General features: G+C 48.4%; 1 pseudogene; it reads left to right on the top strand.

The window, feature by feature from the left end:
* Positions 1 to 10,452: 10,452 nt before the first annotated feature.
* LOC144163803 (uncharacterized) lies at positions 10,453 to 14,212 on the top strand (annotated as a pseudogene).
* The last annotated feature ends 129,967 nt before the right edge of the window (positions 14,213 to 144,179 follow it).

Here is a 144,179-nt window from a genome sequence, read left to right as displayed (position 1 = left end):
TTTATACCCCAAAGTTTTTGACAAGACCGATCACACCCTGTGAAAAAAACTAATGCATTTCCCCATAGCCGGGTTAGTCGACCGAAAAGATATTACAAGATATCATGCGTCACTGCCCGAGCGCGAAACCGCGCTTTCATTGTGTCAGTACGGTATCTGCATTGTCCAATTTCTGAACGCACATTTCATTATGACTCATTACTGTCCAACACCGGTATCGGTCATCTGGTCGTTATCATCCTTTCCTTTTGCATAGTTTCTAAGCGAAAGTTGTTGACAAGACCGATGGCGCCCTGTGATAAAAACTAATGCATTTGCCATAGCCGGTTTAGTCGACCGAAAATCTCTGATAGGATATCAGGCCTCACTGCCCGAGCGTGAAACCGCGCTTCCTTAGTGTCTGCATCTGCATTACACAAATTCTGAACGCACATTTCATTACGACTCATTAGTCTCCAACACCGGTATCGGTCATCTGGTCGTTCTCACCCTTTCCTTTTGCGTAGTTTATCCGCGAAAGTTTTGGACAAGACTGATGGCACCCTGTGAAAAACCTTATGCATTTCCCTTTAGACGGGTTCGTCGACCCGAAAGCTCTGACGAGATATCTGGCCTCATTGCCCGAGTGCGAAGCTCCGTTACATTCTGTCAATACGGTATCTGGATTGTCCAATTTCTGAACGAACATTTCATTAAGACTCATTAGTGTCCAATACCTATATTGGTCCTCTAGTCGTTATCTTCCTTTCCTGTTGCATAGTTTATAAGCTAAAGTTTTGTGACAAGATTGATGGCGCCCTGTGAAGACAAATAATGCATTTCCCATAGCCGGGTTAGTCGACCGAAAAGCTCTGACAAGATATCTGGCCTTGGAGCGCGAAGCCGGGCTTTCATTGTGTCAACATGGTATCAGCATTGTCGTATTTTTGAATGCACATTTCAGTACGACTCATTAGTGTCCAATACCCGTACCAGTCCTGTGGTCGTTACCGTCGCTTCTTTTTGCGTAGTTTTTAAGCGAAAGTTGTTTACAACACCGATGGCGCTCTGTGAAAAAATTTATTGCATTTCCCCATAGACGGGTTTGTCGTACCGAAAGGCTCTGACAAGATATCTGGCCTCACCACCTGAGCACGAAACCGTGCTTCCATTGTGTCAATACGGTATCTGCATTGTCGAATTTCTGAAAGCAGATTTCATTACGACTCATTAGAGTCCGATTCCCGTGTCGGTCCTCTGGTCATAATCATCCTTTCCTTTTCCCTATTTTATAAGCGAAAGTTGTTCGCAAGACCAATGGCGCCGTGTGGAAAAACTAATGCATTTCCCCTAAGACGGGTTAGTCGACCGAAAAACTCTGACAAAATATCTGGCCTCACGGCCCGAACGTGAAAACGGGCTTCCGTTGTGTCAATACGGTATCTCCATTGTCCAATTTCTGAACGCACATTTCATTACGACTCATTGGTGTCGAATACCCGTATCAGTCCTCTGCTCGTTATCATCCTTTCCTTTTGAAGTCGAGGGTTTTACGGAAACCCGTCTGTCCGGAAATATGTTGGAGTTGAAGCGGAGACACCGACGAAAAGCAACTTAAAAACTTTAAAACAACAACAAGACGTTTCGGCTTCTTTACTGAAGCCTTGTTCATAATGAGGCGAATAAAAGTTCATGCAGGCTTATTTTCGTGAGCACGTGACGTAGGCAGCGTCTGTACGACGGGGGAGAGATCCTTCATTTCGATTAAGTGTATGACGTGTCGTCTGTATTTCTAGAGACTCGAGATAGAGCCGCGATCCGAAGTTCCTTTCTTGGCCGATGATTGTCGAATGATCCCAATCAATCCCATGGCCCGTTGCACCCACATGCTCGGCAAGAGCATTCGACGCCACACGCTTGTTTTTTACATCGTTCTGGTGCTGCCGTAATCTCTGTTTGAAGTCACCCGATTCACCTATGTAAGCGAAATCGCAATCTGCGCAGGAAATCTTTTGGACTACGCCAGAAAAGGATTCTCTTGGAAGCCTGTCCTTACCGCCCACTTGCGCGTTCCCCCCGCACGGGGCACATTGAGCAATCTTGGTGACGGTACTGGCGATACCGCGGACCCCGAGCCACCAAACATAAGCTGGATCCAACCGTGGCGATGTGTTTATATGTGGAGGGTTAGAAACCACTAACGGTGGCCGTCGGAGCCCAGGTCAAGCTCCGGCGGATGGGCTCCCTGTCTGTTCAACAGGCAGGGAGCTCCGGGACCTCTTTGGCTACCAGGGTAATATCAAAGAAGAAAGTACCCCCGTCTCCCTGCTTTTATACTATGCTTTATGGTATTGTCTAAAACCCCCCGCAACCGTGATCGGTCCCTGAAAAGGGGCCGCACCGAAGTATCCTTTCCTCCGTTGCCGTCGTTAACCTATCCTGAACCGGACCATTTTTCTCGATTTTTTGTGATGGAATCCCTCAATCCAACCCACCCTCTTGCATCTCAGTCAGTCTTCTTGATCGCCAAGTATCTTGAAGCCATAGTAGGAAAATCGTATAAATGCAAAAAACAAAGGTCTGGTGAACTCTTAATTGAAATAAATGACAAGCAGCAGTCTGCAAAGCTTCTAGCTCAGACTAGACTGGCTGATCTTGACATCCGGGTCACACCCCATCGGAGCCTCAACAGCTCGCAGGGTGTGATATCCGAGACAGACCTCCTGAACGAAACCGATGCGGATCTCCTTGCCGGCTTGAAGGATCAGGGCGTCACTGCCGTGAGACGCATCACTATCCGTAGAGACGACAAGGAGATTCCCACCAAGCACATCATCTTGACCTTTGACCGCGCAGTTCTCCCACAACATATATATGCAGTTTTTATCCGGTGCTCAATACGTCCGTACATCCCGAACCAGCGGCGCTGTTTTAAGTGCCAGCGGTTCGGGCGCGGTACGAACTCTTGCCGTGGCCGAACGACGTGTGCGAAATGCGCGGCGCACGATCATCCTAGTGACCACTGCCAATCCGATACCCTCACTTGTGTAAACTGCGGGGGACCGCATGCAGCGTACTCCCGCAAGTGCGAAAAGTTCCAACTCGAGAAAAAGATAATCAACATCAAGGTCACCGAGAACATCACCTTCCCGGAGGCGAGAGAGAGGTTCGCCTCTTTCCCTCTGGGGAGGTACGCTCACGTGGCTCGCCGGGGGGCGGAGCGGCGTCTGGTGTCCACAGGGACCCAGTTCAGCGAGTCTGACCTGGTCCCGCACCCTCCCCCCGCTGGGTTGCCTCACGCAGCCCAACCCGGCACCACGCCGCTTGCTGAGGCAGCAGCGGTTGTGGTGCAAACCACTCCTGTCGGGACCGGTGCTGCTCCCACCTCTGTCTCCCCGTCCTCCAGTCCCTTGGAGGGTACCGAGGTGATGGACACCACGGGCCCCGCACCGGCTCCCACCGTCACCGCACCGCCCGTGCCACCTCTGGTGCCCCGGACGCCATCGGCGGTGGCGGCTCAAACGAAGGGCTCCCGAGGGGGGGGGGCCAAGTCCGGGGGGCCCGGTCCTGTCGGGCACCCCTCGGACATCCGACGACGAGATGGATGTCGGGCCGTTCCTGCCTGCAACGCAGCGCAAGGAGCGGCCACCGACTTCCAAGCCTACAGACAGGCCTAAAAAGCCTAATCCCAGAGTAACAGCCCCGAAAGACGACACATGAACATATACACACACTCCATTCATTCTTAAACGTAAATAATGGCAACAGAAAACATTATTCAATGCAACTGCAGAGGCCTCCTCAAAAATCTTGATGATGTGTATGATATCCTGCATGCCAATCAGCCAAGTCTCATGTGTCTCCAAGAGACTCACCTCAATTCCAAACAGACAAATTTCTTAAATAGGTACATGGTATTCAGAAAGGACAGGGTTTGCTGCACACACTCTTCAGGAGGTGTGGCAATTGTCGCCCGGAAATCCTTAGCCAGCCACCCTGTCACGCTGAACACTGTCCTCGAGGCTGTAGCAATCCGTACGATAATATTTAATAGGTTGGTAACGGTATGCTCCATCTACATTCCTCCTGATCATGCACTTTCGAGCTCTAATTTCGAGGCGCTGGTCGACCAGCTGCCCGAACCATACATACTAACAGGCGACCTTAATGCGCACAACTCTCTTTGGGGCTCCTCCAGAACGGATGCCCGAGGTCGCCTGATAGAGAAGTTTCTTACATCCTCTGGAGCATGCCTCTTCAACAAAAAACAGCCTACATATTATAACTTAGGACACAATACATACTCTCATCTTGACTTGGCGATTGGTTCCGCAGTTCTCTTTCCTTGTCTTGAGTGGGGTGTGGGCACAGACCCATATGGTAGTGACCATTTCCCCACTTCATTAACGTATATAGGTATAGGCCCGAGCAGTCCATCTTCCCATAAAAGGTTTAATGAATCACAAGCAAACTGGAGCACATTCACTCAAACATCTCAACTACACCACACATCCATAAAACACCTACACGTGGAGGAAGCCGCCCAACTCGTCACGGCGCACATCCCCGACGCCGCCGAAAAGTCTATTCCCCAGGCCTCCAGCGGGTCCCGCAGCCCAAGGAGGCCCTGGTGGAACGAGGACTGCAGGCGGGCGCGAGAGGCCCAGAACAAGGCATGGGGTGTCCTTCGCCGGTACCCCACGTCAGATAACCTCATTTCTTTTAAACGGGCTAAGGCTTTTGGGAGGCGAGTGCGCCGTGAGGCGAAAAGGGAGAGTTGGCGCACCTTCCTCACTTCCATCAATTCGTACACAGACACACACAAAGTCTGGACACGTATACGAAAACTAAAAGGACAACAGACACACAGCCTGCCCCTGGTTAGTACAACAGGGGACACACTGGAAGACCAGGCTAACACACTCGCACAACACTTCCAACACGTGTCCAGCTCAGCACACTACACTAATACTTTCATGCAACACAAAACATCTTCAGAAAAGAAGCCCTTACGAGACAAGAACAAGTCGAATTCTGGTTACAACTCTGAATTCACACTTCATGAGCTGAAGGTTGCTCTTGCCACTTGTAAGCCTTCAGCTCCAGGGGCAGACAGCATTACATACACCATGATACAACACCTACACCCCGACACTCTTGAGACACTCCTACACCTCTACAACAGAATATGGCTTTCGGGGCAGCTTCCAAGATCTTGGAAGGAGGCCATAGTTGTGGGCTTTCTGAAGGAGGGGAAGGACCCTTCCTCTCCCGCAAGTTATCGTCCCATCGCCCTGACAAGCTGCCTGTGTAAGCTCCTCGAGAAGATGATAAACCGTAGGCTCGTGTACTTTCTGGAGTACAACGGTCTTCTCGAGGACTGCCAGGCAGGCTTCAGGGTGGGGCGATGTACCAATGATCAACTTGTTGCACTGGAATCCTACATAAAAGATGCATTTGTCCATAACCAGTTCTGCCTTACAGTATTTTTCGATATTGAAAAAGCTTATGATACAGCCTGGCGCTGTGGCATCCTCAGGGACCTTAAGTCATTTGGTGTCTCCGGCAACATGTTGAACACTCTTTGTAGTTATTTGGCTGAACGAACCTTTCGAGTGAGTGTTGGCAGTGCACTTTCCAATGTATATTTGCAGGAAAATGGTGTGCCGCAAGGTGGAGTTCTAAGCTGCACGTTGTTTATAGTTAAGATGAACTCCCTCCGAAAGGCATTGCCGCCGACCATTTCCTGTTCTATCTATGTGGACGATGTGCAAATATCTTTTAAATCCTGTAACCTGTCAATATGCGAACGTCAAGTACAGCTCGGTGTTAAGAAACTTGCTGGCTGGGCGGACCTTAACGGGTTTAAACGAAACCCGGCCAAAAGTACTTGTGTTGTGTTTTCCCGCAAGCGCGGTATTAACGCGGACCCTGAGATTACACTTAACCGTGCACCTATTTCTGTTAAAAGGGAGCACAAGTTTTTAGGTGTCATATTTGATAACAAGCTCACGTTCATACCTCATGTCAAAGCACTTAAACATAAATGCCTCAAAACACTAAACATTCTCAAGGTCCTCTCCCACCAATCTTATGGGGCAGACAAAGAACTACTTCTCCGGGTCTTTACCGCCTTAGTCGGGTCTCGATTAGACTACGGCAGTGTCGTGTATGGGTCGGCATCGAAAACAACCCTAAAAAGTCTTGATCCAGTACTCCATTTGGGTCTGCGCCTTGCGTCGGGTGCCTTCCACACTAGCCCGACCCAGAGTCTATATGTTGAATGTAATAAGTGGTGCCTTGAGTACCAACGAACGTATGTTGACTTTCTCTACGCTTTTAAAATTTCATCTTTGAATAACCATTCTTTTAAACCTGTTTTTAATGATACATCCACATCGCCACTGTTTGTAAATCGCCCGTCTGTTCCTTTGCCGTTCTCACTTAGAGTGAGACAGGAAGCTCCAAATTTCGACGTCTCCTTTTTAGACATTCACACATCTTCTTTTACTGACGTGTTACCACCCTGGCAGCTTCAACCTGTGTGTTGTGACTTGTCCTTCGTGAAAATTGATAAAAGCAGGGTACCACAAACTGCTATTTTGCAGCACTTCTTGTCCGTGCAGTCTAAGTATGAATGTGCAGAGTTTTACAGTGACGCATCAAAAACTGCCCTTACTGTGTCGTGTGCGGCGCACGGACCCGATTTTAGAGTCTCTAAGACCCTGAACGCGAAGACCAGCATTTTTACGGCGGAAGCCCATGGAGTTTTGCTTGTTTTAAATCACATAGTGCAACATGAAATACCCAAGTCTATCATTTTCACAGATTCACTGAGTGTTGTACATGCATTGTCATCCAACAAGTCTTCTAAAAACAATGTTCTTAATGTAGTGTATAAAACCATTATGTCAGCATATGCATTAAATCTCGACATGATCATGTGTTGGGTTCCAGGCCACTCTGGGATTGCGGGAAATGAGACCGCTGATCAGATGGCCGCTGCTGCTGCACATACAAATACACCGGACATAGCAGCAGTACCCCACACTGACCTCAAGCCACACATCAGACAACACCTTCGCGAAACATGGCAAGCACTCTGGAATCAACAGACAGACAACAAACTACACATAATAAAGCCACTCTTGGGACCATACACGACTGACGCACACAACAGACACACTGAAGTTGCCCTTGCTAGGTTACGGATAGGCCACACTCATACAACACACTCCCACCTGCTCACAGGATCTCCAAGATCTCTGTGCAGCAGGTGTGGAGAGGCCCTAACCATGATCCACATCCTTATACAATGTAAGGCACTCGACATTACACGACGCAAACACTTCCACAACTACACACGCGACATATTCCACCACACCCGTCATACTTCTTAGGAGATGAAGCCATGTTTTCAATCAAACGCGTTTTCGGGTTTCTTACCGACGTAAAATTTTTACATCTCATTTCTTATCATGCATGTTGACAACCTGGCCCTTTACACCAGTCATCTTCATTACGTTGTGTTTTACTTTGTTTATTTTTACTGAATTGTTCTACTTTTACTTCCATGCCACTTTCATGTAATCACTATTGTTTGGCGCTCTTTGCCCTTAGTCGGCCTTGCGCCATTAAACTCCAAACATCATCATCATCACTTGCGCGTTCCGCCGCTTACACGCAGGCACGTGTGCCACCTCAACGTCATAACTACGCAGCACGTCATCAACCTTCGCCCGGCGAATAGCCAACCTGTTATCACCGAAATTCGCCGTTATGTTTCCCTCACAACCCGCGTTGCCGCATTTCATGAACATCTGGACTTCAACCTAACCTGCCAAGCTCGGGGACTCATTCCGCGTTTTTTGCACCTAAACAGGCCTGTACCTTCCAAGTTTGGTTAGAGCGTCATCGCAAAGGCAGAGAGAATGTTGCTACAGGCCAGATAAATGGACTGCCGTGACGCCATTAGAAAGCTAGAAAACGAAGCGTTTTTTGTACGACGCCGCCTGGAGAACCACTGTCCGGACCATTTTGCAAGCATCCAGCTACACGCCAACATTCAAGCCAATGTACACGCTCGCCGGTCACAGTCCGTGCATAGTGTCAAGCTTTGCAGACTTTAAAAAAAGCCAGGCCGTACCGTCAGCCAAACAAGACAACGGTGTACAACCTTGCCACGCTCAAAGTCGACTCTGCCGAGGCCTCCGTCCTGGAACTTGGGCGGAACTTCAATGTCGCTCCTGACCCTGACGTAAGAAAGGTTGTGTGTGCGGTTAACCAAGTTGATCCGTCCCGCCGTGACGAGGCGCGCTCCCGCGCTATTGGCGTACTTTCTGGGCTGCACCGCGGAAGTTCGTCGCGCCCCTTTCTGCGGATGAACGGAAGGCTGTGAAGCGACTCCAGGCGAACACCGAAATCGTGATTCGTCCGGCTGACAAGGGGAATTTGATGGTAATAATTGACACGTCTGTCTACAAAAGCAAGGTACTGGCTCTGCTGGATGACCAGGACACGTACGTCCGACTCACTCGGGACCCGACCTTGAAAGTACAGATGGACTTACAGACACTCCTGGCGGATGTGTTTCGCTTCGTTCCTCCCGAGCGCAAGCCTCTATAATATTCGCTTCTAAGCCATAATGGCGCCGCACCTGCACTGTACAGCCTACCGAAGGTTCACAAGCCTAATGTCCCCCTGCGTCCAATCGTAGACTACACCCGGTCCCCTCTCTACAATTTGTCCTGATACCTGCACAAAATTCTGTCTTCACTCGTCGGGAAGGGCTCCACGCATGTAAGCAACTGCTGCAATTTCATTGAAAAAGTTTGTGACGTGGCAATAGACGACGACGAAGTGATGGTCTCTTTCGATGTGGTGTCGCTATTCACCTCGATTCCGAGTGATATGGCTGTGGAAGCATGCACTACTGTGCTAGAATCCGACCGGACTTTGCCAAACAGGTCGCCGATTGATTTCCTGACCTCAAGAGGCTCCTCTGCTTTTGCCTTGCGAACACATACTTCTGCTTCGATAAGGTCTTCTACAGGCAAGTCCACGGTACCGCAATGGGTGCCTCCGTCTCTGTTACTGCTGCCACTCTTACGATGGAATGGCTGGAAATTCGCTCACTCGCTTCCTTCAGTCCACACCCATCAATTTTTCTGCGCTATGTGGACGAGTGTTTCTGTGTGGTTCGACGCAGCGCCTTGGCTTCGTTCACTGTGCATCTGAACAGTCAAGAAAAGGCCATCTAATTCACAGTAGAGACTGAGGTCGACCAAAGACTCCCATTTTTGGACGTGCTTGTCAGCCGATGCGATGGAACAGTCTCTTTTAATGTGCACAGAAAGGATACGCACACTGGCCGATACCTAAAGTTTCGTTCCGTTCACCCTGACGCTCACAAAAGGTCTGTTGCTGCCTCGCTCTTCGGCCGTGCGAACCACTTTTGTACGAAAGCACAAGACCGTTTCACCGACCTCGACAGGGTACGAAACGATCTCGGCAAGCGGCTATCCCCGGGCGTTCTTGAATGGGGTCCAATCCTGCCGGACCGGCTGCTCCCCGACGAAGAAAGCGTGCTGCCATTCCCTACGTCCCTGGTGTAAGCGAAGCCTTGTCCCGCGTGCTGCGTAGTTATGACGTTGAGGTGGCACACGTGCCTGCGTGTAAGCTGCGGAACGCACTCGTGGGCGGTAAGGGCAGGCTTCCAAGTGAATCGTTTCCTGGCGTAGCCTACAAGATTTCCTGCGCAGATTGCAATTTTGCTTACACAGGTGAATCGGGTAACTTCAAACAGAGATTACGGCAGCACCAGAACGATGCAAAAAATAAGCGTGTGGCGTCGAATGCTCTTGCCGAGCATGTGGGTGCAACTGGCCATGGGATTGATTTGGATAATTCAACAATCATCGGCCAAGAAAGAAACTTCGGATCGCAGTTCTATCTCTAGTCTCTAGAAATACAGACGACACGTCATACACTTAAACGAAATGAAGGATTCCTCCCCCCGTCGTACACACGCTGCCTACGTCACGTGCTCAAGAAAAATAAGCGTGCATGAACTTTCATTCGCCTCATTCTGAACAAGGCTTCAGTAACGAAGCCGAAACGTCTTCTTGTTGTTTTAAAGTTTTTAAGTTTCTTTTGATCGGTGTCTCCGCTTCTACTATATCCTTTCCTTTTGCGTAGTTTATAAACGAAAGTTGTTCACAAGATCGATGGCGCGCTGTGATGAAAACTAATGCATTTCCCCTAAGACGGGTTAGTCGACCGAAAAGCTCTGAAAAATATCTGGCCTGATGGCCCGAGCGTGAAACCAGGCTTCCGTTGTTTCAATACGGTATCTGTATGGTACAATGTCTGAACGCACATTTCATTACGACTCATTAGTTTCAAATGTGGGCTCGGTTCCGAGGTGGGCTCGGAGCCTGTGCCACGACACGGTCTAACCCACTTCTGTTCGTCATGCAGGATTTCGTTTGCGCTATCTTCTGCGTGCTGGTCCCCGTTCTTCTGGGCCCAGTATCAGCCATCCACGTGAACAACCCTTTCCCGGCAAGCCTTGTCACCGTGGACGACCAGCGCCTCCTCCCAGCGTTGGCCACCACAGTTTGTACGGCGCTGGAACCTGCAAACTGGGCGCTCGAAAGGGCAATCAAAGCCACACCGTCATCGACTTCATCAGGCGCACCGTGTATAAATCGTCCCCGCCTGCCCGGCGCGCTCTGTGGGCTCGGTGGCTGTGCCACGACACCGTCTAACCCACTTCTGTTCGTCATGCAGGATTTCGTTTGCGCTATCTCCTACGTGCTGGTCCCCGTTCTTCTGGGCCCAGTTTCAGCCATCCACGTGAACAACCCTTTCCCAGCAAGCCTTGTCACCGTGGGCGACCAGCGGATCTTCCCAGCGTTGGCCACCACAGTTTGTACGGCGCTGGAACCTGCAAACTGGGAGCCCGAAAGGGCAATGAATGCCACACCGTCATCGACTTCATCAGGCGCACTGTGTATAAGTCGTCCCCGCCTGCCCGACGCGCTCTGTGGGCTCGGTGTCTGTGCCACGACACGGTCTAACCCACTTTTGTTCGTCATGGAGGTCAGTAACCAGTATTGCCTTTTCGCTAAAAAATCAAGCAATCGATGCCTTATTCAGCTACCGAGCCCCCAGTGCTGTGTTTGTATCGTGTCTGATTGTATGGCCACTGTTTTAAAGCAAAGCTTTTTACCTCTACCCCCCAAGGGTTCTTTCGCGACCGTTGGTGTCACCAGAAAACTCCAGCCACCAAAAAAAAGAATTTACTGGCACCGCCGGGAATCGAACCTGGAACTAATACACTAACAAAGCGATAGCCCGTTGTCTTACCGACTTAGCAACGAGCACACGCGAAGACGGGAAGACAGGTGGTGTACTCACCAAGCACATCTACGGGTTTACCCCCTGCGTTCACGCTAAATGCCACGTGGAAGCGTCACGTGACCACTCGCGTACGTCTAGCGGCCCTGTGCGCACCTTGCTCATGTGCTAAGAGTTACAAAAATTAAAAGAAGCTCACACGAATGCTTGAAATCTCAATTCTAGTACGCCATTGTGCTAAAGCCTGTGACCTCCAGTGTTCACGTAAAAAATTACAGCTCCTTGTCGTCCCCCCTCACGCCAAATCAAGGAATACATTCAAATACTCCTTGATCGCCAGGCCATCACTCCAAGCCCCAGCATCAAGATCCTGGGCCTACATCTCGAGGCTAACACCAAGAGTGACGTCTTCTTGCAGCGCCTCAAAAACAGCATTAATCAAATCATACACATAATCAGGCGAGTTGCCGCCAAGAAGCGAGGCCTAAAGGAATCTGGTACCTTTCGATTAATCGGAGCTTCTGTCCTCTCGAGAGTTACTTACGTCAACCCCCTGTCTTCTTCTCGACAAGGAAGACATAGAGATGCTTTATATAATGATTAGAAAGGCGGTCCAGCAGGCAATTGGCCTTGCCATGAGTGCGTCCACACAGAGGCTGCTTAGCACGCGGGCTCCTCAACACGGTGGAAGAGTTGATAGAAGGCCATATTTCTAACCAGAAGGTCCGACTCAGAACTGCGGTGGGTGACCGCATGCTTCCCCAGATTGGCTGGGAGCCCGGAATGTCACTCCGCTTGACGTACTCCCAGACTCTTGGCGACTAAAACTAAAGATGCTCTCTTTGCTTGGAAATATGAACCCTCACATGACGAGGGTCACCGAAAAGCACCGACTCAAGCGCTAAACACCACCATCGGTGGGGAGCATGCAGTTATCTACCCAGACGCCTCCAAATATCGAGGGCAGCAATTCACCATCATCGTAGCTACCTCCAGAACCAACCTCCTTTTGTGTACCTCGCTTAGGAACCAAGAAATGGCGGCAGCAGAAGAGGCAGCCATCACCTCGGCTCTCACTCAACCAGGGGTTCGGAGGGTAGTCACCGATTGCCAGCAAGCCTACTGGAATTACCAGTCGGGTTGGGTGTCCTGACCTGCACGGCGCGTGCTGAAAAACCACTCCCCAAACGGTTCCATTCAGCTTATCTGGACACCCCATCACGGTTCAATGGAGGGCAACAAATACGCCCACCCAACAAGCCTGCGCTTTTACCTCCCGTGCTATGGAGCTGCACGAGGACAGTCACCCGCTTGTCACGTTCAGGGAGATAACCCAGCATTATCACCTTCTGAGACAGACCATACCTTCGCCTTACCCTGACCTTTCCAGATAACAACCAAATTCCCTACGGCTCATACAATGCGGGCTCCTTCCCACAGCCTACGTGTCTTCACTTAATGCATCCGAATCGCTACGACACTGAATGTAAATTTTGCACAGAAGTAGGAACACCCTGCCGCGTAATCAGGGTGTCCGACTTTAGCCCTGAGCACCCTCCTCTCTTTCCGTCAACTACCCAACTACAGAATGGGAGATGATGCTGTCCAGGCCCTTTCTACCTACCCAGATTCAGCGGGTGGACAGAACACAGGCCGCGCGGACTGCATATGGGCCCCACAAAAGAAGGAATCACTCCCCAGGGCTGCACTCTGAGGCGTTCAGAAATCTAAACAGGAGTATTTCTTCTTCCTCCTCTTCCTTCTTCTCTCCGCAAATCTCGTCGCCTCCGTCTGCGGCGCAGAGACGGAGAAGTCAGTTCGTCTAGCACCGGGTCGGAGCTTACTTAAATTTTCTAAAGAAAGTTTCCATTCTTGTGCTACACCAATACAACTCAACCAAACACCGTTCATGCATCATGCATTGATTTAACCTTACCAGAATATCTCCTTGAAGTAATGAATGGTGTGGTTAGGTGCATTTGGCTTCTATCTGGTTTAACTATTTGTAGAGCGATGTGAGTGAATATGAGTTACGTCGTATGGGTAATCGTTATGGCTGCCGTTTACAGCTTCGGTTTCGGACCTCATTCACGGGGTGGATTGGCGCGATTTTTTTCTCTGCTGCTGATGTTATCTGGTGACATCGAAACTAACCCTGGACCCCCCACCCTAGAAGATATTCTAAGTGAACTTAAAAGCTTGTCTTCTGGTCAATTCCAGCCTATTGGTGACATGCAGAGCCTAAAATGCCAGCTCTCTAATACAGATAAAGCAATCTCCGTGCTAGGCAAAAGAATCGACCACTTAGAATCGCACTACCATCAGGTTCAAACACTACAAACGTAATTAGACACCATTACCACGATCACCTCCCAGACTGCTAGCCAGGTCTCGGTCTTGGAGGCTCGACTGGACGACGCTGAGAACCGTTCCCGACGGAACAACTTGCTGTTTTACGGGATTGCGGACGACACGCCATCCGAGACCTACGTACAGTCTGAGCAGCTAATTACTGTGTTCTGCAGGGACCACTACAAAATATCTATTGAATCAAAGGAAATTGAGCGTGCCCACTGTCTTGGTCGCCACTCTCCAGACCGATGTCGGCCCATAATAGTGAAATTCACCTCTTTCAAAACCAAGGAAACTGTCCTTGGTAATGGTCCTCAACTTAAAGATACGAATTTTAGTATTGGGGAAGATTTCTCGCCGCAAGTCCGGAACGCACGGAAGCACCTTCTTGCCTTTGTAAAGAAAATCGCGTCCTTTCCTTCTACGGTACAAAACATTGTTTATGGGCTCTAAACGCTAAGTTTTCGACGATACAACCGGAACTGTCGAAGAAAAAAAATCCCGCCAATCCACCCCGTGAATGTGGTTAGAAAGCAAAGCTATAAACGGCACCCATAACGATTACCCATTCGACGTAACTCATATTCACTCACATCGCTCTACAAATAGTAAAACCTGAGAGAAGCCAAATGCACATAACCACACCTTTCATTACTTCAAGGAGATATTCTTGGTAAGGTTAAATCAATGCATGATGCATGAACGGTGTTTGGTTGAGTTGTGTTGGTGTAGCACAATAGTGGAAACTTTTTTTAGAAAATTTAAGTAAGCTCCGACCCTGTGCTAGACGATCTGACTTCTCCGTCTCTGCGCCGCAGACGGAGGCGACGAGATTTGCGGAGAGAAGAAGGAAGAGGAGTAAGAAGAAATACTCCTGTTTAGATTTCTGAACGCCTCAGAGTGCAGCCCTGGGGAGTGATTCCTTCTTTTGTGGGGCTCATATGCAGTCCGCGCGGCCTGTGTTCTGTCCACCAGCTGAATCTGGGTAGGTAGATAGGGCCTGGAAAGCATCATCTCCCATTGGGTAGTTGGGTAGTTGACGGAAAGAGAGGGGGGTGCTCAGGGCTAAAGTCGCACACCCCGATTACGGGGCAGAGTGTTCCTACTTCTGAGTAAAATTCACATTCAGTGTCGTAGCGATTTGGATGCATTAAGTGAAGCCACGTAGGCTGTGGGAAGGAGACCGAATTGTATGAGCCGTAGGGAAGTTTGTTGTTCTCTGGAAAGGTCAGGGTAAGGCGAAGGTACGGTCTGTCGCAGAAGGCGATAATGCTGGGTAATCTCTCTGAACGTGACAAGCGGGTGACTGTCCTCGTGCAGCTCCATAGCACTGGAGGTAAAAGCGCAGGCTAGTTGGGAGGGCGTATTTGTTGCCCTCCATTGAACCGTGAGGGGGTGTCCAGATGAGCTGAATGGAACCGTTTGGGGACTGGTTTTTTAGCACGCGCAGTGCAGGTCAGGACACCCAACCCGACTGGTAATTCCAGTAGGCTTGCTGACAATCAGTGACTACCCTCCGAACCCCTGGTTGAGTGAGAGCCAAGGTGATGGCTGCCTCTTTTGCGGCCGTCATTTGTTGGGTCCTAAGCGAGGTACCCGCAAGGAGGTTGGTTCTGGAGGTAGCCACGATGATGGTGTATTGCTGCACTCGATATTTGGAGGCGTCTGGATAGATAACTGCATGATCCCACCCGAGGGTGGTGTTTAGCGCTTGGGCCTGTGCTTTTCGGTGACCCTCGTCATGTGAGGGTTCATATTTTCAAGCAAAGACAGCATCTTTAATTTTAGTCGCCAAGAGTCTGGTAAAGCATGCGGTCAGCCACCGCAGTTCTGAGTCGGACCTTCTGGTTAGAAAGATGGCCTTCTATCAACTTTTCCACCGTGTTGAGGAGCTCGCGTGCTAAGCAGCCTCTGTGTGGATGCACTCATGGGAAGGCCAATTGCCTGCTGGACCGCCTTTCTAATCATTATATAAAGCATCTCTATGTCTTCTTTGTCGAGTAACTTTCGAGAGGACAGAAGCTCCAATTAATCGAAAGGTACCAGATTCCTTGAGGCCTCGCTTCTTGGCGGCAGCGCACCTGATTATGTGTATGATTTGATTAATGCTGTTTTTGAGGCGCTGCAAGAAGACGTCACTCTTGGTGTTAGCCTCGAGATGTAGGCCCAGGGTCTAGATGCTGGGGCTTGGAGTGATGGCCTGGCGATCAAGGAGTATTTGAATGTATTCCTTGATTTGGCGTGAGGGCGGACGACAAGGAGCTGTGATTTTTTACGTGTACACTGGAGGTCACAGGCTTTAGCACATTGGCGTACTAGAAGTGAGATTTCATGCATTGGTGTGAGCTTTTTTTAATTTTGTAACTCTTAGCACATGAGCAAGGTGCGCACAGGGCCGCTAGACTGGCGTGAGTGGTCACGTGACGCTTCCACGTGGCATTCAGCGTGAACGCAGAGGGTAAACCCGTAGATGTGCTCGGTGAGTACACCACCTGTCTTCCCGTCTTCGTGTGTGCTCGTACCTAAATCGGTAAGACCACGGGCTCTCGCTTTGTTAGTCTATTAGTTCCAGGTTCGATTCCCGGCGGTGCCAGTAAATTCTTTTATTTTTTCGCTGGAGGTTTCTGGTGACACCAACGGTCGCGAAAGAACCCTTTGGGGGTAGAGGTAAAAAGCTTTGCTTTAAAATCGCAGCAACCCCCTTCCCACCCCAGGTCGTTAAATGGTTCTCTTCTTGGTCACAAAGCTAATCTCTGCTTTTCGGTTATATTCACTAACATTCGCAGTTTTCTTTCTAAACGCGACCACGTGTCGAACCTTGTATCTTCATCCAGTAGCAGTTTACTTATACTAACCGAAACGTGGTTGACTGCGGACGTCACCGACGGCGAAGTTTTGGCAGACTTGCCCAACTTTAATCTCTTTAGAAAGGATCATTCCGGCACACGTGGCGGGGGCGTTCTCATTGCTGTAAACAAACAAATCTCATGCTCGGCCATCAAAATAGCCTCTGACCTCGAAATCCTATGGTTGCTTTGTCGTTCCGCACCACAGTGGGTGCTTTTAGGTGTTTGTTACAGGCCCCATAAAAGTAGTCCAGATTTCTCTCGCGAACTTAGCAGTATTTTAACCAAACTTTCGAACAAATACCGAAATGCTCGCGTCTTTCTCTTTGGGGACTTTAACTTCCCGAACGTCGATTGGACATACCTAACTTCGTCAGCACCCAACGCAAAAGAAGCTAACGAATTTCTTGACGTCTGCCTAAACTTTAATCTTACTCAGCTGGTATCCCAACCTACACGAGTCACTTCCGATACCGCCAATATTCTTGACTTAACCTTAACAACGGATCCTGGCAGCCTGTCTTCTATAACATATCTAAATGAAACAAATGATCACAAAGTCATTCACGCTAATTTTAACTTTGTTTCTGAAATACGTCAAGCTTGCAGGAAAGCAATTCGACTATATGATAAGGGGAACTATGAGGCCATCATTCGTGAACTTGATGCCTTCCTTCCGTCGTTCCAGGACTGTTTTTGGGATCGATCTATTAACGAAAACTGGTTACTCTTCAAAAACAAACTGTACCGGTGAGCTGATGAATTCATCCTAAAGGTGACTTTCCGTCCCACCCGCAAAAAACCTGGTGTACGAAGTCATTAAAAACACTTGAAAACAAGAAGAAACGCCTTTTTTGTGCCGCGAAGACTAGAAACAGTGTTTGCGCATGAGAAAAGTACAACATTGCAGAAAAAGCATATTTAAGAGAAGTGCGCAACGCCAAGCACTCATTCTTTCACACAGAACTAAGTAAAATCCTCGCGGATTCACCCAAACGTTTTTGGCAAGTTCTAAACCCACCTGACACCCCCCTGTTATTCTTACTATTCAGTATGGTCAAGAAGCAAGTAGTTTTGAAAGTGCCAATATCTTTAATGTAGCCTTTCATTCGGTCTTTACGAACGAACCTGACCATACTGATGCGGCATTGTTCTCTGTTATTCTGCCTGAAATGCCGCCGATAAGCATAAACTTGTCTGGTATCCTTTCTTTAATAGAAAAAATGAAGTTGTCATCTTCTACTGGTACGGACGAAATAAATACCAAGCTCTTAAAAAACACAAAGCACATATCTGCCGAATTTTTTCTGTAGCTGTTTTCGCAATCCCTGTCCACAGGAAGTCTGCCTTACGACTGGAAGTGTGGGAAGGTAATTCCAGTTCACAAATCAGGTAACAGAGACTGTCCGCTAAATTACCGCCCCATATAACCAACCAGTGTGCTGTGCAAACACATGGAACATATCATATACTCTCAAATAATGCAGTTCCTTGATTCCAACTGCTTTTTTAATCGCTCACAACATGGATTTCGAAAAGGCCTTTCATGCGAAACAAAACTAGCCGTTTTTCTTCATGACCTGCATACTAACCTCGATACTAACGTACAAACAGATGCTATATTTCTTGACTTCACCAAGGCGTTTGATAAAGTACCCCACAAGCGCCTACTAATGGAGCTTTCTCAACTGAATCCGCCACCCGATGTTCTAAACTGGATTGCCCAATTTCTGTCTAACCGCTCCCAATTTGTTTCCCCTAACAATGTTCAGTCTAGCTCGCTTCCTGTAACGTCCGGTGTACCGCAGGGGTCGGTCGTCGGCCCGCTTTTATTCCTAATATTTATCAACGACTTGCCTAACAATTTACCATGCAACATTCGCATGTTCTCTGACGACTGTGTTATCTACCGCAAAATAACTGACACTTCTGACCAAATAGCCCTACAGAATGACCTTAATCAAGTGTTAAACTGGTGTAACCACTGGCTAATGACCCTTAATCCTAAAAAAATGTAAGTTAGTTTCCTTTTACCGCCGCAAAAATCCGCTCCTATTTTCCTATGAAATCGCTAACATACCTGTCGAAACAAGTGACTCTTATAAATACCTTGGTGTAACACTAACCCCCGATCTTTCCTGGCGCACGCATATTACTAATATCATTTCATCGGCTAACCGGTCATTAGGATTTCCAAAACGCCATCTGCGTCACTCGCCCTATCACGTAAAACGTGTGGCTTACCAATCGCTAATACGACCCAAACTTGAGTACGCATCACCCATATGGAGTCCTCACCAAGTTTACTTGATAAACGCCATCGAAGCAGTGCAAAATCGTGCCGCTCGTTTCATTCATTCTTCCTATTCAAATGATATCAGCGTTTCATCCCTTAAAAATGAATCTGGTCTGTCCACTCTTTTGTCTCGCCGCAGAATCGCTACACTGTCACTTTACCACGAGCTTTATCACAGTTCTTTCAGCCAACCACCTTACATCGCTCCCGCCGCGCGCATTTCCTCCCGTACGGGCCATCCACTACAAGTCTGCCGACCCCGTTCTGGCACCACAACCTTTTCTCCTTTTTTCTGCCGCGCAGCTTCAGAATGGAATGGCCTTCCCCGCAACATCGTTTCTATCATCTGTTCATCACATTTTGTTCAAAGTGTATCCGTGTACCTGTCTTGTTAAAAATTGTGGCATTTGTTACATCTCTGTAAAACCCAACCTTTATGTAACACCCCCTTTTGTGGTCTTTAAGGTAATAAAGTGAAGTGAAGTGAATACCCCAATCGGTCCTCTGGTGGTTTCATACTTTCCTTGTGCGTAGTTTATAAGCGAAAGTTGTTCACAAGACCGATGGCGCCCTGTAAAAAAAACTAGCATTTCCCCATAGCCGGGTTGGTCGACCGAAAAGCTCTGACAAGATATCTGGCCTCACTATCCGAGCGCGAAACCGGGCTTCTGTTCTGTCCATGCGGTATCTGCATTGTTCACTTTCTGAACGCACATTTCATTACGACTCATTAGTGTCCAATACTCATATCGGTCCTATAGTCGTTATCTGCCTTACCTGTTGCGTAGTTTATAAGCAAATGTTTTGTGACAATACCGATGGCGCCCTGTGAAGAAAACTAATGCATTTCCCATAGCCGTGTTAGTCGACCGAAACGCTCTGACAAGATATCTGGCCACACTTCCCGAGCGCGAAACTGGGCTTCCATTGTGTCAATATGGTATATACATTGTCCAATTTCTGAAGGCACCTGCCATTACAACTCATTAGCGTCCAATAGCCGTATCGGTCCTCTATTTTTATCATCTGTTCCTTTTGCTGCATTTGATTAGCCAAAGTTCTTGAGAAGACCGATGGCGCCCTTTGAAAAAACCTATACATTTCCTCATAGACCGGTTGGTCGACGGAAAAGCTCTGACAAAATATCTGGATACACTACCCAAGCGCGCAACTGGCCTTCCAGTGTATAAATAGGGTATATGCATTGTTACATTTCTGAACGCACCTTTCATTACGACTCATAAGTGTCCAATACCCGTATCGGTCCTCCTGTTGTTATCATCCGTTCCTTTTGCGTAGTTTATACGCGAAAGTTTTTGACAATACCGATAGCGCCCTGTTAAAAAAACAAATGAATTTTCAATAGACTGGTTCGTCGACGGAAAAGCTCTGACATGATATCTTGCCACAGTGACCGAGTGCAAAACCGGGCTTCCTTTGTGACAATATTGTTACACAAAAATCGTGAAAACAAGGAACTCTTCTAGGTAAGATAACACATGAATCGATCAATAAGGAGGAGTAGAGTAGAATACCTTTATCTTATGAAGGTTTGCGTACGCATCTTTCGTCGATGCATTCACGTAGTGCGCGAAAAATCGTCGCATGGGTCCGTTCTTCGATCGCAATTTTTGTCTTGGAAGGATCGGTGATCGACTCGATGCAGTGGCAGCGAAGTCTGGACGTACTTTTTGCAAAGATTTTCGTCCACTTGTGACGCACTTTGGAAGTCCAAAAGCTCTCCCCCTTCTCTCAACTTTCTGTAGTATTGATGGTGAAGATGTTTCTTTTTTGCAAGGTATGACTCGCACTTAACCTCGTTCACACTGCCGAGAAAAGGGATAATTTTCCGGTAACCTACTTCGCTTCACGCCTAATTGCTGTAATCGACGTGCTGAGCTTGCTAATAAATTCTACAATACGAGTCTCTAAAGATCGCACCACCTGGATAGTTTTGTGCTAGCGAAGCCCCTCCGTAAACGCCAAAGCTGCGCTGAACCACCGCGAAACCACCCGTAGAATGCGTGGGCCGTGGCGCGGCGGAAACGTGTCGATGGCTTCGGCAGCAAGTGGTGGGGCAGCTCGAGCCAACGCTTGTAACCCCTCTTCAAAATGCCGCTCAAGGCACACACACGAAGTGGCTTGCGCGGTAAAGGAGCTGATAATGTGTGCGGAAACGGTACTATAAAACCTTCCGTACAGATAGGGAAAGCTCTCATAAAAAATATCTGCTGTGGTGGTGAGCATAAACATCTCTGGGGGTACCAGCTGGCTGTCTTGAGCGCTTCGAAATGGCCGCCATGAAGCGCGCCTCCCTATTGGCGCAATCGAAAAGGACGTACGCGCTGCGCATCCTTTCGACCGCGGCACAACTAACACGTGCGTGAAATCGCCGACGCCAGCATGAAAAAATGCGCGCAACGCAGACGCACACGAATCACGAGCAAAATGCGCCATGCGGTTATGTGTAGGCACTGAAGCACTCACTACGTCCATGTTTTGTCAGCTTCCTCCAGCGAGCTGTGGTTGCCTTGCGTTCCGGCGACAATGGTTTCCATTCCCACCGAGGCCGCAATCTCAACTCCATTGCTGTTTTAACAGAGGCTACGCCAAAATTGGTTTTGCCAACCTCAGCTTTTTAGTCTCTGAGGCGTCAGCGACTTGTGGGCTGTCCATCGGCCATTTCGGGGGCCATTCGGAAGTCAGTTGTGTGAGGTCTCGCTGCCATGATGATAGCCGATTATCAACTCGCTGGGTTAACTGATGCTTTTGTTTAAAATCACCTATTTAAAATCACCTATTAAGCCCAAGTACGTGGGTTCGATTCCTGGCAGCAGCGGCGGCGAAAAGCAAAACCACCAGTGTGCTCGAGGTTTTGGCGCACGCTAAGATACCCAGCTGGTCAACTTTAAGCCAGAATCCCCCATTACGGCGCGACTTATCGCCTGCATATCATCGGCGCGTTGAACCTTATAAATAATCAATCACTCAATCAATCAACAATCAATCAATCAATCCATCAATCAATCAATTGATCAATCAATCAATCAGATACACCTCCCGTTTCTGCTTTTTGTAGCTTTCTTTTAAAGTGACTGACGAATGCGTTCGTCGCTGGAACTGAAGGAAAGCCCGCTAATAGGCACTACATCGCTGTAATGTCGTAATTAGAGGATTACAAGAACGCCTAAAGTGGGACAGAGAAATATTTTCTGAGCAAATATTAAGTGCAGAGCACTTTAGGTGCTCGCCTTGTTGTCCTAGCCCCCTCGCCCGACACAAGTATATAGAGCACCAAGGCGGCGTCCCGGGGTAACGCTGTTGTTCGCGGCGCACCTCAAAGGCTTCGAAATTCAAGATGTTTATATAGTCATAAGCGTTCTAAACTCACGAAATGCTGGCGCTTGTCATACATCTTCCCGTTGTTTAGCGCAAGAAAAACTATAGGTACATTTGAAAAAAAAATGTACGTAATTAACTGGCAGCGCCCGCGTTCCTTTAGTTAAGAACGCAAGATGGGTTGGTATTTACAATCGTAAACGCAAAATGTGGCAGTACAACGCCGGCACGTGCGGGGAGAAAAGTACAATGAGAACAGAACTTCCGCTGGTGCAGTTTCAGGAAGGGGTGTGCGCGCACTGCGGCGGGGGAAATTTAACGGCGGTAACGGCGGTACAGCCCATTATGGCGAATCTCTGCTCTTCACTTCATTTCATTTCATTTGTTTCCACCTTAACGGCCCTGAGGGCATTACATAAGGGGGGGGAAATGCGGGCATGCAGAAACGTGTGACACAGCGCTATGAAAAAAATATTAGAAGGCAACAAAAAATAAAAAATAAAACCAGTGGCGAAGGTACAGCAATAATAGCCGCAAATACAAAATTGCAGTACAAGACATACAGTTCAAAAGTGCAAAACATACAGTATTAAAAAGAAGGTTATGTCTCATGCCACGCGCGTGGAACGAGACGCGCCCCCCTGGCGGTGGCTGCTGCCACGCAGAAGTGACGTCAAGATAAAGTAATCACGTGACTTCCTGTGACGTCACAAAATAAACGTCATATTTGTGTCATTTGATCATGACGCTTTTCTTGTGCTAACGACGGAGGCAGCACGGTGTCCACGTCTTGTGTCCCGGTGTTCCCCGCTATTGTTTCGAATGGCAGGCCTGACGCATCGTTACGTCCGTATCTCCCTGTACAGCGGCTGCCTCACGGCGCTTTTTTCTTGTTGGGAGGTATGCTTGTAATTATTTAGATTGTGTGTTTTTCGTGAACTTTCTGTTGCACGCATTGGTTAGCCTAACGCATCCTTTTCTGCAGGCTGCTTCGCCCCGCTTTTTGCATGCTCCTAGAACTGTCGTGTTGTCGTTTATTATTTTGTAAGCTTCACGTTGTCTTGCAGATCGCGTGCCATCGGCATTAAGCACCTGAATTTGTTGTCTACTTGTGCCTCACTACTTCTATGCCAATTGCCTTGCGTTCTGATTCTGATGTGGTGGCTCAATGATGAAACTTGGGGTTCAGTATTTTCCATCGCGTCGCGCCGTGGCTGACGAGGTTGATGACATGACAATGCGAGCGACGCAGTGTCAGAGTATGCACGAATCGCGTGCCGTCAGGTAGCGCAAGGCATCATCGAACGCAATTCGACCTCGCATGTAGCTTTTGCAATTTTTCCCGCGGGGCAGAACTACTATCGCCGAGATGTGTATCCTGACTACTTTGCAGATTGGGATTGGATTGGAAAAAACTTTTATTGGATCGGCGGTGCTTGTAGACTCGGGTACCCAGATGGCCGCCTTGTATGCCTTTCGTATGGTCGCTTCCAACTTATTCTTCTCGCCATTCTTCCACCTGTGGAAGGCGGCCACGTGCGTGATGTGGCTCATCACGAAGGAGTGCACAAGTCTTGCGAGGTTCTTCTCCCGTAGCCCCCTCTTTTTTTTTGTTTGACACTCTCTTGATTAGTCTGATGGCATTGGCTGCCTTGCCGATGACCCGTGCTACCGTACTTACGCTGTTTCCGCGTTCATTGAGGAGCATGCCAAGGACCGGGATGTCTGATACCCTGGGGATCACTGAGCCGTCTTTGGTGCAGACCGCGATTTCTTCTCGTTCCCTTATCTCGGCGCGCGAGCCTTCCTTGGGTCTGTACAACAACAGCTCGGACTTGGTCGGTGAGCATTTCAGGCCTGTGCCGTCCAGGCGGACCTCGACCACTCTCACCGCTTGCTGCAGGGCCTTTTCTACTCGGGCATCTCTGCCGCCCTCGACCCACAGCGTGATATCGTCAGCATATATAGTGTGACCAACGTTCTCCACCTCTACGAGTCTGTTGGCGACTTCGATCATAACTAGGTTGAATAGGAGCGGCGAGATCCCCGACCCGTGCGGGGTGCCTCGGCTCCCGACCTCTTTGATTTTCGTTGCAATGTCACTCGCGCTGATCTCCGCCGTCCGACCAGTCAGGAAGCTTCTGATGTACGCATGGGTTCTGTCTCGCTTGTTCAGCTTCGATAGTTGACTTAGAATCGCCGAGTGGTTGACGTTGTCGAATGCTCCCTGGAGATCAAGACCAATGATGGCCCTCGAGTCCCGGGAGTCTCTGTCAACTTCAGCTGGAGTTTAACATTCAGTACCTTCAGCTGGAGTATGATCCAGATGAAGGTACTTCAGCTGGATCATACCATCCTGCGTGCACAGGTGTCTTCGGAAACCAATCGTGGTCTCGGGATAGAGGTCGTTTTTCCAGGTAGTCCTGCCATCGCGCCATCATTACATGCTCCAATGCTTTGCCCACCCACGACGTGAGCGAAATGTGCTGGAGGTTGTCTGTGCTTGGCGGATTGCCTGGCTTTGGGATCAGGATCATCTTTGAGCGCTTCCACTTCTTCGGCACGACTCCCGTTATCTAGCACTTGTTGAAGAATTTAGTCTGTGCATCGATAGATGCGTAGTCAAGGTTCTTGAGCGCCCTTTTCGGTATGCCGTCCGGGCCCGGCACCGACCTGCTGTTGAGTTCTTGCAGGGCAGTGCGCACTTCTTCTACGTTAATGTCTCTATCTAGCTTCTTGTTTGGTATTCAGAGATATACTCCGTGCAAGACCTTCTGCGTGGTGGGGATGTACTTCTCCAGAAGCTGCTTTTCCACCGCCACCTGCCCTTCTCCTTGCATTCCGCGTGTATGATCTTCGCCAGCCTGTCCCTCTGGTGAGACTTGGTCTTGGTCACGTCCAGAAGATGCCAGAACAGATTCCAGGTCTTGCCATTGTGCAGTTGTCCGTCTGCCGGGCTGCATATGTCGTCCCATTTTTGCCTGCCGAGCGTGCGTCAGGGCTCCATATCTTGCAGTTAAGTTCAGTGACCTTCTTTCTCAGCCTCCTATTTACTTTTTTTGCGATAGTATGCCCTTTGGCATAAAGTCTTAGAGGTACAAGTTGGCACCCGTTTCCCGGAGGAAATCTAGAAGACCGCGGTGGTGGGGCCCCCACAGCCATCGTTGGAGATCAGGGGGTCTCCGAGGATGCAGGCCTGTGCCGCTGAGGTGTCTGGATCTCGTTGCACTCAGGAAACGGCACGTCCATAGCAGGTGGTTGGTGTCGGCGTCTTCGGCAGGAACCATACAAAAAGGGCAGGTGTTGGTAAACGGGGCATGGTATCGTGGTGGCCACGCCCGGGTTACCGCAGGAGATAGGGCCACCCCAACGGGAAGTCTACGCAGCAGGACCTCCTCCCAGCGAGCGAGCCCACTGGGAAGGTCTGTTCCACATGGTGGGATGAGAGCGCGTGTGGCGCCACGCATATCTTCCTTTAGTTGGACAAATTGTTCATGTGGGTCCGTTGTCAGCTAGGGCAGCGGTCGTGAAACTGAGGAGAGGTGACAGGAACTACCCGCCGCAATATGCGCGGTGATGGTATTACGCCTGATCCACGACAGTCAGAGAGGGCAGGGCTACGTGTCCAGCAGTTTATGAATCTATCTTTAAACGGACGAGTTGGAGGCTACACGGCGCCAATCCGGCATTGGCGCCGTTGAGTCCGTGTACATCTGAACATTAAAACGTCCAGGGGCTTAGAGTGCTGGTAGTAGCGCTTGCAGTCCGTCCCGGATGGCTGTAAGCTCCACCAGCATAGAAGGCCAGGTGCGAAGTGATTCGAAGGCGCAGTTTTGGTTCGCTTCTGAATGAGAGGGACATTGGATCGCCGTAGTAAACGCCGTCTTGGGCCCCAGCGTCCACAAATGCCTCTACAACCTGGGGCCGGTTCACAGCCGCTCGTAATGGTGCGCCCGCGGTCTGCGCGTCTGCGCTCCCGGTCGACCGACTGTGGAGTCTAGTTAGCGGCCTGTTGTCGGTCACTTGATGGTATAGCCAGGGCGGCCTAGTTACAGGGTGGGCTGGAAAGGCGGGTAGAGGGCGGCCCATGTAGATCGCCAACGCTGCTGCCTCCGCAACAAAATTGTTTGCACTGGCGGGCGGAGCGGCGCTGATGTGCAAGCTCATCCAGGGTGTTCAGTTGATCTCCTGCCTGAAGAGATGGTATGGCGTTGTTTGAGGGAGGCAGGCGATTGTCCGCAATGCGGCTGTATTAGTTGATTCAAGTCGGGCGCACTCCGCTTGGGTCATATGCTGGAATTGAGCCTGGTTGATAAGTCGAGGCTGAAGTATTTACCGCAACAAGAGTCGGGCTATTTTGAAGCAGGAGCCCCCAGGCTTTTGTGACATGCGTCGGATAAGGTGTAGCATTTGACCTGCTTGTTGGCGGGCAGATCGAAGCCACAAGGCAGCTGACCCTGACGACGAAATTTCCAATCCCAGCACGCGAAGAGAGGTAGCAGTGCGCACAGGCTGGCCGAATAGTTGTAGCGCGATCGGGGATATCTCCAATCTACGACGGCCCCAAGCATTGGCCATGGACAGAAGGGCTGTGTACTCGACTGGAAGCGAGAGACCAGCGTATTCACACTACTTCTGCGTGTCGGTTAAAGCTTGTTGCAGGTTCGCCGAGACAGGTCTGGGTGGACAGTGGATACTGTTTTTCGTCCGCGTACACCAAAAGGTGTATGTCTGGCATGGAGCCAAGATGCCAGGCAAGCGGTAGCATAACTATGTTAAATAGGAAAGGTGAAATCACCGATCCCTGAAGCACTCCACGGACGTGCATAAAATGGCCATAACTAGCTTCACCAATCCGTACTGAAAATGACCTTTTAGTCAAGTAGGTCCGGATAAAAGATCGGACCTTTTGCGGCACAAGTAAGTTGAAGTTTTCTAGAACTTCCAGGATAGCACTGTGGCTGACGTTGTCATATGCCTTGTGAATGTCCATGGCAAGCAACGTCCGCACTTTGCGAGATCGGCCGCCCTGTAGCACCATTGATGATAAATGCTCAAGTCCATCCTCTGTTCCCAGACGAGGTCTGAACCCAATCTGTGCCGGGTGGTACCACCGGTAAGTGTCCATCTACCACTGAAGTCGCCTACCCAGCATTCGCTCCAACAGTTTCCACAAGGTGCACATTAATGCTATTGGGCGCAAATTGGGGAGATGCTCGGGTGGTATGCCTGACTTCGGTATAGCCACGATATCTGTCCGGAGCCATGACTCTAGTATTTAGCCCGAGAGCCACACCTCATTGATGGAATCGAGGAGCCGGCTCAGGGACGGATCGTGGAGGTTCTTATAAACCTCGTACATAACGCCGTCTGGGCCGGGAGATGACCGAATTTTCGCCTGGTCTATCGCAGCCAGGAACTCTGCCATGGTGAAATCCGATTGCATCCCACGGACCGCGGCATCAGAAGGAGAGGCTCCGACGTGGCGCGGTAGAGGAAACGGGCACGGGTTGCTATCCGGGAGGATGTCAAATGCATGGTAGAAGGCGCGAAGCACATCGAAGGCAAACTGGTCCGGGCTCTTGTCTGATGACAGACATGCACTGGCTGCTGCATCCGGAGTGCGGCGGCCTCATTCCATTCCCCGAAAAGTACGCCAAATAGACGATGTGGTGGACGAAGGGCCGAGCGGGCTAAGCCATCGTTGCCTCGAAAGGCGTTTCTCGTGTCGTTTGGCCGCAGCGGTGAACCATTGCAAACGCATTCGAGCCGGCGCACATGAGGGATCCTGCGAGGCAGCCACTTCAGCCTGTTTGCGCGGGGCCCTCAGCTGTAAAAGTCGGAGGTCAGGCTTTGGCCGGGACTCCTCTACCCACGTCCTTCGACTGGCACGGCTCAGAGCCTCTTTAATCACAGTGGTAGGGTCGGTGCTGGGGGCCGTCATGGTTGCATTGAGGTTGCACCGGAACTCATCCCAGTTCACTATAGTGTAGCTCCGCCGAAGCCGACGCGTCGACTTCGGGGCAATGCCAAGCCTGATAGGGTGATGATCACTGCCCCAGCAGTCGGCCTCTCGCTGCCAAGATACCACTGCACTACCAAGACACCAGGTTAAGTCGGGTGAGTAGGGCGGCATCCGGGGATGAGTGCATCGACGCGTAGGACATGATATATCATTTAGAAGTGCGAAGTGGGCATCGTTGAAGTGTTCAAGTAACGTACATCCGCGTTCACTTGAGGTAGCGTATCCCCAATTGCAATGGGGTGCATTGAAATCACCCGTTACGAGTATGGGACAGCCAGCTTTCGAACGGCGCAGAGATGTTAGCCAGCCCAATCGCAGCCGGGGTGCACGCCCGCTGTGTGGCCGCACATAACACGATACAAGAATTATTGCACACCTGGGCAGTTGCACCTTTACCGCAACCACTTCCTGCCAAGGCGTACACCACGCTTCTAATGAAATTGGAGTTTGTACATACGCCATATGCACATAAATTGCGGCTTTGCCTGGTGGAGATGTGGTGGCGCCACAGCGCCCATCAGGTATGGAAGGCGTAGCATAGGCTCTAAAATTGGGGAGGCGAGGTAACCAGTCTCTTGGAGCAGGAACGCCCAAGCTCGAAGTTTGCCTGGGTGGAGGCGTTCACGAAGCTCACCCATCTTCGTTGTGAGCCCCCGGCAGTTTCACTGTACTACATATTGTGGGTCAGGCATAGTAATGAGAGGTCTAGCGAAGTTGGGCTGCTAACACAAACACCGAATTCTGTAGCTGCTGCACCACAAACTTAAGGAGCTCTTGCTGGGTGGGGATGGAAGGGACCGGCTTTTGCTGGTGCAGGCTCAGTTGTGAGAGACCGGGCTGACTCGAATGGCTTGGTTGTTCTGGCGGCTGACGCTGCGACCGACGAATTAGCCGAGCACGGCGCTGGCTGAGCTTGGTGACCTGAGCTTGCAGCACAGCCAACTGTTGATCCACGTCTACTAGCTCGTCTGTAACCGGGAATGCCTTTCCAGTGAACTTGTGCTTATGCTGTCGGCGTGACGAGCGACGGAGCACATCGCGGTACGAGGGCTGCGTGTACTCTGCCAGCTCTGCAGCGACTTCCTCAATAGCGTCTTCGTTACCCTCCGCCAAGGACTCGAAGCGATTGGACGTATGAATTGCCTTGGGCTCAGACCGGCGTCGCCACGGTCGTCGTTTAGCAAGTGCCACTTTGCATTTCGTAGGACATTTCTTGTCCGTAATGTCATGGTCACCGCTATGACACAGACAGCATCGAAACGTGACCTGTGGCGGCGTGGCCGACGGGTTAGCTGGCGGTTCCGATTCAGAAGTAGCGAGTGGTTCTGGGGCAGAGGATGGGCACGAAGTGCTCATTTGCCCCTTATGAAAGCATCGGTAACAGTGCACCACTCCGGCCTTGAACAGGCGGGGCCGAAGTACGCAGCCATTGTACAAACGTCGTTCTGGTGGCTCTAGCGGACCACGCAGAGTAACCAGGCACGTGCGGCCAGAGCCCATGTAGCGGGCAAGAAGCACCTGGTGAGTGGCACACCGGAGGCTGGAACGATGGACTTCGGGATCCTCGCCGGGATCTACCCCAGAAACGACATATCGCCGGATGTCACTTCCCTACAGCAGGTACACTTGTACAGTAAGCTCTGGTTTTCAGCCGCGATTGGAATACGGTGTATGGAGCATAGCCGCTGGACAGCCTCTAGAGATGGCACCCACACCGATATAGTGTTGGTGCGACTATGGTAGGCGTAGCCAGTAAATTCAGAGGTTTCCAGGCAGCTGTCGAGAGTCTGTTGAAGTAACTTCGCTGGAAGAGACAGGGTGTTGAAGCGCTCTCGAGGTTTGATGGCGACTTTGTACGTGTAGGAGCTGGCCGTCGCTGTAAAGCCCTGCGGGGCAGCGGTCACTGCACGGGGTGGAGCGGCTGCCGGTGGTGAACTGCGCTCATCCGACCGCTGAAGTGGCTTCTTTGTGTGCGAGGAACACGCCCGCTTGGCCGCAGGTGACGTTGAGTCTTCAGTACTGACTTGGGGTGCCCCCTGGTCAGACGGACGCTTAGATAAACTGGAAGGCTCAGCCGGAGGTAGCGGGAACGGTGGCGTTACCTCCATCGGTGGAAAATCCTCTAGCGTCGGGTGCGTTGTCGCTTCTGCAGTAGCAAGGGTCACCGCCAGTTGCGCTGATATGTGGGATATAGCTGAGCGGTGCCATGCCCGCCAATTGGACTGCGATTGAGGTGCTAGGCCTAGCGGCCGGTGTGCGGGATCCGAAGCAGAGGACGTCCCCGAGGGGTCATCCTCTTGCTTGCCGACTGTCCGTGGAGGGGCCAGAGACGTTGCAGCGTGGATCAAAAGGCACAAGAGGGGATAAACCAGCTGATAATTCCGATTTCAGGCGAAACCCTATTTACCCTTTGCTTCGTCCACCTCTCCTCAATGGACTTCTTAGCTTCGATAAGATGGGCCAGTCTGCTGCCCATGCCGCCTACCTGGTCGTCCGTTTCGGTCTCTCTCGTGGCTGACTTGATGTACCCGGTGATTCTTTCCATCCAGGCCCCGATGTCTTCTATCTGTTGACCTCCCTCCGCACTTCCATTTCTCTGCTTCCTGAACGCTTCACAATCGATTCACGTGTGCTTTCGCGTCTGCGCCGCTTGGACCCCCTTCATTTGAATCCTAGTTTCCACGATCATGTGGTCACTGCCCAAGTCCGTCCCCGTCCGTCCCACACGATGTCTTCCGCTGCAACGTTCTTGACGAAAGTGAGGTCGGGAGTACTATCCCTGGATACCGAGTTTCCCGTTCTCGTCGAGTTGGCCGAGTCCGTGGCGAGGACGTATCCACTGTCGATCGCGTCTCGCGCCAGGTTCCTGCCCTTGGCGTTGCTCTTGGCGTACCCCAGGACTGGTCAGCGGCGTTGAAGTCGCCACAAACCAGTAGCTTGGAGCCGTTTGCGTGTGAGCTCGCCCGGTGCAGGAGTGCCCTGAAGCGTTCATTGCGCTTGCTCGGGTTGCTGTACACGTTGAGGACGTAGACGCACTCCTTCCTTTTCTTACCACCTCGGCAAGTACGTGGTCGACTGCGACATTTTTAGTTGAATTTCCAGCATAGTGTGCTCCTTTTTGGTCATGATGCACAGTCCCCAGCTGTCTTCCTCGTCGGACCAAATCGCTCTGTAGCCGTGGAGTGGCCGATGCGTCGACAGTGTTTCCTGCAGTAATATCACGTCCTGTTTCTTCTTGCTGTTCTCGACGTGCTGCAGCAGTACCGCCCACTTCCTTTCCATGCCGCGTCAGTTCCACTGCCAGATGATCACTGTTGGTTCTGGGTCCATGCTTGTTCCGTTCTAGCGATGCCTTCGTGCGGTGCGGTGCGCGGGTCCTGATACTGAATAACTGCTTGCATGGGGCTCTGTAGCTGTTGGACGGCCCCCTATATTTTTACGAACCACTCGTGGTCCAGCCTGCTCTTCTCTGCGATGGCCGCCTTTATGGTCTCGACATCCCCTCCATTTCGGCTTCCAGCTTGTTTAATCTGGCGTCCATGTGCGCCTCGATGCCACTCAGTCTTTCTTTTATGCCGGCGTCGATGCTACTAATCTCCTGGGTGGCGCGCTTTTTCATCGTTCTCTTCTTTATGGCCAGCTCTGTGGGTTCCGGGACGTCACTCGTTATTACAATCGGCAGCGCTTTCAGCGGGGGTTCCGCCGTTGCCGTGACCGGGGGGCTAGGGGTTAGCAGCCAGGTTCTTGGTTTCCGTCATGCTCTGTATGGTGTTTTTAATCTCTTCCAGCATTCTACGCAGTTCCCTGTTCTCTTCTCGAAAGGTCTCCATGGCTTCGTTCTCTTTGCTCTGCTTTTGCTGCTGCTTCTTGGGCTCTTTTTCGCCGGTCCTCCTTGTACCCTTGGCCTTGTCCGCCCAGCTCACGCGCTCCCTCGACAAAGACCTTCCCTTTCGCGTGACGCTTGGACTCCGACTCTGCCTCCGTAGAATGCCCCCGCGGGAGGGCGATCTGCCTCTCCATTCCGAGGGCCCCCTGGATGGGGACCTCACCTTTCATGCGGGGTTCATTTCCGGGAAATGTAGCTCCAGCGGTAGCCGGTCCTCTTCTGCGGACGCGAGGCGCCGCTCCCATTGTCTTTTCCTGACCACGTAGGGCGTTTTGAAGCGTGCCTTGGAGGCCCTGTCGCCCGTCACGTGTTCCCCGCCGCATAGCTTGCATTTCGGCTTGCACGGGTGTTCTTCCCACGGGGCAAGCTTGCCGCAGCCCGGACACCGTTTTTCGCTCGGGTTTGGGCACACGTCTTTTCGGTGGCCTACTCGACCACATTGGTAGCACACGTCACCTTCTTGCAGTACAAAGAGCATCGCAGCAGCGCCGATCCGTACCTCACGTAGTTTGGCACCTTCGTTCCCTTGAAGACGACGATGACCGTCGTCGTCTCTCCTATTCTCTTGGTTCCTAGCGCCAGCGGGTTGCGTCGGTTGACCACCTTTTCATCGATGTCCTCGGGAGTTTCGGTTGTCGGGATTCCTCTGATGATTTCCTTGGCCGGGTAGTGTGGAGCTGTTCTGTAGGCCCACGCCTCGTACTTCTTCCCTCTCACTGCGATCTCTCTGACTTGGCTGTAGCGGCTGGCTCTTTCTTCTCGGGCCGTGCAGATCACGATGATGTTCTGCAGCGCGTTTACGCACAGGGTGTCTTCGTATTCCGCTTCCTTGGCGGTTCCCACCGCCGCGTGAACGGCTGCGGTCACTTCGAACGGGCCTAACTTGGCCACGTCGATTCCGCCTCTGGGCCTCATGACAATTTTGATATTTTCCCTGGGTGACGCTGGCATTCTCGCCGCTCTTATTGATGATAACCTTGTTCTTCTTGCAATATTTGCCGCTTTTCTAGCTGCGGTAACGTTCTCGTCTGTTATCGAAGCGGTCTCTCGTGGCTTGCTACGGGCGTGTCGGTCACCGGCCACTTTCCATCCTGCCTCGTTCATTGTCTCCGGCGAAATGTCTTTGTCCTCCACTTGCACGCTCATCTTCCCGAAATTGCTAGTAGACGGAATGGGCGGCTCTATTTCTGCATCTAAACTTGTCATCTTCGAAGGTTGAGCCAACTCCGACCGGCGCGGCGCAGGGCCTAACCTCGGCGACCACGCCTAGGCCTAGCACCCTTCGATGGCTTCAAAGTTCCACAAATCGACGAAAAAGAAATTGCCTTAGTCGATATTGATGTCAGTCGATGCCTTGCGTCATCCCGAACACGCTGGAAATAACAGATTAGCTTTTCACACGAATTGGAACTGTTAATTTGCCACTAACGGCGGAGCCGATGTTGAGCAAGTCAGCTCACAAGCAGCCTCACGTGCCCTCCTACTCCACGGAAACGATCTGTGCATGCGGCGCTGCGGAATCTGTGCAGGGAGCGCAGCTTCACATCCGTGGGTGAAGCCCATCTGCCCGTCCAAGGTCATCTACTGAAGATACCGCTGAAACTATTCGCTGACTGGCTGCCTGCTTGTGCAAGGAGGCTCAAGCTCCAACTGTGCAGGCATGAGAGGAGTGCAGCCGATAAGATTGCCGTGTGGGCCATGTTTGGCACTTCTGCTAAATAGTACTTTAAAGTCTGGTGTGCATAAGGGTAACAAGTGAGAGTAAAGTTATTGTTCATCTATGTTGAAACTTGTTGCTTCGAGTACCATGGTGCTTTCAACTTAGAAAGTCTTAATGAAATGATAGGCAAGACTTAAAATGAGCTGCGAAGTTTAAGCACCCTGTAAGCAGCCATTATTGAAAGCACACGAAACAGATTTGTAACGTTTTGTCTACCTTGAAATTATCCACAGAGGGTACGTGGAACTTCCAGCTAGCAAGTTTGATGAAAAGTTCTTATCAGCTCAAATGGAGGTAAAGAAGTGGCAAACGATGGATAGGATAGCCCTTAACCCTCGCCAGTTGATTCTCTGCTAGCACCACATGCTTTTGTTCACAATTACTGCTTGGCTTGTATTTTCCTTTCCTTTGCTCCAGTGCTTTTTGCCTCCTCTTACCTGGTTAGGCAACAAAACTTCCTCCTGCATCTGCTTTGAGTATGTATTTTGATAGGCTCGTTCCTTCTTTACTCTTGTGTTTGGCTTGGTTGTAATTGAACATAACCAGCGACAATACTTTTATTAATTCTCAGCAGGATGGGTAATGATGATGAGAGCTTATTCAGAGCCTTGCAGTCTAACCACAAAGTCCAAGTGGCAGCGATATCTATATGCCTATCCCAAGCAATCTGCGAAATTCAACTTGACACTAATGCTTGTATTCGCAACTGGAAAAGCGTGCTTAAGCGTCTACTGCCCAAGCTTTGGGGTAGTGAAGAGGAAGAATTTTCAATTGTGAGGGATGTTTCACATTCTATTGCTTTTTAACTCCACACTGTGCAAACTGGTTTGGAAAATTGCTTAAGAGAATTTACCTAGTCGTAAGGGGCATAACAAAATGTCTCACATTTCGTTCACAATGTGCAAGTCTCGTCAGAATACAGCTGCAAGAAAACAGATTCACGGGTTGTGGGTTGTGTGCCCATTAGCGGTCTTTTTTCTTCCACAAAACGGGAATTTAAACAGGCTTAAAAATAGTTTACCAAGTACAACTACAAGGAAATGGTTAGTGTCAAGTTTGACATTGCCCGCTCTTAGTACTTCTTATTACCTTGTGCAAGAACTGGAGATAAGGCCACGTGCATGGATCGGATTGTCTGTCGGTGTTGGTTAAAGTTGCAGTACATCTGGAAGGTATATGGATCATGGGTGGCTTTAACAATAAATTGAATGCTGAACGTAATTTTGCTCTGGTATCAATGAGCAGCACGTGAGCATTGATAAGTGCTTCACTGTTGACATTTTTGTTTCACAAAAACAGGCCATGTTAAGGCACCCTGGCATATATTCATGAAAACCACTGGACAAAAAAGCTGCCAAAACACGGAAACCATGTTAATGACGGCACCTTTTCTAGTACTTCATCACCGTTTATCAGCGCTGTGTTTCCCCCACAACTAGTAAACTATCCCAGCGTTGCACCTTAAGCCGGAAATCAAACACTTGCTTGTCAATGACAAGTTATTTGACAAACTTCCGTGGCTATACAAAAAGTGATTAGCGCTATTTTCTGTGCACTGTCTGCGGTGTGAAGCTCCAGTTCGAAACCAATTGCCAGGGTTTTTCCCGAAGACGCACACCATTAAAATAACAACAAAAAAGGAATACGCAAGGGATACTTTCTTGCACTGAACTAGAGTCCTGTGAGAAAGCCAAACAAACAAGTGACCTTTTTTCTTGACTACAAAGCGCTGCAGAGGAGGCAAGAAAAAGATTCTTTTTTGCTGACACCAAAGCTACGTTGGAAAGCCAAAACGTGTGGTGGCTGTCACTGCAGATTTGCTGCAAGACGGGCATGCGAATGTATTGCCATAAGGCATTTATGTTCAGGCCAAGATATATAAACCGGTCTGGCAGGGTAACAAAATCATTGAGTGAGGTTACAAAAAAATGTATTATGAAAAATATTAGAATACTGTTTGCTACAAAAAGCAAAAAAAGGTATGAAATGGTTTTGACTCTAGTAACTGGTCTGTTGGAAATCATTGGCAAAAACTAAAGATCAACATTTCAGACTGCTGCAAGTTTGAAATAGCAAAGATTGGTTGGGGCCCCAATTCAGCAGGCATGCTCCAGCTGGGGATGTAGAATTTCAGAGCAAAATAATAATAAAAGCCTAGGAAAAAGGTGAGCTTAGTGAGCTTAGTTATCATTCCTCTTACCAAGGTATTTGGTAGAGGGAATAGTTACAAAAATAAAGAAGCAATATGGGAAGCTTTATTTTCCCCGAGCCCTCAGCTTGATGTGCCGGGTGTCCCATTGAAGAATGTTACACCTGCATGCACTCGGCACATCAGATTTTACGGTATAACACAGTTTACTTCAAACATAGGCAAATAGGAGAATATTGCATAAGCAGTTCATTTATACGTGAAATAGAAAATGCAGGGTTTTTAAAACGAAGCTCGTAAGCGTGCTAAATGAGAGGGACGAATGATGAGTTTATATTGTTACTAATAACAAATTTCAACCACCTTGTCCGAAACAAACCCCTTCCATGGAGGGACTGTGTGTAATAAGATTTTTTGGATCATCATCATCAACGCCAGCCTATCTACGTCCACTGCAAGGCAAAGGCCTCTCCCATTTATCTCCAATTACCCCGGTCCTGTGCCAACTGTGACCAATTTGTCCTCGCAAACTTCTTGATCACATCCGCCCATTTAACTTTCTGCCGCCCCCTGCTACGCTTGCCTTCTCTAGGGATCCACTCTGTTACCCTTAATGACCAGCGGTTATCTTGCCTTCCCATTACATGCCCTGCCCACGCCCATTTCTTCTTCTTAATTTCCACCAGTATGTCCTTAACACGCGCTTGTTCCCTGACCCACCCCGCTCTCTTCCTGTCACTTAATGTTACACCAATCATATTTCGCTCCATTTCCGTCTGAGTCGTTCTCAATTTAAGTTGAACCCTCTTAGTTAGCCTCCATGTTTCTGCCCCGTAGGTGAGTACCGGTAAGACGCAGCTGTTATACACTTTCTTCTTCAGGGACAATGGTAGGCTGCTATTCATTATTTCATTATCTGAGAATGTCTGCCGTATTCACTCCACCCTATTCTAATCCTACTAATTATCTCTGCCTCATGGTTGGGATCCGGGGTCACTACTTGGGCTAAGTAGATACATTCTTTTACCACTTCTACTACCTTGCCCCCTATCCCAAACTGTTGGGCTGTCCAGAAGTTATTGATCATTATTTTTCTGCATAATAATTTTCTGGCCCATGGTTCTACTCCGTTCGTCTAGCGCTGAGAGCATGCTTTGCAATTCGTCCCCCGAGTTACTTAGCAAGGCAACGTCATCGGCAAATGTCAGGTTACTGAGATATTCTCCATTAACCCTTACTCCCACCTGTGTCCAATCCAACCTTCTGAATAGTTCATGTAAACATGCTGTGAACAACTTTGGCGAGATTGTGTCTCCTTGTCTGACGCCCATCCTTATAGGTATTTTACTGCTCTCCTTATGGAGGATGATGGTAGCTGTGAACCCATTGTAGATATCCTCTAGTATTCTTACATAATGTTCATCTACCCCCTGGTTCCGTAATTGCTTAATGACTGCTAGGGTTTCTACCGAGTCAAATGCTTTCTCATAAACTATGAAGGCTATCTATAGGGGTTCACAATACTCAGCACACTTCTGTATCACATGATTGATCGTGTGAATATGGTCTATTGTTGAATAACCTTTACAGAACCCGGCTTGTTCTTTAGGTTGACTGAAATCTAAGGTGGCAGAAATTCTGCTAGCGATTACTTTGGTAAGTACCTTGTAGAGGAATGACAGTAAGCTGATCGGCCTGTAATTTTTTAGGTCCTGCATGTCCCCTTTCTTATGGATTAGGATGATGTTCGCGTCCTTCCAAGATTCCGGTACGCTTGCGGTAATTAGGCATTGCGTGTGCAGGTTTGCCAGTATTCCAAGTACAATTTATCCTCCATCCTTCAAGAGGTCTGCTGTTATCTGATCCTCCCCAGGTGCTTTGCCTCCTCTCATTTCTTTCAAAGCCTTCCTTACTTCTTCGGTCGTTACTGGTGGGATGCCTATCTCCTCTGAACTACTTTCTCGTTCGGCATTATCCAGGATGTCCTGGTTATAGAACTCCTCGGCCACTGTGACAATGTTATTCCTATTTGTGATGACATTGCCTTGCTTCTTCTTAAGTGCATACATCTGATTTTTCCCCACGCCAAGACGCCTCTTTACTGCTTTCAGGCTACCTCTGTTCTTTACAGCGTATTCGATCCTCTCCATATTATACGTCCGTATGTCAGCTGTCTTACAGTTATTCATTAACTTAGAAAGCTCCGTTAGTTCTATTCTGTCAGCTGGGGTGGAGACTGTCATGGTTTGCCGTTTCCTAATTAGATCTTTCGTCTCCTGGGAAAGTTTACCAGTATCCTGTCTAGCCATCGTGCCCCCGACCTCTACTGCAGACTCCGTGATAATGCTTGGAAGGTTGTCGCTGGCTTCCTGTGTCGTAAGCTCGGCTTCCTCGGCAAGCGCTGAGTATCGGTTCTGCAGCGCGATCCTTAATTCTCCTACTTTATGCCTTACTGTTAGCACAATAATCAGCTTCTTTCGTACTAGCTTGTTACGGTCCCTCCTCAAATCTAGCTTAATTCGAGATCTTACCATACGATGGTCACTACACCTTACCCTTCCGACCACTTCCACATTTTTCACAACGCCAGGGTTATCGCATAATATGAAGTCTATTTCATTTTATGGTCCCCATTCGGGCTCCTCCACGTCCACTTCCAGCTCTCCCGTTCACAGAAGGAGGTATTCACTATGCGTAGGTTATTCCGTTCTGCAAACTGAACTAGTAGGTCCCCCCTGCTACTTCTACATCCCAGACCATAGTTCCCAACTGCCTTGTCTCCAGCCTGATGCTTGACTACTTTAGAATTGAAATCTCCCATAACTGCGTTTTACTGTGTTTTTACTTTTGCAAATTGCCGATTCCACATCTTCATAGATGCGTTCCACTACCTGGTCGTCATGGCTGGATGTGGGTGCAAAGCCCTGCACTACCTTGGGCTTGTGCCTCCTATTGAGCCTAATTACAAGACCTGCTGCCCTTTCGTTAATGCTATAGTATTCTTCTATGTTGCCAGCTAAGCTTTTATTGACTATAAATCCTACGGCCAGTTCTCTTCTTTCCTCTAGACCGCGGTAACACAGAACGTGTCCATTTTGCAGCACAGTAACGGCTTCACCTGTTCTCCTAACCTCACTAAGCCCTATGACATCCCGTTTGACGCCCTTTAATTCCTCGGACGACACCTCTAGACTCGCTCCACTATAATAATGTTCTCGTGTTAGACGTTGCCAGGTTAAGATTCCGGTGGCGGCCTGTCCGGGTTCAGGGATTCTTAGCACCCCCTGTGGTGTCACAGGGCTGACCGCTGCCGTGGTCAGTTGCTTCGCAGCCACTGGAGACGGAGGGCTGTGGGTTAATTGGCGTATTCATGGGAGGTTTTGGCCGTTACTACACCAGGGTGGCCCATCCTTCTCTGGTGAGGGAGTGTGTTACCGGCAATGGTCGCAAGGGTCAGGCCGGACCCCAAGCCCCAACTGCAATTCCAGAATTGCAAAGGTTTTTTTTTTTCGGGGGGGGGGGGGATTTTCCTGCACCGCGATTCGAACCATGGTCTTTCTACACGAGAGGCGGAAAATCAAAACTTGCCCGGGGGACATGTAACAAAACACGCAGCTTATTTTCTTCCCCTGTCGGAGGCTAAGCTGGGTCCCGGGGGTCTGTGTGAACGCGAATGCGGCCGGGGGCACATACCTTAACCTTGTTCTCTGAACACGCAGAGTATTACCTGCATGTGGCGGAGATTGCATGAGCTGGGTCCTGCTCCCTCTGTGCGAACGCGAATCCGAGGGACATACCACAGCGTTGATCTCTGCACGCGTATTTCTTCTCCGCGACGGAGACCATGATGGGCCCATGAAAGCATGAGAACGCGAATGGTTATTTCTGCTTTCTGAATTGGCTTTTAACTGCTCGTCGGGGGATTACCGCGTGTCTGGATACTTCCAAGTTGGAATTTCTAAGCGGCGGGGTCAGTTCCCTAGCGAGGAAAAGGAAAAAAGTGGCCCCGTATCTGCTCCTTTTGTTGCAAATGCCGTCAAAAGACGATATTCTTTATCGGCTTTTGCGAAGTAGATGCCTCCCTTCGCTTTCCCGCTCACCTGTCATGTTGCTCCTCTTGCGTCGCGCTCTTCCCAAGGTAAAGACGCCAAAGGTTTGCTTAAATCATTTTAAATTTCCCGCGTTCCACTGCTCCAAACCGGCTCTCTTGATGCGAACGCTGCCGTACGGCGAAGATGCGCGTTAATCGAGGCGCCCTACTTCAATGTTTATAGAACCGCGTTTCCCTACTCCACGTGTGTTGCAAGCAGAATGTGGAACCTATCTATTGGAACCTTACGTAACTGTTGCCGGTTGATTTCTTAAAATGGGGCCAGAAGCTATAGTCACGGGGGCGACAGCAGGCGACGGCGGAGTGAATTCTTTTTCTGCAGTTGATGAAGTACTTCATTTTGCAAAATCCAAGCATGTTTGATTTTTTTATAAAGGAACACTGCAAATATTACTTCTGTATTGATTTGTTCTCTCATATTTGCGTAATGTCTTGTTCTTCTTCAACAATGTTGACAAGTATGAACATTACACCGGACATAGACGGGTAGATATAGCTGTGAATATATAAGACTATTGCGCAGGCATTGTTTTGCCTTGGCCGGGTGACTGAATTGAGTCACAGACAGACAGACGGACAGACAGACAGACAGACATACAGACGGACCAAAATTTCTGGGTTTAAGTAGCCCAAGAAAGACTATCGTCTTTAAAAAATAAAACGTTGCCCGAGGCACACACCACACCTTTGATCTCCGCACGCGCAGCGTATTTCTTCCCCACGACGGGGACAAAGATGGGCCCATCAAGGCATGAGAACGCGAATGGTTAGTTCTGCTTTCTGAAATGGCTTTTAACTGCTCGGCGGGGAATTAGCGCGTGTCTGGATGCTTCGAAGTTGCCATTTCAAAGCGGTGGGGCCAGTTCCCTTGCGGAGAAAAGGAAAAAAATAAAAATATGCCAGACGCACATACCAAATCTTCGGTCTCTGCACGCGCAGCGTATTTCTTCCCCGCGACGGAGACGAAGATGGGTCCATGAAGGCATGACAACGCGAATGGTTAGTTCTGCTTTCTGAATTGGCTTTTAACTGCTCGGCGGGGGATTACAATATATCTAATGGCATGCACGACTGCATCGAGTGTTCATTTGAAATGCATAGATTAGGTCTGACTGAGAAGAACATCTACACCAAGTGCTGAGAAAAGTTCTAATGCCCTTGGTAAATTTGACAACTAAAGATTTTGAGATGTCAGACTTCAGGATATGTTGGGCACGACCTTTGCCGGACCTCAATAGGATTAAAATGAGCAGCTCAAATCTCCCTGACTGTGTACGACACTGCCTAGCAAGCCATGCTTTTTTCACACCTGTAGCAACAGGAAGCTAGACACTCATATTGCATACCGGAATCACCGGGGCACATGGTGCAAATTGTACTATATGCATTTGTCACCTATGCATGGCAAATCGTGGTCACATCATGCAAGTTTTTGACAAACAAACCTAGCATTCATCAAATGCAAAACAATACAAAACCCTCAGATTATCAAACTGCACCCATGACAGCAAAATGAAATTAACCCATGACTCCACGAGATCAACCGAGCCAAACATCATTGAAATTCACAGCTATGAGTGGAACTGTCAACTTTAAGCTGAAACCTTAGGCACTAAACTTTGCCCTAAGCAACTTTCTTGCTGTTTTTCCTTTAATTAAACCTTAATTTAGCTGTTCACAAACTCAACTTTCACACAAACCCAACTGAGGTGCCGGCTACGTCACCAGAACATGCAGATTGTAACCATAAAACAGCGAAAGCAAAATATTCAGTTGAGGGAACAACCATACAAGCATACAGCGTGAGCATTTCTGTATACCATATTTACACGATTGTAGGTCGACCCCTTTTCTCAAGTTTGAGAATCCAACTTGGAATCGAACTTGGACAAATCAACTCTGAATTGAAATCGAACTTTGTGTCGCTTGTAACGGCAACATCAATGAGAAATCAGTGGTGCCACAAGCTGGCGAAAGTGTAACACCCTCGTTTCTATGGTTACAATCGAAGCGTAGCGTTTGCCATTCCATACATTCTCGCGTCAATAAAGCTGATGCCGACTTTGAAGGTTGGCGTATCCGATCTGTGCGCTTTGTCCAGCGTACCTAGAGCGGCTAACCTTCCACCAGTGCGTTTAGATGAACATATGATTGTACCTACAGCGCCGTGCATTGATTCAAGTTATTCGGTAATACTCATTTTGTTTATTACAGACGAACAAAGCACTTCTTGAATGTGAGCAACCTACTCACGAATCAAAAGAAATCGCGAGCGGTGCTAGTGTCAGCCACCGTGCTGTTTGTTTTGATATCGCTGCAGTGCAACTGCCGGTAGCTTCGATGGGTGCCATCTCGCAGCGAATGTGTTCTTATGATTGGGAATAAAGTTCACCGCTCACCCCACAGCACGTGGTTATTCCACGTGCTTATACCAAAGCTGTTCTTTTTTACAAAAGCTGCTCTTTTTTAACATCTACTGCGCGCACCACAAGCGTACAGCTCTTGATGGAGCATCGATCGTTGATGGAAGAGCCGCCGTATGGGGGGTATTGGTAGTTGACGGAAGAGCTTCTCCTTGTGATATGACTTTCTAGGCGGCGGCGTTGTCGCGTGTTCTTGTGTCACTTCTGTGTTGTGCTGAATCCTCCCGTCTGTCATTCAATCAATCAATCAACCTTTTATTTAGCCATCTTTTTATAAAAGAGTGCTGGGACAAGAACAAAAAGCCGCAGTACAGCAGCTTGACGAGGTCCTTGCCCCGTTGTCTTGGCAACGGGTACAGCGTATGGATTCGTCATAGATACAAAAAATACCGTAAAACTACAATAAACGTGTACAGGTACAGTGTATGGACTCTCCTTCATAGATACAAGAAATACAGTAAAACTACAACAAACGTGTGACAGATACTACAGATACAGACACGTCATCGATGCTGGGCTTTGCACACTAAGGGCAGAATTGAAAAGCACATACATTATATATAATGCACAGCAACACTTCACGAAATATCAACCAGAGAAAATTGGGTGTTTGAAATTATACAAAGATACATAGGCCGCAGCCCGAGTCACAGGTATATAGGCTTGAAACGCCGAAATACAAGCCAATGACAAACACACAAAAGATTTTAGGCAAGGCCTACATTTTTAACCATATGCGATTTCAATCGTTTCCTCGAAATACTACTTAAATCTACGCCAATTCTGTGTAATTTGTTTAATAAACACGGTACACGATACTGCAATCTTGAAAATCCGTAGTTCGTACGCGAGAAAGGTTGTGACCACACGTTTCTTTCCCTAAAGCTATACGGTACTAGAGTTGGCTTATTTAGGTTACACAGGTCTATAAAGGCCTTGTTGTTATATTGGAAAAATTGTTTGCATTTGAGCATGAGGTTAGTTTCATATAAATGCTGAATCGGTACTACATTATGGCTGCAAAAAATTTCGTAGGTATGCGCATCATATGGTACGCTTGCTATATTTCGGATTGCTCTTTTCTGCAGTACACCTAGCTTGTGTATGTTGGTTCGTGATGTTGTTCCCCATACAAGAGAACAATAACTTAAGTGAGAGGAAAATAATGCATGATAAAAATAAAAGCTTAATCTTTGACGGTAACACCTGTCGTAATTTGCCCAATACACCACACGTCCTGGCCAGAAATCTAGCGGTGCGCTCAATATGGTCATCCCAAGTTAAATGGTTATTAAAAATTACCCCCAAAGTTTTAACTTCTGTCGACAACTGTATGTTCTCCGATCCAAGATAAATTGCAATATCTTGGTTAATACCTTTTTGTGGTGGCGTAAATAGAAGAGCTTTTGTTTTTACTGCATTTATTTCCAGGGAATTGATTTTACTCCATTTTAATAATTTACTCAAGGCATCATTTGCTAGATTTTCAAGATATTTAATATCGCTAGACTGTAGAAACATACTTGTATCATCTGCATAAACTATGAAATGAGCATGCTCAGTAATATTGACAATATCATTTATGTAAATATTAAACAAAATTGGACCAAGAATGCTTCCCTGCGGAACACCTTGCGTTATTCTTTGCATGGTCGATTATTCAGTTTTAATTGAAATGCATTGCTTTCTATGCATTAGATACGAACGTAAAAGGTCGAGTGAAACGCCACGAAATCCGTAGTGTTGCAGTTTAGCAAATAGAGTTAAATGGTTGATCCGGTCAAATGCTTTTGAGAAATTCACAAAGATACCTAATGTTATTGTTGGTACAAAACCTACACTCGCCAAAGTGCTAAAAACAATAGGTAAAACAAATGACGTACGGCCGCACCCAGCTAAACGCCTGGGCAGAACACCAAAACGTAACCGACCATGTCATCGCTTGGGATTCGGCCAGCATCATTGCCACCGAGAAAATACTATCAACCCGCCTACTCCGAGAATCATTCCACATCCAATCAACCCCGCACGCTCTTAATCGGACACGTGGGCCTATGCCTACAACATACGCATGCGCTTTGCACCGTTCTAAGCATGTATAATTACGGCCGAGCCATTTTTCGCTTCATATGTGATCAAGGGACCCGTACGGGCTCCGAAACGTCATTTGTTTTACCTATTGTTTTTAGCACTTTGGCGAGTGTAGGTTTTGTACCAACAATGTTATTTCCTCGCCAGACGAGTTTTCGTCGAACCTTGGACTACGTTTTATTCCGCGATAAGTACGGCCCGGCCAACGTAACAAAGATACGACAGTTCGTCACGCTTAAAGCCAGACTGGCTTCCTTCCAGTGCCATCTTCAATTTAACCTCCGTTGTAAGGCCCATAGCCTCATACCGAAGTCCCTAAGGCTTCCACTTCTGGTACGGACTCCTTTCGGCAGGCAAGTGGTCTCGCAAGCTGAGAAGCGCCTCCTGCAAGCTCGCATACTGGATACAAAGGCCACGGTCAAGCGTCTGGAAAACGACGTATTCTTCGCCCAACGCAACCTCGAGCATCTCGTCCGTCTCGACTTCTCCGACGTGCTTCTGCACGCGAACAGCGTGGCGTATGCGGCGCGGGAGAAGCGGCAAGAAAGTCAGTGCGCCAAGTTCTCATTGCTACTCCAGAGGAATGGCCATCCCCCGCGGTCTAATGGTGTGTTCAACCTCTCGTCACGCCAGCTGAACCCAGGTGAGCTGAGCGTTCTGAACCGCGGCTTGAACTTTAACACGGGACAGCCACCAAAGACTGACACAATGGCCTGCGCAGTGGAACAAGCTGTACGAAAAGTGGAACCTTCCCTGCAAAGTGAAGCACGCACACGTGCCATCGGAGCCTTGTCGAAACTCCCAAAAGCAAGAAAATCTGTCCTGCCACAGGCGGAAAGGGAAGCCATCAAGAGCCTCAAAAAAGGCTGAGGATATCGTAATCTTGCCGGCTGATAAAGGTAACGCCACCGTAGTACTGGACCGCAAAGACTACCTGGCAAAAATGGCCGAACTACTGCAAGACAGGTCTACGTATGAAAAAGTAAAACGTGACCCAACAAGGAAAATCGAGAGCGAACTGAAAGATCTTTTGACGGATGTCTTCAAATATGTTCCGCCTCAGAGCAAGGGTCTGTACTACAGGCTCTTATGTCACAACGGCTCAGCTCCAGCCATCTACGGTGTTCCCAAGATTCATAAGCCAAATGTTCCTTTACGGCCGATTGTCGACTTCACCCGTTCCCCTCTGTATAACCTGTCCAAGTATCTGCACAGCATCCTGCGGCCTCTCGTTGGGACGACAGAGACTTATGTGAAGGATTCTGGCCATTTCGTAACGATGCTACGCGACGTCAACATCCAGGACGACGACGTAATGGTGTCCTTTGACGTTAAATCTATGTTTACTTGTGTACCTGTGGACTTCGCGGTCCAGTGCTGTACGAAGGTGCTCGAGAACGACGAGACGCTCGCCAGCCGCACTCCGATTGAAGATGCCGACCTCTGCCGCCTCTTGGGCTTCTGCTTGCGGAGCACGTATTTTGTTTTCAAGGAGGAGTTTTACAAGCAGGTGTTTGGTACTGCGATGGGCGCTTTAATTTCTGTGACTTGTGCGAACCTCGCTTTGGAAGCCGTCGAGAAGACCGCACTAAGCCTCTTAAGTCGTCGTCCAAAAATATTCGTACGCTACGTGGATGACTGTTTCTGTGTGTTAAAGCGGGAAGACGCGCCAGTACTTTTGGAACACCTGAACTCCATCCAGCCAACAATCCAGTTCACGATGGAAGAGGAGGCTGCCGGTCGTATCGCTTTTCTGGATGTGGAAGTGCAGCGCAAGAATACCGGCTTTGTGACTACGGTCTACCGGAAGCCCACGCATACCGGCCAGTACCTGGACTTCGCTTCTGCGCACCCGGTCGGACACAAGCGCTCTGTGGCCTCGGCACTCTTCACACGCGCGCAACGCCTGTGCTCTTCTACCATGGCGCGGAGGGCGTAAGAAAAGAAGATAAGAGAGGACCTCGCTAGCAACGGATACCCCAGCCATATACTAAACGCTCAGCAACGCAGATCGGCAAACCCACCCACATCACCGAGGAAGGAGCGAAAGCGCGCCGCCATTCCTTACGCTGTTGGTGTAAGCGAAATGCTTTCACGAATATTCGATAACTACGGCGTCCAGGTTTGCCACGTGCCCACAAGTAAGCTCCGACAGCAACTCGTAAATGCCAAAGATGCGCTAGAACGCGAAAGGTACCCCGGGGTGATCTATAAGATTCCTTGCCAGACTTGCGACGCAGCCTACATTGGTGAAACTGGGAATTTCAAGAGGCGACTAAAGGAACACAAAAACGACGTTGCTAACGGCCGCACCCAGCTAAACGCCTTGGCAGAACACCAAAACGTAACCGACCATGTCATCGCTTGGGATTCGGCCAGCATCATTGCCACCGAGAAAATACTATCAACCCGCCTACTCCGAGAATCATTCCACATCCATTCAACCCCGCACGCTCTTAATCGGACACGTGGGCCTATGCCTACAACATACGCATGCGCTTTGCACCGTTCTAAGCATGTATAATTACGGCCGAGCCATTTTTCGCTTCATATGTGAACAAGGGACCCGTACGGGCCCCGAAACGTCATTTGTTTTACCTATTGTTTTTAGCACTTTGGCGAGTGTAGGTTTTGTACCAACAATGTTATTTCCTCGCCAGACGAGTTTTCGTCGAACCTTGGACTATACCTAATGTTAGTTTTTTATCCTCAAAGCCGTTCACAATTAATTCTTTTTGCGCCAACAAAGCTAACTCTGTCGACATTCCTTGCCTGAATGCGAATTGTTGCGCCGATATAACGCAGTGTTTTTCACAAAATGAAGTAATGCGCTTACAAATAATTTTTTTTAAACCTTTGGATATAGCAGGTAGCACCGAAATTGGACGGTAATTTGATAGCTCGTTTTTGTTTCCGGACTTAAATAAAACAACTACTTTTGCATGCTGCATTTTTTCAGGAAATACACCTGTGGATAACCTAAGATTAAAAATGTGGGTAAGAAGGGGTAACAAAAGATCAAGCACACACTTAATTGGTCTTATTTCGATCCCGTTTATATCACGTGCCTTACTGTTTTTCAATGACATAAAAGCAGTATAAACTTCTCCGGGAGTGGTTGGTTGAAAAAAGGCCGGGTGTGCGTTGGGTGTGTTTAAAAACGAAATTGCTTCTTCATTGTGATGGCTTGTTACTAAGGATGTGAAGTAATCATTAAACTTATCGGCTAATTCTTTTTCTTTGTGTAGTTTATTACCTATCGTTAACTCAAGCTCATCGTTATTGTAAGCATTAGGTTTTAATAGCCTGTTTATTTCACGCCATAATAAATCACTGCGACGGCTCACTTCTGAGAACAGACCTTCGAAGTATGCATTTTTCGTATTTCTCAATAACTTTGTCACTTGATTTCTGTACTTTTTAAAAGCGGAGAAGTCAGCGGAATTCCTTGTTTTAAGAAACTTAGGATACAACGCGTTTTTCTCGCGAATCGCTCTCAGACATTCATCCGAAAGCCACGGCTTCCGTTTCTTGTTGGACGTTCTAACCTTCTTGAACCGAAAACATTCCTCATATACAGTTATAAAAATACGCATAAAGGCATCGTAGGCTTCATTAGCAAATTGACAATGAAGGACCGAAGTCCAATCAATATTTCCTATTTTACCGCGAAAGTCAGCTCAAGTTCTACCATTAATTTCTTGAATAAGAAAAGTGTCCGAGTGCCGAATGCGCTTAGAAACCTGGTCACATTCCAGGAACATAAAGATAGGCAAGTGATCACCCAAGTTCGCAGCTATCACTCTGGACTCTAAACAATTTTCGCCCATGTTCGTTGCAAATAGGTCAATTAGGCTTTCAGAAGAATCAGTAATGCGCGTGGGAGTCATTGTCTTATTTGCACAATGAAATGATTCTAGAAGCAATTGCAACTCTTGAGAAGTTTTAGTATTCTGCAACACGTTAATATTGAAGTCACCCCCAATAGCAACGTTTAACTCATTCGTACTAATAAAGCAGAGCAGTCGGTTTAAAAAAGACAAGAAATTTCCGGAGCTGCCTTCCGGTGGGCGACATATAACCACAGATACAAACTTTTTGCACTGTACTGTTAAAACGTCATAATCCGGTGTTATGACCGAGAATTCTTGAAGTAAGGTGCATGAAAATTTTTCTGAAACAAGCTGCAACACGCCCCCACCAAGTCGACACTGGCGGTTTAAGTAAAAGGTCTGATAACCGGGTAAGCAAAGCACATCATCTTTGGATCTATACCATGTTTCCGTAAGCATGATAATGTTAAACTGAAACGAAAATTCACTGAAGAACGTTATTAGCTCATCGTGCTTATTTCGGGCAGACTGCGCATTGCAGTGCAGAAGCGTCAGACAAATTTCATTATTGGGACATGTTACGTCTTCGGGTGTTATCATTGAGCGAAAAGAATTCAACTAAAGGTTCCGAAGTAGCGCTGTGCTCAACTGCGCATTTTTGCTAGATCAGCCTCACATGCAATGCGCACAAGCTTTGAGTTTTCTATTTGACGCGCGAACACCTTGCCATCCCGAGACCATGCGAAACGCCAGCCTAATTCCCTTTTCTTTGCAATGGTCATTCCAAGAACCTTCTTCACTTGCGGGCACAGATGTTCGTTAATGTAGACCGGGTTCTTTGTGGTGTATCCGATGTCGTCTGCCGTGAGCCTAGTTTTGCGTGCCTTCTCGAGGATTGCGTCACGTTTTGCAAGGCGGCTGAACGTCACCACGATGTTTTGTTCGGTACAGTCCTCAACAGTGTTTCGCGTAGGAACGCGATGGCATATTTCTACATCGTTTTTCTGAATTGGCTCGCCCAGCGCGCCACCAACTTTGCTTAGTATGTCCTCTAGGTTCTCGGTTGTCTCGTGCGGGATTCCCCTGACCTCAATGTTTTTGTTTCGAGAGTACTGCTCCTGAGCCCTAACTCTTAGCGAGTTCTCGTGAAGTTGTATTTTCAGTAATGCAATTTCCTGCAAAAGCTTCTCATTTGATGCTTTAAGAGCGGCATTCTCTTTCTTCACTTCTGCACAATCTTTTCGCATGTCCTCAAACTCTTTGTTCATGTGAGTCATGCTAGCTTTGAATTCCCTCATTTCTTTGCGAAATTCACGTTGAAAGTCTGCAAGTTCAGTCATGGTCAAAAGCAGTCAACATAGCGCCACAAGTAACAATAGGTGAAAATCCGTCAACCCCTTGGCAGCAGAGGCAGCAGAATTCGGCAGTTGAAATGGCACAGAAATATACGTTGAAAGACTCCCAAACCTGGTAAAGACAATTTGAAGACGTTGGTGTCCGTTCATCTCGCTGCCCCCGCTGCCAATTGCCGTCGTGTCGATGCGGGTGTCCTTTTATCGACGATCAGCCAGTGACGAAGAAACCCACGTGGTCGGTCCCTCGAAATGGAGCGCTATCAGGGGCCAGATTTCACGCAGATTCCACGCAGCGCAGCGCAGCCACGAAGTGCGAAGAACGGCCGTGCAGGACGGACCTGGTAAAGACAATTTGAAGACGTTGGTGTCCGTTCTGCTCGCTGCCCCCGCTGCCAATGGCCGTCGTGTCGATGCGGGCGTCCTTTTATCGACGATCAGCCAGTGACGAAGAAACCCACGTGGTCGGTCCCTCGCAATGGAGCGCTATCAGGGGCCAGATTTCACGCAGATTCCACGCAGCGCAGCGCAGCCACAAAGTGCGAAGAACGGCCGCGCAGGACGGACCTGGTAAAGACAATTTGAAGACGTTGGTGTCCATTCTGCTCGCTGCCCCCGCTGCCAAAAAAACTGTGTCTGCTTTCGTCATGAGTGCCCTGGGCCCTCACTCCCGGTAAATTTTTTTGAAGAGATTTTAAGAGGGTGACGCCTGGGCAGTAAAAACTGTCTCGGCTTTCGTTCACAGCAGCGCTCAAACGGGCTGCTTCCTACGCTCGGTTTTGTTTGAGAGATGCAATTTTGGGTATTCAACCTACATTCGAATCAACTTACAATCGCGTAAACACGGTATGATGTCCACCTTCTGCCTTGTCCCGCCTTCATATCGTTCAAAATTTTAGAGCACAATCTCTTAAGCGCCTGCTTGTAAATGACCGCTTGTAAAAGTTTGTAAATGCCCTGTACATGTATGTCAAAAGGTATTTTAACGCCCCAGCCATAGACTGCGAGCCATGAGCGCTTTTTTCTACTGTTTAGATGATCAAGGGCTGTTTTACAGGATCCAACTTCTCTTCTCACTTTAGTCAACATCTTCTTAGTCACTGCATTCCCTGAGCAAGCAAGCGAGGATGACAGTCGGCAGCAACTATCAGCCGAGTTCCTTCAGGCTTGTACAATTGCTAGAGAGGATAAACAATGTCTTTGAGATCCCTAACTGAGAGTTTTCACATTTTTGTAAAAGAACATCAAGGCAACCCTTTGAGAACTGTCCGAAATAACAAAAATGACTATTGCGCCCCCTAAATTTGCGCCCCCTAAAACATCCACGCACAGTGAATGTTTTGCATAAAAATCTATCAATGCAAACCTACCCTTTGAACCTCCTTAATATTTAGCAGGGACTCACTCCATTGGCTGTTTTATGGCACTGCGTGGGTGGGCTATTGCTTTCCACCTATGGAGCCTGTGGGCCGTGCTAGTCTTCTCAAATGTTTTTGGAAACTAGTACTACCCTGCAGTGTACGAGCCATGGATTCCTTGGGTTGGCCATGGGAAATCCTAGTGAATCGTTACAAGCCACCAAAGCAAGTGAGCATTTGTTTATCGACCACTGTTTTGTGGCCACGAAAAGTTCCCTTCATTAAAAAGACTAACAAATTATATCAATTTTATTGCAAACTTCAAACAAATAATTGGTAGACATCAATTTTATTGCAAACTTCGAAAACATAATTGGTATTACAGAAAAGATGTAAAGCAGTCGGAGCTCCATAGCCACTTTCCAGCTATTCCTCTATCCCATCACAGAATCTTGTTTGTGTGACAACCGATACCGACCTATTCCACTGCAAAAAAACATAACTGGGCGATTGCCGTGGGGCCTCTGTTTCCAGTTGATCATATCACTGATGACTGTGCTTATAGTGCATGTCTATATGACGTCACTCCTATCCATATTGCTTCGATGTAGTTTGAAATTGGGGTTTTTTTCACCATTTCTTTTCGTTAACTCGACCGATGACAGCCTTGACGCTTGCCTGTCAATTACACTTGCAGCGTGCTCGCTGCTTATACCTGTGTACACAAACAATCCGTAGGTGCTTTCACGTTCGAGGGACATTTTAAGATTCTCTTTGACGTTGTGTTTTGAGCCTGCGCAGAATCCATGAGGTTTTATATGCTGGAGTGCATGCATGTGTATTAGACATGATTACCGTCTGTACAGCCTCTTTCCTGACCCTATCGTCTGGGTGTCCTGAAATAACTTCCTTTGCATGGAGGGACTCAGCCAAGTCTGGCAAACACAGCGTATACCACATAATGTACAGTATGTACAGTGAGACGTGAAAGTAATACCAGTGCAGTTGCTGTGAGATGAAGCGCCTTGCTAGTCTACCTTTTGAAGGACCCAGGTCCTCAATTGTTGTAGGATCATGTATTCTACTAGGAAATTTTTGGTTTCTACTAGAAAATGTTTTTAAGCGCTGAATAATATGTAATTATGTTGCTTGTGGCGCATGCTCACAAGACCTTTCTGCTCATAAAATATATCCTGCGTGTAAAACGAATTTTAAGCTACAATTTCGTTCACTCGAAAATAACAACTTCCCAATTTTCGGAAGTTTTCTTCGCTAATATTTCCGAAGAGGAGATCTACTCTAGTGGAACGTACGCGGTACATGTGTGGCGACACTATTCTTGGCGCAATTGTTTGTAATTGTAATGCGCACATGTGCCTAGTAAAAAACAGTTGCCTCCACTACCCTTGGTCCTCAACACTGTACATTCCGATTATCTTTTGGCGCTGCTAAGTTGTCTTCATTTCCAGGACAAACAACGCGGTTTCAGGTCACCCAATTTAAGCAATCTGAACTTGCCGTGGTGCAAAGTGATGATAGCAGATGCCGCCGCGCCAACATAAATCGGAAGGCTCACAGAAATACGCTCGGACAGTGTCTTTTCTTGCGTCGAACGTAGCTTGTTCGGACGGGGATAGGCGGCTGTGCGATGTCGTCTCACGTACGCCGAAACTGTTCGCAGGTACCATCGGCGTACACCAAGCATAACCAAGCGGTCACAGGTCAACATTACTCGAGAGCGACTATTTTGCTGCCCTCTGAAAAGACTGGCTGGGTCCCCACGCAATACTTATTCACAAGCAACCTTCTCACGTTTTATGATAGTGCTTCTAACAATATGAACTCCGGTATCTACGTTGTCGGCACGAGAAAATTGGAGCTTCGTCCCGCTTTCGGATACGCGACTCCATGTACACGATACGGCTACGGCAGCAGCAGCGCCGGCTGCTCCCGCAAGAACGAAAACTGTTTGTTTAGGAAAGTTCTAAGTGAAATCTCGATATAACGAACTTCAGGGCACCGTGGAAAATTGCTCGTTATTGTGAAAGGTCGTTAAAGTGAAAATCGCAAAATTTAAGAAAACAAATAGCATTTCAATGCCTAAAACGATCTACGTGTACAGCAGTGCATCCTTGGAGTCATTTTTCACAAAAAAATGCACCAGTGATCATGAAACAATGCACGTTTATTTAAAGTGGTTGGCCATTTTCTTCTAGCGCGAGTAGTACAAGCTTCCTAGCACAAAGGACTCAAACTCTTACACATTCCTGGGGAGTGAATCAGTGGCCGTGCGGTTTTTCCCCGGACATCTGCGGAGTTTTTGTATGCTGTCCAGCACATCCGCAGTCGTCGCGTGCTCGTCGTAGTCTTCGAGTGCTGCTGCGGCACCCTGAGAGGCATCGTTGTTCATGCCGTGTTCCCTGCCATCTTCACTTCTTCATCCTGAACGCTCACGCTCTGAGCAATGTCCCCTGTTGTCAACTCCGCTGATGTCCGTGAAGATCCAGCAAACCACGTGAGCAGCGGCGGAACGTAGAAAAAGTTGGGGTGGGGCGCGAATAGCGCGGCCGCGGCTTTCGGGACGGAGACGGCTACCCATGCTTCATTTTTTCTCTTCCCCTCACCTTCTTTTCTCAATCTTGCATCGGCTCGCGCATTCCGCAGAGCAAGTTGCAAGACGTCCTCTTCTGCGCTGCGCTTTGTCGTGTCGTCTACTAGCACACTGCCCCGGTTGCCGCGAATGTTTAACGGACATCTAAGAATCTCCGGCTTTAAAATAATGAGTTCGTAGTACTGAGGTGTTGTTAACATGGCACAGAACTAAATAAAACGATCGTTATTTTGAAAAGTTCGCTATTCTGAAGTACGTTGTAGTGAAATAATTTTAAATTAAAACTATAAGCAGTCGGCGTGGGATTTCCTGAATGCTCGTTAATCTGAAAAGTTCGTTAATGTGGTGTTCGTTGTACCGAGATTTGAATGTAGCAGTTGAAAGGTGCGTTAATTTGTACTACAAATGAAAAAATGTGTATTTCATACTACATCACACAAAATGTTCACAATTATTATTGTTATGACGTCATCATACGTCAGGCGTGGCAGCAGCCACCTCTAGGGGGGCGTGTCTCGTGCCAGGCGCGTGGCACGAGACGCTGCCTAAAAGTATAGAGACCCATGAGACACTTTGATACGCACGTATTATAGAACATGGTTGAGTAATTTTTCGCGGAATAATTTGCCGTTTGCGGTTCTTGTATCGGGCAAATGGTTCCAGAGGGTTATTGCTTAAGGGAAGAATGAGCTGAGCATTTATGAAGCTTGGCTTAGTAGTCGTGCTTAGGCGTTGCTGTGGCTGATACACAACGAGGTTTGGTGTGGCGGTTTTAAGAGAGGGTGTCTGGATTTCGAATGATATTAAAATGCACGAAGAAGGCAGAGGCGTGATATGATCTGGTATGACTCAAGTGAATGTAGGTTCAAATATTGCGTTAGCGTAGTGACGCTGGTGTTAGTGGAGTACTGTGAGCATACAAAGCGGGCGGCACGATTCTGTATGGCTTCTAATTTGTGGCTGAGGTATGCCTGTGAGGGATGCCAAAATTGATGATGCATAATTCAAGCCATTCAAAATGGCCATTTATGACCGTGTATGACAACGTGACATCAAGACAACGCCAGCGGCGTACGATGTTGCTGAAACCGACTGTATTGAAGAGAGGCGTATTGGTAATATACTTTTCCTCTGAAAACACTGTCTTGAATGATCCTCAACCGAGAGTTTTTTAACTGACTCAACTTTGAGAGAGTATGGTTTTGGGAGCTGCTTCCATACAACGGAATCAAATCTTAAACGCGATTTCTCCATAGAAAAAATAATCGAATGACGGCATCAGGGAGTTGTAAATTTCGAGTGAGGCGGGATATTAGACCTAGTTGTTTGAAACCCGTCTTCTGATTTGACGTAACGTGTGGTTTAAATATTTTGACAACGAATGAGTACATCGTTGTCTCTGATGACGTTCACGATGATAATAAGTGTTTACAAAACTTGTATCAGAACGATATCGGCGCGTCCCGCCTTTACAGGGTAAGCAACATTGTTTGAGATTCATTTAACCTCAAAATATTTTGCTACACCACTGCATGCTACTAAAATTATACTTCATAAGAATTGATTGTGTTGTGTCAATTGCTTGCTCATCCAGAATTTTGGACACTGCTACTACGCAGTTTTTTAATGTTTCTTTTGGGTGTGTGCTTAACCTCGTCGGTAGCTGCAGTACAGCTAAGCTTGTTAGTCAAGGGTATAGTTCTTTCTAACTGAGCAAGGGGCCGTTTTCTCTTAATAGACTTTTTAAATGAGCGCTTCTGGCAGCGTGTTTACAGGATTCTATTGACTCGGAGATGCTCCCTGACTTTGCCGGACTCGTGGCCGCGCATGACGCCTACAAGAGATTGAGCCCCACGGTGCGAGACGAGTCCTTCCCCGGGTTCCGTTACAAGGACGAGCAGCTGTTCTTTATATCGTACTGCTTGAAGATGTGCGCTGTCAAGGACGAGGAGTCACCCCAGTTATACGCGTCCTGGCGGGACCGTTGTCAAGTCCCTCTGCGAATGCTGGGAGCTTTCGGGGAGGCCTTCCAGTGCCCCGTGGGTTCATATATGTGGATGTATAATCACTCCCGTCGCTGCACCTTCTGGTGATAGGGACTTGGTTCTGTGATAAAGTACCGACCACTGTTTATCACTTCGTACTCCCTTGCTTTGAGAGCGACAGTATTGCACAACGCGAACCCCATCGGCGCTGAGTGCAGCAAAAGCGCCATCCATGTCTGCCTCCATACGGGAGTCTCGTTAGTTGGATGCTATCGATGGTGTCAGGAGCAGTTTTTGCTTGGGTTTAACGACGAGAAGGGCCGGTTGATTCTACCGAGTGGATGACATGGTAAGTGCCTTTGGCGCAGTCTTGTGTCTGCACGACAAGTTGGGAGACAAGTACGTGCTTTAGCAATGTTATCAACTTTTAAAAAACGCCACTTGTAAGTGCACGTAAAATATTGGGGACGCCTTCACACATGTTTAGCAGGGTAATTATCTATCGCTCCAGCGCAAATTCTGTTGAGAAATTTTTCATTGTGTAGGCAATCAGAAACACGTCGTCATAGGCACGGGAAAAGCGAAACTGGAGGGCGGCGACCTTTCAGAGTTGCTTCCATTTGCTGCTGTTTTTTAGCTGGAAAAATGATGTCTGTGCGGGAATATCCACTCCCCATGATCACGACTGCTATATTGCTTGGGAACCCGGCAATAGTGGCGGGGGGAAATCCCACGGGATGGACATCAGATGCCAGCATTTCTGACATGCGTGTTAGGCTCCAGGCTATTGAAAAACAACTTGAAGGGTTGGGTGAAACAGAGAACCGGCTTGCAACGATAGAATCAAGTGTTGGTCGCCACGACAGCGAATTGACGGTTCTTGCCAGGCAGATCGATCACTTAGATAACCGTTCTAGACAACAATCTTATTTTACGCGGAGTGGAAGAAGAAGAATCTGAGGACGATGCATTACTCTTAAGTAAAGTGAATGATGATATATTTGGCAAATTACTTGGTTCAAAGTGTAGCTCCATTGAGAGAAATCATCGTCTAGGAAAGAAAATACCTGAAAGAGACCGGCCGGTCATATTGAAAGTAGCAGATTTCAGGGACAAAGCCAAAATACTGAAAAACTGCCCTAACCTCAAGGGGACAGAGTTCAGTATCAGCAAAGATTACTCTAAACGAGTTGTTGAAATCAGAAAACAACTATGGATTTCATCAGCGGACGAAAGAGCAAAGGGAGCAAAGGCTAAACTAATTTTCAATAAACTGAAAGTAAACAACGTTCTTTACGGCTGGAATGAAGCCACCAAAGAGCTCTTCAATTATGCTAGCAGGTCTCACCAGCTCTGACTGACGCAAATCGCGACCAACAAAATCTGTTAAGGTTATTAATGTAAATGCCAGAAGTTTGTTGAATAAAGCTGAGGCAGTTGAAGCCGCAATTATGGAGAATGAACCGGATATAACGGTCGTAACAGAGACTTGGTTACATACGGATGTAGTAGATTCGGAAGTAACACCTCCAGGTTACATAATTGTTAGAAAAGACCGGCAAGGAAGAGGTGGTGGTGTTGCGTTTCTTATTAAAGACAACATTAGGTTTTCAGTGTTGGATGATAGCTGTGACATAGAAATGTTGTGGATTAGGACCAGATTCAGCGAGCGAACTGTGTATATTGGGGGGATTTATAGATCGCCGAATTCTCCTCTAGATATAACCACAAAGCTAAGAAATTTCATGGACTCTAATTTCAGCCTCCAAGATAACGTATTATTATTAGGGGACTTCAACCTACCGGGTGTTATTTGGCTACCCCAGTCTCCTGGATCGGAACAAGTTTTCATGTTCTGAGCAACTACTAGAGCTGGCATTCTGTTACGGGCTAACGCAAATTGTGACTGAATTTACTCGGGTAGGTACTACAAGGTCATCTATCCTTGATTTGGTTTTCGTGTCCCCAAGGCTATTGCCGTTTCTCAGCGGTTGTGAAGTTGTAGAGGGCCTGTCGGACCCCAGAATGGTAGTAACGCATCTAGCAATGTCGCCAGACACCTTGGGTAAACCCACATTTAGCACTGTATTGAATTTTATGGCGGCTGATGATGTGTCTATTTTGGACTATCTTGATAGGTCCTTTGATGAATTTCAGGTCCTTTACAAAACTAACTGCAGCACTGATAGCCTATGGCATTTCTTTTCGAATGTTGTGGGGAAGTGCATAGACAGCTATGTCCCCAGGAATACAAAACGCATTTGTAAAGCCAATCCCTGGATTACCAGAGAAATCATTCACGCAAAAAGAAAACTTGTGCGAAAAATCGTACCCTTGAAAGAACAGCTTGCATTACTTCAATAAGACAAGAACTGAAACGCCTGATCAAGCAATCCAGGGATAGGTTTGTCAATGTGACATTGACGAAATACTTGAAGGAAGCCCCTTCGAAGTTCTGGTGCTTTATAACTCCCCCAGAAAACTCCCCGAAGCCACCTGAAATTACTCAACAACGTGTTGATGATTTCAATTCCTTTTTTGCTTCAGTGTTTACTAGTGACACTCGTATTTTGGCCGAGGTTTCTACGTCATCGATGCAGCGGCCGATTAATGATGTAGTAATTAGCGAAGAGGGTGTCTTAAATCTTTTACTTAATATCAATACGAAAAAAGCCCCGGCCCTGATGGTATACCAAACGAATTTCTGTACAGATACGCTGAATGGGTGTCTCGCTTCCTTACAAAAATATTTCAGTCGTCCCTGCGCAGTGGCTCTTTCCCATCAGCCTGGAAGTGGGCTAAAATTACCCCTGTTCAAAAAAGTGGCTCCCTTCTGGACGAGTGCAACTACCGTCCTATTTCGCTTATCAGCACATGTTCAAAGATACTCGAACACATTATTAACAAACACCTGATGTCCTATCTTGATGCGCACAATCTATTATTTTCGAAGCAGCATGGATTACGCCGAGGCTTATCTACAACAACACAGTTAGTCGAATTCGTTCACGATCTTTCAAAAACAATCAATTCGCATGGTCAAACTGATGTGGTATATTTGGATTTCTCTAAAGCATTTGATAAAGTGTCGCACTCGAAGCTACTGTTTAAAATTGACAAAACGTTTCAAAATAATCACTTGACTAAATGGTTTTCGTCCTATCTCAGCTCTCGTCAGCAGTTCGTTCAAATAAAAGACAAACAGTCTAGAGCAGTTGCAGTTAATTCCGGAGTTCCCCAGGGGAGTGTACTGGGTCCCCTTTTATTTTTGCTATATATAAATGACCTACCAAATCGCGTCACGGTCCCGATAAGGTTGTTTGCCGACCACTGTGTTGTTTATAGCAGAATCGAGACTGAACACGACCAAGTTAACCTAAGCAACAATCTTCAAAGAATAAAAGATTGGTGCAAAGAATGGCAAATGACTTTGAACGCAGAAAAAACAGTCTCTATGTCTATAACCAGGAAGAAAGCACCTCTTAATTACGATTACCAGATTGACAATGCTAGCCTTAGGCATGTACAAAACTATAAATATCTTGGGTTATGGTTTACGCCCGACCTCCGGTGGAAGACTCATGTTGATTATGTGTGCTCCAGGGCTACTAAGGCATTGTATAGCCTTAAGCGTAACCTCTATAGCGCCCCATCTGATATAAAGTGCCTAGCTTACAAAACCCTAGTCAGACGTATTATCGAATACTCTAAAGGTGTCTGGGACCCTTACACACAGTCAAACTGCAACAAAATAGCAAAAATACAGCGACTTGCCGCGAGATTTATTTTTAATAAATATCGCCGACATCATTCACCTACTGAACTTTGTAGAACAGCTGGCCTGGATAGTCTGGAAATTAGGTGGAGGATTGAGCATCTGATATTCCTCTTCCAGTTAATTCATAATCATTTTAAACTAAACTATTCAGATTTCTTCCAGGTCAACACACAAGAACACTCCAGACATCGCCATAGTATGTACATACCACCCCTAGCCCCACGTAACGACTGCTTTAACGCATTATTTCCCACGTGCTATTGAAGATCGGAATATGTTGCCGGAGTCTATAATTGGTTGTTCCTCGCTTCCATCATTTGAACAGAATTTAAAACGGCTATTTCCTGAATAACAGTGACAAATGCGTTTCGTTGTGTGCATGCGTGTGTACTTTTTGTTGGTCGCAAGAGACTGCAGTAGTTGTTTTTCAAATCTTCAGCGTGGTGCAAAAGTGCCGCCTCAAAGGCGTCATGTACTGCTTTGCGCGTATGTATTGCACTGCATGTGTGTTCCATTTCTTGTTAAGTATAACTTCGAGCTGCTGCTCAGAATAATACACAGAAATTATCTCAAGACCTGTACTCTACCATTTTTTTTTCGCAAATAATTCTGTACTTCCACCCTGTAATGGCCCACCTCTGGGGTAACAGTAGAAATAAATGAATGAATGAATGAATGAATGAATGAATGAATGAATGAATGAATGTGCTAGGTGAGGATGAAGATGTGGCTCGAGATGAGCGAGGTTAGAACATGGCCGACTCGGCGGGACTAGGTGTGGGCAGCCGGAACGGCTGAGGAGTAAACCTCCACGGAACAGGACTCCCAGTAAAGGTGTGCTTCAGTGGGCGCAGTGTCTTTCTGGGGAACCGCGGCTGGGTGCAAGAACCCAGGTACCACACTTGATAATTGGACAACAAACGATCAAAGGGCAAAACACCGCTCACGTGCTCATTTTTAATTGCGGCGTAAAACGATGCAAGTTTTTAGCCCGGATAGCTTATTTACCTATGCAAGTAAAAAAATCTACCGTCAATAGCACACACAATGGTGGTGTCCTTATAAGGTAGCAAACAGGACGAAGACTGCTTGGAGTGATGGCAGATTTTTTGACGGAAGCCTTTGTACTCTTACATGATACGATAGCATGCCGTACATGTTTTCCTTTGGATTCATTGATCCAGTGATATAACCCCGCATGTCGCTCGTGGTACCAGTTGGGCTGTTTGTTTTTCATTGGGTACACCGTGTTACGCATGCGGTTGAGTGATGCGACCACTTCCTTGCCAGCTGTGTCTTCAGCCAGTGTATAACAGAACATAAATTTGGGTTTGTTGGGGACCTGTCCCAGGCTAAGGAGCCCACTGCTGTGGCTCAGGGGCTACGGCGTAACGCTGCTGAGCCCCAAGACACTGGTTCGACTCTCGGCTGTCTTGGCTGCTTTTCTGACTGAGGCGAAAAGCAGAAACGCCCATGCTCGGAGATTTTGGCGCACGTTCGAGATCTCCAGGTGGTCAAAATTAATCCAAAGCGGTGCGTCTTATTTTCCAGGCATTGTTCGCCACGTTAAACCCATGAATTAGTGAATCAATCAATCAATTAACGGGTAATTGTTAATTATTAATGGTTATTAGTTATATTGTTTAACCAATCAGTCAATCAAATAACCAAACCACAAACCAATCAATCAACTTGTAGCGGAAGCCGCTCGGCACCCAAGCGCTAGTGGCTCCCGCGAGACGGGGCTTTTCCTTTCTCTCCGGTGTGCCTTTGGTTTGACAACAATGCGCCTTGGTGAAAGACGCGTATTGGTTGGCAACGTCGCCGATGGCTTACTAGTGGGGCCATTCCCCCGCTCTCTTCAACGGTCGCCGTCGGGGGACGCATAACTTGTTGTCCGGCCAACTCCTGGCGCCGTTGCCGTCTGCCCGCTTGGCGGGCCAGTTTCCTCTCTCTTTTGAAAGACGCGGGGTTCCCCTTTCCCTCGATGGAGGACGCTCTCATCGTACGCATCGTGAAAATAAAGTCTTGTCTCGAAACTGCAAACCAGCTGGACGTCTGCTTTCTCGCCTCCTTCAGCATCCGACATTCCTGGCCGCTACAAAATTGGTGACAAGAACAACGCTTCAAAGAACACGCCGTGATGATCTCCCGCGATAACACTGCTGCCTCCACGCCTGCAGTCTTCACCACAGAATTGAAGCAACCAAGTTTTTGGTCTAAACATCCAAGAATTAGGTTCAGCCAAGTGGAGGCATGTTTTCAGCTTCGGCACATCCCGTCACAGCCGACGAAGTATCTTCACGTCGTCGCAGCCCTGCCCCCAGAAATCACCGACGCTATCGACAACATTTTGGTTTCCCCCCTCACACAAGGGGAATATGACACACTCAAAAAGACGGTGCTGGATCGCCTCGAGGCGCCTGAAGAAAGCAGACTTCAGCAGCTCTTATCTCGGGAAGAGCTGGGTGACCAACGACCTTCCCAACTTCTGCACCGGATGCGGCAACTACTCTGTGTGCAAGCGTGTCAGGACGGCCAGCTCCAACTTCTTCGTGAACTTTTTCTGTAACGGTTGCCCCAGTCTGTGCGCGTGCTTCTGGCGGGTTCAGATGCGACGTCCCTTGATCGACTGGCGCAACTTGATGATCGCATCACGGAATACTCTACTGCAACCTTCGCGTCCATTGCTGCTGCAAGAACACACGAGCAACCAGATCGACTGTCGCGTCTTCAGGAGAAAGCGCAACAACTTACCGAGACCATGCAGCAACTTTAGTTGTCTGGCACTCCCCCGCAGGATCAGCAACGACGTAACCCACCCCCTTCAAGCAAGCCAAACTCTTTCCAGAGAACCCAGTCACGAGATAGACAGGACGGAGCTTGCTGGTGCCACCGACATTTCGGCACGGCTGCGAGCCGCGGCACTCAACCTTGCTCGTTTCCGGGAAACGCTCCGGCCAGTCATTAACGGCGGCTTACGACATTGGACCGCTACCCAGCCGCCTGTTCTTCGTAGTCGACCGCGTAAGCAACTCGCGCCTGCTAGTCGACACAGGAGCCGAAATCTCTGTTGTCCCGGCAACTGCCGAGGATCTCCGACGTAGCAAGAACATAACGTTGCTGCAGGTGGTGAAAAACACTACCATGGCTACGTACGGCTTCCTCTCGCAGACAATAGGCGTTGGACTCTGGCGCCTGTTTTGCTGGGTCTTTGGGGTGGCGAAAGTTATATTCGCCATAGTAGGATTATGGTGATAGAAAATAGCCAGCGCAAGGAAGACGAGGACGAAGAAGGTAACAACAGACACAGCGCGGCTGTGTCTGTTGTTACCTTCCTCGTCCTCGTCTTCCTTGCGCTGGCTATTTTCTATCACCATGAACCAATACCAACTCGCCCAGCTTGCCATCTTGGTGCCATAGTAGGAGCCCACTTTCTGAGCCTCCTCAGCCTGGATGTGAGTGTATGTGTCTGTTGCCTCAAGGGTAACAACTCATCCCTGAAAGTACGTGCTTTGAAGTCAAATATCTGCTGATGTAGTATCTGCGCCTTACAGCCAGCATCTTCCAACGACCACGTCCTGGCCGAATTCTCTTCTCACACCAAGCCGCGCAACACGGGACAGCCGGTGAAACATAACGTGAGTCACCACAACGTCACCACCGGGCCGCCAGTCACCAGCCGGCCACAACGGCTGTCCAGCAACAGGCTTCAAGCTGCACGCAGTGGGTTCGAGCATATGGTGCAGTTGGGAATTATTTGCTCTTCATCTAGCAATCATTCATCGCCGCTGCACATGGTTCCCAAAGACGACGGGGACGACTGGCACCCGTGCGGTGACTACATAGCCTTAAACGCATACAACGCCGGACGAGTATCCTCTGCCACACATTCAAGATTTTAGTGCGCTGCGGGCAGGTACCAAAATATACAGCAAGATCGACCTCGTAACCGCATACCACCAAATTCCCGTCAAACCGGAGGACATACAAAAAGCAACCATAACAACCCCATTCGGACTGTTTGAGTTTGTCCGTAAGCCTACGGCTTAATCAATGCAGCACAGACCTTTCAAAGTTTCATGGATGAAGTCACCCGGGGTCTTCCTTGCGTCTTTGTCTACCTGGATGACATGTTGGTGGCCAGCGGAACTCCTACCGAGCACGAACAGCACTCCACCAGCTATTTCGGCGTCTGGATGAGCACGGTCTAGTGTTGAAACCTCAAATGTGCGTGTTTGGTGTCGAGGCTCTGAACTTCCTCGACCAACACATCACTTCAGTAAAGTACGTTGTTGGGCTAGTTGGTGCATGTCTCAGCTTGAAAAAGGCGCTTAAAAAATACACAACACGAGCACGAAGAAGGACGGGACGGATGCGCACTAACAACTGATTTATTGGAAAGGAAAAACAGGAGTATAAGTAGGTTGTCAATAAGCCACACACATAAAAAAATATAAAATCAGCGATAAAAGAACCAACAAGGCCACGGCAGCAGAAAATTCCACACATCATTACTGCGTGTTGTCGAGGAAGCGAAACTCATTCAAAAACAGTGATAGCGAGGGCTCGCTGATACAATCAGCGCGGAATTTTTGGATTAAATAGGCTTCACGCAGTTCTCTCGCCACAGTGTCACGACTTTTTCATACTATCTGCGTATCTTCTAGTCGTGGTGCACATTCCTTGCCACACTCCCGGCAGTGATGGGGCAAGTGCGACCCAGTGCCGTTCTTCATTGAGAACGGCATTGAGAACGGCAAGAGGAGGTGAGCAAAGACGCGGTCCTTAGGATTTTTAGATACGTAGAAGACTACTTAATTTGTTTAAGTAAGCAGGAATTGCTAACCTACCACGAAAGCGTGGAGCAGGTATTGGGGTCCTTTCGCGAAGTGGGAGGCAGCCTGAGCTTCACTCATGAACTTCAGACAGGGCAGAAGCTTAGATTCTTGGATTTAGACCTCTGCATAGCAAAAAATCATGTTTGTTGAATGTACTGCCCTCGTGCCACAAAAGGTCTCCTTCCGTTTGAGTCCGCCCATTCAAAGACAGTGAAGCGAGCGATTGCCATCCTGTGTCTTGAGGGCGCTCTTGTTAAATCATGCGTTCACCGCATGGAAGCAAGTTTCGATGCCCAGTTGTCACGACTTGAGGAAGCGGGTTATCCTCGCCCACTTTTGTCAGTCGTATCAGAGTCGATACTCAAGAAGATTAAGCATCGGCACTCGAATCCTGTGGTTAACAGTGAAAAGAAAAAGAGACCCCTGGTAGTGCCTTATATGCACAAAGTGACCCACAATCTGAAGCGAGTGGCCTCGAGGTTTAACGTGCCGATTGTGTTCTCAGCGCCATGCAAGTTGGCGAGCCTGTGCAAACGCATCAACGGAAAAAGAAAAACTAGTTGTTGCGAAAAGAAGCACGGTGTGCAATACGTCCACTGCCGAGTAGGCGTCGTTTACAAGATTCCACTGACATGCGGAAAATTTTACATCGGCCAAACTGGCCGATGCGTTAGTGAACGCCTACGTGAGCATGACCTCTCAATGAAGAACGGCACTGGGTCGCACTTGCCCCATCACTGCCGGGAGTGTGGCAAGGAATGTGCACCACGACTAGAAGATACGCAGATAGTAGGAAAAAGTCGTGACACTGTGGCGAGAGAACTGCGTGAAGCCTATTTAATCCAAAAATTCCGCGCTGATTGTATCAGCGAGCCCTCGCTATCACTGTTTTTGAATGAGTTTCGCTTCCTCGACAACACGCAGTAATGATGTGTGGAATTTTCTGCTGCCGTGGCCTTGTTGGTTCTTTTATCGCTGATTTTATATTTTTTTATGTGTGTGGCTTATTGACAACCTACTTATACTCCTGTTTTTCCTTTCCAATAAATCAGTTGTTAGTGCGCATCCGTCCCGTCCTTCTTCGTGCTCGTGTTGTGTATTTTTTAAGCGCCTTTTTCAAGTTGAGACAACACATCACTGCTGAAGGCAATGTGCCATTGGAATCAAGGGTGGAATCCCTCAAGACGTTTCCTGCTCCAACATCTTTCCGCAGGCTCAGAGAGTTCCTCCGGCTCTTAAACTTCTACCAGTGGTTCATTCCGTTTTGTGCTCAAGTACTCCCGCTGTTGACCTACCTGCTGCGCCGAGACGACCAAAAGGCCCTAGAATTCTCTTGGTCTGACGAACCCAAGAACGCTTTTCAGAAAGCTAAGGGCGAACTGACCGCGGCTACCCTTCTCATCCGTCTAATGCCTGACGCTCCTACACGTCTCATGGTGGACGCCTCCTCCACACCGGTCGGAGTAGTGCTTGAGCAACAGGAGGGTGCACAGTGAAAGACACTGGGCTTCTTTTCGAAACGCCTGAAGCCTGCAGAAGTACGGTACAGCACTTTTGAAAGGAAGATGTTCCCAATATATTGTTCCATTAAGCATTTCCGCGACTTCCTGGAAGGTCGTGAGTTTTATATCTTGACATACAAGCCCCTCACCTACGCATTCAACAACAACAGTTCCTCCTACTCAAACGGGGAAATTCGTGAGCTCTCATTTATCTCGGAGTTTTCTACAGACATCCGCCATGTTCTCGGTGTCGAAAACGAATCAGCCGACGCCTTGGCTCGCGTTGACGCTTCCGGCACAAATGTCCTGCACTTCGAGGTGACGGCCACGCTCAGTGGGAGTGCACTAAGTTGACGAGATTGAAAGGGTGGGATCATCACTCGTACTTTTGGAGGTGGCACCTCGCTACGTCCAGGGCACGATGACCTGCGATACCTCACAGGCAACCCCACGACCTTTCGTTTCACTGAATTTTCGCCGAGTGGTATTCAACACTTTCCACTCCATCAGCCACCCAAGGGTCCCCGCCACCCAGCGGCTGATAACAGAACGCTTCATTTGGCCCGGCGTCAACGCGGACGTGCGACGTTGGGCTCGGACATGTGAAACGTGTCAGCAAGTGAAGGTTTAATAACACGTATATGCGGGCTAGTTGGTTTGACATCTTAACGGTAACTTTTCCGCACTCGATACGGGGACACAGAAAAAAATGACACTAAGAGATGCGAAGTCTTGTCCTCGTGAAGGGGACTTGAAGGTGACTTGAAGTGAAGGTGACTCGACACACTCGGGCTGCACTACAGGAAATTCGGACTCCTGAGTCGCGGCTTGACCACGTTCACCTCGACCTGGTTGGGCCGCTACCTCCCTGCCAAGGTGTGAGGTACCTGCTCACATGCATCGATATATACAGCTGAAGGCCCGAAGCTATACCAATTGCGGACCTATCAGCTGAGACCATCAAACAGGCCTTTATTCAGACATGGGTGTCCCACTTTGGCTACCCCGCCCGCATAACAAATGATCGGGGACGGCAGTTCCAGAGCAACCTCTTGCACAGGCAACTCAAAGCTGCACTTACCGCGGAGCTGGATCGCCAGCACTGGGTGGAAAAGCTCCCGATTATTCTTCTTGGCCTACGCCTAACCGTGAATGAAGACCTCGGCTTGAACGCAGCGGAAATGGTGTACGGCTCAACAATGCGCCTCCCGAGAGAATTCTTCTCCGACCACACACTTTCCGCCCCAGAAGCCTCCGACCACATCGAGAAGGTGCGCGCATGTCTTGCGCAACTCCGGCCAAAAGCTCCTCGCATCGCCCGCAACCGAAAGGTTTTCACTTTTCCCGACATTGACTCAGCTACACGGGTTCGTGCGACACGACGCAACGAAGCCGCCCCTCACTCCGCCGTACGACGGCCCTTTCAAAGTTTTGGGACGTAATAACAAGACCATCCCAATAGACGTGCGGGGCAAACGAGAAGTATTCGCGGTCTACCGCCGCAAGCCTGCTCATATTGAGGTTTCTGGTCATGCAGCCCCTCACGTACGTTTTCAGTGATAAGCAGTGGACTCTGACCTTTCGACATTCAGTCGGTAACTGCTGCCTTTCTTTAAAAGCTCTGCAATCTAGGGGGGGTGCCTCTGTAGCGGAAGCCGCTCGTCACCCCAGCGCAAGCGTCTACCGCGAAACGGGGATTTTCCTTCCTCTCCGGTCGGCCTCCGGCTTGAGAACAGTGCGCCTTACTGAAGGCGCACTGTTGTGACGCAGGCCCATGACTGCGCTCACGCGCAGGAGGGTTTGCGCGCCCCTGGCATCAGGAGACAGAGACCCCACGGGTTCCGATAAAACCGGCCTTGCTACGTGGTCTGGTTGTCTCTCTTTCAACACATGCGTGGCATGCGCTCTACAGTAAAAGTTGGTAAAAAGGCGAATAGTTAGGCTGTGCGTCTAAGACCCTTAAGTAAGTCGTGCCCCCATACCATACAAACTGCCTTTGATGAGCAGTTCAGTAGGATTCAAGAGGCTGGCTACCCACTCCACCTGGTCGTATCGGTGACCGAAGGCCTTCTCAGGAACCTTAAATCTTGCCATCGTAACGATGGGCATGACGGGCCGGCTCACGAGAGTGAGAGGGAAAAGGTTGCCGTTGTACCGTACATACACGGCTTGTCTCACGGTTTAAAGAAGATCCCCAACCATGTAGACGTGAAGGTAGCGCTTAGGGCTGCCCACAAGCTAGTGAAATTGGCCAAATAAACTACAAAAACAGGTGCGAACAACCGTGGGTGCCATGTAAAGCTTCGTACACAATACGTCTCATGCGTGGATTGTGTGGTGTATCGCATTCCCGTGAGAAAAGGTGGGTGTGTGTACGTGGGTCGAACTGGCAGATGCCTTAATGACCAATTGAGGAAGCACGAAAACAATGTCTAAAAAGGAAACGATGGGTTCTTGGCCTTGCATTGCAAATCTTGTGAATGCAAACCTCCGTTTCAAATCTTCGAGGTGATAGGGAGAAGGGGTAATTACACTACTCGGGAAATAATTGAAGCGCACGAAATATTAAGGAATGGGAGTAAATGTGTAAGCCGGGCGTCTCTTTCGTTGTCAAAAAAAAAAGAGATGGACTTCCCTTCGAACACGTGCTGCCCTTTCCGCATGGCGTGAAGTGTTGTTTGTATAGATTGTACCAGGTGGATTGAACGCGTGCTGATATGGTTGCGTGCTGATAGGGCTGATATAAATATTAGAGATTAGAATTTTTGTAGTTATGTTAACATGAAGAATGTGTATAAAAAGTGCAAGGTTCATCGTAATAAATTTTCTTGGAAGTCAGCGCTCGTTCCGTCGTCTTTCTGTGTCCGTGTTTTATTTCGTGCTCTAGCATCTTTTACAATGATGCGAGACACGCTGCCGAAGCTTGCAAAGCAGAGGCGCGGAGCGGTGCTTTTGTCAGCGCTTCCGCTGGCCAGTTGATGCTTGAAGGGCCGCGAGGTCGCTGAAACGGGTATTGTCCAGTGGCAACATAGTTCAGTGTGACCTCATTATGAACGTCGTTGAGGGAACGCACACGAACGTCTGCAGGATTTGGTTTTCGACCCGAGAAATATTGAGGACGGGTTCCACAACAACCCATACATGCACGCGAAAAATAATTGCATCACGTTTTCTCCAATCAACAGGAGGAGAAGCAGCATGGCTGTGCGCCCAAAATTTTACGACGCCGGTGGTTTTCGAAACACATAAGTCACGCAAGCGCGCACATTTACCGAAAAATGATTTGTTTGTTTTTTTCAAAAATGAACTTTCCAAATTTTCTGAAGTGAGCTATGAACAGCACGAAAATTTAAATGACCACTTTGTGTTGCAGAAAGTAACTGAATCAAATATTAAAATAAAATAAATTGTGTGGTTGGCTAGCTCCTGAAATTTGTGTGCCAAAGGTCTGCATTCACAAAGCGAATTGAAATAGCACTTAGGGTGCACTGCTGGTGTATTCATTTAGAATGCGTTGTCCATCAAGAATAAGTATTGAGATTGGTACACAACATAAACGTGAAAGCACTCGAGCTGTACGATCTCTCTTACCGCATTTGGAGGCTTGATGGCTCTAACAGCTCATCAACCTCGTGTAATGTTCATCGCAAAGAATTTATTTTTTATCTGGTAGTGCATGCGCACGAAACATACAAACGCCAGAGAAGCGCACACAAAACTGTGCAGGAGTCGCTTAAAAGCGGCAAGTTCCATTGATGCACCGTAAGTTTATCCCCAGTCAGTTGATATGCTCAGGTTTATTTTTTTGTGTCCTAGATAGGGGCTGCAAATTATGCTTTTCACCTTTTACATTGCCAAACCCGAAGCAATATCGCCTTTAGAGCATTGTGAAAGTGGATAACCAGCGAAGCTCTATAGGTGGCTATTCCTTCAATACTTGCTGTACTGAATGAAAAAAGACAGGAAAACATTATTTTGGAATTATGTATCAGCTAATAGTCATATAATTTGTTTTGGGGACAGTTTTGGTAAAACGTGGCCTGCCACCGTTTTCTGCAACTATACTCCCTCCGTAGAAAAACATGCATGCTGACAAAAGAGGGAATCGTCTAACGCCTAATATCGCACCCTAAAATAATTGAGGCAAGTCCACGAAATTCGGCCTAATGATGAAGTAGTCTTAGCAGCCAATCGCAATATAATTTGTTCAGCGTAGCTTCAATGAAACATGAGAGACAACCGTTTCCTGTAGCCATACTAGCATGCATATTAACGGGAATGTATTGACAGAAGTAGGGAATTCTGTAACGCTTACAACAGCGCTCTGGACTGAGTGTGACATATACACAAAACTCGCCGTTATGATACAGTTGCCTTAGCTCCCAATAGTTCTAAAATTTGTATAGGCATCGTGTAGCCGAAAAAAGAGTTACATCTGTTTTCTGTAACCGCACTTCTTACTCAGACAGCCATGCTTTGACAGCAAACGGGAATTCTGTAACGTTTCCGAATTCACTGTGGACTAACTAATTCCAACGGGTATAAGGAACTCCGCATAATGACGGAGTCATGTTAGATGCCTATCTTTGGTTTAATTTGCTTTGAGATAGTTTTGATAAAGCAAGAATTTGTGGGATATTATGGGTTCCTCGGTGACCTTGGCAGCACTCTGGGGTAGGCCCCCACGCTAGCTCCCGGCGTGTCAACCACGCGGGCTCCCATGCAAACGGCAGCCCTGCGAGGTTCACCGATACGAGAACACAGTAGACAGTAGTCCGAAGCACAGCCGTTTATTTGGGGAATCCCAAAGCACGTGAGCACAAGGCTCCACGGCGTTCACGAATCACGCCGTCCGGGTCGTGATCGCGAACGGAAGGAAGGCACGCACGGCGTGCGACAAAGTTCCCACCTCAGATACATGTATCCGCCACCGCCGCGATGTTCCGCCGAACCAGCTTCGACCAGGTCTCCGAAGAGACTCTCCCGACTCCCGCGCGCACACGTTTGCGCCGCCCGCAACCACCCGCGTATGCCCGCACAGATCGGTGATGATATCTCTCAGGAGACGCCGACGAACCAGAGGACCACCGGACCGGTTTCAGCGCACAAGTCTCTCCCGAAGCACGCGCCGGCTCGGGATCGGAGGTGTTGTTTCTCCACGATTGCCACAAGTTATAGCCGTTGTCTTCAGCCAAAACCCCTTTGTAGATGGACAAAAGTGGGGAATTCTGTAATGTCCTGTAAATGGGCTCGGCGGCACCGTCCAGCGCACGCTGGCTAACGTGATCGTCTGTTGTGCAGATGTTACTTGGACTGAACGAAGCCACCCCTGGTTTCGTTCCTGCATCTACCACTCGGCATCTGCCTCGCGGAACAACAGTGGAACAACACATGCCATGGTGCAGTACGCTGCAGTAAAGAAATTCAGTAAAGAAATTCTTTACTGCAGTAAAGAATTTCTGCAGTAAAGAAATGCTGTGCATTTAAAACGCCCGTGTGTACGAGATTTCGGGGTTAAAAATTCCCATGTGGCCAAACTTAATCCAGAGCCCTCCACTACGGCGCGCCTTATCGCCTGCGTTGCGTCGGCGCGTTAAACCCTACAATCAATTAGTCAAATTATCCCTACCAAAAAAATGAATAAAAGAAAAAACGCATTGGATAACTTGAGATATTATTCACATTAAACGGAAACTGAAACAGGCGCGCATGAATAACAAGAACCCCCTTGTTATCGCTTAACTTCCTTCTCTTTTGAAGGAGGGAATTAAAACTTCAAGAACTAACTTCTTTTCAACCACGCTAACAAGCTTTATGACTTCCAGCCCCAAAAGTTTTGGCGGTTTCGCGAATCGAGATCGGCGGCAATGTAGTGGCAGACGACAACATAGTTGCAAATTTTTTCGACTCGTACTTCCAGTCAGTATTCGTGCATGAACTGCAGCCACTTCAATTTGTACCCCAATACTTTTCTTCAATGCCTGATATCACGATCACCCAAGAAGGCGTTCTTAACTTGCTGCTGCAAATGGACGTGAAAAAAGATTGGCTCCAATCCACTCTGTGAATGTGGTTGGAAAGCAAAGCTGTAAACGGCACCCACAACGATTACCCATGCGACATCACATAGATTCACTCACGTCGCTCTACAAATCGTGAAACCCGAGAAAAGTGAAATGCACTTAACCACACCCTCTATTCCTTCATAGAGATACTCTTGCTAAGGCTAAATTAATAAATGATGCATGAACGGTGGTTGGTTGAGTTGTATTGGTGTAGCACATGACTGGAGACTTTTTTTATAAAATTAAAGCTCAAACCTGGTGTGAGACGATCTCACTTCTACGTCTCTGCCTTCGCGGACGGTGGCGAGATCGGCGGGCGAGACGCAGCATGAGCAGGAGGAGGAGTAAGTAGCGTAGGAGGAGGAAATACTTCTATTGAGATTTCTGAACGGCCAGGACAGAGTTCGGCCCAGGGGAGTGGTTCCTTTCTCACTGTAGCCCATATTGCCGCGAACCATACATTGGGTTTGTTTATTTGTGTTTTGCTTTTACCGCCCGGCTGCGCCGGTCTGTGTTATCTCTGCGCCAAGGGAAGCGCGTGTTCCGTTCTTTCTTTCTGTGCCGCATGTGTTATCTGTTGTGATAGGGAGAGCATTCCGATCTAACGTGAACAGCCCAGAATAATCTTCTTGGATCTACTATGTTCTCGATGCGAATCGACGTTTCAAGAACCACGCGCGCCAAAAGATAAAAAGCCTGCAGTGCGGACGCCGGGGCATTCGATTCGACGACACTCGCCTGTGCAAGTCACTTTGTTGACCGCTGCTTCGCCGCCTCTGTATTCTTTTGAGTTGTTAGGGGAGCACAAGTTCGCTCCAATAAACGTGTTTCTCATTCAACACCACTGCATCGTCCTTGTCTTCGTGACATCTGGTGGAGGTGCTGGGTACGCACCCTTCATGCCCACTACAACCTCGAAAAGCCGCCAAGCCAGTCCAACAAGAGCCAGCCCCCGCCTGCAAGATTTACCGCCCGAGTTCGGTCTTCTGCCAGAAGGGCCCAAGAGAAGGAACGCTGCAACCAACACCATGGTGCAAGAAACAACGTCGCCAATCATCCTGCAGCAGCCCCGAGAACCACCATCGTTCCGGGGAGCCCCCGCTGAAGACCCCGAAGAATGGTTGGAGAAGTTGGAGCGCGTCCGCATCTTCAACAGGTGGGACGACGAAGAAACTTTCCGGCATGTCTTCTTTTACTTAGAAGATGCTGCTCGAACTTGGTTCGAGAACCATGAGAGCTCTTTGACCAACTGGACTCAATTCAAGAGGGAGTTCCTTAAGACCTTCACTACCGTGGTGAGAAAAGAGCGAGCTGCTCTTTTGCTTGAAACTCGAACGCAGCACCCCAACGAAGGAGTCGTGATTTTCGTTGAGGAGATGAAGCGACTTTTTCGTCGTGCGGACCCTGAAATGACCGAGGAAAAGAAGCTCAGGTTTCTAATGCGAGGAGTGAAGCAAGAGCTTTTTGCTTGTCTAGTCCGTAACCCTCCGAAGACAGTGGCCGAATTCGCGTCTGAGGCGGCCGCGATGGAGAAGACGCTAGAAATTCGAACGAGGCAGTACGACCGCCCTGTCAACGCGCTGTTCTCGGAGACCATCGGTGCTGCAGATGGAAGCTCCGATACATTGCGAGAGACCATCCGAGCAGTGGTCAGGGAGGAGCTTCGGAAGCTTTTTCCAACGACGCCCCAACCTCAAGTGGCTTCCCTGACCGACGTAATCCGAGAAGAAGTCCAAAACGCACTGGGAACTTCTACGCCGTCGGAAGCACCCCGCGAACCACAAGCCATGACCTACTCCTCGGCTGTTCGTCAACCCCGCCCTGCTCCAACCCGTCGTCAAGAGGCTGAGCCATACCGCCGTCCAACGCCGCCCGCCCGACGCCCTGTAGACCAATACCAGACGCCAAGGAAGACCGACGTGTGGCGAACGCCCGATAATCGCCCGCTGTGCTACCACTGCGGAGAGGCCGACCACATCTACCGTCGCTGTCCCTACAAGAGGCTCGGTTTGCGAGGGTTCTCCGTCGACGCCCCACGCCCCCGATACGGCCAGCGCCCTGCTGAGATCGAAGAATACCTCTCCAACACCAACCGAGGACCAGCCCGCTTCAACCGTTCACCGTCGCCCTACCCGTCTCAGTCACCAAACCGCCGCAGCACTGCTGACTTCTCACGTGGAAGGTCCCCCAGCCCACGCGGGGGAAACTAAAAGCAGCAACTTCGGGAGGTAAAGTTGCACAACGGCGGAAAAATGAAAACCCTCCAACGACGCAGCGACTCGCTGAAGACCATCATTCACGACATGCCCTCATCCCGACGACCCGACCTAGCCCTAACGAGACTCCTGAACACGACGACAGCTACACGGCGCGACGCGTACCCGACCTGACCAAGACGTCCGTTGAGAAGACGACGACAACGACGATGCACAGTGCCCGACCATCAACACGTACAAGCAGAGATACGACGCCCCGACGAACCCGCAACTCGAGGACGACTGCATCTGACGTCAAGGTGTCCATCGACGGCTTTGACGTAGTCGCCCTCGTAGACACGGGAGCTGACTATTCGGTAATGAGCGGACCATTTGCGTCTAAACTGAAGAAAGTTATGACCAGATGGGACGGTCCGCACATACGCACAGCAGGAGGCCACCTCGTGACGCCAAGTGGAACGTGCACATCGCGCGTCACCATAGACGGCACAACGTACCCTGCGGCGTTCGTCGTTCTGCCTAACTGCTCCCGCGACGTGATTCTCGGAATGGACTTTTTGACGGACAACGGCGCAATAATTGATCTGCAGACCAAGTCGATAACATTTTCCTCCAATCACTCCACGACACCGCAGCCGAACCCCGATCACCGTGCTGCTGTCAGGATCGCCGACGATCACATCACCCTGCCACCCCGCGCAAGCTTGATGATCGCCGTCTACTGTGAGGATGCTGCTTCTGACATCGACGCTATCGTAGAGAGTGATCGAAGGTTGCTTCTCGACCGCGGTGTCTCCGTCGCAAGAGGCATTGCGCACTTTAAGCAACGCCAATCTCACGTTTTGGTCACTAATTTCACCGAAGAGTACCAGCATTTAAACAAGGGAGCTGCAATTGCGTTCCTCGAAGAAACGCAAGAAGCAAGTGATGTGATCGCAGTCGCCGACTTTGAACGCACACCCGTAGAAACATTCAAGCTCCCGCAGCCATTCGACGTGAATCCGGCGCTACCGCAAGAACAACGGAAAAAATTATTGGCTTTGCTGCGTCGCTATAGCGAATGTTTTTCGTCGAGCGCAAAACTACGTCAGACCCCTCTAGCGAAGCACCGAATAATAACCGAAGATGGAGCCCGACCTACCCGACAGTCACCGTACCGCGTCTCTTCACACGAACGGGAAGCCATCCGGACTCAAGTCGACGACATGCTGAGCGATGACATTATACAGCCATCGAAAAGCCCCTGGGCTGCGCCCGTCGTACTGGTAAAGAAAAAAGACGGCACATTAAGGTTTTGCGTTGACTACCGGCGACTGAACAAAATCACGAAAAAGGACGTGTACCCCCTCCCCCGAATCGACGACGCCCTCGACCACCTCTGCCACGCGAAGTACTTCTCATCGATGGACCTGAAGACCGGCTACTGGCAAATTGAAGTGGACGAGAGAGACCGGGAGAAGACTGCATTTATAACCCCAGACGGCCTATACGAGTTCAAGGTGATGCCGTTTGGGCTGTGCACAGCACCAGCGACGTTTCAAAGAGTCATGGACACTGTGCTAGCTGGCCTTAAGTGGCACACCTGCCTCGTATACCTCGACGACGTAGTGGTATTCGCCCGGACTTTCGACGAACACCTTGCAAGGTTGGAGTCTGTACTCGAGGCCATTCGTACGTCGGGGTTGACGCTGAAGCCTGAAAAGTGCCGTTTCGCATACGGGGAACTCAAGTTCTTGGGCCACGTCGTCAACGCCGCGGGAGTCCTACCTGACCCGGCAAAAACTTCAGCCATTGCGAACTTCCCAAGGCCAAAAGACAAGAAGGGCGTGCGGAGATTTCTCGGGCTGTGCGCATACTACCGGCGCTTCGTCGCAAACTTCGCACGCATTGCAGAGCCACTCACGCGCTTGACGAAAGATAGCACCCCTTTCAGCTGGGAAAACGACCAAGAAAAAGCATTCGGCGAGCTGCAAAAACGCCTGCAAAGCCCGCCCGTGCTCGCTCATTTCGACGGAAATGCCGAAACGGAAATGCATACGGACGCCAGTGATATAGGCTTGGGTGCCGTCCTTGTCCAAAAGCAAAGCGGCTGCGAAAGGGTAATCGCCTATGCTAGCCGTGGTCTGTCGAAGGAGGAGAAAAACTATTCTGCCTCTGAGAAAGAGTGCCTGGCTATTATATGGGCGATTTCAAAATTTCGCCCATACGTGTATGGAAGGCCATTCAAGGTTGTAACAGACCACCATGCGCTGTGTTGGCTCGCCAATTTGAAGGACCCCTCTGGCCGTCTTGGGCGGTGGAGCTTGCGCCTGCAGGAGTTCGACGTTACAGTCGTTTATAAATCCGGCAGGAAACACTCCGACGCCGACTGCCTGTCCCGCGCCCCCGTCGACCCACCACCACAAGACTCTGATGAAGACAGCGCGTTCTTCGGGATCGTGACGGAGAGCGACCTAGCCGCCCAGCAGCGTGCCGACCCCGACTTACGAGTCATAATCGAGTACCTCGAGGGATGCAACGTTGCCGTTCCTAGGACCTTCAAACGCAGTTTACCAGCATTCAGCCTGAGAAACTCCGTCCTTGTGAAGAAGAATTTCAGCCCCGGAACAAGAGCGAATTACCTTCTCGTCATCCCCGCGGACCTTCGTGACGAAATTTTGGAAGCGTGCCACGACGACCCGTCTTCCGGACATCTGGGCACAGCCCGCAGTATTGGAAAAATCAAGGCGAGGTACTACTGGCCCGGCCTTACCTCTGACGTCACCCACTACGTCCGGAGCTGCCGTGACTGCCAGCGACGAAAAACGCCGCCGACAAGACCCGCCGGACTTCTGCAACCGATCGCCGTCCCATCGAGACCATTTCAACAGATTGGAATGGACCTTTTAGGCCCGTTCCCTACGTCACGATCACAGAACAAGTGGATTGTCGTAGCGACAGACTACATGACGCGCTACGCAGAGACCGCCGCTCTTCCGAGGGGGACTGCACAAGAAGTGGCGAAGTTCTTTATAAGCCAAGTTGTGCTGCGACATGGAGCCCCGGAAGTCCTAATCACAGACCGCGGAACGGCATTTACTGCGGAGCTGATGCAAGGAGTATTACGCTACAGCAACACGGATCACCGAAGAACAACGGCGTACCACCCCCAAACGAACGGACTAACAGAACGTCTGAACAAGACAATCGCAGATATGCTGTCAATGTACGTTGACGTTGAACATAAGACTTGGGACGAAGTGCTCCCGTATGTCACGTTTGCGTACAACACGGCTATCCAGGAGACGACACAGCTGACGCCGTTCGAGCTTGTCTACGGTAGAAGGCCGACTACGATGCTCGACGCCATGCTTCCGCACGTAGAAGACGACGACCTCAACGCCGACGTCCACGGATATCTTCAACGTGCGGAGGAGGCCCGCCAGCTCGCTCGAGTTCGTATAACGGACCAGCAGCTGGTGGATGCGGGCCGCTACAACCTCCGACGCCGAGACGCCGAGTACCAACCAGGGGATCGTGTGTGGGTTTGGACTCCCATCCGACGACGCGGACTCAGTGAGAAGCTCCTGCGACGGTATTTCGGACCCTACCAGATTCTACGACGTGTTCGCCAACTTACCTACGAAGTGATTCCCGGTGGTGACTCCGGCACATCACGACGACGCACGCGGCCTGAAGTCGTCCACGTGGTTCGCTTAAAACCTTTCTACGCACGATGACGAACTTTTTCATTTGTTCGGACTGTCGCTTATGTTAGCATCGGGTCGATGCACTCTTAGAGGGGGGGGTAATGCCGCGAACCATACATTGGGTTTGTTTATTTGTGTTTTGCTTTTACCGCCCGGCTGCGCCGGTCTGTGTTATCTCTGCGCCAAGGGAAGCGCGTGTTCCGTTCTTTCTTTCTGTGCCGCATGTGTTATCTGTTGTGATAGGGAGAGCATTCCGATCTAACGGGAACAGCCCAGAATAATCTTCTTGGATCTACTATGTTCTCGATGCGAATCGACGTTTCAAGAACCACGCGCGCCAAAAGATAAAAAGCCTGCAGTGCGGACGCCGGGGCATTCGATTCGACGACACTCGCCTGTGCAAGTCACTTTGTTGACCGCTGCTTCGCCGCCTCTGTATTCTTTTGAGTTGTTAGGGGAGCACAAGTTCGCTCCAATAAACGTGTTTCTCATTCAACACCACTGCATCGTCCTTGTCTTCGTGACAATATTCAGTGCGCGCCGCCTGTGCTCTGTCCACAGGCTGAAGCTGGGTAGGCAGAGAGGGGCTGGACAGCAGCATCTCCCATTGCTTTTGTTCGGTAGTTAACGGAAAGAGAGGAGGGTGCTCTTGGGTGAAGTCGCTGACCCCGATTATGTGGCAGAGTGTTCCTACTTATGAGCATAATTTACATTCAGCGCCGTAGCGATTCGGGTGCATTAAGTGAAGACGCGTCCGGTATGGGAAGGAGCCGGATTGTATGAGCCGTAGGGTAGTTTGTGGTTCTATGGAAAGGTCAGAGTAAGGCGAAGGTAGGCTCTGCTTCAGAAGGCGATAATTCTGGGTAATGTCCTTGAAGGAGACAAGCGGGTGACTGTCCTCGTGCAGCTCCATAGCACGGGCGGTGAAAGTGCAGGCTTGGTAGGCGTATTCGTTGCCTTCCATGGAAGTGTGAGCGGGTGTCCAGATGAGCTGTACGGAATAATTTGGGGAGTGGTTTTTTAGCACACGCAGTGAAGGCCGGGACACCAAACCCGACAGGTAGTTCCGGTAGGCTTGTTGGGAATTGGTGACTACGTTACGAACCCCTGGTTGAGAGCCATGGCGATAGCTGCCTCTTTGCTGCCATCATGTCTTCGGTCTTGAATGAGGCACAAGCAAGGAGGTTGGTTCTGGAGGTAGCCACGATAATGGCCTACTGCTGCCTACGAGGTTTGGAGGCATCTGTGTAGATAAATGCATGAGCCCCACCGAGGGTGGTGTTGAGCGCTTGAGCCCTTGCTTGTCGGCGACCCTCGTCGTCTGAGGGGTTCATATTTCTAAGCAAAGGGAGCATATTTATTTCTTGTCGCCAAAAGCCCAGGAGTACATCAAGCGGAGTGACATTGTGTGCTGCCCAGCCAATATGGTGAAAGATGCGGCGACCCGTCGCAGTTCTGCTTATTCGGAGCGTCTGGATAGAAAGATGACCCTCTATCAGCTCTTTCACCGTATTGTAGAGCCCCGTGCTAAGCAGCCTCTCTGTGGCGCACTCATGGGAAGAGTAATGGCTTGCGCAACCGTCTTTCTAATCGTTCTATAAAGCATCTATATGTCCTCCTTGACGAGAAGAAGACAGGGGGTTTACTTAAGTGATTCTCAAGAGGACGAAAGCTTCAACTAATCGAAAGGTGTCGGATTCCTTGAGGCCTCGCTTCTTGGTGGCAACTCGCCTGATTATGTGTATGATTTATTGGTGCTGCGTTTGAGGCGCTGCAAGGATAGGTTACTCTTGCTGTTGGCCTGAAGGTGTAGGCCCAGGATTTTGATGCTGGGGCTTGGAGTGATGGCCTGGCCACCAAGCAGTATTTGAATGTGTTCCTTCAGGTATCGTCTGACGTGAGGGCGGATGACGAGGAATTGAGATTTTTTATGCGAACACTGGAAGCCACAGTCCCATTGGCGTACTAGAAGTGAGATGCCTTAGGTTGGTGTGAGCTACTTTTAATCGCTATCGCGTGGCATTTAGCGAGAATGCAGGGGTTAAACCCGTAGATATGCTTGGTGAGTGCACCACTCGTCTTCACCGCCTCCTCGTGGGCTCATAGCTAAATCGGTAAGACTACAGGCTCTTGCTTTGGTACTCTGTTAGTTACAGGTTCGATTCCTGGCGGTGCATTAAAGTATTTTAGTTGTTTGCGGGAGTTTTCTGGTGACACCAACGGTCGCGAAAGAACCCTTGGGGGGTAGAGGTAAAAAGCTTTGCTTTAAAATCGGCCGGCCCGCACAAGGTGTCCAATTCGTTCTTAAAATGGTATGCCGCGCAGCTGATTCCTTTGTTGTGTGTAATTTTCACAGCCTCGCTCAGAACATGTCAAAGCCTGCTGACTGGGTTTCTGCTAGAATTAAACCAGTCTACAAACTGGGCAATCGAATGCGCATTGATAATTACAGGCCCATATCAATTACACGTACATGCTGCAAGCTACTAGAGCATATCATTAATAAAGCAATGGAAACTTGCTTGGAGAATAACAACCTGCTCTTTCCTAAACAGCATTGCTTTCGCAGAGGACTGTCCCCCGCAACACAATTGCTTGAAATCACCCACGCCTTCGCATCGGTCATTAACTCAAGGTTCCATGCAGATGCAATATTTATTGATTTTGCTAAGGCCTTCGACCGGGTTCCCCACAGTAAATTATTAACGAAACTTAGACTGACAGGCATAAATATTAACGTGGTATCATGAGTCTTTCGCATCTTTTTTTCGCTTGGCACCCAATTTGTTACAATAAATACCGCTAAGTCCAATTCCTTAACGGTACTTTCAGGGGTGCCGCATGGATCAGTCCTTGGGCCTACACTTTTTTTTATTTACATAAATGATATCTATTCGTGTGCAGAACCTGGAGTGACTGTTCGGCGTTTTGCCGACGATTGTGTAATTTATACCACTGTGCATGAAACGGATTGCCAATTGCGACTAAACTGATTTCTGTCTAACATCGTTGCCTGGTGCGATACATGGGGGAGGAATGTTAACGCAAGTAAAACGACATTCGTTACACTAACTCGAAAAAAGACACCTCGGAATTTTACTTACAGTCCAGGGGGGAATATACTAATTCGAACTGATACCGCGAAATATCTTGGCGTTACACTGACATCTGACTTAATGTGGACCGTCTGTATTGATAACGTCTGCTCAAAGGCATATAGGCAACTGGGTTTTTTACGCCGAAAATTTTCCAGAGCAACGCCTGATGTGAAACTCACTGCATACAAGGGCCTGGACGATCGATTCTTGAGTTCTGCAGCATGGCTCTCTTACAAACTTGAACGAATCCAGGACATGGCTCTCCTGTTTATTTATTCCAAATATTCGAGGCAACAGTGTTAGTGATTTACGCATCAAAGCGTGCATTCCAACTTTGGAATGCAGGTGTTGGATCGCCGATTGAAGGTTTATTTTTGTGCTTGTTCACGGCGGTTTGAAATTAGATAGAGACGAGTATCTCAAACCACCTTATCATCATTCCAGTCATACAAACCACGGTAAATGTGTGAGGCCATTCATTTCTCATTGTGACACATTTAAACAATATTTCTTTCCGAGGGCTAATTAATACATGTAAATAAAACACGGCATATTAATAGTCGTCTTAGCGGCCAATTTTACTAATTTTTTCCTAAGATCTCTAGCGCGTGCAATTCTTTGCAACGTACACACTTTTTCTCAGAGCCAAGTTCCAGGCAGTTCGCTGTGATAACTAAGCGCTAAATAAGCTGCTTTTCAGCCGTATTTTTTTCAGAAAAATAAATAAGAAATGCGTAAAACTGGAACACATGACTCATGAGTACTTTCACACAATGAGCTCGTCATGCACATAACTATTTGTTCCATTTCCACAAATCCCTGCAGTTCGTGCGGACACCTGCCCACACCAGCTTGGGTGTATTGAGCCGGCTGACACAGCAGCTCGACATCTTACTGCCCGAGAAGACCGTTCTGTTACCCCTAACCACGGAGCCTAGTCCACTCTAGAACTTTATTATGTGCACACATTATTACGTGCACCGCGGACTATTTTATCCCCCTGCCAGAAATACCCTGTAACCCAACCCTCACTTTCTTCAACGGAAGAACACTTGTGTCGGCTCCTTCGAACTAGCACACTTCTGTGTCGCAAATACCTTCATCGCGTGTATCCTGCTCAATACCCATCACCCCTGTGAGCAAACGGCGAAAACGACATCATTTTCCAAATTATGTGTGCGTGCCCCCAAACCCCGTACCCCTAAGCCCCTCTAATATTCGATGGGAGGCGGCGTTGGGCAGCTCGGCCTCCCACTCCATTCCCTAGCTGGTAGAACCAGCGGCCGATGTCAACGGGGCTGCGCACAGTGATCACCACCCACAATTATCTGCATACTGCAAATGAAGTTTATGAGGTCAAGGCACACCTTCCCGATACTAAAATCACCTGCAGCACGGTTCCAGCGTGGGCTGAGCTGAATGATATTCAACTACAGACCATGGAGACAACCCGAACATTTAAACCTCTGCCCTCTGAATATCTGCCGTGCGCCGATTAATAATCAAGAAGAAAAAAAAAACCTTGAACAATTTTGAATTTTCACGCCTAATACAAACTCAATGAAAAAACGCTAGATTTACGCTCGTGCGTTTGTTCCTCATACACAGCAATCAAGCTGCCTAAAATATTGAATTCAATTTGCGAATCAAACCGAAGGGCAAACTAGATTTCGAAATTCGAAATTAATTCGAAAAGATATAACCACCCACTCTTCATTTGATATGTGAGTTAGAAACAGGCCAGAAAATATTTCGAAGCTTAAGGGAAGTCTGGGGACAGGTGGAGATTTGAGCTAAGACAATTTGGTGTGGCTGGGGACCCTATATGTACACCGGTATGAATGCGAATGCTCAATGTAAGAAAAAAATGTAAACTTGTGAACGTCCTAGCAATGTCACGTAATGATGTTATAACAACACACCTGCAGTGATATCGCATGAATGTCCACAAGCAGATTATCTGGGGTGAAACATTGATGGACAACCCATGGATGTCCTCAGATGGCATTGCATATTGGGACCATTTGTGGATATCCTAAGGACTTGCGTGGTTTGCTGGGAGATGATTCCTGAACCCCACGTGTTACGGCATGGCCAGCATGACAAACAGCCACAGGCCCTTGTCTCTCTGTCTCTCCCGCGGGAGTCTCAACTCCGCGAGAGCTGACCGCCACGTGCCTCGCGCCTAGCGAGCATGTACCCGCTGGTAGTCAAAACCGTTTGTTACCGGAGCACAGCTGACAAGAACCAGCATCTCGCCATACCGACGAAAGCTCGGGCCCACTGTCCTCGACGACGTTTTCTCGACGATGGTCTTCTATTTTGCCCTCTGACTTAGACTTTCTGCGGCTCCTTAACTGCACCCAGTCTTTTCTCTCGAGCCCCGGCTCAAACTATCCTTGGCTCCTTGACTGCGCCGCACAGTCTTCCCTCTCGAGCCCCGCATGAAACTCTTCTTCCTTGCACATCTCCGCCTCCTGCTTCAACCCTATCTGCTTCTTTCCACTCGCTAGTTCCGCATCGTCCTCCCTTTGTCTTATTTGTGTGATCTCTGCAAAACGTTCCCTAACCTGCTCTTCGTTTTCCTCCCCAGAAATTTGCCTTTTCCGCTCAAGCACATCCGTGTCACCCTTGGCGCTGAGGCCAAACTCCTTTTTCCACTCCTGTTCGATTCACAGATCTAGCTCCATGTCGAATAATTTTATTTCATCGCTAGTCTGTCGCCCCTCATACTCATAAGCCTCATTTCGCCACTAGGGCTCAGTGCTATTTCGCTATCCAACCATGCCAGCAACCGCACTCCCTTCCAATCAAGCAATTGTCCCAAGGAGAACAAACTGCCTAACCTTGCCTGTGCCGCGATGACAGCTTTCTTTGACTCTAGTTCTCCCGCTCTCTTCTCCATGAGTTTGCTCTGCTCAATCTGTGGAGACCGTTTTTCGTGCCCCTCTTCGCATTCTTCCACGAATCTCAGCCTTTCCAGCTGGAGCACATGCGTGTCCTTCTTGATACCTAGTCCGAGCTCTTTTCCCCGTTCCTGCTGCCTCCAAAAATCTAGCTCCCTATCGGATAACCTATTTTCGATGCTAGTCGGCTGTCCCTGGCACTCGTAATCCTCATCACGCAGCACGCGCTCACATGCAATTTCTGTATCCCACCATGCCAGCAAGTAGCCTCCCTTGAAGGTTAACAATTGTCCCGCACTTGCCTGCACCTTGTGCTCCACAGGAGCCACGCCCACCGTACACGAAATGTCGTGGGAGTGCACCCACTTTCAAACGCTCCGTTTAAAGTGTCTCCCGCCCGGCGTCCAGCGGCTTGTGCACTGAAGAACGTCGCTGTAATACGCCAATAAACGGCGAACACACCTCTGTGGGAGTTCGCGCGCTCTTCAGGCGTCGACCGCCGAATGTAACCTTTAAACTTCCGCCCCCCCCTTCCATTATTCCTCACGCCATCCGACGTGTCCGCCTTCAGTAATAAAGTTTTGTTATGTTATGGTATGTTATGTTATGTTATGTCATTTATTTACTTGCAGATACTGCTATCTCGGTGAACGAGACACAACAGGAGTGGGACATCAAACAGTAGATCAAACAACAAACATAAAATGCATTTGAAACTCATTACATACTGTGGTTGTGCAATTCTGTTCCCTCGAATTTTTCCAAAAAGAATTATCTAGGTTGCTTCAAACATCACACACGCTTGGGAAAAAAGAAAGCAATTTACGAATAACTGAAAGGCAACAATATTAGGTATTGCGATCGGCGCCTGGCACGTCCAGTGGAAAGACGGAAAGAAATCGGTGCTTCAATGAAACTGCGGCAAAGTGCAATAAATTCAACTGTGAGCAACTTGAATTCAACCGTGCGCGTTGGAATAGGTGACGGACAGCATGCTTGTGTGTATGTGTTGATGCTTGCTTCTTGTACCCTGGAAGTCAGGCTTCGACTCTGTATGGACACATCCACGTTGGCGACGTTTAACCAAACGGCGTCACGTCTTCACTTGCGATTACCAACTGCCACCGCCATCCCTACCTCAGCCGGAGGACATTGAAACCGCTCGCGACGCCGCATTGGTGGTACTACGCAAAGGTTCCTGGGAGAAGCAATCAAGCAATGGCAAGTCTTGATTCGCAATACGACCAAGAAGACTACGTTTAGGGTACAGATAGCGCAACGGGCTGAATCGCCAGGCACGTCCATCTATTCCGAAATCGCGATATTCGGATCCCAGATACGTACTTCAAGCGTGGTAATTCAGGTGCGATGCAAAGCGTTAATGAAAAGTGGTGATAGGCTGCTCCTTGCCTGCAAACCGACTTAAACCTCTTACCAAAGGTATCAAACCGATTATATTTACGAAAAAGAATGCGCAGAATTGAGCTTAGAGAACATTACCAAACAAGAGTATTGTAAAAAGCCCGGTATTGCAGGGGCTGGAAGCGAAGGCGTTCGTTCCGAAACCCATGGCCAGTGACGGAGTACAGCGGCGCCCTTTCAGTAGTGTAAGCCCTCATTTACACAGCCGGTTTTTCACCCCGTCATGTCACAGTCACGTCACCGTCTTCCGTCATGGGCGACGGTTTCTCTACCAATTTCGCGCCGAAAATGGTGCGAAGGTGACGGGTGGCCGAGCTCTACATATAAGGGCAGGAAGGGGGGGCAGTTCTAAACCGGGCGGGGGGAGCGGGGCTAACACATTAGGTTAGTCAACCGTACGGCAAATAAGTAGAATAACACACGCAAGTCAGGTGGGGCAACCGACGTCCCGATTCAAGGGGAGGGCCTCTAATCCTAACCATCATCATCAGAACCGCGGCGGCGGCCGTCCGCGGATGCCATTTCGAAGCGCTCGTACACTTCATAGACCGACGGCCGTAATTCATTACATGGTATTTTTAAATTATTCTGTGACTCGTAAAGTTGCGAAATGATTAACATTTCCAATGTAGTCCCAGAGTCAGTTTTTATGTGCTATCGCAGTGCAACTTAGTGCAACTTAGTGCAACTCGCACTGCAACTTAGTGCAACTTAGCAGTGCAACTTAGCAGTGCAACTTAGCGCACTACAACTTAGTGCAACTCGAAGTGCAACTTAGCAGCGTGCGGCGTATCCAAAACGTCCCGCTCGAGGCGGCTGATTTCTTTAGCCTTTTTCAAGTATTGTGCATGCGATGTGCATGCACGTCAGGTTGTTGTTTGGATTAGAACTGAGTTGAACCATTCTTCTGTTTATATTTTGCACACTGTGTGATCATCAAGAACGAAAAGGCAGGGCCACAGGTTTCTTGTTACTTGCGAGATGCAAAAATGGGGAAATTGTTGGATTCTCTGACGTACCACCCAATTTTTGCAGCGCGTTGTACAACTGTGATCACATTTTCCCCTTCTTCCTTTATTCGCATTTTTTAAAATTTCTCTAATAAACCCGTGGAGTTTTTTTGTAATGTTCCTAGTTGATTACCAAAACTTAAGAAGCAGGGCATTGTATTAGCGTTTAAACAATCGCTGCAAAATATTAACGGGTAAAAATAGGCAAAAAGACCTCCACGCTTGCTATATTTTTCTATACAGTAATACCTCTTTTAGTCACTTCCGGAGGCATTCGGACGGATTGGTTATCGTGTGGCGCATTGTCTTTATACCGAGGGCACTTGTAGAAAAGTAGTCAACCGTCAAATGACAGTTTCCGTGCAGCACAGTTATAAAGCCATTTGCCAGAGGGTTCATAAGTGGACCTTGCAAGCAGTAGAACATTGTGGAGTAGCATCGGAGTTAGAAGAGGACGAGGAAAAATAGGAACAAATCTTCAGCGACCTGGACGGAAAGGCATTTTGGGGACATTACCAGTGCAGTTTCAAGCAGTTACCTCATCAGTTTTCTGAGCCCCAGCTAAATTTTTTAAGGCTGGGTTGTGTGGGTTCCTGCTTCTCGCACACTACTTTAGCTTGCAGTCTGCGAGGCGTAAAAACACGGCTTTACAAAAAGAAAATTTTCCCTCACTACTGTATGTGCGTAGATTTTAGAGATTTATGCACAGATGTGCGCGCTTGCTTGTACAGCCCGACAGCTAACGCAGCTACCTGTTGGGCCGGCAGGCGCTAGCTAAGCCTGCCTTTGTGAAGGACACAGAAACTTACACTCCTAGTCAAGGTAATAATACATATAATTCCTTTCAACCACACCTTGGATTAAGTGCACGTCACTAGAATTTTCGACAGAAAATTACGTATCTCAAGCGAATATTCTTGCTGCTAGTCCTCATCGCGGTCACAGTAATTGGCTCAAATAATAAACTGGCTAATCGGAGTGGACCAAAAGCGAAGCAGTTACGAGAGTGTCAACAAATAAGAGACATATTTAGAGACGTTCAGTGAGAGCTTAATACCATTGGAGAACACGTGATCAATCATTCCATCAGGTTTAACGAAGGCACTGCACGCTTAATTTCGATTCAGTGATTTTACGAACACGGAGCAAGGTGGCGCCTTTGAATACTGCTGCTCTGTGGCCCGCACGCTCATTTCGGCTAATAAATACCGAAAGCGGCTAAAGGTTAACTTCATCTTATCTCGGTTGAGACGTCCCATTAAATTAACAATTCATAAATAAACGTGTATGAGGAACAGCCACTTCTGTATTTCGATTAATTGTGACGCTTCTCGCGCCGAAGTTCACACAAGTTATGATGCGCGCCATAGTGGAGGGCTCTGGTTTAATCTTGACTACCTGGGGTTTTTTAACGTGATCCGAAAACTCGAACACAGGTGGTTCAGCTTTTAGCCTCCATCAGAAAGCGGCCGCCGCGGCCGGGAATCAAAACCGCGTCTTTGGGCTCAGCACAACACCATAGCCACTGAGCTACCGCGCCTGGTTAACTTCTTTAACTTTAGTATTTAATTTGTGTGGGAGGAGTGGGTGTAACTATACCTGAGCATATGAAATACTGGGTGGATATGTTATACTCACTGACTTTACCTAGTAGTGTGTATACTATATGACCGCCTTTATTGTCGTGACGATTGTTTCGGGGGTCTTTTTGATGGGACACTGTCCGAGCCCTAGTCTTTTTGTTTCATATCTTGAATTTGACCGTCCAGCCATGGAAGCCTCTCGTCATCACTTTAAACAAAACGCACGCCTGGTTTTTCGCCCCGCAAACCAACACTTTTTTTTCTAAATAAAATTGATGAGCCATAATATTTGGATTTCTCAGCCATATTAACTTGGATGGCGGGACAGTTGGAGCCCCTATAGGCAACTCAAACAGCGTTGGTCGAGCTTACAATACGTCTGTTTTTAAATGGCGGTTAAGGATAGCTTGAAATAATTAAGAGTAATTTATGCCAGCAGTAATAGTTACATTTCAAAGCACAGACCTAAAAGAAAGTTTAAAGCACATTCGCATTTGCAGCACGTTGCACAACCGTTTTCCAAAACCCCGTGCACCCGTGCACCCACTGAACGACTGCTGAATCGGCGTCGTCAGCGCAGCCCGTCCTGAACCACGATTACCATTTACTGACGGAATTCCATGAGTTCATGTTTTTAGAAAATGCAGTCTTCTTTCCGGTCACTGGTAATAGGATTACGTTCCATATATGCGAGACAGAACGTTAGTTGAAGCCGCTTTCATATGCGAGGATCCCGGCAACTACGAATGCGCTCCGTAGAGGGAGCCGGGTGAGCCGGCACTGAAGTCCCTAGCTGTCGCTAAGGCCCCTAAAATTACTAAGGTAATGCCATTCTATGATCTTGCCGTCGTTAGCCCTCACCCGCGCTCCTTTTTTCCTCCGTGTTTTGCTATTTTCTTTGTCTCCGGCCAGCGGTGCCCGCCATTGCCCAACAGAAAAGTCACGTGGTATTTTTCTTCTGCCTCCGCTGCCGGGTCGCCTCGCCGATGCCCCCCCCCCCCCCCCCCCCCGGCTTTGAAATTGCGCAACGACACCGCTGCGTCGCCATTTCTGGCTCCCGAGCCACGGAGCTTCATTTGCTTCAGTGCCGGCTTTTTCGTAGGGGCCAGCTAACAGAAAAGGAAGAATTAGTTGCTCGTTCCAAACAAATCTCGTATCGGTGTCGCTTTATGTTGCTTCTCGGTGCCGATGTTTTGTGCCTAAGGCAGCGCGAATATCGTCAGGGAGAGCAAAACACTTCGTTATTCCGTCCGGGAAACGCGATGCAGAAAGAAGAAAAGTTTAGTTGCATAGATTGGAACGGGCATACTTCAGGCTGACGCTGCCATCCCTCTTTCGCGAGGTAAGGTTCTGAATGCTTGTTCTTGCTCTGTTAAATTCTGCGCAAGCTTGGGTGGTCCGTTACGAAAAAATGCGCATTCCCTCCGCGACCGTCCTCCACCTTTTGTTCTGAGTAGGCATTGCGCGCAGCGGCGAGCTCGTCCCGTCGTAATCTTTGCTTTGGATAAGAGGCCGTGTATTTGTCAAGTGCGCGCTTGACTTCCATCATAACTATCAGCGGCGTAGCATGCTCAGTCGGCTGTCGTAAGGTTTTCGTGACGCGAGAAGTGTTCACCTGAATTCGCGCTTGTTTTGTCCCACGGCAGCTTGCGTCTGACCATGTAGCGTGTGCGTTCAGAGTGCGTGTAAGCTCTTTGTGGCGTGAAGTCATGTTTTGTGTGTTAGCGACCCGGGTGGTATTATCCCGTTGTTATGACATTGGAGTGATTTGCGGCGTAATATGTGCATGGTCGGTGCGGCGCAAATTGAAACTGTTACGAAAAAGAAATATTTCGGTTAGGTAAAACAATTTAAGGCCAGCTAATTTAGTTACCGCGCCATTGACGTACGTCTTATTCGCTATTTCTGTTATCGCGTTGTTAAATTCGCGCACATTTGAATGGGCACTTTAACTGCATATTTGTACCGCAACGGCTGTACGCCCTATCTTCCATGCATGCAGAGAGGTCTGTTACTTACATCTTAGGTTTGCATTACACGTGATGCCGAACATATGCAGTGTGCGCGCTTACTTCATCTTAGTAGTCAACGACGCAGCGTATCCAGTCATTGCGATTTCAACCAAAACACACTGAGCGAATATATATATTTTTCAGCAAACCTTTTTTTGTCCAGCAAAACACTTGTTAAACATGTTTATTGTAAACGAGTTGAGCGTTTACGTGGCAGTGAGCAGAAGCGCGAACACGAATTTGGCCATGCTACGTTAGAATGGTCCCTAACATTCTTCTGAAATGCATTATTGCCTATATTTGCGGAGAGTGTTTGTGGCGCATCTCAAACTCGGTGGTGTCATATTTTCCCTTGTCAATAGGATTATTTCACGGATCAATTTGAGCAACGGATATTGGAAAAGATTGGCGTAAAAAACTAAACCCAAATGCCACTCCCAGCATTTTTTCTCACACGAAGCCGCGTCAGCCGCACAAGCCACCTACACGACATCATTACGGACGTTTGTTCCAATAAATATCTGTTTGGTGGCACCAATTCATTTTTTGTGATATACGTTATTGTTTTGTTCTTGATAATCATACTGACATTGGTTCTCTTTCGAATTTCCTTCGGGTGTATTTCTGTGTTAGTGCAATGTACAAATATGCCAGAATATATCCCAGCAAAAAACAATTGTCCAGGCGCCTCTATTAATAACGGCTGTAAACGACCGCGCCCGGTAAAAAAACGTATTGCATGAATAATTAGTTGTACTAATTAGTTACCTAATTTGTACCTAGAGGGGCTCGATCTCTGGTCCTGATGAGGCCACAAATCTGTAATTTCAGTTTACCCGATCGATTCATTGCAGTCTTATTTGGCGCCTATTCGCAGAATTACAAGCCTGTGTTTTTCACTTGGTCCGCACATGAACATGCGGCCGCAAGTGCAGTTCAGTGTAACCGGCTGCGAAGTCGGGGAAGCAGGGACTTTTCACGTCGCTGTACGTGCACACACGCACAACAGCATGTGTATATTTTTCTAATCTATTCACACTAGCCTATAACGACATGAAGGTGAAAGAAACATTTCTACAAAAACGGCCAAGCACTCTAAACTGCGCGGAATCAAGGTATCATGTGTCGGTACCGTGAATTGTAGCATCGGTGTACTCGTGCGAACGCGGAACGGGCTGTATATCGTTGCTGGCAAGCATGAATTGCTTGCGAATTCTTCAGACAGCGATGCGACGGGCTCATAACGGGCGTTGATAGGGGCCGGAGATTGAAAATGAAGATGCGAACTTCGTGTACTGCAAAGAAGGCTGAATGCATGGCCAGCCAGTTGGAGCTTTGCATTCGTTTCGTTCGATTGAATTACACGAACCGTTACTGGAGTGCCTAGACCACGAAGACCTACATGTTTCGCTGTGGTGGAAGGGCGGAACATAACAGGCACTCGCGTTATGGCTCTCAGAACGAAGATGAGAAGCAGATTGTCGGCAGCTGCTTAGTGGAAGCGGTGAAGTACGTTGTCGTGCATGTGTGACGAATATTGCTTGCGTGTACATTTAATCATTACCTTTTAATGAATATCACTTTGTAGTGGTGCTGTATTATGTTACGCTGCTTTTTAGGCACTTGTGAACGTTTTGATGAGTTGATTTCAAAGCTTAAGAGATGACGCCAGGGTAGAACCGCTCAGTTCGTCCTGGATCAATGCCCCGTGCCGGTGCGCACCGTCGTTGGGCACCGTGCACCACGCCGGGTTTGGCGGCAACCACGGTGGGTGTTTATCGAGGATGCTATTAGTAATTTTAGGGAACTTAGCCATCAGTGATGTGGGGCGCCCCCACCGAGAGTACCGGCCGCTACTGGAAACTCCGCAGTCACACGCTCGCTAATTGCCGATGCGCAATTCGGCAGGCTTGGCGTGTTTCCACCGAGCGGACCATGATGCAGCCACCAGCGGCAGGCGCGAAAGTTTGGCGAGTGGAGGCCGATGCCTCGGAATGGCCACCACCCGCCGTGTGGTATGTGTGCGCGTAAAGTGTTTAATAATGGTTCGAAGAAAACATGCAGGTAATAGTGTGTTTTGCGGTGTCGAATTGTTGTCTTTGTCGCGATGATAATTGTAGCGTTACACAAACTTTACTTTTGCATTTGCTTAATTCAAAGTTTATGTGAGCACGTATTTGATTCGAAGGCATGAAAACGCGTGTATTACACTCATATATTGCATATACATCTTAAGTAATGTCATGGACAATGGAAATACGAACCACGGAATGCACTGCCGGATATAACCGTGCCGTCACAGGGAAACGGCCCGGAAAAGAGACGGACATGAACAGCAGAGTGTTGGGAGCGAGGGTGCGTGTCACACTGCGTTATTTTGCCCTCTTCTGGCTCGCAGGCTTGCCTTCTCGCCATGCCGCAAGCGCGCTGCCAGCACTGTAAGGCTGCAAGCACTACCGCCGCCGCCGCTGGTGGTGTTGGCCACACTGAGAGCAATGCGGCCCGTGAGTGCTTGCAAGCTGCAGCCTGTGCTTGCGCGAGAAGCGCGTGCACGCTTTCGGCAGGCATACTGTTGCGTTCGTCATACCTTCGTGAAGAAAACCAGCTCACAAAATTGGAAGCAAAAAACGCATGCCGCTTAACTTCTGATGGCACTGCAATGTTTTGCGTTCTTGGTGCAGTGTCTGTGGAACTGCACGATGAGCTGTCTGAAAAGAACAAGCCTACGTTGGACGTAGTCATGGCTGAGTCACTTCGCGCATTTGATGCTTGTAGAAAGCAAATTGACCAGAATAATTTGTCTGCAGTGCTATATATGGACTGCAAGCGCTGTGCGCGTTGTCATAATTACCAACATAGTTTTTACAATCATAGAAAATAAGAAGTTCGACACCTTCAATCATTCTATAGCCCAGTTGCCTTTGCACAACAATTTTGGCAGCCCGATTTTCTTTTCTTTCTGTTTTCGACAGGCGTCTTAGTGCTTGTAGAACCCGAGTGGGTAGCACTGAACATTGTTTTGGGCGTGACCCAGGTGTCCTTCGTTATTTGCTCAAGTTACTGCACCATACATGCAAAGATATGTCGGCAATGTGACGCCAGGGGGATGAAACTTCGCCCTTTTCCTCTCCCGTCACCGCAGTGATCCTAACGTTTAGGGACTGTACTACATACGAGCATAAATGCACGTTGATGTTGCATTATATATGTATTACCAGTTTACGTAGCAACTCACAAGTTTTTAATATGCAAGTTAGCCGAAAAGGAGCAGCTTGAGATTGCAAAAAAACGAGTGTCACCCGGAGGGATAAACGAGAACTGCACCTTCCTTCCTCGCACCGCTGGAAAGGGGCCTTTCTTGTCGTGTGAACAGGCCCCTTCTAAGACTATAAGGTTTGTTTCTTCGAAACAGACTCACAAATGGGTTGGCGCTGTCATCGCAAATCGTCCTGTGTTGAGAGGAGTCGAAATTCTTCACGCCACGCCGGCATAAAATTCTTTCCGATCCCAGCCGACGGAAGGTACGATCTTCATGCTGCTCGTTTGTTTTTAATACGCTTGCAGGACATAGCAGGATGCGGTTGCAGCAGTAGCTGTGTCATTGAATTGAGCATTCACGTGCTATATTTATTTATCACATTCCGATTACCTTTTTAGCGTCTTGAATTGTACATGACATGCGCGGCCGAGCATCTGAAAATTAATCCCGAGACTACATTAGCTACAGACGTTTGTTTACGTGCGTTTTTAATATAAAGCGCTTCGATTGCGCGTTTTGCATTTTAGCTCAAGTGAATGCACGGTATGCAGCAAAATGCCTTCGCAGCAACATATACAATAACTAATTGAACAGTGTGAGCGCGAGATCCGCGCTCTTTTTGTTACATTTTGATTGCCTGCTTGGAAGTTGTTTTCATAGGACGAGTTGTTGTTGTTGTTGCTTTGAATCATTATTACCAGTATTATTATTATCGTTTTTACTATCAGCCTATTTACGTACACAGCTGAAGGAAATCATCTCCCATAGACTTCGGGCTCGAAGGGAGGGTCCATAAGTTGCTAGCATGTGTTCCTAGCACTATGTTAATAAGTACAGACTGTATCAATTTTTTACACATGTAAGTTTAGACGGACGCTATATAATTTATTGCGTTTCAATTATGTGTTTTGCGTTCTCGATTCATGTGAATCCACGGGGTATAGCAGAAGGTATTTGTAGCAATAAAAAAAAAACGAAGCAAAAACTGCAAAAGTTTATACTAACTTTTGTAATTAAAATAATTACAACACATAATTTAAAATTTATCTTCAATTTTATGCTTTGAGGTTCGTCTTTAACTGCAATTATAGTATCTTCACAAGAACGCCGTTGCAGTTATAAGCCGATAAATAATTGGACAATGCAGGCGGAACCTGTGCCACTCATTCATTACAGGTTTTTCAATAAAGTTTTTATTACAGATTAACTCCAGGGCCTGAGAAATATCAAAGGAATATGCAGTGCGTTAGTATATATATGCATGCATAATTGTTTGAGATACTGGTGCGGGATGGCTGCTTTTTGTCTAGAGAAATATCTTTGGAATTAGGAGGAAAGGTGGGTCGTTGCCACCGAAGATTATGATCGAGAAAATAGAAATATCTATCCGCGTCTCTGATAATAAAGGTAGATAAATTAGCCTTTCCGATTAGTGGCATGATAAGTCGTCTTTGTAGCAAAAATAAAATAAGAAAGAAAAAATGGAAATATATCAGATAACGTTTATTTCGGATACAGGTGCCAGTTTTCAGTCAAAACTATATTATGTGCGGCTGAAAGCCGAAATAAAGCTAGTATTCATTCTAAACCAAATGTACACACCGGCACGTTGATGCTCCAAATATTGCGTTTGGCTCCAGTATGCGAGAAAGTAAGACCTGGTTGATTCACCACTTAATCGGTTCGACAGCAGCTACCGGCTGTGCTTCTCCCATTTCACCAGCAAAAGATACGCACACCTTGAAAAACGAGGCACTGAAAAAATATGCACTGGCTTGATACCTACATATTAGCTTGCGGCCATGTAACCTACACCTTTGTACGCGACTGAAAGCGTAAAATATCCAAGTTGTGTTTTTACTGTACGAATGGTACATTTAGGTAATAAACTTTAAAAGCTCCGCACTTTATTCTCATTTAGGCTGTCAGCACTAGTTAACCGGGAAAATTCCTTACTTAGAATAAGTGGTGCAAAAATTAGTGGATGGGAAAACTTCACCAACTAGAACGCAACAATTGCCCTTTGGATCATGTGGTGGGTTGCGCAACAGGAAGTAGGTCGCGCGCTCTCCATTTGAATATCATCCACTTGCTCAATTTACGTTGCTTGTGCATTCCAATTGAATTTGGCGCTATATAGCCTCCTCGACCCCCCCCCCCCTCAAAAACGCTTTGCTTTTCACCAACAACTGCCCCTCCTGTACGGCTCTTGCCGAAGACGCCGACACCAACCACCTGCTATAGACGTGCCCTTCCCTGACTGCAGCGAGATCCCGACACCTTCGCGCCCCATGCCTGCATACTGGAGACCCCCGATCTTCAGCGTTGGCTGTGGGGGCCCCACCACCGCTGTCTTCTGGACTTCCTTCTGTAAACGGGTGCCAACTTGTACCTGTAGGACGTTATGCCAAAGGGCATACTATCGCAATAATAACAAAAACTGTCCTCATCAAGATGGACTCTCTCGTATGTGTTTGCAACGCGCCACTAGGTTTTTAGTACCTCCTCCCAACACCAGGGTTGGTTCGGCGCTTGGACCGAATACCTCGTACCATACATGGTACAGGCAGTTTCACTCCCTTGGTGACGCCGGCGCAGACGGGGAGCGGATGCTGGTGTGCCCCGAGCACGCAGTGTCCGCAGTTATTAACTTCGCGCCGCATTGCTCACAGAATTGTTTTAGCGCTTTTGCGGCATGGCGACAAGGCAAGCATGGAAGCGAGGAGAGGGCAACATATCGCAGTGGGACACGCAGCCTCACTCCCGACACCTCTACTGCCCATGTCCGTGTCTTTTCCACTGCTGCTGACAGGAGGTTACGGCACCGGTATCTTCGGCCGTGCGCTCCGCAGTTCGTATTTCAATTGTTCATGACTGTTCATACTCTTACTCTAAGGAAAAATACGACGTGAAAATTTAGGCGTATAATATTGCAAAGTAGGAAAGAACGTGCTACATAGACATATAGATACAAAATAATTGATTGCGAAAGAAGAACTTGGAAAGTTCAAGTTACTACGCAGTTTTTTGCTCGCGCATGCCTCGTCGGCAGAAGAAAAACACTTGAAAATTCTGCTCAATGTATGCTTATTTCTTGGGCACCCCTCGAGACAGCAATGTGCCTTAGACGTTCAAAAAATGGTTTAAGTTCAGAGACACAATAATTGGTGACCTATAAATAAAAAAAAACGCATGCAAAGGTATACTTCAACGCCTGCCTTTGGGCCAGTTTACGCAAACACTGAAAGGAAGCGTCGATTCGGCCATTTTAACCTGCATACACATCCGAAAAACACGTTAACACCAACAAAATGCAGCGAGAAAAAAGGGTTTAAACACAATACCCTCGCTATTGACCACTCACTGGTGGATTCTATTTGCGTACGCAAATAAAGCGCTACTTTGCGTTCACAAATAATGCGCAACTTTTGTCGAACTCTCGACTACAATGCGCAACCACGTCGTTTTTACTCAGAACACAAATTGAACGCACCGGTCTTTTTTGATGGCGTGAACTGCCTGCTTAGCGGGGGTGGGGGTGGGAGGGAAGACGCACAGAAAAAAAGCATCCCGGTATTGTATGGCGTATTCATACCGAACTCATTGCAGATATTGGTTAGGTTGTCACAAGCTACCCTCTAGCTCGTGCGTGGGAAGCGCCTCCTATCTCAAACTAAATACTAGGGAACTGCAGACCCACTCGTGATAAGATGACAAATCGCGGGAGTGCAGGTTAGATTAAACAGCAGTGCCGGCAATGATGCTTTGTTAAATGAACGAAACAATTGCAATTGCGGCTCCAGAGAAAGCATGCATTTCTGGTTGGCCATCCACTGCTCTCTGTGGAAATTCACTGGCATTGAACGCCGCGGTATTGCGACAGAATTTTTGGAGCACTCAAGCAACGCTTCAGAGCAGTACCCATGCATATTTACGTTTTAGAGCAAGATAGCACAGGAAAAACTTGGTTAGGGCGCAGCAACTAAACGCCACCAATCGCAGTGGTAGTAGTTACGCAGTGAACGGCCAGAAACGCGTATAGTTGAGCTTGCCTTCTTTGTGAGCAGGTGTGCCGTGATGACTTTGTAGGGGTTGAGGAAAGTCGCCGGAGGAAACGTCCAATGAAGTCTCAAACCGTCCTCGACTTGGGTCCCTAACCAAGCCTCAAACATGCTGCAGGAAATAAAGAAAAAAAGTCATTAATAAGAAACATGAATTGGCGTATAAGCAGTTAATAAGGCAATCATAAAACAACAATGCCGCCACAAATTCACTTACGAGCAGAAGTGTGCGCGCCAACGGCGCGTTCACTTGTTATAAATAGTTTATTAAAGCTGGAACAGATGTGATATATTTTCGCATTTCGTTCTACACCATGAGAACTGACATGTCTCTTTAACTTCACGTTATATACACGAAGTATATTGAAAACAGAAGAGTGCCCTCGGTCGGCTTTTTTTGCATTCCCTTTCATTGTACAATGCTAAATTGCTTACCTGTCATCTTTGGGGAAAACGAAAAGCTTGAACGAACTGTCTCGCCCTTTGTCGTTAGACCACAGACCTGCCAGGACTGGTGACGCTCCTTCCTTCGCGTTCCCACGTTTAGAATGCATTCGTATAAACTTTATAAAGCAGTGAAACATTCAACAAGCGGGGTCGTTTAGGCAACCCGCGCAAACCTTCGCACGCCGGCTCGCTTGCGCACGCAGCGAACTCTCCCGCCGTGCTCGTGGAGAGAACGAACAAAAAGTATCGGCCCCGCTGAGCTGTTGCGCATTCGTCAGCAGGCGCAGAGGCATGGACGGTGTGGAAAGAAAGAAGCGCCGAGAGAAAGAGCAAGCCGGGCCACGCCAAAGGATCCTACCGCTAGGATCACCCCAACTTTCGAACCCGAAAGTAGCCAAAGTCGTCGACCAACGGCCAGAGAGGTAGCACTGAGAAGTAAACAGAAAGTAAGAATGGAAATGACTGACGTGCAATTTTGCTTGCGGCACGTCGGCCGCTTCGTTCCCTGTTAACGCCCAACGCCCTAAAATGTTTCAAACGCTTTCTCTCTCTCCCTCGCTACACCTCTTCGTCTCTCTGGTTGGCTGGAACAGCATTGGTACTGTTGCTTGATGAATGTGTGTTGTACCCCTGCACCAACTGGAGGGCGTTCAATCAGCTCACAAATAGAAATGATGAAAAAGCCCCTGTAGGGTGTTTCGTATCTATACCGAGCAGTGCGAGAGCTGGGGGAAAGCAGAAACGGGCGTTTTATGACGTAAAATAGAATATTTGTGCGTGAAGAGCCCCTAAATGCAAGACTTAGTCAAAAGCGACATTCAGCTCTTTTAAAGGAAAAAGAATGCGGCTCGAGCGGGGGCCATCGGGGGTGTTGCGGATCTGGTAGCGTGACGGGTGATGACGTTCGTTGATCCGGAGTTAAAGCAAACATTGGGGCAGCGTGGGGGAAGAAATATTCTTTATATACAGACATTCAAATGGCGTTTGACCTAGTGAACAGGGTCCTGCGCTCCTGCGCGCACGAGAATAAATAACCAGGTTGGGACCGCCCCCCGCCCCCTTTGTTCCTTTTTCTCGGCTGACGTCACGACGCACCAATCGTGGGCACTGAAACGGATGTCCAAACACTCACAAAGAGAAGGCACTTTCCCTCTCACAGGTCAGTCGGTTGGCTTCGATGGTGCAACATTCCTTGAACAACGCGTCTCAGGTCCACAACAAAGCGGCCCCACGATGCTTGGCTCACAGCTGAAGATTGCCGCCGGAGGAGCAACGCAGCACGCCATTGTTCATCCCTCCCTGCACCATTATCGCGCATTGTGACTTGCCTTGCCGGCGGGCACTTGAGTTCCCTTGAAGCGGCGGAAAGCGGCTTGTGTCCAGTAGCAGAATTAGTCGCCCCGCGTCCTTTCGCACAAAGCCTGGTCGCTCACCGTCGATGACGGGGGGGGGGCGGTAAGGAACCCGCGAAAAGCAGACGACGGGAGGGGTTGTGGGATTGAACGCGATAATATTGCAGACGGTCGTGGCAATTGCTAATACGCCGATCGTAACAGGGACTATGAGCAGCCCGCGAAGAGAGCAAGAGGCTCGGGAACTGTGCAGTCGCCTTAACGAAGCCTGTTAACAAAGCAACTATGCCGGGTATGTTCTGTTTGGATGTCAAGAGCGCACACAAAAGAGGATTATCTCGCTTCCTTTTTTTTCGTTTACAGTGGGTGTGGGATTTCACCTTTCCAAATTACTCTGAGGGCTAGAAATAAATAACGAAAGAGACCTCCCTTTTTGCGGATGAGTACGGTTCATTGAGGAAGTAAACAGAAAAAGATAAAAATATCGATCACCGCGGAAACTCGGTATTAAGGGGACGATACACTATTTTTGGAACGTTGTGAACACAGAAGCATAGATATGGTCCGGCTGTTCGCATGGGGGAAAACAGGTGGTTTTCCAAGATATAAGTGAAGAGTGTTGACTATAAAAGTAGCTTATATACGAATACAAACGGTCTAGCCAAGAACAGGAAGGTTGTGTTTGAAGCACACAGTGTAAAAGACGTGATAACACAATAAAAACTAAGGAGGCAGGCGTCCCTTAGAATGACGGAGCAAAAAATTGAATTTGTGTTTAGCTGTATGAAGGGGTCCTGGGTCCAGTAAGTCGCAAAATGACAAAAGCATTTCCTACACAAACGAAATGTGATTTGGTGAGGCCTCCACTTGTCACACAGATAAAGGAAACAAAAACTGAAACAGATCCGCTGGCGGTCTTTTGACGAAATGGTCAGGCGAAGTATTCGCAGAAGGAGGATATAAAATGGCCATGAAGACAAAATACAAGTCGGGGGCGGGTTACCCTGGAGGTGCTGTCAAACAAGTACATCAGGCCATGCAAATGCAGCGTGCAATGGACGCGAAGATGCGCCAAAACAGGCCAAAAAAAACCGCCGCCAACGCAGACAACAAAACCGTACCTCCGACGCCACCGTCACTGGCGGGCAGGCACTTTCATGTGGGGAACGCCGGATAAATTCGCCGCGCCATGTACAGTGTGCTTCGTGAGTGAAACCTTCCGCATTCTCTCTCTCTCCTCCCCACCACTGCTTCCGCACCGTTGGGAGTTTGTTGTCCGCACACCACGAAAGAATTGTCGGCTGGTAGAGCTAGAAAGTCTTGCTTTCAAACGGCCGTGTGTACGAGGTTTCGGCGCATGTTACCCGTTAAACGTTAAAATTAACCTGTAGCCCTCCCCCACGGCCCGCCTTATGGCCTGCGATGAGTCGGCGCGTTAAAGCCTACAATCAATTTCTTGTCTGTCCTTGTTTGTTTTGCTCAAAGTTGCCGTGAATCGCTTCGAACTAGGCGGGCTTGCGGTGCGGATTTCTGTTGTCGCGTTTATTCGGGGTTCCGTTGGGGTTGGCACAATTCTCGCTCTTCCTCTACGCGAACGAAATGCGTGCAGTCCATAGCAAGCCGAAGCTGAAATGTCTAGAGCTTCATTATAGCGGACGAACATAAACTGGCAGTGTCCCTCTCCCGTAGGAGTCATCTCACCTTCTTGGTAACATACCAAGCGATGCTCAAATCAGTCGATTACATAAAGCTGACAGGACGCATTGAAACTTGTAGATTGAAGTCTCCAACCAACACAATGGGCATTATCGGATGCGACAGGGAGACCAGCTGTGCATGCATGCCACACTTACTACCGATATGCACGTCAACAGAAAAGCTACTGGCTTTAGGGTTTCACAACACATTCAAGAACATAAAGACAACTCAAAGCCCAGACTGAGAGGCTAATGAAGACCCCGATGGGTAGGATGCTCCTGCAAATGCTGGTTTACACGAAACAGATCTGAGAAATGCCCAAGAGAACCGACATTCCTGATGACATCCGCAAGAAAACGTGGACCGCAAACCTGCCACAAGGCAGGCGCCAAGCATGAGCTGATTACATACGCCTTCCGGATGGGCCAGTCATTTACAATAATTTACGACTTGTAAGAGGCATGGCGGCATTTTGTTGGAAGGATTGAACAAGCCACTGTGCACTCTGTGTAGTCCTCCAGGCTCAGGGTGGCGTGCCCCTACACCCTCAGCTTCCACCTAGATTCAAAAGAAGATCTTGTAAGCCCCGTCGCGCTCGGGAATAGAAGGAAACAGAGGCGGACAGGGTAGCTCGACGCTATACTAGCAACCTAGCAACCGCTGATTCCTACCTGGAAGAACCTTCGCTAGTCCCCTAGGAATACTCGGCCCCACTGGCATACTACATACAGCGGTATCAGAAGAAGGTACCCTACACCACACAAATTTCTGGCGAGGGCAGAAGCCACCGACTGGAGACCGCTGCAGACAGGCACTTTCCGAAATCGAAACAAGCTGAGTGAAATTTTATCCCACGCGATATACAGACGCATGCCCACTGTGAAACCAAGAAAAAAATTATCCAGCATTTCCCCGAGGTGAAGAATGTGAAAGTGCGAATGCATGAGTTGAATTTGCGCGGTTTGGTAATGTTCGCGAAAGAGAGATCACACACACACACAATTACAAAGAAAGAAAGATGCATTTATTCACAGACACCTATTTGTGATGTCGTTGTACTTGATTGCTAGAGCGGATGTCAGCTTTGCAATTTCGTGTCAGTACTCCTTTAAGCGGGTGCATTAGCCCTTCTCACGCCCGATTCTTGGCCAATCCCCCACGTGGGTATGTGCCATGTCAGCGGCCAGGCAGCACGCGCCCATCTCCCCCCGTCGCCAAGGAAGACGAGGAGATTCCTGGCCAATCCCCACGTGGGTATGTGCCATGTCAGCGGCCAGGCAGCGCGCGCCTATCTCCCCCCGTTGCCAAGGAAGACGAGGAACGCCCGCACCCGCAGCTGTTGCTATGCGGATGGCGGCGGACGCTTCAGGCTCGCTTAAGAAGTGCATTCGCACTTAAAACCCATCATCTACTACACCACATGGGAATACCAATGCACGACGGCTGTCCCCAAAATCAGAAACCCTGACGCAAGCAATGGGAGGCACTGCTGGCCAGCGCATGCTGTGAAGAGCAGATCAGCCTGATTCAGCGGGAACCCAAAGCAGCTGAGGCCGTTGGAGCCCTGGACCAGGAGTACCACCCCTGCTGACCCCGTCGGGAACTGCCGCACGTGGCACGAGCCCTCGGTGGAGTGCCGCCCATCCTCTAAAAAATATAAATGAACCTTTTCAATCCCTTGTTTCACCCCACCGGCCACCAGTGCACGTATAAACAGGCAACCGGTGGTCTGTGGTACTTTAGGCGTGATATACAACGGCGAAAATGTCGCGCAGCAAGCATTTCCAATTGCATATGAAATATGGGCTTCGGCTGGAATCCCAACAGGGCAAGTGGCTCTTCAATTCACATATACTCGGACAGGTGTAATTTCAGGCGGCTACCGTGGCGGCGGCTTTCGGTCATTTTTACAACCGTTCGCGCCTTTGTGTGTTCCGTGCAAAGATCTGATAACGGCGCTACCGCTGTTGTCAACCCATAGCGCAACTTGTGAGAGGAGGCATTGGTGGTGGCTAGAGGAATAGCAGTTGTGATAGATAGGTCGGCGGTGGCGGGGATGAGACCCGGAGCTGAGCATAGTAAGTCGACGTCTACGGAATAAAAACTGGGGGGTTTAGACTTACTGGTTCGCAGTAAAAAACGTCCGATAATTTAAGTACACCGTAATCACATTTCTTTGGTAACGTTTAGCTCAATCTATAGCATGTGACTTTAGCATCATGGCAATATTTACCTAAGCTGTTATCAACGAATTAAACTTGTTACATGTGTTTTCGTCGTTCTGTAATACTGTCATGAAAAAACGATGAAGCAGTTGTCTTCAAGGAAAACAAGTTTATTAGAGCGAACTTGTGCTGCCCTAACAAATCATAGAATACACAGGCGGCAAAGCTGCAGTCGACAAAGTGACATGCGCAAACGAGCGTCGGCGAGTCGAATACCCCCGCGTCTGCTCTGCAGGCTTTTTATTTTACGGCAGGTGTAGATCTCGAACCGGCGATTTACATCCGGAACATTGTAGATCAAAGAAAGTTATTTTTGGCTAGTGACGTTAGGGCGAAACTGTCTCCTTTCTAAATAAGATAGCACGTGCGGCATAAAAATACAGAATTGAACATGGGCTTGGCTTGGGACTCCGATAATAGAGCCGGGCGCGGCCACGCCATAAAAACAAAGCCATAGATGGTTCGCGGCATTACCCCCCCCCCCCCCCCCCCTCTAAGAGTGCATCGACCCGATGCTAAAATAAAACGACGGTCCGAATAAACAGCAACAAAGAACAAAACAATAACAGTCCGAAAAAAACAGCAACAAACAGTTCCTCGTCTTGCACAGTAAAGTTTGAGGTGCAGCACGTGGGTGACTTCGGTTGGTGTGCGTCGGCGTGATGTGCCGGAATCACTATCGCGGATCACTTCGTAGTTATGTTTGGCCAACTCGTCGTAGAATTGGGAGGCTAAGATATACTGTTACTGCGTCCGCGCCGTCGGATGCCAGTCCAAACCACACACGATCCCCTGGGCGGTACTTGGCGTCTCGGTGTTGGAGGTTGTTGCGTCCGGCAACCACCAGCTGCGCGTCCGTTGTAGGAACTCGAGCGAGGTGGCGGGCCTCCTTCGCACGCTCAAGGTAACCTTGGACGTCGGCGTTCAGGTTGTCGTCTTATACGTACGGAAGCATGGCGACAATCACCGTAGTTGGCCGTCCTAAAGGCCAACTGCACTGAAAATTTCCACCTATTAAAACCCTATTTTTGTATAGCCTGCTGAAAAATAATGCAAGGTGAAAATACAACAGCTGAAATACGCGCGTGGACGTCGCAAGCGGCCTGCGAAAATCGGCGATTTTGAAAGCAAAACAGAGTAGAGCTCGGCCATTGCAGTGACGTTGCAGCCGTCCAGCGAGCGGCCGGACGGTCAGCGTATTCTCAAACCATATCCCGTATGGGACCAGGCCGACCACACCCCCTAAACAGCCGCCCAGCATGGTGACGTCACTTCCACTGAAGCTGTAGCCAAAATGGCGGCGCCCGTTTGAAAGCATTCCTGCTGTGGCGTGTCAGGCCCTCACGCATTGCGCTTGCTTTGGATCTAAGGTAGCGCGCTTTGGCGAACTACACGCACCATTACGTTTTGCTGAATTCGTCGCTACGCCTTTGGGAGAGTTCGCTGCACGTTTGCTTTTGGCGTGAGATGCGCGCTGCGCTGACGCAATTTAAAGGAGCCATGAAGACAAAACGCAGGTTTGGTTCATTCAAAAGGTCGCTTCGTTAGTATATTACTGACACCACTTTACAGGTAAACGTCGCTCAAATAAGCTGTATAATTAGGAAAAAATAGAATGGCCTTGCGACCCACTAGCTCATTTCCCGAAAGAGAACTTATAATGTCATACCAGACAGCTCTGCGATTCGCGGAGGCTGGCAAAAGCAAACGCAAATTAGGCAGAGCTTATAAGCTTGCCGAACGCGCTATTTGCGCTTAAGTTTAGGGCACATTCTTTTTAAAACATGAGTAAATGGAGCTTTCAATAGCTCCCCAGTACCACACGAAGTACAACCGGTTATACCCAATTGCAACAGAACAAAAATAGGGCCAACCGGCAAAGAGAATTTTGTCCACACGAAGGTGGAGAGAAATTAACGGGAAAGACTTTCTTGCGACCCACCGCCAGGGGGACGAGCCCGGGGGGACCCCTCCTGTCCCCCCTAGGAAAAAGCCGGATAGGGTGGGTTGCTGGGAACGGGAACTTGGACATCGGGATGGGTTATGGGAAAAAGGGTGGGAATGAGGGAAGCAACTTTGCTCCAATCCTTTTGTCTGACTCTCTTCCAAGACTGATTGCTCAGCGAGGGCACCAGACAGTGCCAATTACCAAATGTACGGACCCTGCCACGGGTTACCGCTCACCCATACGGTCCGATAACTGGGCTCCAACTGTCGGAGACAGGAAGTACCCTATTTAGTGGCGACGGCCAGGTCCCCCCCGACCCCAAGCTCTGCGGCCGATGCGTACTAACGTCATCGATCAACTGTCCCGCACAAGGTACTCATGAATCACCAGTGAAGCTTTCCACTATACACGGGTACTTGCAACACCTGCTTTTCACGGTCTCCGGACCCCGGAAGTTTGTATGCGAACGTGAACTGAAACCCATGTTGGCAGGCCAACACACTTTCGCAAGGGTCCCACTGGGTCTGCGAGCCCTTTTCTTATGTCCTCCTCTGTGCCTACTCTTTCGCTCAATAGAACAAGAGTCTTTTGGCATTGCCGTGGTGTAGCGGCTCTGCAGAGGAGATCGGTCCGGGCCTACTAGCCGTTACTAAGCCAGGAGAGTTTCCTCCGTCGGTGTACTAACCGCACCTTTCCTCGTTTTCCCCGTGCGGAACACCCAGTAGCTCGTGGTAGCCCGTCCCGCGGCCGCCAGAGAAGATCAATCTATAGGCCCCTCACAGCAAGGTTACAGGGGGCGCGACCCCCCCCCCCCCCGGACTCATACGGACTGTACAACATCTGGCCCCATGACATTTGGTTTCAGGGGTATGTCACTCCCCCCGACTTATAGCGATCAGGTCGCTGGCCCCGCCAAAGCTTGCGGTTACAAGTGTCGCCAGTCCCCCGGCCTGCAACGGTTTCCCGAATTTACTCGGTATTCCCAATGCAACGACTGTACGCTTGTGGCACTTGCTAATTTCGCAACTTGACCCCCCGGCCTCTACCCACGCTGGATTACAGGGGTTCGCCATTTTCCCCCAGCCAAAGAAAGTCATAGTTGATCGATCTCGATCCGCTTTCCTGCTTCAATCGCATCACCAAGTGCCGGGTTCACACCCGACCGCCCGACCTCCGCTTAGGACCTGATTCCAGTTGTACCAGGAACCTCCGCAGTGGCGGCCGTTTTGCACGCTCCCAGGGCAGGGATTGTGCGGTCTCCCCGATTCCTCGAGGAGGTCTCGTGGAATTACCGTACTTCCACGCTCTGGCCCCTATGACATTAGGTTACAAGGGTTTGTCACAACCCCCGGCCTGCAGACCAGTTCGCAAGTTCAACAGAACGTGCCCCAAGCTATGGTTACAGGGTTGTGCACGCCCCCGGCTCGGTAGTGGTCTACCCATTGCTTCAGCAATGGTACGCCAACACTACGTGCGAACTGTACCGCTTGAGCGCAGTGATTACGTTGCAACATTGACCCGCTGACTTCCTCTCACTCTGGATTACAGGGGCGCGTTACCACCCCCAGCCTTTGGCCTCCTCCCACACTGGATTACAGGGGCTCGCTACTTCCCCTAGCCAAGAGAGTCATAGTTGCTCCACAAATACCATCTTTCGGGATACAAGGGATCCTCTGAGGAACTCCCTGTGGCTCTGCACACTCGATCCCAAGACTGAAGGTTACAAGGGCTCATCAAGTTCCCTCGGCCAGCAGACCAGTTCGCATTAAAGGCCTCTTCCATGCTCCGGTTACAGAGGTTCGCTACACCCCCGGCCTCATTGTGTGTACGCATGTTTCAGCATGGCACGATAAAACGAACTGTACCGCATGTACCCCTATGACTTGGGTTACAAGGGCTCGTCACCTCCCTCAGCGAGCAGATCGGTTCGTGTTTATAGGCGCCTTCCTAACTGCGGTTACAGGGGCTAGCCACTCCCCCGGCCTCATAGCATCGCTCACATTGCTTCAGCAACCGTGCGCCACTATAACACAATCTGTACCGCTTGGTGCAGTTGCACTTCGCAACATTGACCCCCCGGCCTCCACCACACTGGATTACAGGGGCGCGTTACCACCCTCGGCCAAAGAGAATCATAGTTGATCCACAGAAATTTGCGACCGAAAATTTTGTTCGAATTACCATTCCAAGCACCAACCTCGGTAGCCACCCAGGCTGTCCGGGCCTGCGTCCGCATCACGCATCGGTGTTCTTGGAAGGCACTTGCCCTCAGAGTGCCTGGGAGTTGCTTAAGCTCCCATGGGCGTTGAATACCCAATACAGTGGGCCTGGCACACCACTGACTCCTGCCATTGCGACGGACCAAAGCAGGACAGCCGAAATCGACCGCCACAGCCTAGTTCGCCGGCAGGGGGGGCCACGAGCAGGCCGGCAGTAAGATTCCCCCCCCCCCTCTTTTTAAAACAGTAAGAATGATGGGACAAACAGGGGAAGCTACGAAAGCAGACGTAAACATAGAAGTACCGATGCGTACTGCTGTTGGTATTGCGCGCACTATGCATGATTGAGCTACACTGGACTGCGCGGCTTTGAGGTTGTCTTTGAAGCAAGCATCGGAGTCTTATATGGCCACATTTGTCGAGCGAGCACTATCAGTTTTCTTCCTGAACAAGCAGAAGCCAGGTTTAAATATGGTCACAAACAAACCAAAAGCAGGAAACGGCTTGCCATGGTATGGTGGCGCCGTCTAGTTTCACTAATGGTAAAGAAAGCATCGCAATCGGTTGCAGAACGGACAGTTCCTGTGATGTCATTGCCGATGTCGGGAGAAAACGCACTATATGTCCGGAGAATCAAAATTTAAACTTAGAATATTGTTTGAGTGAATAACGCACCGCTTGCTTCCGAAAAAGCGTTGGCGGAGCTATAAAACACAAAATCTTTCTAATAAAACATAGTTTGTATTTTGTCTCCATGGCGCTTTTCAAGTCACCTCAAGGCTTATATTTCATTTGTGCAGTGAAACAACAGCGTGGATGGCAGTGGAGCTCTGAAGCAGACGTTTGCAATTATAGCTTTAAAAACTTCCTATTATGCCGGTGGGCAATCTGTCGCATTTAAAAAAAACACTTCAAGGCTTCTGGTATTATCACAGAATCAGCTGCACCCATATTGATTTTGAACTTCAATGGTTGCCCTTGAGCTGTGATGGCAGCTTCCAAAGTGTGTTAAGAGGGCACATGGGTCTTTGATCAAAAACTATTTTTACAGTCAGGATGGTAAAAATTGGGGGCATATGTAGTTTTTTTTTATGATTATAGATATAAAATTGTTTTTGTGTAAAGCAACTATATTCGAATTTATGTGCATTTTTACATTCGATTTTTTGACAGCCTTTGCAAAAAAATATTGAAGGGATGCCGCTGAATAAGGTACCGGTGAAGTGTGCCCAAATCAATGAGTGCAATAAGAGTAACATTATCATTCTATCGGTGCTGTTGCAGAAGTTACGACCTTTCGAAATTTGGTTCTGGAATGAAAAACTGTGTTTTCTTTTTGTACCTGTGTTTCTTGCGCGGTTTTTCACACCATGAATCTGAATCTGCACCAACTAGCCAAAATTCGCTATCTTACTTCGGTTTTTCTGTTTGCCCCCCTAAAGCCAAAACTTCAAATCGTCGTAACTTCTGCTACAGCCCATATATAATGCTAATGTTCGTCTCATTGCACTCCTTGGTTTGTGCACAGTTCAATGGTATCTTCTTCAGTTCCATCGATCGAGTAGTTTTTTTTATAAAGGCTGTAAAAAAATCAAATATTAAAATGCAAATAATTCTGAATATAGTTGTTTTACACAAAGACAAAATTTTTATCTACAATCACAATAAAAATGTACATACGCCCCGCTATTTTCATCATCTTAACTGCAAAAATTATCTTTTTTGGTTTAAGAACAGTGCGCTTTCTTAAGGGCCCTGAAACCATGCCACCAAGAAATGCGCGTGGGTTCAGGGTAGCTGCCTTCAACGCCATCCACTTTTAAAAAGAGGCACACTGATAAAAAATCGCGCCAATCCACCTCGTGAAGGTGGTGGGAAAGCAAAGCTGTAAACGGCACATAACGATTACCTATGCGACGTCACCTAAATTCACTCACATCGCTCCACAAATAGTCAAAGCAGAGAGAAGTGAAATGCACTTAACCACACCACTTATTACTTCAAAGAGATATTCTTGGTAAGGTAAATCAATGCGTGATGCATGAACGGTGTTTGGTTGAGTTGTATAGGTGTAACACAAGAGTGGAAACTTTTATAACATTAAAGTAAGCTCCAACCCGGTGTTAGAGGATCTGACTTCTCTGTCTCTGCTCCGCGGACGGAGGCGACGAGATTTGCGGCAGGGAAGGAGCAGGAGAAGGAAGAAATACTTCTTTTCAGATTTCTGAACGGCCTAGAGTGCAGCCGTGGATAGCGATTCCTTCTTCTGTGGGGCCCATATGCAGTCCGCGCGGCCTGTTTTCTGTCCACCCGCTGAAGCTGGGTAGGTAGAGAGGGCATGGGCAGCAGCATCTCCCATTTCTCTTGTTGGGTAGTAGACTGAAAGAGAGGAGGGTGCTCAGGGCTAAAGTCGCACACCCTGATTACGGGGTGAAATGTTCCTACTTCTGAGGAAAATTTACATTCAGCGTCGTAGTGATTCGGATACATTAAGTGAAGACGCGTAGGCTGTGGGAAGGAGCCCGGTTTGTATGAGCCGTAGGGTAGTTTGTTGTTCTCTTGAAATGTCAGGGTAAGGCGAAGGTACGGTCTGTCTCAGAAGGCAATAATTCGGGGTTATTCTCTCAACGTGACAAGTGGGCGACTGTCCTCGTGCAGCTCCATAGCACGGGAGGTAAAAGCGCAGGCTTTTTTAGTGGGCGTATTTGTTGCCCTGCATTGAAGCGTGAGGTGGTGTCCAGATGAGCTGAATGGAACCGTTTGGGGAGTGGTCTTTTAGCACGCGCAGCGCAGGTCAGGACACCCAGCCCGATTCGTAATTCTAGTAGGCTTGCTGGGAGTCGGTGACTACCCTCCAAACCCTGGTTTTGTGAGAGCCAACGTGATGGCCGCCTCTTCTGCTGCCGTCATTTCTTGGGTCCTAAGCGAGGTACATCCAAAGTGGTTGGTTCTGGAGGTGGCCACGATGATGGCGTATTGCTGCCCTGGATGTTTGGAGGCGTCTGTGTAGATAACTGCATCATCCCCACCCAGGGTGGTGTTCAGCACTTGAGCCCATGCTTTTCGGTGACCCTCGTCATGTGAGGGGTTCATATTTCTAAACAAATGGAGCATCTTTAGTTGTCGTCGCCAAGAGTCTGAGAGTACGTCAAGCGGAGTGACAATGTGGGCTCTCTAGCCAATCTGTTGAAGCATGCGTTTACCCACAGCAGTTCTGAGCCGGACCTTCTCGTTAGAAAGATGGCCTTCTATCAGCTCTTCCACCGTGTTGTGGAGCCCCGTTCAAAGCAGCCTCGGTGTGGACGCACTCATGAGAAGACCAATGGACTGCTCGACCGCCTTTCTAATCATTATATAAATCTCTTTGTCTTCATTGTCGAGAAGAAGACAGGGGGTTTACGTAAGTGACTCTCGAGAGGACAAAAGCTTCAATTAATCGAAAGGTACCGGATTCCTTTAGGCCTCGCTTCTTGGTGGCAACTTGCCTGATCATGTGTATGATTTGATTGATGGTGTTTGTGGGGGCGCTGCAAGGAGTCCTCACTCTGTGTGTTAGCCTCGAGATGTAGGCCCACGATCTTGATGCTGGGGCTTGGAGTGATGGCCTGGCCATCAAGCAGTATTTGATTGTATTCCTTGGTTTGGCGGGAGGGCGGACGACAAGGCGCTGGGAATTTTTACGTGAATACTGGAGGCCACGTCTTTAGCACAATGGCGTACTAGAAGTGAGATGCCATGCATTGGTGTGAGCTTCCTTTATGTGTGAGCTTCCTTAGCACATGAGAAAGGTGCGCAGGGGGCCGCTAGACGGGCGTGAGTGGTCGCCTGACCCTTTCACGTGGCAATCAGCGAGAACACTGGGGGAAAACACGTAGATGTGCTTGGTGAGTACACCACCTGTCTTCTCCGCCTTTACGTGTGCTCGTAGCTAAATCGGTAAGACAACGGGCTCTAGCTTTATTAGTCTTTTAGTTCCCTGCTCGATTCCCACCGGTGCCAGTAAATTCTTTTATTTGTTTGCGGGAGTTTTCTAGTGACACCAACGGTCGCGAAAGAACCCTTGGGGGGTAGAGGTAAAAAGCTTTGCTTTAAAAGCATCCATTTTTGTGACATGAGTGGCATTTTTCATTTTCCGCATCCCGCATTTTCCACTCGGCGTGCTGACCATAGTTGTCGATTTCCACCGATATTACCGTAGGACCTATCTGTGCACTTGTCTCAGAATGATCTTGCTGCGGTTTTCTTTTGACCTATTTTCTACGAGGTGTAAAGTCCACCTTGGTTATGGCTACCAAGCCATGCTCAAACTCTGCTAGCTGCTGCTTTACTGTTTTAAGTTGGTGTGTAGACTCTAGACCCTTTTAATGAGTTAGGTCGTGATTGAGCTGTGGTCTGACAGACATCTTGTCATAAATTACGACAACAAATCATTCACAACCAGCTTCTCTTGAAGGTTGCTGTAGAATGCTGAGCCAGTGCATGACGCGGTGACACAGACTTCAGCAGACTCTTCTTGAAAGTATGTGTTTTCATGCTCATTCATATTCAGAGGAATTTTGATTATATGATTCTCTGCAGGGTCGTAGCCAGAAAGTTTTTTTTGGAGGGGGTATGGGTTTTAGGAAGAGGGTAGTTTTGCCAAAAGCAACAGTAAGTATTGCTCACGCGCTGGCTGGAAAAAGTTTCGGGAGCGGTTCGTACCCCCGAACCCCTTCTGCGGCTACGGCCCTGATTCTGTGTGACAAGAATTTCTGAGAAGTCCTGTCGAAATTGCATTGTTTACAATGGACAGAATTTATGCTGTTACGAATGGACCTTTGCGGCCAGGAGGGTGATATGAAGGAGCTGGTGAGGCGCTTGACATGTCAGAGTTGCCGTGACCGCCAAGTAAGCAACGGCGACGGACAGGTACGGGCTTCTTCTTCCCTCTGTGTCCCATTTCTCTGGGAATGGACATTCAGTCTCGCCCTCATCTTTGTCATTGTTTCTCGTTGAATGGCCGGGCTGTTGTGGTGTGCATGCATGCATAGTGTGCCGAGTTTACTGCAGCCATAAAGGCGGGATATGGGCATGCCACTCCGGGGAGAAGAGCACCTTGATGGCTTTAGGCAGGCAGGCGCTTATGATGCAGTGAGCTAGCGACTCAACTTCAGTTAGTTTGTGGCATCTCATTGGTCCTTGATGGGGGCCCCACCTCCGGATCGCGGGTACGTTTGACCCCATTCTCGCCATTTCGGCTATCTGGTCTTGGTGGTTGTTCGGTTGCTGAGACGTCTATGCGAGGTTTTTTCTGGAAGAGGCTTCTCCCAACCAAATTAACCAGACTGAGAGCTATGTCACGCAAAAGGACAGCGGTTTCAAGAAGAAGCAGGAGATTCTCAATAAGTTCAAAAGTGAACCAAAAAGGCATGCAGCGACTTGGCAAAAGAGCCTGGCGTGCCACCGTTAACATTGTGCGCCATTGTTGGGCAACGTGACATGATTTTGCATGGTGTGAACGCCAAGCAGGCCAAGACATCCCAGCATTTTAAGGTTGAAGACATCCTGCTGACATGGTTCAAGGAAGTGACGGTGGCTAGAGTGAACATTGATGGAAAGGAGGACTGCAGCAAAAATGAACAAGCACCATCAGCGAGTGAAACCCTGCCTTCCGCTGATGTGTTGTGGTGTGCAGTGAGCTTGGACATCATGAGTGAGGAGACGAGTGGGACGTTTTACGTGTTCCAGGGAGGGCAGCTTCGAAGTAACAAAAGAAATACACGGAAACATTTTTCTGGTGCTGAATTTTTGGTCTGTGTTGGTTCATACAAATTTGGATGCATCGAACATTTTTTGCAGTGCCACGAGGTTTATATCATCAAGATTCCACTGTATCATGTTTTAATAGGGAATGAAATATATCTTAAAATGGCCCATCATGACACCAGATTGTTTTCTTGCATCTGCGGCAAGCTCATATGTGTTAAACTGGCATCGGTTCTGTCGCCCGCGATGCAAAGCAAGCCACCTACTCGGTGTTCTCAGGCTCCGTGCTTAGTCTTGACGCATGTAGAAATAGGCGAGGCAGTTTAAAAATTTGGCAGGGACTCTTGTGACTGCGTGTGCATACGAATGAAAATGTCGAGCAATGGCATGACAGCTACACCACTCCACCGCTCTACAGCACAGCTCCCCACCTTGGCACTCGTGCTGTACTATCGCTGCATGGCGAGCAGCGACCATACAACTCGATAAAAGTGCAACTCCTATGGTGTGTCGCTAATGTGGGGACGGAAAACATGCCCGGGTCAACCAGAATGTGAAAATATTTTGCCTATTGGAATGCTGACATCAGATGACCCCTTTAGTCCCAGTCCACCTTGTTTTGAGCACCCGTCAACCAGCGTCACTCATCCTATGCCAAATGAAAGGGACACAGCAGCTGTCTTGCTGTTGGCCATGCTAGTTGTAATTAAGCCTTCTCTCCACTTGAATTATCAGTCATGAAGACCCGTGGTCCCTGCAAAACGTAAAACGTGGCTTTTTACACATAACAAGACATGTGGAAGGCTACACAACTCTCCTACAACAGCAGGTTCTACACGCTTCATTTCCATTCCTTCTTGCAAATAAATAATATTTGCATTTGTTGAAGACAACCTACTAATCCTACTTTGAAGCATAAAACACTAATTGAGAGGAACGCCTTGTATTCTTTATTTGACACTTCAAGTTTGCCTACAAGGCGAGATTTTATTCAAATTTAATTGTTCCGGAATCATACCCAAGCACCGACTTTACAGGACACTAATTTAAATTGCATAACACACTGCCACGGCTTTCATTCATTCATTCATTCATTCAGCTTTATTCACTTTTGTTTTACATAGTTTTTTTCTCTGGTCTGCCTAAGCACCGAATGCTTGTTGGCTTTCCAGGCAGTTGGTGTAAACATACACAAAAGAGAATAAGCACACTCTCAAATTTGAACATGACAAATACTTCTCAGTCAAACATAACATAGCAGAATTATGCATTGAAACACAATATAAACAGCAAAAACGTACTTGTGGACAGCACAAATGTATTCCACTCTTCACCCATATGAGTTTCCTGAGACACAATATTCGCGAATTTTCTTAAACATTTTCCTCCGTGTTTTTAAATTATACAAATCGTATCGGAGAGCATTGAAAAATTCTGGCACGTAATGTTTCCGCATTTTTTTCCCATAGTTTGTGAACACTCGCGGCTTCACGAACCTTTCTGTTTTTCTTAGCGTTCTACTTTTCCTAACCGGAACTTTAAACTGGTTGCAGAAGTAATATCGAGTTAGTACCTCATACCGAAAAAGCTGGTGCACCTGAAGTATACCTAAATAAGAATACTTGTCCTCTATTTTTGCATCTTGTAATTTTGTTCCATAGGCAATACTGTTTGCTATTCTGTTAATTACTCGGTTTATACATTGTTGTTTATGATCTGAGCTGGAACCATACAGGGTAATTCCATAATTCAAAATTCCTTCCGCCAGTGATTTATATATGGTTTGTCTTAATTTCAATGGGGCCTTCCCTCTTAAGTTGTGAATCATAGCTGCTACACCCCTTAATTTCTTGCATACAAACAGCACATGTTTATTCCACGTGAAGTGTTGGTCAAAGAAAAGGCCTAAATATTTTACTTCGGGTTCTAATTCAAGGGGCCTACATTTAGAAGAGCTGCACTGTGACGTATGCAAATATACAGGCCTATCGAGACAAACAGCTTTATGTGGGTGCCTGAAGCATACCAATGTTGTTTTCTGTAGATTTACAAAAATTGAATTTTGTTTGAACCAATCCATGACTTTGTGAATGACATTTTGAAAAGTGTCTGTTCCGCAAGAGGAGTCGGTGATTTTCAGAGCCAGAGCAGTGTCATCTGCATACTGGAACACGTTCGACTTACACGTTCGACTTCAGTGGAAGTAAGCTAAGATCGGTAACGTATATATTCAAGAGTATTGGCCCTAGCGTGCTGCCCTGAGGCACTCCACATTGTATTTCCTGAAGTTCGCTGTATTCCCCATGGAGTTTTACGCATTGACATCGTTGTGAGAAATAACTCGTAAAGAACTTAAGAAATTGCCCACGAAACCCCAAAGAGCTAAGTTTTTGTAACATCAATTTATGGTTTACGGTATCGAATGCTTTAGATAGGTCTAAAAATAACACTAAAATGGCTTCGTTATTTTCAATACAGGCGTTAACGAGGTCCGAAAATTCTTCTAAGAGTAAAATACTGTTTCTGCTTTTTGTGAAACCAAACTGTGCAGGGTTATTTAAGTTGTACTTTTCGCAAAAGGATTGCATTACAGACGCTATATGCTTCTCCACTACATGAGACAACACTGATAATATTGCAAACGGTCTGTAGTTACCGAGCTCGCCTTTTTTCCCGTGTTTGTAAATCGGCCTCACAATGGAAACTTTCATTTCTTTGGGTATGTTTCCCGTTTCAAATATTCCATTAAGAATCTTTAGAAGCACATGTTTTAATCTGCTGTAGTGACACAACAAGTCTCTTAGTCTAATGTTGTCAAATCCGGGCGGTTTAAACGGTTTCATTCCGCCGATGATGTTCCAAAGCTCTGCTTCAGTAGTCATCAGCAGATAAGCTGTGCTAGCGCACGCGCGTAGTGGCTTGTACTCTTCCGTGCGCGTTCCATCGTCGCCCACCTTTTCCATCAATGCCTCAGCGGCTTGTATAAACGTGTCGTTAAATTTATTGCACAACTAACGCGTGTTTTCTTTCGGAAAGTTCTTTCTGATTGTGTCATCTACGCTCGCTTGTTTAATTCTTCCCATTAATTCGTTCGCCATATTCCACGTTTTCTTACTGTTTTCCTTATGTTGGGAAATTCGGGACAAAAGATATTTGCTTTTAGCCAGGCGTATTTTGGCTGTTACCAAATTCCGCAGAGTCCGAAACTCTTGCCTCTTTAGCGTATCCTGCGGTTCTTTCCGGCATCTTTGCCATGCTTTATCTTTCAAATAGCAAAGTTCCATTATTTCAGTTGTGATCCATCGGTTGTTCAAGTGTCTTTGTTTTAATTTTACACACCTACTGGAACACTCATAGATGTCACGAAAAATTTCAGTTACCCTAATGTACAAGCTTACGTGATCCAGAGACAGCAAGGTGTTCCAATTAGTCTACTTATGTAGCCATCAACTTTCTTATCGTCTAAAATTTTTTTCATTGTAAAATGCTCAACATTTTCACTCGCTGCCTTAGAATAGATCCCTATTGCTATAAAGTAATGGTCAGCCAACTTTAGCCTAATCACTCCAGACTGATGTCTTTGCTCCGTTCTGCGTGTTATGATATGATCTATGCATGATCTGGTGATTTGGTCCCTTAAGTATTCTTCCCTTGTGTAGTCACCGATGACCACTGAAAGCCCGAATTCCGATAATAAGTTGAGGTAGTCCATTACTGCAATTTTTGATTCTTGCATAGCATCAATGTTAATGTCTCCTATTATTATAAGGTTCTTTTCATCCATCTGACGGTTTAGCATTTGTTTCATTTCAACTAAAAACAACTTAACATTCATGTTAGGTGGCCTGTAAATTGCACATATCGTGTACGTCACGTTTTTCATACTGATCGAAATCAGCAATGCCTCTGCATATTCAAAGTTTAGCTCAGTGGAACCTAACAGCCAGTTTTCCTTTACGAATACGAAGATTCCTCCACCTTTTCGATTTTCACGACACAGCACCGCTCTGGAATACCCATTAAGTGAAAAAGAAAACTGTCGTTGCGCATCAATGTTCACTTCAGTTAAAGCAATTACATCGACAGCAATCTTTCTTTCATTCAGATGCGCGCATAACTGATCCCAGTTTTTAGTAATGCTTCGGATGTTAATGTGCAAAACGGCGACGTCTAGTTGAAGGGAGTCCTCAACCATCACTGATTGGAGACAGTCCTCCCATTCGCAAAATGAATCAAAAGAGGTCATTAAACAAGTTTTGCAAGATCGTTTTCAGTGTTGATTCTGATTCCAGTCGCTCCCTCAATTTTCCGCGCGAAAATTTTGCCGTTGGTCATCCACACAAACTTGTAGTTTTTTTGCTTGCCAACTTGACGGCATTGCCAGAACAGCTGTTTTGGCGCTGTTGTCAAGTTTTCATTGATGAAGATTTTTTCATTCCTGAGTGTCTTTTTCTTAGATAACCATAGGTCGCGTTCGTCTCGGTCTCTGAAGCGAACAATGATAGCTGGAATCTTATCTTGCTTCGCCTGGAGCCTGTGTATCGCTTCGACAGATTGCTTTTCGGGTGCCTTTATTTCCAGCTTACGGCTAAGATCTACAAGAACCTGATATAAATCCTCTTCTGGCAGCTGGGCTACACCGTGTATCTCAACGTTCTCTCGCCTAGAATACTGCTCAACATTATCGACTGTAGCCTTTAGCTGCGTTATTTCCGCGTCTTTTTCCGCAAGCTTTCTGGAAAGCTCGGCTGATTCCTTGTTTAAGGAGTCAATTTGCTTTTCATGCTCGGCGTTCTTCACCAGAAGTTCGTCATACTTAGAGGCTGAGTTCCATCGACTTTTCAATAGCCTCCGTTGTTGTACTTTGCCTATCGACTTTCTTTTCCAAACTTTCTAGTCTACTTAAAGCTGTTGCTAGCATCTTGCTCATTTCAGATATCTGCTTACTCAAGTCACAAGCACCGCTGTCTTTAGCTGGCTTAGCGTTCTCTTCATCGGTTTCTTCGGATTCAGATGACGCCTCTAACTCTTCGTTTGTACATCTTTCACATTTCCAACCACGAACAGCGGTTGAAGCCATGGTTTTTAGCTTCTTTTTGGGAACACCTGAACATTTTCCAACATGAAACCACTTTTTGCACGAGCTACAAACGAGATGCTGTGCATCATTTTCGAAACCTTTGGAACAAGACAAACACTTTTCCGACGGCATATTTAACGGCAAAACAGTGCAGTTCAGTGGAGCATAGAATCGGGGCTATGAAAGTATCACAGACGTTTCTTACCTAGAAATAGAAAAGAACAGTCGCAGCTCCGTTCGATGCTCCACCGGACTGCGAAGGCGGCGATTCCTTGAGTTGCTTTTGTAGCTTCCCGGCCGTGACGTCACACCGCCTCGTGCACCAACGCTGCTGCTATCTTTCGTTTCTGCAGGCCGGTGTTCATGGCTGTGCAGACCGTTGCTTGCCGCCCACTTTGAACCCGGTCCGAAGGCAGGGATGGACGATCAGCAGGAAAATAGCCAGCAAGGTGACGACGGTAGGCCAAGCGGACGTCAGGCTAGAAATAGAAAAGAACAGTCTCAGCTCCGTTCGATGCTCCACCGGACGGCGAAGGCTGCGATTCCTTGAGTTGCTTTTGTAGCTTCCACGCCGTGGCGTCACACCGCCTCGTGCACCAACGCTGCTGCTATCTTTCGTTTCTGCAGGCCGGTGTTCATGGCTGTGCAGACCGTTGCTTGCCGCCCACTTTGAACCCAGTCCGAAGGCAGGGATGGACGATCAGCAAGAAAATAGGCAGCAAGGTGACGACGGTAGGCCAAGCGGACGTCAGGCTAGAAATAGAAAAGAACAGTCTCAGCTCCGTTCGATACTCCACCGGACTGCCTTGTATGAAACAATGTCATAACATCGCTTATGTACACTTTATGACATCATAACGACATAGAGATGCTAGTTTGTAGTCTTAAGCAGTGGCCATAAGATTTTGTGACCTGCTTAGCATGCAGATGCGCACCAGTCAATAAAAATGTGGTATAGCGAAAACATGGACCTCCCTGCACGGGGCACCTTGAGCAATCTTGGTGACGGTGTTGGCGACAACGCGGACGCTGAGCCCCCAAAGATATGCTGGATCGAACCGTGGCGATGTGTTGTATGGTGAAGGGTAGAAACCACAAACGGTGGCCGGTGGAGCCCAGGTCAAGCTCCGGCGGATGGGCTTCCTGTCGGTTTACCAGGCAGGGAGCTCCGGGACCTCTTCAGCTATCAAGCTAATGCTGACGAAGAAAGCACCCCCGTTCCCTAATTTTTCTATATCATATGGCATTTTCTAAACCAACCCCCAAAGGTGATCGGTCCCTGAAAAGAGGCCGCTCCGAAGTATCCTTTCCTTTGCCTTCTATCTCGTTCCTAAAGCCAGATCCCTACCATCGTTTTTTGATAGTTGAATCTGTGGCCAAATCGAAGCCGGCTTCCTCTCAATCAGTAGTTCTTGTTTCGAAATACCGAGAAAGCTCAGAACGGGTGAAGTGCTAGTGTAAGTAAAAACTCAGCAGCAATCCACAATTCTCCTGAAACAAACCCGCATGGCAGATCTGGAGATCAGGGTCACACCCCACCGCAGCCTCAACAGTTGTCACAGTGTGATCTCTGAGGCGGATCTCATATCCGACACCGAGGCCGACCAATTGGAAGGCTTAAGGGATCAGGGCGTCACGGCTGTAAAGCGCATTTCAATACGCCACGATGACAAACAGGTAGCAACTAGACACATTATCTTGACCTTCGATCGATCGACCCTTCCAGAATCCATAAATGCCAGTTCCATACCATGTTTTGTACGCGCATACATCCCGAACCCACGGCGCTGCTTCAAGTGCAAACGGTTCGGGCTTGGCACAAACTCTTGCCGTGGCCGGCTTACCTGTGCTAAGTGCGGCCAGCATGACCATCATTCAGACAACGGTGAAACCGAAACCATCACCTGTGCGAACTGCCAGGGACCCTATGCTGCTTACTCGTAAAAATGTGAAAAGTTCAAACAGGAGAAGTAGATAATCAATGTCAAGATCACCGAGAACATCGACTACCGAGTAGCGCGGAAGAGGTTCGCCTTTTTCCCCTGGGGGTGCGCCGACGCTGCTCGCCGGGGGGCAGAGCGGCGTCTGGTTTCGGCGGGGACCTAGTACTGCGAGTCGGACTTGGCCCCGCCTCGCTCCGCAGCTCCCACCCCCACCGCGCCACCTGCGCCATCCGACACCTTTTTGAAACCCGCGGAAGTTGCGGGCAAGGAAAAGCGCGCCCCAAAGCGTCCGCAGTCCAAGGAGCCAGATCTCTCAGGGGCTCCGAGGACATCCGAAGATGAAATGGACGTCGAACCGTTCTTGTCTGTGGTGCACCGCTAGAAACGTGTCCCGACACCAAAGCCTCCCGACAAGACAAAAAAGACGAGAATAAAAGCCCCGAAAAACGACACCTAAACAACACAGTCCAGTAGCTCCGAGCACTTCTTAATGGGAAGAGAAAACGTAGTCCAATGGAACAGCAGAGGCATCCTTAAAATCTTGACGATGTATACGAAATATTGCATGCTAATCAGCCAAGATTTTTCAGGAAACACATTTGAATTCTACGCACACAAATTTCTTGAATATTTGCATAGGCTTCAGAGAGGACAGGGATGGCTGCACACACTCTTCTGGCAGTGTGGTCATAATTGCCCGGAAATCCTTAGCCTGCCACCCGACCATTCTGAACACTGTCCTTAAGGCTGATGCGATTCGAACAATAATATTTAATAGGTTGATAACGGTATGCTCCATATATATTCATCCTGATTTTGCACTTTCGAGCTCTGACTTTGAAGCGCTCTTTGACCAGTTGCCAGAACCATACATCTTAAGAGGCGACCTTGATGCTCACAGTTCTCTTTGGGGCTCTTCTCGTACGGATGCCGGGGGTCGCCTGATAGAGAGGTTTCTTACATCCTCTGGAGCGTGCCTTTTCAACAATAAACAGCCTACATACCATAAAATAGGGCACACCACATACTTATATCTTGACTTGGCTATTGGCTCAGCATTTCTCTTTCCTCTTCTCGAGTGGGGTGTGGGCACTGACCCATGTGGCAGTGACCACTTCCCAACCTCACTAACATATATAGGTAAATGCCCAAGCAGTTCATCTTCCCATAATAGGTTCAATAAAGCACGAGCTAACTGGAACGCATTTACAGAGACATCGAAACTACACTACAAAACCATAAAAGTAAATGAAGCCGTTCAACTCCTCACGGCGCTCATCCTAGACGCAGCCGAAAAGTCCATTCCCCACGCCTCTGGCGCCCCGCGCAACCAGCGGAGGCCGTGGTGGGATGAGGAATGTAGGCGAGCGCGAGAGGCCCAGAACAAGTCGGGGGGTATCCTCCGTCGCTACCCCACGTCGGCAAACCTCCTCTTGTTCAAACGGGATAAGGCATTTGGAAAACTTGTGCGCTGTGAGGTAAAAAGAGATAGCTGGCGCTCATTCATAACATCTATAAACTCATACACAGAGAACGCAAGGTATGGACACGTGTACGCAAACTCAAACGACAACAGACACACAGCCTGCCCCTGCTATGTACAACAGGGGACACACTGAAAGACCAGCAAAGCTATCTGGGGGGCTAGTTGGTTTCTTGACATAATGTCAAGATCACCGAGAACATCGTTCAGGTACGTAGATGATTACCTCGTGATTTTAGACCCTCCCGGCCCCAGTTGCACAAACCCCGCTGAGCGAGCCATAGCGCTTTTTCGTAATCACCTCCAGCCCTTAGGTATCACTAGCGAATTACCCCACGATGCCCACATTCGTTTTTTAGACTTGGATCTCCAATTCGCCAGCAATCATGTTTGTTGGTCCTATGCCCCTCGGGCAAATAAACCGCTCCTCCCGTTTGGGTCGGCCCACTCGAAACTGGTGAAGAGAGGCATCGCCTCCCTGTGCATTAAAAACGCCCTCTCCAAATCTTGTCCGCACAAGATGACGGCAAGCCTAACTGCTCAGGCAGAGCGGTTATCCGAGGCAGGTTACCCCTCACACCTTGTTGTGGCGGTGGCAGAAAAGGCACTCAAGGAGGCTAAGCTGGCAGCGCGTGGTGTCACGTGCACAGCTGGTACGGCGGATCCTGCACGCAAACAAAGAACCGCAGTGATCCCCTACATCCATCAGCTAAGCCACAACTTGAAGCGGATTGCCATGCGCACCGGCGGCAAAGTAGCCTTTTCAGCGCCTGACAAGCTGTCCAAGCTTTGTCGGAAGATTAATTGCGGACCCAAGATGGAGAGTGACTGTCGCACTAAGCACGGCACCATGTTCGTGGACTGCATCGAAGGAGTAGTGTACAAGATTCCTCTTTTTTGTAAAAAAGTATACATCGGCCAAACCGGCAGATGCGTTAACGATAGGCTACGAGAACATAGAAATAACGTCCGGAACTCTAACAATGGGCATCTAGCTATTCATTGCCGTGATTGTAGAAAATGCTACCCCTTTTTTAACAAAACCGAGGTGATCGCCAAGAGCCGTGACTCGCTCACGCGGGAGATTATAGAAGCACGAGAAATTGCGCATGCGGGTGATAATTGCATAAGCGTTGCGTCGATATCCCTATCGACCAAAGAAATCGCGTTCCTGGACTATTGACCGATATGTGGCTGCTTGTGCGTTTAGTGATGTGTGTTTTATCTTTCCCTGTTGATTGCCCACGTGCCGATAAGTGGTAGTATATATGCTGTGGTCAATAAACTCAGTTTGCTACTCTGCGCTGTTTTGTGTTTTCTTCCCTCAGTCCCGTCCTGTTAGCGCATTTTTTCATTATGTCAAGAAACCAACTAGCCCCCCAGATAGCTTTGATGAATCTTATTTCTAGTACGCAGGGCTCTTTTACATGTTCTCGCACTTCACCTGACGTGCTTGTCAGCCTCATAGCGGTGGCCTCTTGCCACGCACGCACCTTATCCTTCTATCTGCGACGGAAAACTGTTCCCCCCTTTCTGCTGGCTTGGTTCGGTGGCCTCCCTCCTTCACATGGACACGGACTTCGGATTTGCAAGATTCTTCGTGCTGAGTGGCAGCATAAAGTGCGCTTGTTTCGCGACTGTTTGCGCCTACGACTTCTCTCCGGAGCTGTGTCTGCGACGGCTTGGAACCACTGGCTGCAGTATTCAAAAATCGCTGACCGCACGACGGAGTTCTACTGGAGTCTGCACCTCCCGCAGCTCAGAGCCTCGCTCTCCGCAACTCGCCCAGCTCCGAAAGATAAAGTGCACACATTAGGCGACGTGGACTTACCTGAGAAGATTGCTGGTGTCCTCAGCCTCGGTCCCAAGTTTGCTGTCCCACCCCGTAAGTCTAAACCTGAACTCCTGTCCATGGTTAGGCGTATCGCGAGCGTGTGCCAGGATTCGGAAATGGACAGATGCGTATCTGAGGGAACAGACGTTTTATCACGGTGTGAACCTCCAGCCAAAGTGTTATCCTTGAATCGTACTTGCGCCTTCCTCAAGGGCCATGACTTCGCTTTGTTAACCGCGGACAAAGAAGGAGGGTTTGTGGTTATGCCAAAAGAGTTGTACCTAGACAAAGCCCGTGCTGTGTTGGATTCTGTGTTCGAGCGGCGTAACCATGTTGTCCTATCGAAGGTCAAAAGCAAGGCCAAAAAGCTATGCCTTTCCATTGGTCTAGAAAAACTAGGGTGTTCTTTAGACAAAGCGAAGAAGCTTAACCTCGAGGTCTTTTTTAGCGTTAAAACCCATAAGGTGGACCGGCCCTTTAGGGCGATAGTTTCAGAAATCGGTACCTGGCAAAAACTAATTGCCAAGTACCTCCAAGATAGCATGGCTATGTTAACTATTGACGACCCGTTTCAGGTTAAAAATTCTACACCTATTACTGATTTTCTTAAACTTAACTCCGACAGGGGCCTCTTTGCCTGCTCAATTGACATAAAAGACCTCTACTACTCTTTACCTCACGACGCTCTGCTTTCCTGCGTACGGGAATGTATGGACCAACATGGTGTTGCCTTTTTAAATAATGCAGGGACGACGGCCGGGGGTTTTTTAGAACTTTTGTCCATGTACCTAAAATCCACATTTGTTTGTTTTAATGATGAAACTTTCATACAAAGGAACGGAGTTTGCATCGGCTCCTGCTTAGCGCATATATTAAGTGACCTATTCCTCGCACATTTGGACAGAGAAATTGACGAATGCCTTGCTGACACGAATGTGCTTAAAGTGTTCAGGTACGTAGATGATTACCTCTTGATTTTAGACCCTCCCGGCCACAGTTGCACAAACCCCGCTGAGCGAGCCATAGCGCTTTTTCGTAATCACCTCCAGCCCGTAGGTATCACTAGCGAATTACCCCACGATGCCCACATTCGTTTTTTAGACTTGGATCTCCAATTCGCCAGCAATCATGTTTGTTGGTCCTATGCCCCTCGGGCAAATAAACCGCTCCTCCCGTTTGGGTCGGCCCACTCGAAACTGGTGAAGAGAGGCATCGCCTCCCTGTGCATTAAAAACGCCCTCTCCAAATCTTGTCCGCACAAGATGACGGCAAGCCTAACTGCTCAGGCAGAGCGGTTATCCGAGGCAGGTTACCCCTCACACCTTGTTGTGGCGGTGGCAGAAAAGGCACTCAAGGAGGCTAAGCTGGCAGCGCGTGGTGTCACGTGCACAGCTGGTACGGCGGATCCTGCACGCAAACAAAGAACCGCAGTGATCCCCTACATCCATCAGCTAAGCCACAACTTGAAGCGGATTGCCATGCGCACCGGCGGCAAAGTAGCCTTTTCAGCGCCTGACAAGCTGTCCAAGCTTTGTCGGAAGATTAATTGCGGACCCAAGAAGGAGAGTGACTGTCGCACTAAGCACGGCACCATGTTCGTGGACTGCATCGAAGGAGTAGTGTACAAGATTCCTCTTTTTTGTAAAAAAGTATACATCGGCCAAACCGGCAGATGCGTTAACGATAGGCTACGAGAACATAGAAATAACGTCCGGAACTCTAACAATGGGCATCTAGCTATTCATTGCCGTGATTGTAGAAATTGCTACCCCTTTTTTAACAAAACCGAGGTGATTGCCAAGAGCCGTGACTCGCTCACGCGGGAGATTATAGAAGCACGAGAAATTGCGCATGCGGGTGATAATTGCATAAGCGTTGCGTCGATATCTCTATCGACCAAAGAAATCGCGTTCCTGGACTATTGACCGATATGTGGCTGCTTGTGCGTTTAGTGATGTGTGTTTTATCTTTCCCTGTTGATTGCCCACGTGCCGATAAGTGGTAGTATATATGCTGTGGTCAATAAACTCAGTTTGCTAGTCTGCGCTGTTTTGTGTTTTCTTCCCTCAGTCCCGTCCTGTTAGCGCATTTTTTCATTAGACCAGGCTGACACACTCGCACAACACTTCCAACTTGTGTCTCGTTCACCCCGCACGGGGCAGCTTGAGCAATCTTGGTGACGGTACTGGCGATACCGCGGACCCCGAGCCCCCAAACATAAGCTGGATCCAACAGTGGCGATGTGTTTATAGGTGGAGGATTAGAAACCACGAACGGTGGCCGTCGGAGCCCAGGTCAAGCTCCGGCGGATGGGCTCCCTGTCTATTTACCAGGCAGGGAGCTCCGGGACCTCTTTGGCTACCAGGGTAAGGTCAAAGAAGAAAGCACCCCCGTCTCCCTGCTTTTATACTATGCTATATGGCATTTTCAAACCCCCCCCCCAGACGTGATCGGCCCCCGAAAAGGGGCCGCACCGAAGTATCTTTTCCTTCTTCGCCTTCTATCTCACTCCCAAAGCCAGATAACTACCCTCGTTTTTTGATCATTGAATCTGTGTACAAATCGAAGCCGGTTTCCTCTCAATCAGCATTTCTTGTTTCTAAATACCTTGAAAGTATCATCGGCAAAACATATGACGCCAAAAACGGCAGAACTGGTGAAGTGCAAGTTGAAGTTAAAACTCAGCAGCAACCCACAATCCTCCTGAAACAAACCCGCATGGCAGATCTGGAGATCAGGGTCACACCCCACCGCAGCCTCAACAGTTGTCAAGGTGTGATCTCTGAGGCAGATCTCCTAATTGAGACAGAGACTGATCTGCTCGAAGGCCTAAAAGACCAAGGCGTGACAGCAGTAAGGCGCATAGTCATTAGGAGAGACAATGAAAAAATAGCCACCAAACATCTGATCCTGACTTTTGACCACTGCACACTGCCCGAGCATGTCAACGCAGGTTTCATCCGTTGTTCTGTCCGGCCGCACATTAACCCGCGGCGCTGTTTCAAGTGCCACAGGTTCGGGCATGGTACCAACTCATGTCGAGGCAGAACTACATGTGCCAAATGCGCCCAGCACGATCATCTCTCCGACAACTGCACTGCAACCAACTTCACCTGCCCGAATTGCCAGGGTCCACACGTAGCATACTCTCGCGCTTGTGAAAAGTTTCATCATGAAAAAAAAATCATTAACCTTAAGATAACCGAAAACATCCCCTTCCCAGAGGCGCGAAAGAGGTTCGCCACCTTCCCTCTGGGCAGGTACGCCGACGCAGCTCGCCGGCGGGCAGAGCGGCGTTTGGTTTCGGCGGCGACCCAGTACCGCTAGTCGGACTTGGTTCCGTCCCCGCCCCCAGCTGGGTTGCCTATGGCAGCCCAACCCGCCTCCGCACCGCTCGCTCACCCAGCAGCGGCTGTGGTGGCAACAACGTCTGTTGGGGATGCCACTGCATCCACTGCTTCCTCTCCACCGGCCCAAAGCACACGCAAGGGCACGGAGCTGGAGACGGAGGCAGTCGCAGCGACCCCCTACGTCACCTCACTGCCTGTGCCACCTGTGGTGCTCCCCACGCCTTCGGCACTGGCACCGCAGGCAAAGAACACCCGAAAGGGTACCACGTCAAGGGGGCCCAGTCCGCTGGGCACCCCCTTGCCATCAGATGACATGGACGTCGAGCCCTTCCGGCTTTCACCGCAGCGGAAGGAACGGGCTGCGACGTCCAGGTCAGTAGAGAAGGCCAGAAAACCCCTTCCAAGAGTGGACGCCCCGAAAGACCCTACATAAATAATCACACTCCAGTACCTCTAACACATCATAATGGGAAGAGAAAACATAGTTCAGTGGAACTGCAGAGGCCTTCTGAATAATCTTGACGATGTGCATCAGATTCTGCATGCCAATCAGCCAAGTTTAATGTGTTTCCAGGAAACACATCTTAATTCCAAACACACAAATTTCTTCAATAGTTACCTGGTATACAGGAAAGACAGGGATGGCTGCACAAACTCTTCTGGCGGTGTGGCCATAATTGCCCGCAAATCCTTAGCATGCCACCCTGTCACCTTGAACACTGTCCTTGAGGCTGTAGCAATTCGAACAATATTATTTAATAGGTTGGTAATGGTATGCTCCATATACATTCCTCCTGATGCCTCACTTTCGAGCTCTGATTTCGAGGCGCTGGTTGACCAGCTGCCCGAACCGTACATCCTTACAGGCGACCTTAATGCTCACAACTCTCTTAGGGGCTCTTCTCGCACGGATGCCCGAGGTCGCCTGATAGAGAAATTTTTAACATCCTCTGGAGCATGCCTTTTCAACAAGAAACAGCCTACATACGATAGCACAGGTCACAACACGTACTCACATCTTGACTTGGCTATTGGTTCTGCAATGCTCGTTCCGTGTCTTGAATGGGGTGTGGGCACAGACCCATATGGTAGTGACCATTTCCCCAATTTATTAACGCATATAGGTACAGGCCCGAACAGTCCATCTTACCATAAAAGGTTTAATGAAGCAAGAGGTAACTGGAATACATTTACAGAGACATCCAAACTACACCACACATCCATAGGACACCTACACGTTAAAGAAGCTACCCAACTCCTCACGGCGCACATCCTCGACGCCGCCGAAAGGTCCATTCCCCACGCTTCTGGTGCCCCGCGCAACCAGCGGAGGCCGTGGTGGAATGAGGACTGTAGGCGGGCGCGAGAGGCCCAGAACAAGGCGTGGGGTATCCATCGTCGGTACCCCATGTCGAGTAACCTCCTCTTGTTCAAACGGGCCAAGGCGTTCGGAAAACGTGTGCGCCGTGAGGCAAAACGCGATAGTTGGCGTACATTCATGACATCAATTACCTCCTACACAGACACACGGAAAGTATGGATGAGAATACGTAAACTCAAAGGACAACAAACACACAGCCTGCCTCTGGTCAGCACAACAGGGGACACACTCGAAGACCAGGCTGACACACTCGCACAACACTTCCAACACGTTTCCAGTTCAGCACACTACACAAGCACCTTCATGAAACACAAACAAATGGCCGAAAAGAAGCCTATACTAGACAACAATAGGTCAACATCTTCTTATAACTCAGAGTTTTCACTGTATGAGCTGAGGGCTGCTTTGAGCACGTGTAAACCCTCAACTCCAGGCCCAGACAACATCACATATACAATGATACAATACCTACACGCAGACACTCTTCTAACACTCTTACACCTATATAACAAGATATGGCTTTCGGGGCACATTCCAAACTCTTGGAAGGAGGCTATAGTTGTAGCTTTCCTGAAGGAGGGAAAGGACCCGTCGTCCCCCTCAAATTACCGTCCTATTGCCCGGAAGCCTGTGCAAGCTTCTCGACAAGATGATCAATCGCAGGCTCGTGTACTTACTCGAGTACAATGGTCTTCCCGAGAGCTGCCAGGCAGGCTTCAGGGCGGGGCGATCCACGAACGATCAACTCGTATCTTTTGAATCGTATATAAAGGATGCCTTCGTTCATAAACAGTATTGTGTAACTGTGTTTTTCGACCTCGAGAAGGCCTACGACACCACTTGGCGGTACGGGATCCTCAGTGACCTAAAGTCATTCGGTGTCTCGGGTAACATGTTAAACACTCTTGTCAGTTACCTGCAAGAAAGAGCGTTTCGAGTGAGAGTCGGTGGTGCACTCTCAAGGGTTCACGTGCAAGAAAATGGCGTGCCACAAGGTGGTGTGTTAAGCTGCACTCTCTTCATAGTAAAAATGAACTCTCTTGCTAAGGCACTGCCACCCACAATCTCTTATTCCATGTATGTAGATGACGTCCAGATATCCTATAAATCATGTAATATGTCAATCTGCGAACGTCAAGTCCAGGTTGGTGTCAAGAAACTTGCCGGCTGGGCAGACAAGAATGGTTTTAAATTGAATCCTGCAAAAAGTTCCTGCGTTGTGTTCTCCAGGAAGCGTGGGTCCATCCGGACCCGGACATTCATCTTAATTGCGTGTCGCTTCCTGGGAACAAGGAGCACAAGTTCTTAGGTGTGGTGTTTGATCACAAACTCACATTCATTCCCCACATCAAGGAACGTAAAAATAAATGTCTCAAAACAATGAATATACTTAAGGTTCTCTCCCACCAATCCTATGGTTCCGACAAAGAACTCTTGCTTTGCTTGTATACTGCTTTGGTTGGGTCTCGTTTGGACTATGGCAGTGTGGTGTATGGGTCGGCGACAGAGACAGCCTTGTGTATTCTTGACCCAGTGCTACACTTGGGCCTTCGTGTTTAGTCGGGTGCTTTTCGCACTAGCCCTGCTGAGAGTCTTCATGTCGAGTGTAATAAGTGGAGCCTTGAGAACCAACGAACATACATGGACTTGCTTTATGCTTTTAAAATTTCATCGTTGAATATTCATCCTTTTTATCCTGTCTTTAACGATAGATCAACATCTCTGCTGTTTGTAAATCGCCCATCCGTTCCTCTGCCCTTTTCACTTAGAGTGAGAGAGCGAGCCTTGGATCTGAGCGCTTCGTTTTTAGACGTGTACAGATCATTGTTTTCAGACATTTTACCGCCATTGAAAGCTCGTCCTGTGTCCTCCGACCTTTCTTTTATGAAACTTGACAAAAATCGGGTACCGCGAGCTGCAATACTGCAGCACTTTCTGTCTCTGCAGCTTAAATACCCACTTGCAGAATTTTACAGTGACGCGTCTAAAACCTCCACTATGATCTCCTGCGCTGCTCATGGTCCGAATTTCAATGCAGCCAGAACCATGAGCGTCCGCACAACAATTTTCTCAGCAGAAGCATATGGAATTTTAATGATTGTACGACACATACTTGAAAATCAAATTCCGAAGTCTATCATCTACACAGATTCCTTGAGTGTTGTTCGCGCACTGTCATCGCATACACCCCCCAAAAACCACATAGTTCATCTTGTATTTAACACTATCATGTCTGTATATGCTCAGAAGTATCAGCTGCTCCTCTGCTGGGTCCCAGGACACGCTGGGATCGCTGGAAACGAGTTGGCAGACGAGAGGGCCGCTGCTGCTGCACTCAGGAACACTGTAGACATAACAACCGTACCATATACAGACCTGAAGCCACACATCAGACAACACTTGCGTAGAACATGGCAAACACACTGGAGTGAACAGACAGATAACAAGTTACACGTTATAAAACCACGCTTGGGACCATACACCACTCACACACACAACAGACACACAGAAGTCGCCTTGGCTAGGCTGCGCATAGGGCACACCCATGCAACGCACTCGCATCTGCTGACGGGATCTTCTAGACCCCAGTGCAGCAGGTGCGGAGAGGCCCTATCCGTAGTGCACATACTAATCACATGCAAGGCACTTCACACCACACGACGCAAACACTTTCCAGAAATCTACAGACAACAAATCCCAATCCACCCATCGCACTTGTTAGGCGATGAACCAATGTTTACTATCAAACGTGTTTTTAATTATCTATCAAAAGTTAAATTTCTGAATCTCATATCGTATCATGCATAATCACATCATGGCCGTCTACACCAGACATCCTCATTGTCTTTATTTGTTTTTACTTCTGGTGCTATTCACTTCTAGTATTGACTTTAATCTGTGGTAGCTAACCATCTCTTTTTGGCGCTCTTTGCCCCAGTTGGCCTTGCGCCATTAAAATGCAATCATCATCATCATCATTGTGTCTCGTTCAGCCCAGTGCACAGTTTCATGAAACACAAAGTCTCAGCCGAAAAGAAGCCTCTACTTGACAGCGACAGATCCACCACATTCTATAACTTCGAGTTTTCGCTTCATGAGCGGAGGGGTGCTCTGTTACCTTTAAACCCTCAGCTCCAGGCCCAGAGAACATCACATATACAATCATAGCGCACTTACACGCAGACACTCTTGTTACACTCCTTCACCTTTACAACCAGATATTTCTTTCGGGGCATATTCCAAAGTCTTGGAGGGAGGCCATAGTTTTAGCTTTCTTGAAAAAAGGGAAGCACCCTTCCTATGCTGCTAAATATCGATCCATTGCCCTGACCAGCTGCCTTTGCAAGCTTCCCGAGAAGATGATCAACAGAATTCTCGTGTACTTCTTGGAGTACAACGGTCTTCTCGAGAGCTGCCAGGCAGGCTTCAGGGTGAGGCGATCTACGAAACACCAACTTGTCACTCTTGAATCACATATAAAGGATGCCTTCGTGCATAAAAAATTCGTCTTACGGTGTTTTTCGACATCGAGAAAGCCTATGAAACGCTTGCCGGTACGAGATCTTAAGTGACCTAAAATCAATCGGTGTTACGGGCAACATGTTGATTATTGTTTGTAGTTATATGTCGCAGAGAACCTTTCGCATCAGAGTTGGTTGTGCACTGTCAAAGGTTAACGAGCAAGAACATGGCGTGCCGCAAGGTGGAGTGTTCATCTCCACTCTCTTCATAGTAAAAATGAACTCTCTTCGAAAGGCATTTCCACCTACAATCTTCTATTCTTTGTACGTAGATGACATGTAGATATTCATTAAATCGTGTAACCTGTTCATCTGCGAACGTCATGTCCAGCTCGGCGTCAAGAAAATTGCCGGCTGGGCTGACAAGAATGGTTTTAACCTTAATCCCGCAAAGAGCCTTGATGGTTTGTGTTCTGTTCTCCAGGAAGCGTGGGGTCCATTCGGACCCAGACATCACTCTTGCGAATGTGCCGATTCCAGTGAACAAGCAGCACAAGTTTTTAGGTATTTTATTCGACGAAAAGCTTACATTCATCCCGCATATCAGAGAGCTCAATCGCAAATGCCTAAACAATGAATATTCTTAAGGTTTTCTCACTTTAATCTCATGGGGGCCGACAAACAACTCCTCCTGCGCCTTTACACAGCCTAGGTGGGGTCTCGACTCGAATGCGGCAGTGTCGTGTATGGGTCTCCTACAAAAACAGCACTGAAAATGCTCGACCCAGTGCTGCATCTCGGCCTTCGCCTCTCATGCGGTGCATTCCGCACTAAGCCTGTCGAAAGTCTATGTCGAAGGCGACAAATGGTGCCTGGGGCATCAGTGGGAGTGTGTTGACCTGTTCTATGCATCTAAGGTCGTGTCTCTCACCAACCATCCCTTTAATTCCATCATAAAAGATTCATCAAATCTAACAACTCTTTTTAAACAGGCCATCTATTTCCTTACCGTTCTCTCTCAGAGTTAGCGAGGAGGCTTCTGCACTCAATGTCCCCCCCTTTCAGACACGTACAAGACACAAATTCATAATTTCATTCCACCATTGCATCTTCGTCCTTTATCATGCGACCTATCCTTCACACTAGAAGAAAATAGTTGGGTACTCAGGAGTGCGATTCTGCAGTACTTCCTGTTCCTGTAGTACAATTACAGGTGCGCAGAATTCTATAGCGACGCCTCGAAAACTGGTTCTACTGTCTGTTGTACAGCGCACAGACCATATTTTAGTTATCAAAACAATTAATTTTCACAGCAGTATTTACCGGGCAGAAACGTATTACCTATTCTAATTTCAAGTTCAAGTTCAAGTTTTATTATTTCCAAAAATAAGTTGCTACAAAATCTAGGATGTAAAAACGAAGGTTTCAAAAAACATCATCAAACATAAAATTCCTAAGTTCATTGTGTACACAGACTCTCTGAGCGTTGTGCAGTCACTCTCACTAGGAAGGTCATCTAAAACTATGTGAATAATGCTCTTTTCAAGGTACTAATGACTGCATATGCCTCAAACCTTCAAATACGTATATGCTGGGTACCAGGGCACTGTGGAATCCCTGGCAAAGAGGCCGCCGATCAAATGGCTTTTGATGCTGCTCTCATGACTGCAGTTGGGATTACAACGGTATGTTACGCCACCCTAAAGACACACATTAGACGACAGCTTCGTAACACGTGGCACTTACACTGGAGTCAACAAACAGACAACAAACTACAGGTAATAAAACCACAACTGGACGCTACATAACTGACTCACACAACAGATACACTGAAGTCGCTCGGGCTAGGCTGTGGATAGGTCACACATATGTAACGCTCTGCCACCTGCTTACTGGATCTTCGCGACCCATCTGTAGCAGGTGTGGAAAGGACCTATCCATAGTCCACATACTGATCATATGCAAGGCAGTTGACACAACACGACACAAACATTTCCTTGAATTATACAGACGACACGTTCGTTTGCACCCATCATACTTTTTAGCCGACTAAGCAATGTTTTCTACTCAACGTGTTCTAAACTTTTTAGCGGAAGTAAACTTTCTGCAGCTCTTGTCATATCACGTGTAATCCTCCTGGCCCTCTAAACCAGCCATCTTCATTGTGTTTTGTATTGCATGACTCTTACTTCTACTCACAGGTTTTAGTATTTAGTTTCATCAACCAGTAAATAACTTCTTCTTTGGCGCTGTTTGCCCATAGTCGGCCTTGCACAAAAAACCCAAGCATTGGCATCAAAACATGGACCAATTTGTTTGATTTAATTTCTGACAAGCAGTGTCACATTAAACATCAACAATGGAATCGACTTTAACATTTTAAACTTGGTCACTAATTCTCAAAGGAGACAACAGGGAGGGGTTTCCTTTAGCACCTTGAAGGCTGCTAGGTAACCCTCACTGCTTTGCTCGTTGTGGAGCAGCACTAGGATGGGGACTGCAGCAGCACTCATTGCCGCCGGCACCGCCGTGCACCTGGTCATGTCGCAGGAGGACGTCAAGTCAATGAAAATGATGTCCCGCGCCACGTCCAGTGCCTCGGCTCGCCAAATGATGGGTGTCCCCCAAAACTGCCCAGCAGGCACTGCTGTCGCTCCTGCTGGTGGTGATGGTGGTGCCTTCGAATTGTACAAGGAATCAGTGCACTTTCGCAATTAAGTGCCCCTTAAATAATTTTGTTGAACCCTCATGGCCTTGTAATCACCTTCTGTACATCCATAAAACTGGCCATGTACAGTAGAACCCTCTTGATACGTTCGCAGTTCATACAATTTCCTGGTTACCACGCTCTTCTCTATAGCATCGCGGTGTTTTTTCATGGGCCTACGTTCCTGGATAGCACAATTTCCCGGTAAGTACGTTCAAAATTTTAAAAATTTTATCCAACTATGACCGTATGATAAATTTTACGGTGAACAAAAAACGTGCTGAGAACTGTGCGGACTGAGCCTCAGTGCACACAGCGCAATAAGCAGGCGCCGAGAGGCGGTCGGGGGCCTGGGTCACAGTGGCTGCTTTCCCGCAGGGCTGGGCTTGCTTCAACCGCTTGGTAACGCGGCTGCCTTTACCCAATATCGCCTCTATAACCACATCCCAAAGTGCAAAATGCTGACCCTGGAAGAAATCGCAGCGGAATCACGCCATGAAGCAGCACTAGCACATGACAAAACTTCCGAGAAAGATTTAGAAGTGGTCAACTTAGAAGGGGTGCGGCGTTACTTTCGCATGAAGGACAATCCTAGTGCGGACAAAAGTCTGGAATGTTTCTAAAGGAGCTTTTGTTCTCAAACGGCTGCAGCATGCACCAGCAGATGTCAACAGGCATGTACAAGTGAAAAAGGCCATTAAATGCTCTTGTCCGTCTTTCGATTGTTTTTTTTTACTGCGGCGGATCATAAGTTTTGTTAGACTGTACGGTTTTTTCTTGCGTTTTTTAACGTATCATGGATGTTCTACTGTAGGTGCTCACTTCACCGAAAATATCGTTGAAAGACCATATTGGTCTGCTGCCTCTGCCACGCAGATGCCTCTCTTCTCTTTCCTGCCCACCTCTTGCGCTTTGCCTTCCGGCTCTGCAATGCCGTGGCTCCAAGAATCCCACCAGTACACCTTTCAATCATTAAATTAGTTTGCTAGATAGATATATACCCAGCCGAAAAAAACCATTGGCTGACCAATTGGGCCATTTTCCACCCCAATGGGTCCAAATGGAATCCCAATGGGTCAAATTGGAAGCACAATGAGACCCATTGGACCCATTGGAGCGATCCGAATTGGGCCCATTGGCTCTATTAGAACGGCCAGTTGGCCCAATTGGACCCACTAGCTCCAACCATAGAGTTAATACCGCGTGATCGGTATTACTGACTGCTCTAACATGATTACCAAATAACGGAGACGTTTTGGATGTATTAGATGCGACGCTGTGAGGAGCATCTCTTGCCGGCGGCCCTGTCCTTCCTGTGTCGTCGTCGCAGACGTCCGCACAACTGCGTCTCTCCTCCGCTCACCCTCTCCTCTCTCCGATTGCGCACACTCTCGCCCAACATCTGCGGGCGCGTGGCGCAGCGCACTCTCACTCCGCCGGTGGGCGGCGCTTCGCGCGGCGGAAGCGCGCTGTGCGCATGTGCAGCACCCTCTCTCTCCGCGGTCTCTTCTCCTTCGGGCACGCTGCGCATATAAGCGGAGTGCCGCGCTCCGGCCGGTCTCTCAGTCCACGGTCGTCCGCGCTACGCTTGCTGTCTCTCTCTCTCGCATTACCCGACGATTGCTCACGCAATTCGAGTAATCGACCCAACAGAAACGCTCAATGGAACCCCCTTTTTTTCATTTTTTTTTATTGTATTCTATCACGACAACCATTTGCTAAAATTTTATTCTCTCTCCCAGCCTTCATTTGAAACCTTCAGATAGGTTAGAAAATTGAACCTTTACATAGTGTTGTTAAGGAAGCAATTAATTTTGAATATTACAATCAGCAATTCAAAATATTTAAAGTTCTCAAATAACATGATAACAAACAAACACTAAAGAAACTTTCTCAGACGAGTACCAAAATGTTTCAAAATACAACCATGATGTAATATTCATGTAATCTTCGGCACGGATTTCTTGCGGGAATACGACGCCGTTATAGACATAGGCGAGGGCAGGGTGAGCCTATCGACGCACCTGCCTCCAGTACAGCCTACCGAGAACCGACGTCTACCGCTGCGCATCGCCGTTGACGAAGTAAGTGTGCCGCCACGATCCTGCGCGTTTGTCGCAGTAGAGTGGGACGATCCTTGCACTGCCGATGGCGTTGCCGATCTGCACACATCGCTCTTCCTCGACCACGGCTTTGCCATCGCGAGAGGCCTGCTGCACCTGTCCTGTGGCCGCGGAAACCTCCCGCTCACCAATTTCGCCAATGAACGCCAGCACATCCCGAAAGGGACTACTGTAGCCTTCGTCGAAGCTGTCGACGACACAGAGGGCTGTTTTGTGCTTCAAACTAGTGCCACCGCAACAGCCAGCACTAAACTCGCAATAAACGTAAGCACCAACCTGTCATGAGAAAAACGCCGAGCGCTCCTCGACCTACTGAAACAGTATGCGTACTTTTTCTCTCCACGTAAGGTGTACGTCAGACGCATCTGACAAAGCACAGAATTATTACCATAGAAACGACGAGGCCCATCCGTCAGAACCCGTACCGTGCGGCCCCCAAGGAGCGCGATGTAGTACGGCGGCAAGTACAGCAAATGCTGGAAGACGACGTCATCGCACCGTCGAATAGTCCTTGGGCGTCGCCCGTAGTTTTACTGAAAAAGAAAGATGGGACATTACGGTTTTGTGTGGACTACCGCAAACTCAACGTGGTCACCAAAAAAGATGTCTACCCGTTGCCTCACATTAACGACTCCTTCGACAGAGGGAGGGACCAGCCCACTATTTTTCGTCTATGGACTTAAAAGCGGGTATTGGCAGATCGAGGTCGATGAACGGGACCGCGAGAAAACCGCTTTCGTGATGCCTGATGGACTGTACGAATTTAAAGTGTTGCCGTGAGGGTTGTGTGCCGCTCCAGCCACTTTTCAAAGACTGATGGACACCGTGCTGTGGGGCCTAAAGTGGAAAACTTGCTTGGTGTATCTGGATAACGTGATCGTGTTTTTCACCACGTTTGAAGAACACCTCGAACGCCTCACGTCCGTCCTCGAGGCAATACGATCCGCCGTACTTACGCTAAAGCCTGAGAAGTGTCATTTTGGGTACGAGGAACTCCTGTTCCTCGGCCATGTAGTTAGCAGTGCCAGAGTTCGACCTGATCCTACTAAGACTGAAGCGGTATCCCAGTTCCCCGTGCCAACCAACAAGAAAGCCGTGAGGCGCTTTTTGGGGCTATGTTCCTATTACCGAAGACTTATACAGAACTTCGCCCGCATTCCAGCTCCGCTGACTAACCTTACACGGGATGATGTCGTGTTTCTTTGGAATGACGAGCAACAGAGGGCGTTCGACGAGCTGCGCCAGCGGTTGCAAACACCTCCTGTCTTGGCCCATTTCGACGAAAACGCCATCACCATGCTCTATACCGACGCCAGTAACGTTGGACTCGGAGCGGTTCTTCTGCAGTTGCAAGACGGCCTCGAAAGGGTGATAGCGTACGCCAGCCGAACGTTGTCGTCCTCGGAAGCCAACTACTCGGCCACAGAAAAGGAGTGCCTCGTGCAGTACTTAAATTTCGACCCTACCTGTATGGCCGTCCATTTACACTGCTCAGTGACCATCACTCACTCTGCTGGTTGATGAGCTTAAAAGACCGGTCTGGTCGATCAGCTCGGTGGAATCTTCGACTTCAAGAATTCGACGTCAAAGTCATTTACAGGTCCGGCCAAGAGCATGCCGACGCCGATTGTCTCTCGCGAGCACCAGATTGCCCTGCGTCGGCAAATGACTATACCGATGACGGCGCTTTTCTTGGACTGCTGGACACATCCTCCGTGTCAGAGCAGCAACGGGGGGACTCCGAGCTACGGTCGCTGATTCATTTCTTGGAGGGACGTTCACCCACTGTGCCGCGAGTGTTTTCAAGAGCGCTGCCATCCTTCAGTCTCCATGGTGGTGTCCTGTATAAAGCCAACTTTTCTTCGCGTGGCCGACGCTACCTGCTTGTTGTACCTGCAGTACTTCGTAACGAGGTTCTGCAGGCTTGCCACGATGAGCCGACGGCGGGTCACCTCAGCTTCAGCCGTACCCTGACTACGATCCAGAAGTCATACTACTGGCCAAAACTTTCTGCAGCCGTGCGGCATTACGTGCGCACGTGCCGTGAATGTCAACGACGGAAAGCGCCACCACTCCGGCCAGCGGGCCTCCTGCACCCCATCCAAATCTCTGAGAAACCATTTGAACAGGTCGGGATGGACCTGTTGGGACCATTTCCGACGTGGTCCGCGGGAAACAAGTGGATTGTTGTCGCTACCGACTACCTCACTCGGTATGCCGAAACAAAAGCCCTCCAAAGAGGAACTGCATTCGAGGTTGCCAAGTTTTTCATTGACAACATTGTTCTCCGGCATGGTGCCCCGGCCATTGTTATTACGGACAGAGGCAAAGCGTTTACTGCTGGGCTTGTCGACGCAGTGATGCAACTCAGCGGTACAGAACATCGGACCTCAACAGCGTACCACCCGCAAACAAACGGGTTGACTGAACGGCTCAACAAAACAATAGCGGATATGCTGAGTATGTACACCGACGCCGAGCACAAAACCTGGGACGCCGTATTGCCGTACGTGACATTCGCTTACAATACGGCTCAACAAGACACGACCGGGATGACGCCGTTTTTCCTCCTTTACGGCCGTCCCGTGACCACAATGTTGGATGCAATGCTGCCTCACTACACCAGCAACGACAACATGCAGCTAAATGAGTTTACGGAACGAGCGGAAGAGGCGCGTCAACTGCCGTGCTTACGAACAAGGCAGCAACAGCGCTACGACACGCACCGTTACAACCTCCGTCATAGGACGGTCGTTTTTCAACCCGGTGAACGAGTCTTGGTATGGGCTCCTGTTCGACGTCGAGGACTCTCTGAAAAGCTCCTCAAACGCTACTTCGGTCCCTATAGAGTTTTGCGCCAACTTAGCGACGTCACCTATGAGGTTGTGGACGACGGAATCGTTTCTGAACGCCGGCGTAACCGCCGCCCTGACGTCGTTCATGTCGTGCGTATGAAGCCCTACCTGACACGTTGAGGGACAATGCCTCGAGCGCATTCATTTTTTTTCCAGAGCTTTGCACGCATCGGGACGATGCTCTCTCGACGAGGGGGAAAACGTCACGTGGATATTTATCAAGCAGCGATCCCCTGCTTGCGGTATGCGTGATCGCCGTGCAGTGTTACTGTACAATCCCCAGCGAGTGTGGCGTTCCCTCTCCATGCTAGCCAGGTGTTGGAAGACGACGACGCAAGTGTGTGGGTTCACCGCTCGCGGGCAGAACGACTCAGCCTTTTTTGCTGAGACTCGCCGTGCTGCCTCTAGTGCTCGGTGTAGCGCTACGCCTAATAAATAGGTACATCTCCATCCTGCTGTCTACACCTCCGTCTACTAAGACGCAACAATATCCATCTATACTGTCGTTCATGGATGACTGGCGAGTCCGTGTAGTTTTGTGCGCCGGTGAAACCGGCTTCGTGAACTGGCATCTGTAGCGCGAGCTGCCTTGTGCTCTCCCCTTGAGGCGCAGACATACGTGAACGGTTGTCTTAGTATTTTTGCGAGCGCTACGCGCAAGCCAGGTCAACGCCGGGCGCTCCTCGTGAGACGCTTGCTCGCGCGCTCGGTAAACAGCCAGAGTAACTATGACGAAGATTTTTTGTGACGCCGAACACCGCACACATTAAGGCCAGCAGAAACAGCCTCGCTGTTAAAAGCACACGCTGAAAAGGAGTACCACGTAACCTCCCAAAGCGGCACTGCAGCTGCTAAGCCCAACAGCTGCTAAAAAATATTTCTCTCTGTTATGGGACTGCCCCAGTGTCCAGAAGAAAGATTTTAGCAATACCAAAGGCACATTTATTATAAATAATAAAGAGCAATGGGAGACCGTGCTACACAGCGAAAACCCTGACATCCAGCAGTGTGCCGTCCAAAGGGCCGAAGACACCGCCAGGAGTCAAGATATCTTGGCCGTCGTCTAAGGCGCCACGGGCCTGAATAGGCCTCTTCTTTGGACTAAATTAAGTTATTTCCTCCTCCTCCTCCTCTGGCGACAGTCTTTCAACTTTAACGGCAGACTGCAGGCGCGGGCGTCTCCTACTTTGCTAGGCCGATTATTGCACCCTATATATGTATAAAAATTAATTTAACCTCAGTTTTGTAGAGTGCGCTTTAGGTTACATGGTGGAAAAAATTAGGACACACGAATTGTGAGCGCTACTGTAAATTGATTTATTACAAGTACATAATTCCCTTGGAGACCAAACACGTCGGAAGTGTCACAAGATAAAATAGTAGGGGGGAGGTTCAAGTGTGTGAATACTTTTCACTATAACTTAGAGGTGACAGGCGCCAAAGCATAATAAGCTGGTAAAAGACACCTTTCTTTTCTTTAATTTTTAAGTAGCAGTGTATTCTCTGCCTGACGCTTTTGATTTATTATGAGGTTTAACACACCGAAACAACGCAGGTTATGAGGCGCGCCGTAGCGGAGTGCTCCCAAATAAGTTTTACTACTTGGGGATCTTAAACGTAGGCGTGAGCCTAAATATCGAAAAACCATGCGTTCTTGCTTTCCGCCTTCACCAGAAAAGCAGCCGTCGGGGCCGGGATTTGAAACCGCGTACCTGGGGCCTTTTCTTTCCATGTGTCAACTCTGTAAAGCTGCGTTTCCGCCAACAAGCGCCAGCGGGGCGGCGTCGCCATCTCCACCTTTCCACCACCACTGGCTCCAGGCGTCTCGCTTCGGCGGCGATGCGGCCGCGACGGCGACCAACAGTTTCGTTTACGTGGGCTCTCCTACTTCGGCTGGTTTACCGAATGCCGCCAATACTTATGTTTACTCTCTCTCTCTCTCTCTGTCTGCGTATGGAGAAGGGCGGCGCACAGTTTATGGTGAGCGACTGCGTGCTGCAGTGACCTGCGGACCTGCCGACCGTCGACGGAGTCCCGGGCACAGGCGTCCGTGTGTCTAGACAGAGGCACAGTATTGCAAAGAAGTGTGTGTGTGGGGCGGGGGGGGGGGGGGAGCGGGGTGGGGGGTAAGGGAAGGGGATGGGAAGGAGAAGACGGGAACATAAGGCGCGCCAGCGCTGTTTTGAATGTGCGTCCGTGTCGCGACGGCGAGAAAAAGAAAACACAAAAAAGTAAAGGGTGGAGGAAAGCAGGCATAAGAGGAGGTCTGAATCAGCACGACGGACACCAATGGCATAGAACCGCGGTTATGCGAAGAATGAAGCGAAACTTCATACATAATTGCTATCGCTCATAGATATACCGTCATGGTAATAAGTTGAGCCATGTTAAAAAATACTGCTTTATTGTTAAATTCGAGGTTGTGACTTACAAATGTTTGAACTTGTGCTTGTTTATACTATTGCAACAATTTTGCACATTTTGTCAGTGCCTACTTTATTAGTCAGTAGCTAGGAACACTAGTAACTTACTGCCCCTGCAGCAGTGAGTTACTAGCCGTTCTTGCGAAAAAGCTTGTAACCAGCGGGCCATACCCTAAATGCAACATATTTAAGGGTAAATCCTATGCATAAAGGTGGTTAGCTAACCACAAGTTTGTAATTGCAAGGTACTAATGGAATTTTCTCAAGCCTATAAATGAAATGCATAGTTGGGTTTTGAACGCCGAAAATACATTTGCGGAGCACCGTAGTATAGCCTCCGGAATAATTTTGTGTAGCGCAAAAACGCCCAGCCGAAAAACAACTTTCTATAATGATAATGATGATGATGAATGATCGTGGGTGAACTGAAAGAAGGAAACGCTTCCCGTAGCCGTAATCGAACCTGAGCGCCTCGCGTTATGAAGATTCCTCGATTTCTACGTGGTCGAAGCGGTTTGGAAAACTCGGACGACAACCAAAGAATCCGCCACGACATAGCTTCGCGTTCAACTATCGTCGTCGCTATAGGAGGGGTGTAATACCTACCACCAATACTACGTAAAGACTTCTTGAGAAATTTACCAAAGCACAATATTTTTTTTCGGTGTTGCTGTGCACGCCTTCACGTGTATACGCTCATCAGCTCGGTATGCGTGTCTGTAGAAGTCAGTACGCAATTTGTTCACTGGCGCGCTGTGAACGTTTCTTTTTCATGAAAACCTGACTCTTTGGTAAGAACACTAGGGCTCGAAGATACAAGAAACTGTCTTTTATGGAAAGCTCAAGGAGGCGCTGTCATCCATTTATTGTGTGCACTGGAGGCTGGATAGATTTTGCTACACGGAAACGGCAAGAGATAACAGCACGCAGGCTCGCAAGGAACAGTTAGTCACGAGCCTATTCACTCAGGCCTGGCTGTAACTCGAATTCCCTATATAGGTGAATCTTCGTGTTAACGCGCCCATTCATGATACATTAGCCAGCGTCACACCGACGGCAATGGCTCTCTATCGTAGCGTTTATGCCGCCACTTTTGCCATGTTAGCGCGAATGGGGGAAAATTGTTTCTTTCCCTTTATTAGCACCAGTGGTGCCTGTAGGAGAATAACCGATAGCCTAAATTGATGCCATTGTGATGAATGGCCATGTGAGGGACTGGCCGCGCAAGTGAGCCAGCCGAAACGACAGAGAAGATGACAAGAAAGAGGAGCCGCACGTATGTTTTTTCAGCTCTTTTGCGCTTCATAGAAAATTCCAAAAGATTTACAACCTAATTCGCATCTTATTCTGGCACCTCACCTGAGCCCTCCAAAAGCATCCATTTCTGAATATTTTTCTCCTTCTACTTCTTCTTCTTTTTCCTCTTCTTATTTTTCTTTATTTAGTTATTTATTTATATATTTCCTTTTCTTTGCTTCAATATTGACCAAATTGCAAACTCAATTCCTCCAACACAAAAAAAAGCTTCCAAATTTTTCTAATTTTCTTTGAATAATCCACCTAGGCAGTAATCTCATTCGAATTAACGACTGATGCTTGGCCGATCCCCTGATTGGGTATGCGCCAATAATATCAAGGAACAACAACAACAACAACAAGTGATCGCGGAAGCTAGTAGGCGAACGGCTGGACGCCAAGCGGCGGAATTGGGCGCCCTTGCGTGGGAGCTGCCCCGTGGGACGCTTGGTCCACGGGCCACCTGGAGAACAACCGTGGCTGCCTTCCGCGAAGGCTCGAGAGCGCGTCTGGGAGCCGTCATCGCGGCGCTGGTGAGCCGACGGCTGACGTTCCGGTCAGGCTGTTGGGCGCTGCCGTTCCTGCTGTTGGAGCCGTTAGAAACGCGTTGCGACTGAGCGTGAGCTAACTTTCCTATTGGGCATTGCTCTGGACCTTCCCAACTACGAGACTATTTTGTATACCTTCTAACGGCGGGCTGCGCGTCCGGGGTGACCCAAGCCAATCCTGTCTTTAACGTTACAGCGTCTACTGTCCTGTGCTTGTCCTTAGTCCTCTTAAATATATTCTTCGACGTGTTAACCAGCGTTGTTCTCTCTGCCTGCGTGCTCCTCGGCCCATTCATAACAGCCATAAGTAACGCAATTTCTCATGCGACTTCGATATCGAAGTAGCGCGCTACCAATAGTACCGATAATATCACGGCGCATTGTGCGGCGAATAATAGGTGCACATGGCGGCGAGAGCGGGATGCCGCACTCGCATCTGACAGCGTGCCCGCTCGGGAACTGGTCTTCACCATGGAGCTTTTACACGCTAGGTTCTGACCAGAAGTGCGTGTATCAACGGAAGACACGCATACAATTTGACGACAACGCCAACTTTCTGGTAAACGCGCTGTATGTAGTTCTCAATCCAGTGTGCGCTTCGTGAAAACAAAACGTACTGAAATGAGCTGCTCGGACGAATTTAACACTACACCAAATTTGTTGGGCATTTGATGTTTACGGAATTCAGAGTGAAGTGGAAGTCTCGTTCGCTGTCAATACAGGGGATTCTACGGTTCCGGAAAGAAAACGGACAGCCGCCATGTCTGTCCGCTGAAATACCACTCTTATCCTTACCATCCTGCGACTAATAAAGTTTATATCAATCTATATAGCCGTTAATTAACTAGGAGAATGCTTTGTCGCAAAGAAACATGCCTGTGCTTGTCTGCGTGTGCGTGCGT

The sequence above is a fragment of the Haemaphysalis longicornis genome, unplaced genomic scaffold (genome assembly GCF_048455015.1).
Source record: "Haemaphysalis longicornis isolate Haplotype H1 unplaced genomic scaffold, Haemaphysalis longicornis Haplotype H1 scaffold_13, whole genome shotgun sequence".
NCBI lineage: Eukaryota > Metazoa > Arthropoda > Arachnida > Ixodida > Ixodidae > Haemaphysalis > Haemaphysalis longicornis.
This window is presented reverse-complemented; position numbering and strand designations above follow the sequence as displayed.